Raw genomic sequence first — 144,179 nt, forward strand, 5'->3', positions numbered from 1 at the left:
AAAATGTGAATAAAAAAGGAATTAACAGATAGGAAAGAGAAATTAGAAGGCTCTAAGTATGGATTTAATAGAAGGAAAATGTGTTTCTGGATAAGAGTCTATATGATTAAGTAAAGAAGAGGGTTTAAGCAAGTGATAAAGAAGGTCTGTGTACATTGGTTATATATGTAAGTTTTTTGAGCAAGTAATCTTGAAGGAATTAAGCATTATACAACTATGGTTAAACAACAACTGTTATTTTGCAATATTGTAATATGTTATTTCTTTAAGAGCTAAACTTGATTAATATAAAACATCAATGTAATTGTGGTACTATTACTCTTCTTTGTATATTAAATGTGTTCATATTTTCCAGGTATGTAAGTCTTTAAGATAAAAGCTTTAAAAAATTATATCAAGCTGGTGTACTCCAAAAGGTTACATGGTAATATTAGACTTATAAAAATAACATATTGGAGATTTATTCATATCATTTAATGTTCTAGAACTGTACCTGTTATCAATAAGATTAATATGAAGTTCTATACACTGGGTACAATTTAAATGTAATATCATATTGTATTAGTTAGTATTCATGTGACATCAAGCAACAATATATGTAAGCTTTATAAAATGATATTTAAAAGCAAAGATTAGTTAAATAATAGAACACTTTACCTAAGATTTATAAATCTTAACCTTACCTGAGACAAGGCTCTGCCTCCCATCTTACTATATGTCAGAATGACTCCAAAGTAGGCCAGACTTCTGCTAAACCCAGTACTCTTAATTTAAGGTGAAACTGATTTTGCTGGATGTTTATGATCAAAACTTAAAGTTAAATTAAAATGGCCAAGAATACTAATATTTTGCTCTTATGCTCTGAGTCAGTCTGAAATCCAGGGAACAGGGAACAGGAAGCTCTCTAAAGAGCTTTGCAATTCTGAGCCACATAACCTCCTGATCAGGGAGATTAATGAGACCACTGGGGAATGAAAAGCCAATCTGTGCATTTGCTGTGAATAGGAGGGTCATTGGAGACAGGAGACATACCTGATGCTTCCAAGGGAAGCCACATGGACCCATTCTAGCGCAAATGGCACTAGCACAACTAAGAAGCTGCTCTCAAGTTCCCCCATGAGCAACCCCTATGGGAACTTGGCTGACTCTTAACAATAGATAGAAACAAAGTCAATTTTGACCAGTTTGATCTTAAACACCTACCAAAAAAGTTAAGCCAAAAAGTCATTCCTAGGAGTAATAAAAGACAAGAACAGCTAAAAAAAGAGGAGAGAGCAACTAGGCCAACAGGCTCCATGGGGAATGTTCAGTCAAGTATGGCCTTAGCTCCTCACCCTCACAAGATCCCTATTAGTCCTCTTTATGTTTCTCCTAATAGGACTATGTATGTTAAATTGCCTACAGAAGTTCCTGCAAGATCAGATACACAAATTCACCAACCAGTTGGCCAATCAACCACTTCTTTAAGACCACCAGCCCTGATGCTCAAGACAGAGACCTACGACTCATGACCAACTCCTCTGGCTCCAGAGACTCTGCCCATCTAAAACCCTCTCTAACCCCTTTTTTCCAGTTTTCACAACCCCTCTTTCACTTCATAGGAATGAGAACTACTCTCCAACAGGTCCACTCTGCTTATTCCGTCTGCTCTACAGTTTCCCCACAAGGAAATATCAAACCTAAACTCCCCACACCTCAGATGAAGAGCCACAACCAGGCAAAGACTGGTAGATCAATTTCACTCATGTGCCTAGGCACAAAATCTTTGCTACCTACTTTCTTTGGTTGATACTTTTACACATTGGATAGAAGCCTCCCCTACATCCAGGGAGATTGCTAATACTGTCACCTCCATCCTCATCCAGCAGATCATTCCTAGGTTCAAACTTCCCACCTCCATCCAGTCAGACAACAGACCAGCCTTCACTCCTCAGGTTGTTCAACTAGTCTCCAAAGGCCTCAGCATCACTTAGAGGCTCCACATCCCCCACCAACCCCCAAAACTTGGGTAAGGTTGAGAGGCCTAATGGCATTCTCAAGGATCATCTCACTAAACATGCTATTGAACTCAGGCTTTTCTGGCCCAATCTCCTGCCATTGGCCCTCACCTGAATTCAGGTAGCCCCAAGAGCTCCCTCAGACCTTAGCCCCTTTGAGCTACTCTATGGGTACCCTTTCTTAATCAACCAAAGCTTTCTAATCACTCCTCCTCCCCTTGTGTCCTACCTGCCTAATCTCACACTTCTATGCAAACTCCTAAGGGAACATGCAGACAAGTGCCTTCCTGTTCCATTCATTGCCTCAATCCCAGCACAACCACCAACTGAATTGGACCCTCTTCAACTGGGTGACTCAGTCTTACTTCAGGAACTGCATTCTCAATCGTTGGAACCTCAATGGACAGGTTCTCTTGGTTTAGAAAAATTTGAATTCAGGAGAAAAAATATATGGTAATATAAGTCTCACAATTTATTGGTTTATAAGTTCCACTCATAGTTAAAGCATATTTAGTCATATTCTAGCATATTTAATTAATAGAATACATGTGAAATCTAAAATAAGAAAATAAGCTATTTGTGGTATTAAGGCAGTATCAAACCTATGGGCTGAGCTATATCCCCAGCTCTTCTTATTTTTTTATTTTTAGGCAGCGTTACTCTAATTGCTGAGATTTCCCTCAAACTTAGGATCCTTCTAAGTCATTGGATTACAGGTATGTGCTACCATGCCTAGTAGAAAAAAACTGTCTTTAAATGACTGATATGGGGAAAAAGCATTGATTTTGGAACAGGATCTGATTTTGAGTATCAACTAGCTGATAACTCTGGGCAACTCACACAAACTGTAAAATTTCTTATTCCTTCATATTTAAAAGAGAGGATATCTTATATATCTAATTCATAGAAATATGATGTCTAAAACCATTTAAATAATTTGTTGTTACTCTTTTTGAAATAGGAAATTCAAGTAATATTTTAAAGACTAAACTATGTCATTATTGATAGTTTTTTTTTAAATTATTATTAGCAAAGGTTGTTGTGTGTAAAGGACAATGGAAAAGCTCTGTAAACTCAACAAGCCAAAACAAATGTTACCTGTTTGAGATTTTATTAGCAGGACTGTAGCGGCCAGTTGCAGAGGAGAAGGGAGGAGAGAGAGTGGGGGGGAGAGAGGAGAAGGGGAAGAGAGAGGGGTAAGAGAGAGGGGAGGAGAGAGAGAGGGAGGGGGAGAGAAAGGAGAGAAAGAGTAAGAGAGAAAGGGGGAGGGGAGAGGAGAGAAAGAGGGTGAGAGGAGGAAAGAGAGAGTAAGAGAGGGGAACACAAACAGGGTATTGATATTTATGGGCTTAACACAGGATGAGGAGGAGCAAGGTGAGTGGGCTGTTACTTCTTCATTGGCTGAGAGTTTGCACCACTTCAGGGATTGGAGGTGCACCATTCAAATTTCATGCCATTCACAGGGATTGGATGTGAGGGTTCACGCCTTTCAGTGCGTCATGGACCTGAGCTCCCAGAAGAGAAGCACTTCGGGTGCCATCTTTACAAACATTGTGTATATAATTTCTCTTACTATCTGAACTTACATATACATATACATTTACATATATACATACATTTACATGTACACTGAAATATATTTGGGAAGCCATTGAATGTAATGGTTAGAAGCTCTGAAGTAAGACAGACCTCAATAAGAAACTCACTTCTGCTTACTCCTCAGTGGTGGTAATTAGGGCTAGTTGTTTGAATTTGGAATTTGGGTCCTCATTTCTATAATTAGTTATTATGAGAATTAAATGACATAATATATTATAAAGGACTTGGTAAAATGCTTGGCTCATGGAAAACTTTTGATAAATGTTAACAATTATTATTATCATCATTTATTTGTTTTAAAACGTTGATCTAAAAGTTCAGAAAACTTCAAATTCATATTTATCATAAAGATGCTATAGTGAAGAACAGTTTATTTTGTTCCCCTTGTGATTTTAGTTCTTGATGGCATTTATTCAATTTTTAAATCCAAGATTTATCCAACATAAATCTTGTCTTTTCTGTCACATAAACAGTTTCTGCTTGTGTAATTTCTTCTGATTGTTCTTCTTTAAGTTTCATCCCACATCTTAGTAAAATATATGGTATAAGCCAAACTATGACCACATTTGGTGGGAATCAACTCCTTGTTAACTAGTAAGAGTAAGCAGAAAGGAAAGCCAGTTTAGGTTGCGCATAAAACATTAGTGGAATAATAGAAAAAAAGGAGCAATTTGATTTTCTAGCATTTTTCTTTAAATATTGTAGCATTTAGTCAGTGGGCTACAATATAGAATAAAACAACTGCATAGATTAGGCACACAAGTAGCCGCTTTATTATTTACTAAGGCAAAAATCAACATTCCTAGAAATTTGAACACTGGTGTGTGTGTGTGTGTGTGTGTGTGTGTATGTGTGTGTGTGTGTGTGTGTGTGTGTGTGAGGGAGAGAGAGAGAGAGAGAGAGACAGAGACAGAGACAGAGACAGAGATACTCTGTGGTCAGTAATTTTAAAAATATATTATAATATTTAGGCATTTGTAGATGTGTTTGTTTATTCTTTAAATGAGGTAATATGTTTCTCCATTACATTTAGCAAAAGAATAGTCTGTCTGTTAACTTTTTTGAAGGTGGTTTTCTGAGGATTGAACCCAGAGTAGTCAAGCCCTGAGCCACAATTCTAGCCCTTTTTATTTTTTATTTTGAGACAGGGTCTCACTAAGCTGCTTAGGGTCTAAGTTGCTGAGGCTGGCTTTGAACTTGCTATCCTCTTGCTTCATCCTCTTGAGCTGCTGGGATTAAAGTCTTTTTTATTTGAGATAGGGTCTTGCTAAATTGCTGAGGCTGGCCTTGAACTTGTGATCATCTTGCTTCATCCTCCTGAATCGATGGAATTATAAGCATGTACCACCACACCTAGCTGTTGTTTAACTTTCTTTTTTTAAATATGTGTAGTTGTAGATAAACAAAATCCCTCTATTTATTTATTTACTTATTTTAATGTGGTACTGAGGTTCAAACCAAATGCCTCACACTTATTAGGCTAGCACTCTACCACTGAGCCACACCCCAGCCCCTGTTGGTTACCTTTTTAAGGGACATGATTCATTAAATACAGAAGGAAGATATTGAAGTAACTTTATAGTTGAAACATAGAAAACTAGTTGTTCAACTGAAAGCTCCTGATTTTTTAATGTAACAAATATGCAAATAGCCTTTTATATACAGACATCCCTTCTAGATGTTGAGTATACCATGGTAAGCAGACAGATTCTGGCCTCTTGGAATTTAATCTAGAAGGTGATTATTGATATTGATTCATTTGACAATTTTTATTTAGTGCCCACTGAGTTTCACTGTTTCAAGGCACTGGGCTTATAGCAGTGCATAAAACAAAGAAAAAAATCTTTGTCCTCATAGAGCACACATTATTCAATGGGGATATATAATAAAAGATAAAGATGTAAAATAAATAGCATGTTCTTACTCTTTTTTTTTCTTGCTTGTTCTTATTCTCAGTGATAAGTGGTAAGGGGAAAAATGAAGCAGAAAATGGCATATAAAATGTGGGAAGAAATTTGAAATTTTAACTAGGTTAGCAGGAAAAGCCTCACTGAATGGTTGTTTTGTTTCTTTCCCTTTTTTTGTTTTTGTTTGCTTGTTTGGTTTTTTTGTTGTTGTTTTAGTAAAGACCTGAGGGCAGTGGAAGGGCTGTATGCAAAAAAATAGTCTGCTTAGAGGTTTGAGGAATAGCACAATTATCTTAAGTGAAAAGATTACAATGAAAGAAAAATAAAATCTAGTGAAAGCACAACTATGTATTCTTAGTTCATGTGGAATCAGGAACTAAGTTCCCTGATAAATTGTCATTTAAGTTGAATCACAAAGAACCAGACATAGGGAGTTGTGGAGGTTGGAATATCCAAATATGAAAACGTCTACTAATTCACTAATTCATAGAGAGATTATTTTGGTTGGTTCCTTTTTTTTTGGTACAAGGCATTGAACCCAGGTGCTGAGCTACATTCTCAGTCCTTTTATTTATTTATTTTGAGACAGAGTCTTGCTAAGTTGTTGAGGGTCTCAATATCTGAGACTGACATGGCCTTGTGCTTGCCATCCTCCTACCTCAGTCTCCCAAGTCACTGAGATTATAGAAATGCAACAGCATGCATAGCAAACAGTTAAATAATTTATAAATTAAACACTTATTGTTCTTAATGCTTTATTGCAATGTTTTGCCTAAGCTTGTTAAAATGGAACTCAAGTAATAAGAGTTCTAATGCATTCTGCTGTTATATATAAATTTAAAATAAATAAATAAATAAAAACGTTTTAAAAATATAAAAATGGTATTTTACTTTTATATGGCATGTGCTTTGGGGGAAATTTTAGGTTTTTTTCTTGAGGGAGAGGGGAGTAAATGCATTTAAAATATTGAATTGAACCGGAACATCTTGAGAGAATGTTTTAATTTGAGCTTATATATCTGCTTATCAGTTCTATTTTAAGTAAAAGGTGTTTTTTCTTTGTCATAGAGTTTTGAATGGTGGTACTTCCATAAGCATGGCACATTTTTTATTGAGCAAGTATCTATAAGCCATTTGCGACCATCGATGGGAGGAACAGAAAGCAGCATTTCAGAGTCAGGTCCTTCTTCAAGCAACAGCCAAAGTGAAACACTAAGGCAGAATTTATCGGGTAACTACTTTTTAAATATGTTTTCACAGCTGAATAGTTAAGACTGAGTTTGGCTTTGGGGGATAGAAAAACAACCATGTGCTGAGAATGTTTGTATGACTCTGGTAAATTCATATGTTGAAACCTAATCATCAATGTGATAATGTCAGGAGATTGGACCTTTGAGAGTTTATCATATCATAATGCCATTTTTGAGGGTGGGATCCTCAAGAATGGTATTATGAAGGAGACTGTAGAGAGCCATTTGCCCTTACCACCTTGTGAGGACAAAGCATAACCAGAAGGTGAATCCTCACCAGATGCTACTAAGTTTGTCAGCACCTAGATCATGATCCCAACCTCCAAAAATGTGATACATGAATTTCTGTTGTTTATAAGCTATATAGTTTATGGTATTTTGTTACAGCCAACCAAATAGACTAAAATAAAAAGAACTTTATCTTTCATGTAAATAAAGGTGATCCATGGCTAGTGGGGAGAGCAGTGATCATCAGAAATCAGATCCCTTCAACTTTGTTAGTCTGCCATCTTCAAATGCAGTTTTTTACTTTGTGGTCCAATGTACTTTCTCTGGCTTTAGTCATAATATTCATGAAACATTCAGCAGGAAGGAGAAAAGGTCAGGAGATAAACACTATTTCTCCCATCCATCTAATGGCAGACAAGAATACTTCCCAGAAGCATTATATATTATTTTCACTTACTTTCTACACATCAGACCTTTGTTAAATGGCCACCACTAGTCATAAGGGAGACTAGAAATTATAATCTTTTTCTTGGTGTGTATATACACAGCAAATAATCAGGGGATATTATTATTTACCAAATGAGAAATCTAGGAATTTACCATCTCTCCCAAGAGAGTAAGGTGGGAAAAATACTTTTTCTCTTCAGTTTTCTTACAGAGGCATCAAAGTTTAGTTCCTCATGTTTGAATAGTTCATTGTCATACTTGAATTGTAGATAGTTCCTCTCTATGTTCCCAGTAATGAAAATCAAGTATTATTAATGATATGTAATTAGGAAAGTAAAGTTTCAAAGCCAAATAAAAAGGATATTTTTGGATTATTCTCATTTGGTATAGGTAATAATGATAAATTTAAGAATTGAATTAATTCTCTAAAATTCCTATAATGTCTCATTTGTTCAGTAAACCCAGTCACTAGTTATGTCAGTTTAGTAGAAAATACCGAGTAGAGATCCTGCCACTTTTTAAGATTTGGTCAGGTGAAGACCAAGATAAGTAGAAGTGGGGTTGGTAGCCATTTGAGAGTTCAGGAAGGAATAATGATGATTTCTTAACTGTCTCTTTTCTCTCCTTTTATAAAATAATCCTAAGAGTAGTATAGGTTAAAATGAATATGATATATATTCAGATACATATATCTGTCCCAAAAAAGCTCAAAGTTCAGTATATGAATAATTATAACAATAATACACAATTTGATTTATTCTTTATTGTAAGACTGACCAAATCATTCAAAATGATAATGAAGATAACCTTAAAAACATTCCAAGTTGGTAGGAGATATAGACTTACAAATAAGTTGACAGCAAACGATTATGGTTAGCTGCTTTTATCAGGTATATATATATAATACTGTAGTGACAGAAAAAAGGAGTAGTCAGTTAGTGTTCAGTTAGTTTTAGGGCCACAAAGTGTTTTAGAGAGAACAGGCTTGAATTGGACCTCCAAAAATGAGTCAAAGACTCTCAGGGTAACTTCATTTCATTCTACACTATTATTATCTTCCATAGACATATATACTGGGAGAAGCAATTTTAAATGTTTTAAGTTTTAAGTTCCAGATACCACATTTCTGACTCTTGCTAGACATCTCCACTTTTGATGATTCTAAGCACCGGGAACTTACTCTGTTCAAAATGAAACTAATTACCTTCTTCTAGTAGTTTCCCTTTCATTATCTCACAATCTATTAATAATATCTAACTTCTATACTAGAAATCTTTATTTGTTTATATCTCTTTTATTTCCCTTTTATTCTCCAAACAATTGACCCTAAAACTATATTGATTTACCCTCAAAAATTATCTTTGTTCCATCCTAACTTCTTTGATTTCAACATTTGCTATACTGTATTCAGGCCTTTGATATCTCTTTCTGAGGCTATTGCTACAGTGTCCTAAATCATTTTTCTTCTTCTAATACTTCTAGTACATTCTCTCCCTTTACTGTATTAAAAAATGGTTCTCAAACTTATTGGACTTAGGAATTTTAACACAAATTACTGAACATCTTAAGTAGCTTGTACTTTTTTATTGTACTCATCATTATTGTCAGACTAGAAATTAAGCATAAATTTCAAAAATTATTAATTTTAAAAAGCGACAATAAAGCCATTACATATTTCTATAGACTGCATTGTGTTCCCAAAATTCATATGTTGAAACTCCAACTTCCAATGTAATAATATTTGGAGATAGGAATTTTAGGAAGTAATTAAGATTAAATAAGGTCATAAGGGTGGGTTCTTAATCTGATAAAATTGTCAGCCTTACAAGATAGGATGGTGTCCACCACACAAGAGCAGAGCATGAATGCTACTGTCTGCAAGCTAGGAAGAGAATCATCACCAGAATGCAACCATACTATCACCTTGGTCTTGGACTTCCATCTCCAGATTATGAGAAAATCAATTTTTGTTGTTTATGCTACCTAGTATATGATATTTTTTTATGGCATCCTGAATTGAATTGATATTTTGATACTAAGAAGTATGGTACCACTGTAACAAATTCCTCAATATGTATAAGTTACTTTGGAACTGGGTAATGGGCAGAGGCTAGAAGGGTTTTTAGGTGAAAGTCCAGAAATATGGACATTCAAGGCAATTCTGGTGCTATCTTAGAAGAAATTGAGGAACATGTTATTGGAAACCAGAAGAAAAGTGATTCTTGTTATAGAGTAGAAAAGAATTTGACTGAACTATGTTTAGCATTTTATGAAAGGTAAAATTTGACACTGTGAAATTGGATATTTAGCTGAGAATATTTCTAAACAAGGTATTGATGGAGTAGCTCATTTCCTCCTGCTTTATAGTAAAACGCAAAAGAGGAGAGATGAATTCAAGAGGGAATTCTTAAGCAAAAACTGAAGCAGAACCAGAATTTGAAGATTTGGAAAATTCTCAGCCTATCTGTATTGTCAAAAATGAGAAAACTTATTCTAAAAAGAACTCCAAAGACATGACTGAACAGCCTTTTGAGATAATATGTCCAACTCATGGACTTGACTTGATCAACTATCAGCAGAATTCAGGAATAGAAGTGGATTTATTCCACAAAGACATTGCCAGTTTGTACTAATGGAGACAAAACAAAACCAAATGAAGGATGATGTTAGACTGCTTGGATTCTGCAGGATTGTACCATAAAACTACATAGCTGCAAGATACTGCCTTCAAAAAAGATCAACCTCTCAAGTGGGTTTATTTTCATATGTTTCTGCACTGTCTGTTGTGATGTTTTAATTAAAATATATGAGGAAAATCTAGGCTTGCACAGGTATGGAGTTGGAAAGGGGGAAAATATTTTAATACATGTTTCAGAAAATTGTGGATATTCTTTTTTTGGGTACTACATTAAAACTCGCTGAAGGGTGCTTTCTGAAATTGTAGTTTAATATGGAATTTGAACATTGTATTCTCTGTTAAAATCTGTTCATTTTGAATGGATCTTTTTCCCATAGTTTTAAAATATTACATGTGTTATTTGGAAAATCCTTGTTCTCTGTGTTATGCTTATTTTAAATGTTAAAACATTTTATTGCATAACATAAGAAAAATCACATTTGTTAATATCACTAGTAAATCTTACAAAAAAAACTTTAGTATCATGAAATTACCAAATTCACATTTGGAGATACATATTTCTCAAGCTTTTAACTTTACTTGAAAAATTTTATCTTTTGCAGCCAATACTGTTAGTTTTCTTCCTTGAGGTTGACATCCTCACTTTTTCATTTTTAAGAAAATGTCTTTTAGGTACCAATTTGAATAATCACCAATTTGTCTTCTTGTGGATTTTTCAAGTAAAAGTATTATATGACAAAAGTGACCAGTTCAACTTACAAAATAATTGATTTTATTGGAGCTAATAGTCATAGCTGATATAATGTTTTAAAAGTTGCCTTGGGTCCCCAGCACTGAAAAGAGAAGGTTGGGGAGGGGAAGGAAGGAAATAAATTTGCCAGTGGGGATGCTTCTCAGTGTTAAGAGTACTTGCGTAGCAGGCATGAGGCCCTGGGTTCATAGCAATGTGGAGGTCACCCTGCCTGGCAGGGAAAAGCACCATTTGATTTCTGCTTCCCAAGGTCATTTTTACCAGGATATAGAGGTATGAGTAGCAAGGAAAGGAGATCAGTTAGAAGAAAATTATAATGGTCCTGGGGAGGGATAATAAGTCTATGATGAAGTCAGTGACATCAGCAATGAAGAAGTCTTCAACAGCAGAAAATAAAATGGGCAGGAATTTCTGGCTACCCAAAGGAGAAAAATTATATTTTATAGTATCACACAGGCCTAAATTTGAGCACTAGTCATGTCACTTACTAAGCTTGGACACATGGTCCTTTGGTGGTCTCCTATCTATAGAATGGAGAAAATAATATAAGAGATGGTCCTGCTAGGCTATGTAATGCTCCATCATAATGTTCCAATGACTGTGAGCTCCTTGAAGGCAGGCACTGGGCCTGACTATTCCTTGTATTGCCAGCACTGAGCCTGGAGCACATATGTGCTCAACGCTGTGCCTTTGAATGAACACTAGATGGTGAAGGTTGAGGAAGGGGAAGAATCGAGGATGAGCTCAGGCTCTGCCTTTGGCTAACTGATTTACTATTCACCAAAACCACAAGTATGGAAGGAAGGGGGCACATTTGAGGGGGAAAGATCTGCAGCTTTGTTTTAAACAGAGATAAATAACAGCAATCACTGGATGAGAGAGTTCAGGGAATTGCTGTAAGAGTGAGTGGGTGATTGTGGGTGATTAAGGAAGTGAGTAAAACTTTAACGTATTGAAAAAGTTGTCCACACAAATGTTAAACAGACTTTTTTTTTTTTTTTACCACTGAGTTATATCCCCAACCCTGTTTAATTTTTCTTTTGAGAATGGATCACAGTTGTTTAGGGTATTGCTAACTGGTTGAGGCTGGCCTCAAACTTGTGATCTTCTTGGGTCAGTCTTCCTGTCCCTGGGATTAGAGGTGGGCATCACTGTGCCTTGCTAGAAGCTGAACTTTTTAAAATCAGACATTCCTGTCTCACCTGGACCTGTGACTTTCTTTCTAATAGCCTCTTTGACTTGCTGCCTCCAATTCAGCCTCTATACTGCTGCCCAATAGATCCTAAAAAACAGAAATCAGATCATGCCAGATTCATGTGGACTCTACAAGGCACTGAAGAGCAAGAAAAATACAATACTATTTTGTATAAAAACGGCAGTGTGTGTTGTGGATTGAATTGTGTCCCTCAAAAAAGATATGTTCATGTCCTTATTTGGAGATAGAGTTTTTGTAGATATAATAAAGTTAAGATGAGGTCATGCTGGACTAGAATGGGCCCTTAATCCAATGATTTATAATTCCTTATAAGAAGAGGAAAATTTAGACACAGAAACTATGTCAAAGGCCATGGAATGATGGAGGCAGAGATTGGGATAATTGAGTTACAAACCAAGATGGTTTCCAGCAACCACCAGAAACTAGGAAAAGGCAAACAACGATTCTTCCTGGAGCCTTCATAGAGAATGTGGTGTGTCAACATCTACCAATTCTGGACTTCAAGCCTCCAGAACAGTGAAAGAATAAATTTCTGTTTTTTTCAAGCCAATTTGTTTGTGGTACTTCATTACCACTATCCTAGGAATATAATAGACAGGGAAATAGGAATATATACATAGGATTGCTTATGTTCTAAATACTAACAACAGAAGGAACAACTAGATGATAGGTGATCTCAGTTAGTCTTGCTGGAATGACTGGCGGGGGGTTACTCTCTCTCTCTCTCTCTCTCTCTCTCTCTCTCTCTATGAGAGAGAGAGAGAGAGAGAGAGAGAGAGCGCAGTTTTTTCTGATCACCCAGTAAATGGGTCAGAGCAACACATCCAAATGAAGAATCCGCTATCTTTCAAGTGCAGAGGTGCCCACTAGGCACCATGCTGCTTTCTTGGATTTAGGGGTACCAGATGGAGTAACTATAGAAGGGTATCTCAGCATACCCACACTGCTGGACTCCTAGATATTTTGCTGAGGTAGAAGGCTCTGAATTCCAGATGGACTTCCTCCCCCTACCCCTCACATGCACATGGATCACCGAGTGTAGGACAGTCACCACTTCAGCGTGACGACGTCCATGTAATGGGCCAGGTGGTACCTCGTGGAAGAGGAAGGTCATCAAGTTCTCTGTGAACTAAGTTGGGACGTTGGCCTAGAGAGTTGATACACTCCTGAGGCAGGGCAATGAAGGTGTCTTGCTGTCCTTTCCAGATCTAAGTCCCTTGTGATGGCCATGATGGACAGGGAAGGGGAAGGAAGGCAAGTTGCAGATCAGTAGCTGTGTGCCAGAATTGGGGATTGGAGTGTGTCATTTGATGATGTGGGATGGAGGTGAGCATGTCACATGGTGACTTACGATGGGTGTGAGTGTGTCACATGATGGTTTGGGACCGTGGGACCAGATGATGACACTGTATCTAGATGGTGGCTGCAATAGAGTCACTGACCTTATAATAACCCACACTCATTCCCCTGAGCCTTCTGCACAGACCAAACAGACGGGGGGATGGGATGTGGTGGGAATCACCACTCCTGCATCTTTCAAGTCCTGACGGTGACAGTGACCTCTGAAATCCCTCTGGAAATGCAGTGTGCTTTTGGTTTATGAATTTTTAAGGTAGAGATGTCCTAGTGGCTTGAGTAAGGCACTGGGTTCAATCCTCAGCACCACATAAAAATAAATAAAACAAAGGTATTGTGTCCATCTACAATTAAAAACTTTTTTAAAAGAAGATTTCATAGAGTACAGGTCTGGTAGTAATGAATTCTCTCAGCTTTTGTTAATCTGAAGAAGTCTCTGTTTGACCACATTTTTATAAATTTATGTATGATAATATTGACTTTTTGTATGTACAGTTTAATGAGTTTTGAGACGTGTATAGAATCATGTAACCACAATCAGGTTACAGAAAAATTGTGCTTTCATTTTAAAGAATCCTTATTTTAAAATAATTATAGTGTGCATGTATGAATGTGTAACAATGAATCCCACTATTATGTATGATTATAATGCACCAATAAACAAATTTAAAAAATAAAATAATTATAGACTCACAGGAAGTTGCAGAAACTTGCATAAAGATTCCTATGTACCTTTTACCTATCCTGCATAAATATAGCCAATGTCAAAACCGGATATAATCACCTCAAAAACTGTACCAGTATAATACTGTTAAGCAGAATACAGACATTATTCAGATGTCACTAGTTTTTGTATGCATTCTTTTTTTTAATAGCCTTATAGTAAGGTTTTTGTTTTTATTTATTTGTTTTGTTAAGTACTAGGAATTGAACCCAGGAACACTTAACTACTGAGCAACATCCCCAGCCCTTTTTTCATTTTTTATTTTGAGACAGGGTCTTGCTAAGTGGCTTAGGGACCTGTTAAATTGCTGAGGCTGGCTTTGAACTTTTGATCCTCCTACCTCAGCCTCTCATGACACTGGGATTACATGCGTGATCCACCATCCCCAGCAATGGATGCATTACGATTTTTGTTGTTGTTGGTTGGTTTGTTTTTGTACCAGGGTTTGGATTGAACCAAGGGGCACTTAACCACTGAGTCATATCCCCAACATTTTTTATGTTTTATATTGAGACAGGGTCTCGCTAAATTGCTTAAGACCTCAATAAATTGCCGAGGCTGGCTTTGAACTTGCAATCCTCCTGCCTCAACTTCCCAAATTGCTGTAAATACAGGCGTGCGCCACAGTGCCTGGTCAGGCTCAAATGATCCTCCTGCCTCAAACCTCTGATTGGCTAAAACTACAGGAACGTGTCATTATGCCCCACCAGTTTAAATTTTCAGACTCTGTTTCTGCACCTGTAAGATGAAGCTAATAATGGCCATGTGAGGTAATGGTTATAAGGGTTTTCTTTTGGCACAGTGGCTTGTGCCTGTAATCCCAGTGACTTGGGAGGCTGAGGCAGAGGGATCACTTGTTCAAAGCCAGCCTGGGCAACTTATAGAGACCCTGACTCAAAAAAAGAGGGGCATTCTGGGGATGCAGGTCAGTGGTAGAGCACCCCTGGGTTCATTCCCTAGTTGTGCGCACGCTCGCGCGGCGTACACACACACACACACACACACACACACACACACACACAATTTAGAGTACTTTGTGGCATATAGAGCTTACTAAGTATCAGGTTTTTCCTTTGCTTCATTTTAATCCATTCATTCATTTAACAAATATTGAGAAGCTACATGTCTAAGAATTGTGCCTGGTGCTGGGAGTGCCCCATTGAGTGAGACTGAATGAGATGGGGTTCTTGTTAACTACAATAAAGGCAGTCATTGCATAAGTAACTGCAAGTCCAAAGAGCACTCTGGGAGTGGCATTGCAGGGGAATATAAAAGTGCGTTCTTGGGCTGGGGGTGCAGCTCAGGGTAGAGTACTTGCCTAGCAAGGGTCAGGCCGAGGTTCAAAACAGTGCATCTCTGAGGCAGTCGTCTTTCAGCTTCACAAGCAGAAACTTAGCAATTTTCCAGGTACAGGGTAGGAAATTGGCTAGGTGTGGGGCTGTGTGTTTAAAGGCTGACTTAGGAAGTGGCTCGAACAGACACAAGCAATTGGAAGAAGATGAGGAGGCTGAAGATCAGAGAGAGACAGGGTGGAGACAGGGAGACAGAGAGGTGGGGACCATTGACTGTGTCCTGCAGGCCATAAGGAGGATGGACTTCATCCTCAGAAAATGGACTCTAGAGAGAGTGTAGGGGCTGAGGATATAGCTGGTTGGTAAAGCACTTGCCTTGCATGCACTAGGCCGTGAGTTCAATCCCCAGCACCACCACCAAAAAACAAAAAACAAAACAAAACAAAACAAAACAAAAACACTATGGGGAGTATAAGCAGGGAGTGGAGTGAATAACATGGTTCATTTTGGGTTCTTTGGCTGGTTATGCAGAGAACAGACTGGAGGAGGCCGGAATGGAGTCAGGGAGGCCAGTCAGGAAGCTGAGAAAAAAGAGAGTGTGGCATGTCCGTTCAGGACAGCAAGGAGCCTACGCTTGGACCTAAGCACCAGTTTTATTTCCTTCCAGAGAACTAGGGCAAACACCTGGTTCCAAAGAGGGCTTGGGCTGGTTCATTAGTTAGGTCTGATGCAGTTTAAGATATTACCACTAGGCGGCGCAAGAACCCAAAGATACGCTTAGAATCAGCAGAGTCCTTGGGGGAACTGAGTCCTGGGAGGCAAAGACAGCCAGAAGGGGGTCCCCTTCCTTTGCCCAGTCAGATGGCTGACTCTCGAAAGCAGGAAGGAAACTGGAAGGAATCCTGGACTGTGTGTCCGAAAATGTGAGTTCAAGTCCTTCCTCCACAGCTTCCTGTCTTAGGCGAGTTATTTTACCCCTGGAGCCCTCAACATCTGCAAGAAGGCAGCTAATTATCTTTGGCAGTGGATTTAGAGAGAGGTCCTTAGTTTAATTTCCCCCTTCGACTGCATACTGACTCTATAACTTAGGTCAAGTGATGTCACCTCTTGGATAAACAGTTTGCATCTCTGTTAAATGCATTTGTGTGTGTGTGTGTGTGTGTGCGCGCGCGCCAGGGATTGGACCCAAGGGCACTTTTACTATTGAGCCACATCCCCAGCCCCTTTGTATTTTATTTAGAGAAAGAGTCTGCTAAGTTGCTTAGGGCCTTGCTAAGTTGCTAAGACTGGCTTTGAACTCCTGATCCCTTTGCCTCAGCCTCCTGAGCTGCTGGGATTATAGGCATGCACCACCACCCCTGGCTTCAATGGGAATTTTAACCTATCCCTTGCGTGGGTGCAAATTTTAAATGAGATACTGTCTGCATGTAGTTAATGCAGGGCTGACAGATAATAATTGTTCAATACATGTGTATTATTATAGAAATTTAACTCATATTTATTAAGTATTTCATGAATTTCTAGGCCTGGGTCTATGCTACTATCCTCTGCCAATAATTCTGTTGGGGCAGAAGAGAGGAAGAATCCTTCTTTTCTGAGCCTCAGTTTCTCCAACAGAGACACGGAGAGTAAGATGGGATTGGATACTCAGTAGGAGCCTTCCCAGCCCTGATATTCCAGGCTTTTCTTCTCCCTCCCTCCCTCCTTCCTTTTTTTTTCTTCCATTTATTCATCATTTATTCATTTCTTCAACAATTATTTATTGACAATCTACTATATTCTGGGTGCAGGAACCAAAACAGACCCACATTAAAACAGTTGGGCATCACTGGGAGCCAGTCCATTTGAAAAATCTTGGTTCAAAAAACTTTGTTCTCCCTTCCAGCCATCAATCCTTGAGAGTTATTTTGTGTTTGGAATAGGAAAAAATCATTCCAAGAGTTTATTTCCGTACCTCTCTGTGTGGCTATGTACACACACAGGAGCACACTGACTCATTTATATGAACATTTGCAGCCCGTTGTCATGGGAACCATTTTTTTTTTCAGTTTCTCTGGGCATGAGGGCTGCCTGTGAGTAGAGGAGATTTTATGGAACACCCCCTGCATGCACTTTTGTGTGGTGTGAGATCCTGCTGCGAGAGCTGCCTCCAGAGCCAGTGTGGGCCCTTTTGATTATTGCTGCCCGTTTCCCTTATTGATCTTGTCAGGTATGAGTGAATTTGACTGAGGGAACCGAATATCTAACTCAGTGACTAGTGGTCAAGATCCTCTGGGATATTTGCCAACTTGGTGGGACACAGAGGTCAGAGTTTGAGGGTTTTTTTTGTGTGTATGTGTGTGTATTTTGAAACCCCCAATTTGAGACTGTTGAAGGATTTGGGAAAGACTTGGATGAAAAGACAGAAAGCAGCCAGGGAATGTATTTTCAGAAACGACAGCTGCAGCAGCCACTTTTGAACTTAGTGGGCAGTGCCAGAGCCAGGAAGGGGCAGAGCGCCAGCCTAGAAGGTGGGGCATGGAACCACTCTTCCCTGAGCCTCCACTCTGGGGGGGGGGGCTGGCTCCTTTGTCAGGGCTTTGCATGTGGGATCCTCTGTAATCCTCAAATCAGCTCTGTGAGAGGGACATTGTCATTCCTAGTGGGAAACTGGGATCTGGAGGGTAAAGGAGCCAGGAAGTGGTGGAACAGATTCAGACCTACTTTGAGTCTGACCTTACAGTCCACTGTCCTGGTCCATTTTCTATTGCTGCAACTGAGTGCCACCGACTGGGTAATTTATAAGAAAAATAAATGTATTTCTTATAGTCCAATAGCCTGGCACCGGCATCTGGTGAGGGCCTCCTGCTGCAGGAGAACATGGCGGAGTGCCTTACACAGTAAGGCAGAGCAAGCAGGCTAACTCCGGTCTCTGTTCCTCTTTTAATAAAGCCACTACTGCCATCCTAGGGGCCCCACCCTTGTGACCTCATCTAATTCTAATCACTGCAAGACAAGGGATCTCCATCTATTGATCTCCACCTCTAATTACCATTATCAAGATTTCTGGAGATGAAATTTCCAGAACATTGGAGGCTTATTTAAACCATGGTACCCAGTACACTGAGCCACCTCTGCAGTCAGGTTTCTCCTCACCTCAAGGCCAGGAGTGGAGTGAGGGTCAGCCAGGAATCGTAATCCAGAGATTCTAGTCCTTGCAGACCTCAAGTCATGGTGGCAAGTCCTGTCACGGGGCAGCTATGAGGCTGACCAGACCAAGTATAGCAGAAGACTTCTTGAACACAAGAGCTGGCTTGCATTCTGGTTTCTTGAGAGCTTCCTATCTATCAGGAGCTCTGATTTATTTTGGTGCTGGGGATGGAACCCAGGGCCTCATGCAGTCTAAGCACACACTCTACCACTGTCCTTCACCCCCAACGGTTGCTTTCTACTTTTTCATTTATAAAGTCTTAGGAGATCAAGGCTGGTATCATCATGACTACACTACAGATAGAAGCTGAAGTTCAGATCACACGGCTAGTAAGCTGAGATGGGAACCCAAGTAACCTAGCTCCGAGGTCGGGACTCTTAACTGCTGTGTCCTTCTGGCCCATGATTTAGAGCTCTGGGCTGCTACCACAGAGCCGTGTGGCATTTCCCCTCCCTAAAGAGCTTCAGCTGTATGAGAGATAAGGAAGAGCTGAAGAGGGAGGGGGATCCCCATTGATTGACAGTCTCCTGTGTGTCCAGAACTGTGCTGGATCTTTCCACCTTGCAACTTCCTGGGAACATTGGAACTATCATCATGTCCTATGCACAGAGGAGAGGAATTGAGGTCCAGAGGGTGAAGCAATTCAACTAAGGTCTCAATCAGTCTGGAGGCCCGTCCTGACTGCCCTGAGCAGGGGCCAGTTGGTCTGAAGCCGGTGCCCTCCCCTGCCAGCCTCTTCGTGGACTCCTCCTCGTGTCTTCCTGACTATGTCCTCTCAGCCAAGCTAGTGCCAGTCCCTGGACAGTCCAGTGATTTCCCCAGGAGCCCTTGATTGTAGTTTCATTTAAGTTATGAAAACAAAGCAAAATTAAAATCTCTTCTGCATCTCAATCTGTCTGCACGCCTTGGGCTGCCCAGGTTGGCCGGGAGATGACCGACTTGGCACACATGTGGCATCGTTTAAAAAAAAAAATAATCAGCCAACAAAAAGGGAGGCCTTGAGGACCCACTGTGTGCTAGACAGTCCCGAGCACCTATTCCGTACAGGGTAACAGAGGCCAAGCAGAGTTAGAATGACACCAATATCAGCTGTCACCACGTACTGACCAGTAAGCCTCTTTGCAAATTCTTGGGCTATTCCTTTTGGATCCTGGTGAGTCTTAAGTCTGGGAAAGCTACAAACTGGACCCCAACCAGAGCACGGGCTAGGTCACCTCAGAGGGTCCCACTCTGAGTGGTCTGACCTATCAGAACCCTTGGTCCTGGTGATTGGCCAAAGAACTGACACATGTCTCAATGAGAGCCAATGAGTCTTGGATTGGGGAATGTGGTTGAAACTATTGGGAACAATGAATCCCTATTTCTGTTGGAGGTGCTGAGGCAGTAGGATGTAAGCCTGGTATTGCTGGCAGCCACCTTGTCATCATGAGGCAAGAACTGCCAAAAACAGGTCAGGAGAAAAGGAAACTGTTCTGAGAGATGGAGCGAAGGATATTGAATCCTAATGGCATCGTCTGAGCTCCTCAAGGAGCCATGCCTAAAGCTAGCTTTCCCCTGTACTTTGTAGTTATATAGGCAAAAGAGTTCTTTGTTTTTGGTTGGCCAGATTAAATTGGCTTTTCTGCCAATTTGAGCCCTGATGCTCTCTGACTGAGCAATCGCTGTGACCAGAGGCTGGAGTAGCTCTCCATCTCTAGGAGTCTAACCAGGGAAACATGTTCTCCCAACCACAATCACCATGTGTCGGTCAGAGAGGGCATGAATGTTGAGCAGAAGCAGGAGGCCAGCAGATGAGAATCCCTTCAGAATAGCTGTGCCTCCTGGAACAAATCACTTTCCCTCTCTGAATACTGATTTTCCCACCCGCAGTGTGGACGTGGGTGGCCATGGGATATTACGGGAATCATAACATCTGTAATATAGAATTGTCAGAATTACTAAGAAAATGCCGCAAAGCACCTACCAAATGATAAATGTCTGGCACATATTAAATGCTCAACGCTTACTACAGCTGGTGTTCCCACAGAGCTTGGGGGAGATGACCTCTGAGGACCCCAAGGAGACAGAGGTAAGCATTGGAGTTGGCAGCAAACTTCAAGTGCTTCCCCTTGAGCCGCGTAAGACCAGGGGCTGCGTCTCCCAGGGCAGCCTGGGGGATGGAAGAGACTTGGCTTGGTGTTGGGAGGCCCTGGTTCTGTTGCCAGCCCAGTGAGTGGCTTGGGTGGCCCTCTGCTCTTCACCTTGCTCCCTACCTGTGGCATTCCACACGCCTCCTGGCCGTCCTCCCTGTGTCCTTCCCTCTACAGTGAAGAATTCTGAGCACTGTCAAACAAAGGGGGCCAGTGCTGCAGAGAGTTATTTGCTCAGAGCCCCTCCCCACCCTGCGGGTCCTCATACCAGCTGCCCAGGACTCTGCATTTAGCTCTTCTCTCCCTGGTATTCCCAGGGTCACTCTGAGCTAGTTCCTGGACAAGGGTCCAGCCAACTGCTTCTACTGTTCCCTCCCAGTGGTAGGTTCTCTTTTCTCCTCAGTCCACTGTCATCCCCAGCCAGTTCAACCCTTCATCCCCTGTGGGGAGTAGGCAAGACTTCCCAAGTCTTTCCTTGGGAGCTCACAAACTCTTAGTCATGCTTCAAAACCCAAGTCCCAATTCTTCCAGGCTGCCTTTGCTTTCCTTAACAGGTACTCATCATGCCAGCTCCACATTAGTTCCTTAACACAAACATAGAGGATGGTGAAACAGACACAATAAATGCTCAATGCTTTCACGGCACACACAGTGTTTTTCTCCCTTTGTCTCACAAATTGGGCCACACACAAAGTTGTAGCAAATCCTAACCACATCCCTCTCCTGTGCACACATACACACATGCACAAGAGACACCAAAAAAAAAAAAAAAAAAAACCCACAGGGATTTGCTCTCTTCTTGATTATAAAAGAGACACAAAGTCTCTTTCCACCACACCCTCGTGCATACACAACATAATGCAAATGTACAAATTACACATCATAAAAACATACAGAGAGGCATATTTTCTGTTTTATTTTTCCTGCTTCACCCGCACCTCCACAATATACATGTAGAGACAGTGTCTCTGCTGAATCTACCAATGCACACGCCTGGAGAGCCGGTGCTCCTCTCTGCTTCCCTCCCACACCCACTCCTCCCTCTCTCTCTCTCCCTCTCTCTCTCTCTCTCTCTCTCTCTCACACACACACACACACACACACACACACACACACGTGCAGTAACAATCCCCAAATATAGCCATCTGTCTTTCCTTCACACATAAACACACAGGTATGCAGAATCCATCCCTTCCCCCTTTTCTCTCTCTCTCTCTCTCTCTCTCTCTCTCTCTCACACACACACACACACACACACACACACACACACACACACACACACGCAGCTGCAGAGCCCCGGGTCATACTCCAGTGCAGGCGCCAGGCAGGAGACAAAGGTCGCCAAGACTCCCGCGCCCCGGACGGGACACCACACAGCCTCTCCCCGACTCCTCCTGCCCTCAAAGCCAGTCTCGGCGGGTCTGGACTCTGCACCCTGAAGCCCGAGGCTGGAGCCCGCGCCGGCCCCTCAGAGGTCCCCAGGCAGCCCTGGCCTGGAGCTCCCAGGGCGCCAAGGGTTAAAGGGCTCGCGGGGGGGGGGGGCGGGAGGGGCAGTCCGGCCTCCGAGTGTGATTGGCTGCGCAGCCCAGGCCCGGGCTCCCGCGCCCCGCCATTGGCTCGCGGCGGGCCCCGCCTTCCCGGGAGTGGGCGCCAGAGCCTTGCGCTTGCCAGCGGGGAGCCAGACGCGCGGCCTGGGCCAGCCAGCCCAGCCATCTGAGCTGCGCAGCGCGCTGGGAGCCAGAGCCCGAGTCGGAGCCGGAACCGCCAGCCCGAGCCGCCAGCCGGAGCAGCCAGCCGGAAGCCGCTAACCGGGAGCCCGAGCCGGGCCGAAGCCGAGCACGCGCGCTGTGGTGAGTGCGGTTCCAGCCTGCGCACTGTTCGGGTTCAGCCTCGATGGTCTCCGCCGGCCGCCGCGGATGGCACCCGGGCCCGCCTGACTCGCGGGGGCTGGGCGCCCGCTGCAGTGCAGCCCCCGCTTGGCCCTCGGTAGCGTGGAGCCGAGGGGCGCCCGGGCAGGGCTAGGCTCGCCCGGGTCCCCACGCCCGCGTCGGCTTCATGGCCTGAGGCCGGTGGCGCGGAGCTTGGTTCTGGGCAGCTGGCCCGGGCTGGGTGGGGAGGACTCACGGTGGCCGGTTCGGCTTGGGGACCGTTGGTGCGGTCTGATTTGGGGCATCTGGAAGTCCTTTCACCCTGCTTGGCGTGCAGACCCTTGGCAGCGCGCTGGGTCGGGTTTGAGGGTGGTGGTGATTCCGAGGCTCTGAATCCACCTGGACCTGAGTGTCCGGAAAGCTGGGGGCGTTCTGGGGCTCCATTGGGAAGTGGTGTGTGGCTGCACCGTGAGCATTTGCAGGGCTAGACTGGGACACTCCGTGACTGCTGATCCCGCTGTGGCATAAGGGTTGGTGATTGTGGAGGTTTTGGGATCCTCTAAGTATAGAATCATGTTGTTGGCAAATAATGATAGTTTGAGTTCTTCTTTTCCCATTTGCATCCCTTTAATTTCCAATTAGATAGGCAAAAGAAATTCAAGGGATCTATTTACTTCTTTTCAACTCAGTTTTGTTTGAAGTCAAGTCGGGAAATTCTTCACTGAGAGTCTGTGACTGTGGAGGGGCCTGAGAATTTAGAGACAGAAGAGATTGGCTCTGCTCTCAGAATGCTGAATAAGGAGTAGGGAATACCAGAAACCACTCTGATTTAGTGTGTGACAAGAAGAGGGCGCACATGGGCTCGGGGAAGAGAGAGGAGAGTGCCTGCTCTGAGGGCTGTGAGGTGTGAAAGAAGGCAGAAGGGAAGGGAACCAAGAAGACCTCTAGGAGGCAGAAAGCCAAGATGCAATCAGGAGTGATTCTTGCCCGGAGCACATGTGCAAAGCCAGAAGTTTGAGACACCTTGGTACATTTTCAGAGCTGCCAGGTAATCCCATGTGGATCAAGGGTGGGGTTGGAGAAGGGAGCCTGGCAGGGAGAGGAGAAACAGCTCTGAGTGCCAGGGGAGGTAAGCACCAGGCAGGTCTAGAAGGGCTGCTTGGGCCAGAGGGACTTGGACATGAAGGTGACAGGGGTTTGTCTATGAATTTACAAAATTCCTTCCACCTGAGGGATTGGAAATTGGAAGAAAACCCAGATGCACAGAGAGTCTTCAACCTCAGTTGGTCAAAATTGTTTAGTTAGAGGAACCAAGGTCCCTTGTTTCCATAAGAAACATAGATACACTTGGCTGGATTCAAGAGGACATTAATGATGGACTGGGACTCCAAGCCACGCTTGCTGAGTATGCGTGGTCAGAAGGTAGCTATTTCTTCACTCCTTCTTTGGGGTGGATTCTTGGAAGGCTTAACAAAATGGAAAAAGAAGCAGAGCTTTGGCTGTGTGGTATGTGAAAAGATCTTGTGAAAGAAAGCAGCCAGAAACTTGCAGGCAGAGAGCAGAGGGAGAAAAAATATGCAGAGTAACAATGGATTATAGCAAAAATGAGAACCCAAGTTAGAGAGGATGTGTATGACTCACTCTTGAACCGGGAACGAAGCAGAGGGGAGCTTGGTGGCTGCCTACTGGCAAGAAAGGTGCAGGGTAATGTCAAAATCTGCATTCCATTCATTTCAGAGCATTTATGGATCTATGCTAAATGTGGAGGTCAATGCAAATAATTTGACCACAGAAGAGAATAAACTTGGAAGTGTCAGTTCTTACCATTAATAGTGATTCAAGTGGAAGTATAGCTTATGGTACAAAGAGGAGGCTAAGAAGTGATATCTTTGATGGTGCTGTCTTGGGATACAAAATAATTTAGTCAGAATTTAGTCCTTAGGACTGACATTGGTTAAGTACTCAGAATATGACGGGCACACTTCTTCAGCTTTACCTGCCACACCTTTCACCCTCACAGTAGCCCCAAGAGGGAGGTCCTCTGAACATTTCCATTTCACAGATGAAAAAAGCCAAGACACAAGAGCTTATGTAACTTGCCCAAGGTTCATGGGGGAAGAGCAAGGATTCAAATCCAGGTGGGCTGGCTGCAGAGACCTTCTTAACTATCATCCTCTGTCTTCTCTCCAAACAGTTTAATGAAGCAAGATCAACCAATTAGATATCTGGAAATGGAGGTGCATGCTGCTCACGTTTGTTCATGGGTGGCATTTGAAAATTTTTTGTGCCTTCAGAACAACACAATAGTAAGAAAAAAACGAGAAACCCCAAACAAGAAGTATCAGTGCAAAAACACAGCACAGTGCATGCAGCCTTGCTGGATGCAGGAAGACCGGGCATTTTGGTAAGGACATGTGGGAAGGAGAGGCTGGGGGAGAGGTCAACGTGACCTGTAAGTGAGAAGAGAACCTTCCAGGGAGAGCATGTACTGGCCTAGCAGGGAGTCACATAGTAAGGAACCCACAGGGCCCTTGCCATGGTGTCCCCAAAGCTCCGTCTCCATGACTCTGGCAACCAGAGGCTCACTGGGGTCAGGACTACCATGGTCCTAATCAGGGAGAGAACGGCAAGCATGGTCCCAGAGCCATCCCACTGCCTCCATTTCTTTAAAGGCTTGAGCTTCAGGATGGTTCTCTTTGTTCATAGCCTAATTGACAGAATTGGAAAGAAATTTCGACCTCTGTTAGTGCATCTCCCACCCTTGACAGACTGTAGAAGGGCCTCAGATGAGGGGGGCTTGCCAGGGCCATCCAGTCCACAGGCAGCAGGGCTGGGAGTAGGTCTCAGTTGTCCTGAATCCCGCCTGGCACCTTTTAATGAGCTCATTTTCCTGAAGGCCTCCATTTATAAAGTGCTCTATTCAGCTAACGAATTAAATGGTTAGTTATTGATTCAGAATCGGTGACTTCCTGTATTAAAAAATTCTTTTTTTTTTTTGCTTTGTTTTCTAGATTTTTTTTGCCCTCCTTCCCTCTCCCAACCACCCCACTCTATGTCTGACTTCTCCCTTGTTGGGCCTGGTTGTTCTCAAATTCTTTATGGTCTCTCCTGGGTTATGGTTCTGTTTCTTTTTTTCCTTCTCATGGTCCTCCTTCCTCTCTCTCTCCTTTGCCTGTTCCCCCTCCTCAGCCTCTCTTCCACTTTCCCTCTTCCTCTCCCTAATTCTCACACACACATAGGCAGACATCCTCTCACTCACGCTGGCTCACATTCTCTCTAGATTTAGAGAGAGACAGAGACAGACTGGCTCCATCCTCTCCCCCTCAGGAGTGCTAAAAACCAGTCCATCTGTTGTAGATCTGCTTATTATTTGAAATTTTGCCTTATGGAGAAAGAGGGAAGCTAGGATTACTGTATTCTCTCACTCTTCTCTTTAAACACAGGGAAGTGACTACTTCTCACCTAATCAGTGCATTAATAAACACTTGGCAGGACCAAAAAAGCCATATTGACATTCTCCCTTTAGGGGAATTGGTATAGCTCTTTTTTTGCAGAAGGGCACTTCATGAATTTTTAATGACTGAAGTGGTGCAGGCTAGTCAGGGCTTCAGCATAGCTCACTCACTCTCCCTGGATATCTGGTTTCCTTCTTAGCACTGTTGGCCCATATTGGACATACAAATTGTGTCAATAGGAAGAGTGAGGCTTTTGAGCAATCAATCTTTTTTTTTATTGGTTGTTCAAAACATTACAAGGCTCTGGACATATCATATTTTATACATTTGTTTCAAGTGGGTTATGAACTCCCATTTTAACCCCGTATACAGATTGCAGAATCACATCGGTTACACATCCATGTTTTTACATACTGCCATCCTAGTGTCTGTGGTATTCTGCTGAGCAATCAATCTTAACCGTAAGGCTGGTTTTGGTCTTAGGGAGGTTCGGGACTGGAGCCCCATGTTGCTGAGGCTGGTGGTGCCCAGGAATATGGGAGGAGGAGCTTCCATCTTTGAGCTCCTCCCAAGGATTCATTCTTTCCTAGTGCTACTAGAATGGAACTCTGCCAGCAAGGCCTCATTCTACCTTCCCACCTTCTCTTCCACAATCATCAGGGATGACTGAATGCAATTCTTCCTCATGAAGAGCTGATGTTACCCAGGAGCCTCCACTTCTCCCCAGAAGCCCCCTCCACCAAACTCACTGAGCCTGGTCTTTGTCACCACCAGGTACCTAGCTATCTCTCCTTCTCAAGTATGACTTTGCATGCAGAGCTACTCTTAAGGTAGCACTACATAAGGGGTGGCCCTCGGCAATCCAGCTTTCTCCCCATCCCCTCTAGTCTGTCCCTGGGCAGACCATAAATTTAGGGGAAATTCCATCTTTGATCAATGTGATTTACAAAGTCTCTCCACCTTGCCCTGCCATGTCCCTTGCTGCTCTTCTTCAGAATCATGATGAGCATGATACCAGGTCTCACAAGATGAAGTATCTGGTAGGACGCTTGACAAGTGCTATGTCATCTTTAAGAAGAAGCCAAGTTGAACCCTTCTCCTTCACAACAAGGCTCCATTTTGGAAATGCAAATGAGATCATTTTAGAAGGGACGGAATGCTCCAGGAAGGAAGTAAATTTTTAGTCCCTGTCTTATAGGTCTTTGAGTTAGTCTTCCTTTTTTTACGGTTGGGTTGATGAGTAATGTGCCACATCCACCCACCTTGGGAGCCAAACCCTATATTTTGTTGACTGGTGTTAGCAATGTCATTCATTGGATGCTAGAGAGTCAAAGTCTTCTTTCCATATGGATTAAGTGCCAACTATAGACCTCATTACCCCACTTTCTCTAACTTCCTGAGATAACCTGCCTGCATTGGCATCTTAGTGTATTTGGGCCACATTAATAAAGTATCAAAGACGAGCAGCTTATACCAAACAGGAATTCATATTCCACAGTTCTAGAGGATGGAAGTTCAAGATCGGGGGCCAGAATGGCCAGGTCTTGGTACGTGTGCACTTCCTAGCTCACAGATGGCTATCTTATCACTATGTTCTCGCATGGAGGAAGGGCCAAGAGAGCTCTCTGGGGTCTCTTTTATAATGGCACTAATCCCATTTATGAGGACTCTGCTCTTACACCTAATCACCTCCAAAGCCCTTACCTCTGAACATCATCACCCTGGGGATTATATTTCAACCTTTGAATTTGGGGGGGGACATAAATTCCATCTACAACAATTATTTGAGCAAAAAATTTCCCAGGAGCCCTGTAAAGGTACCCTTCCTTTTCACGAGGGAGGGGCCAGGGAGTTGTGGAGAAACGTGGTACTCCCTCCCAATTGTCTCTGCCCTTTCTGGATGAAAGCTTTACCCAGGGTAGACCTGCTCTCCAAGGGGCAACTGGAAATGGGCGGAAAGGTGTTCGCCATGACATCGATGCCAGCAGCCAGGAAGGCCAAATGCTCTGCCATGCCACCTACAGTCTGCACTACCCAAAGCAGAAACACAGCTGGGAAGTCACTAAAACCCAGCGACACAGAAATGGAAGTCCCCTAGAGGCCAGGATTTGTTGTCCTCGTTTTACAGAGGAGAAAATCTTGGCCAGAAAGGGAAAGTGGGTTGCTTAATGTCACACAGCTAGCTAGTGGCAGAGCTGGAGTGGAACCCAGCCTGGGGTTCACTTTCCAGCCAGGACACCCTCTGCAGTGCTGATGCCGCAGAGGACTGGGGAGGCATTGGGCGGCAAGAGTGCCTTGCTGAGCGTGGACTGCAAGCACAGGACAGGCTGGGCCACTGGGCAACTGCTGACTGTATCTGAAATTCTGGAGGTGAGCCAGCATGTGGTACCCTGAGCCTGCAATGTTGGGCCTGCTCTTTTCCTTTGGATTGACTTATTTTGCTCAGATCTTCCTTCTCTTTCCAAAAGACACCCCCAGACGCCCCCTTCATTCAGGAGTAACATTAGTTAGCTTAATGAAATGGAGTCATTTCCTTTGGGGTAGAAGTTGGTCTTTCTAAGGGAGGGCCCTGTGTAGTGTACCTTCAATGAAGGATAGAGGAGAGGCTGTGGGTGGGCTAGTGGCAGGAGGCCAGAGGCCTATTCTTAGCTCTGTTGCTATGTGTTGTGGTGAAGGCCATTGAGGCTTCTTGTTCTTGTTGGCCCAATCAGCTCTCAGCATTCTGCATCCTGTGCTGGGCCTTGGAGATCACCAGCCATGCGTCTCTTTCAAGCCTTGGCTGGTTGGGGATGGGGAGGGAATACTGGAATAGCTACATGTTTCATCCAGTGTCCAGCAAAAAACAAAGAGTATATGCCAATGAGGCAACTCAGGTGAGTTTAATAAAAGAACTGTTTTCTGAGGCAGGATCAGGTGTGGGGTAGCTAATGGTCTCAGAGTCCCTCTATCTCCCCCTGTAGACTTTCTTATTCCTTATAGAGAGGACACTTGGTGGCTGGGTATCTTCCTCTTTTATTTTTCCTCTAAATCCATTTTTTCAGACTTCTTTGCTTGCTCTGGAACCTCAAGTTCTGCTATCCCTTCCTTCTCTCATCTGTTTTGGACTAAAGATATGGGAAACAAACCCCCTTTCTCTCCTAAGCACTCAGTCTAGAGGGGGAATGTATTGGTTGATTTTCTGTTACTCTAACAAAATACTTGAGGCAGGGAACTTTATAAAGGAAAGTTTATTTAGCTCACAGTTCTGTAGATTCAGGAGCATGGTGCCAGCATCTTGGTCTTGAAGTGAGCTTCAGAGTTAGATCACAACATGACTGACAGCATTGTTGTAGAAACATGAGCAAGAGGGAGAAGTGTCAGGGGAGGCAGGAAGCCAGAGCAATGCAGGGATCATTCTCTTTCTTTTTGGTGACCTGATCACAATGAAATAATGGGGACATGAGAATTACAGTGCCAATCCCAATGACAAAACCACTTTCTATTAGGCTTCCCCTACAGCTTCCCACATGGCCACCTGAAGACCAAACTTCTAGCATATGAACCTTTACACTTAAACCAGATCAGGGAGGTATCTGTACCCACCAGGGATTACTGCACAGTGTGACCTCACAGTGCTTTGGGAATGCCACATTGTGACCTCCTAGCTTCTGTGGAGACAGCATGGACAGAAGGCTTCTCAGAGGTGAGGACACTTGACCTGAGCCCTGGCCAGATCTGGTGGACAAGGACCCAAACTATGGGCACCAGGAATAGCTCATGCAAAAGCACCACTGAAAATGGAAAAGACAAGTGCTTTCAAAAACCATTCATTTATTTTCATTGCAAATAATAGAAAATAAACCCAAAATAGTTAAAGAGAAAGAAAAAAACATTTTAAATATGTTACTTATAGTCTCTAAAGTTCAGGGGCTACAAGCATGACTGGCTCCAGGTGGTCAGATACAATTACCAGGCATCTTTCTCTGTCTGTTTCAGACCTTCTGTCTTCTAGGTTAGCCCACTGAGGCAGGATTTCTCCACTGTGGGTCATGGAGTGGGGAAACAGTTCTTAAAGTATTCCGTCCATGTGTTCCATTGACCTTGGGGATCTAGGTAAAGATCGACACCTCTCTTGCAGCCTCCAGATAGCAAGTATTGTGATGAGATACTTTCACCCAGGTCACCAGGCCTCTCAGTTGAGGGGAAGGGAAGGAGAGACTTTGGCAGGTCCTGATCCCTGGCCTCTCCTTGGGCAGATACAGACAAGGAACAGTGCTCCTGGGCCATAGAGGTTCCCACTAGGAAAGAGTAGTTGAATTACCGGAAGAAGAGATGTATTGTCAGTTTGTAATTACTATAACAAAATCCCTGACACAATTAACTGATAAAGAGAAAAACGTTTATTTTGGCCCAGGGTTTTGGAGGTTCCAATCCATAATTAATGACCAGAGCACATGACCATGCAGACTGCTTATCTTATATGCCAGGAAAGCAAAGAGAGAGAAAGAGGAAGGAGAGGGGTGCAGGTCCTACAATCCCCTTCAAGGATACACCTCCAGTGACCTAAAGACCCTCCACAGGGCCCCACTTCACAAAGGTTCACAGCACCTTCCAACAGTGCCCCCCTGTGGACACTCACCTAAAGCACAGCAAGAGGGGAAGGCAGAACATTCTGGGAACTCCAAAAATATTGCTACTGTAGCCCATTTCACTGGGTATAGCTACAGAGCAGGGTCCAGGTGGTGACAGCCTCCCCCATTGCAATGGAACACTCCTGAAGGATTGTAAACGAAGAAAAGACTTAGACTTGAAAACTTGAGATTTAATCTGAAAACTAAAGCAACTTTCCAAACAACAACAACAATAATAATAATAATGAAAAGCCATACAATACCTTCTAAGCCAAAAAACAACATGTTTGCAATTATCTGCTATTTAAATCTCCTTGTTTCATTCCTTTCCCCCAAATCTTCTCAGGAGACAGGCTGCATCACCTAAGGTCAGTGTGTATTTTCAGATTGCATTAGAATTCTTACTTGTGCAGGGACCAGAACCTTTTCGTTTGAGGCTGGAAGGACTGGGCTAATGTGCCTGATTGCTGGGCTGGGCTCAAGTTCAGCCATCTCAACGGAGCCAGAAGCATTTGCAGGCAGCTCCTGGCTGGGACATTGACAGGCAGCCTCCTGTGCTGCTGCTCTCAGTAACCCCCCCCGCCCTGTGCGCCTATGAGTCACAACATGGCCCTGTCAAACATAGAGCAGACGCTAAGCCACACACTCTCCCCGCTCCCCCCACAGCAGCAATTGCTCCTGACAGTGTCTAATTGCACAATCCCTTTCCATTTGTCAAGACCCACCAGTCTCCATGCAAAATAGAGACTGACAGTCGTGTGGGGGTGGACATGTACCACAGCAGAGGAAGCAGAGACATCTTGCTAAGAGTGACGAGGGTGCATTGGGAAACAGAAGCTTCTAGTAGGTATGATAAGAAGCGTGTGGCTCAGGGCCTGGGCCTTGGAATTGAAAGGCCTGGGCTAGACTTCAGATGCTGCTCCTTTCTAACAGGGGATCTTGGGCAAGTTGCTTAATTTCCCCAGCCTTTAATTTTTCTCATCTATAAGATGTGAGATTAGAGCACACAGATGAAATGGGATGATTATAAATCACTGTGAGCAGTGCCTGGGTCAATAACTGTCAGCTCTCTCAGTGTTCCATGTCTCCTGCCTTTTGGTTACCATATCCATTTCTGATTAGATCTCTCCAGGTTGCTGGGTGTTATTTCATTCTGGTGCTGGGTTGTCAGTGGGTGGTGGGGTTGGGTGGGTCACACTGGGTGAGAGGAATCAAGAAGCTTTTACGGTGGCCTTGATCCCTAGGCCTTCTCAGATAGGACTTCCTTCTGTCTGACAATTTCCAGCCCATCTGGAAGGAGTGAAGGTAATTTACAGAGCTGGAAGATATGTGGGATTGATTTTGTTTGCAGAAATTCCAAGTGTGCAAATATTTTCACAGGTTCCTTACTTATGAACTCTGGCTACAGGTTGAGAACTTCCATGTTATAACTCATCAGTAGTGTTGTAGCTTTGGGGGAACTTCTAAATGATCTTTCTTTTCCAGTTTGGAGTAATTGAGAAGTAGGAGCTCATAGCTGCAGGACTGGAGATTTGACCTGTGGTCCTGATGAGGCTGTCTGCTCCTCTCATTCTAGACTGACCTTTGCAGGTGGTCCCAGGTGGAGCTGGACAGCCCAGGCCCCTCCCCAGGGAAGGAAGAAGCAAGGTATCTGAGTCCTCAGTTGCCACCAAACACCTAGGGCCAAACCTGCCGCTTCCCAGGTCCTAAACCCCAGGGCCCCCAAGTGGCCTAACAGTGGCACCTATTCAGGCAGAGGCCCTTGAACATCCTCACCACCCGGTCTCTCTCACTTTCCTTCCAGCTGGACGTGAAGTTTCATTGAATACCTTCCAACAAATCCTAGCTCACTTCCAATCATACTCGAGCCCTCCACCACATTGGCAATTCCAGCCATCCTCATTTCCCTATGGACAACCTGAACACCTTCCCTTCTGCTTTCTTTGCTGCTCTCTCGCTACCAAAGTTTCTCCACCCAGCAGCCAGAGTGATGTTTTAAAAGTATCAGACTCCTCATGGTTTCTTATTAGAAGAAATCTCCAAGCTTTCTATCTCTGCCTTGCAGGCTGTCCATGATGTACCCGCCCAGTGCTCACCTCCTTCCACCCCTACCCACCCCCTCACCCTTGCTCACACAGCTATGGAGCCCTTCCTGGGGTTACTTGAGCATTGTGCTCACTCTGGCCTCAGGACCGTTGTACATGCTGTCCCCTCTCTGGCACTATTCAGGTCACTGCTCAGCTGCTGTCTCCTTGGAGAGGCCTCCCCAGCCATTGTCTGAAAGAGCTGCTCTCTCTGTCATTGTCTTCTACTTTATCTCATTTTTTGAATGTTGCTTTTTACTATTTGACATGATAGTATGCCTTTCTAAAAGCTAATTTGTGTGGATCTGTGTCTGTTCTATTTGGTGCTGGTTCCCCAGAGCCTCACATGGGGCCTGACAAAGAGTAGGAGCTCATCAGTCCTATAGCTGGGTGATCTGAAAGGGAAAACCAGGAAGGGACCAGCTCACACTGCACAGGTCCTTCTCCCAGGCTCACTGATTGGTTCAGCCATTCCACCCTTGTAGTTCGAAGTCAGAAGGCATACACTGGATCTCCCCACATTTCCTCAAAAAAAAAAAAAATTCCCCTATCACTTGGCTCAATAAAAGATGACTCAGGAAGCAATACTATCTACATAAAACATGAATTCCATCTGAATTATTTCCACACAATTAAAAAAGGAACTTGGAAAATATAGCACCAATGAAATGCTTGTGGAATTATATTTATCACTAAATTTTAAAAGATTTTCTTAAACAATTTATGTATTACAAAGTACTTTCCTTTTGTTTTTGTGGTGCTGGGGATTGAACTCAGGGTCTTGTACATGCAAGGCAAGCACTCTGCCATCTGAGCTATTTCCTCAGCCCTGCAAGTACTTGGATGCAGGTTCTCCTACTGGGCCTTTCATAACAATTCTGGGATATGAGCAAGGTGGGTTTGACGGTGGCAGTGGCACAGATTAGGAGACTGGGGACCAGGTGCTAAGATGTTGGACTCCAGTGCTACCTTTGTAGCCATAAAAGCCAGGACCCAAATCAAAGCCATTGGACCCCACATCCAGCCCCTTTCCCTTGATGCCATGCTGCTGCGCTTTATGGAGACGCCAGCCAGGTCAAGACTGCCAAGCCCCTAGTTCATGCACACCTCTTAATTTCCGTAGTCACCTTTCTGACAGACATTTTTTTTTTAAATGTCAACAGCTGTTTATACTGGAGCCTAGTGTAAATAAGGATTCTCTAAATCTCAGAAGGAAAAGAAACCTGCAAAAGTGTATCACTTGTTCATGCATTTTTGGCCTCCTGGGACCTTCAGATGGAAGCTTCTGGATGGAAATCAGTTCTGTTTTCTGCACCTGACTCTTCCATTTAGTGCCTGTGGAACACTGACCACTCCATGAGTGGCACACACACTTCCACAGTCCCCTGCAGGGCCCCCACCACAGATGAGAACTAGGACTATCATAATCCTTATGAGGCTCTGGGGATTGGGAGAATGTCAATGTGGACCTCCATAACCATTTCTTCTCCAGGCACAATGACGCCTGTTCTTTCTCATCCTCTGGAAAGCACTGTGCCATCTCTTGCTCATTTTCCTTCTCCTCTCCAGACACTGGGTGAACAGCCCTCTTAGTTACGTGCTACAGCAGATGTGAGTTTAGAGCCACATGGCCACCGTAAGATCTCTGTCCTGGAGCATTACCTCTTAAATGTCAATCTACCTGAGACTCGTGAGGGGAGCTTGCTAAAACCCAGATCATAGGTATCAGTCTTTAAGGCATTGCTTTGGGAGTTCTAGAGTTGAGACAGAAGCTGCCTTTCAGGTCAGCTTCTTTAGAAACTCTGATGTAGGTGTTCCTTGGAAACTAGCTCATGATCTGAGCAGTGACTGTAAGTGACTGCAGAGGTCGGCATGGGTCCTGCTACATGGCAGGCATCAAAAACAACTTGCCCTGACTGGAGTGTGTTGAAATCTTAGAGTAGTTTTGATTTGCATTTCTCTAATTGCTAGAGATGTTGAACATTTTTTCATATATTTGTTGATTGATTGTATATCACTTTCTGAGAGGTATCTGTTCAGTTCCTTGGCCCATTTATTGATTGTTTATTTGTTTTCTGGAGGTTAGCTTTTTGAAATTAGTGCTCTATCTGATGTGCAAGTGGTAAAAATTTGCTCCTAAGCTGTAGGCTCTCTCTGTAGGCTGTGGGCTCTGAAGCTGTAGGCTCTCACTGATTGTTTCTTTTGCCAAGAAGAAGCTTTTTAGTTTGAATCCATCCCATTTATTGATTCTTGATTTTACTTCTTGTGCTATAGTAGTCTTGTTAAGGAAGTAGGGGCCTCATCCGATATGATGGAGATTTGGGCCTACTTTTTCTTCTATTAGACGCAGGGTCTCTGGTTTAATTCCTAGGTCCTTGATCCATTTTGTGTTGAGTTTTGTCTATATATGAAATATGAATTGTAATGCATTTTGCTGTCATATATGACAAATTAGAATAAAATATTTAAAATAACCCCAACAACTTGCCCACTAAATGAGTATATTGCTCATTTGAGAGTGGATTGATGCTGGTGCTTTGTTTGTTTGTTTTGTTTTGTTTTTATTTTTGATTTTTAAGTGACTTTTCAATCACTACCAGGCACAAGTAAGATCTTTATTAATTTTTGGAGGGGATACCTTGGATCAAACTTAGAGGCACTTGACCACTGAGCCACATCCCCAGCCATACTTTGTATTTTATTTAGAGACAGGGTCTCTTTGAATTGCTTAATGTTTTACTTTTGCTGAGGCTGGCTTTAAACTGGCGATTCTCCTGCCTCAGCCTCCTGAGCTGCTGGGATTACAGGCATGTGCCACCATGCCTGGCAAGATTACTTTATGGCATATTTCTAAAATATACTGGGCAATTCCACTGCTGGGAAAACTGAATTCTGATCATTTGCAGCTTGTTGTGTAAAGTTATAAAGAAGACATATGGCATAGACCAGGAAGTAATAGTCCTTCAGTTGAAAAAGTGTTTTTTTTCTTTTTAAATATAAAGATGTACAAAAAACAATTGCAACCTTCAAGGAGTTTTGCCACACACATTGGGAAGATCCCTGGAAATGTTGTTAGACACTTCACCAAAAGGTGTAGTCATATTCAGCTGGTAGATCTTGGAGGATGTTGTGGAGATGGAAGATGTGAGCTGAGAATTTTCGGATGGATCTAATTTGGATAAGTGGGAATGTGGAGGATTCCAGGTGATAGTATATATCGGAGCAAGCAATGATTGTAAGAAAATACCTGTCCTGAGGATATGAGGTGATTGACATGGCTAGTCCACAGGAAACTAAGGAGAGGGGGAAACAGCTACAAGGTTCAAGATCACATAGTTAGCCCAAGGCAGACCAGGGTTTTGGATGCAGGTTGTGTGAAGGCCAAGTCTGAGTTCCAGGGTGTTTTTGCAGATGCTTACTTCCCTAATAAAACTGCTACAGAACCCTGAAAATGGCATTTAGGCTTTTGCTGCACCCTGTGTACAATGAGTGACTGGCAAAAAAGGGTCCAGAGGTCAGGTTCCAACCCAGAAGTCCATCTTTGTGCTCTCTGCATCCTCACTCTTTCTTCTGGAACAGCTATCCTGAAGAAAGCTATAGCCATACCATTTGGACCCGCCAAAACTTGTTGTGTGCAAACACAGTATCGTGGAAAAGCAGGTGGAGAGTTTTACAGATTTATTCTTCAGCAGCAATTGTCTAATTAATATTGTCATCACATGGCCCAGTTCTCCTGTCAGGGGCAGGCAAGAGTCAGCAGTGCATGCTTGGGTGCGTGTGTGTGTAAAGGTTGTTGATAAATCAGCATCTTTTCCACGTGAACAAGCCTGCCTCTCCAGCTGGTATCTTAATTCTAGGGCTCAGGAAATCCAGTGCAAGAACAATAGAACTTATTGCCTGTAAGTCGAAGACTGAGAAACTCCTGGGCTCCATGTGGTAGGAATGGCCATGCTGACATCTCTGGTGATGGATCTGCATTAGGAATTTCATGATTGCTGCCCTGCATAGGAAGCGATAGTGAAAGCATGTTCTCTTCCAGGAATGGATTTCACTGGACAGTTCTCATTCAGGGCAAACTGGACAGAGGTGGTTTGAAGGTGACTCTCTGGACCCCCAATAATACGTGTTCTTTTATTGTGCAAATGACATGATGATTTAGAAAGGAAATTTCTTCAGTGCTTTCCAAAGTATTTTCTCATGTCAGTTAATCCTAGAGTCCTGAGAGGTCTCTATTGTCCTCTTCATGTAGAGATGAGGCAACTGGGGCTCAGGGACAGTCTTGCCCCAAAGCTAAATGTCTTGCCCAAAAGCTAGAGAAGCATTAATGGATATAGGCAGGATGACTATAACCCACTTTATATGCTCTTCTGCATGTTCATCCGCTTGCTTGTTCATTCATCCTGGCATTTATTCATTCAACATTTATTGAACACTTACTATTTTCCTAGCATTGAGTTAGGTTGCAGGGATCCAAAGATTAAAATGGAAAATACTTTGAGTTCTTTGAATAGAGGACTATTAACAGAGGAAGGTGGTCAATTATTAGCTCATCTTTTGAAATCCTGATTGGTATTATTTACATTTAAATCCAAATAAGCCATATTAGGAGCCCGGGAGTCTCCCAGAAAATTCTCCAATCCCTAAAGAGATTGTATTCTCATGTATTCATCTACACACTTTTGGGTGTTCAGTTACCTGCCATGAGTCAATATTTGCTTCAGTTCAATAGTAATTACTTCCTGGATGAATGCATTTTCTCTCTCTTGGTTCCTGAAAAGAAACTCCTAAAATGTTTTTATGCATTGATATAGATAATCTTTCAGCCCAAGCCATCTTCACCAAGGTTGTCCCTCACTCCTTGTGTCCTATTCTTCTTGGAAAAAGATGATTTAATTCCCAAAGTCCATAAACTCAGCTTGATTGAAGAAAATAATCAGTTCTTTTGGTCCCCTCTGCAATTAGTTTGTCTTTCATATCATACAGGAACTTGGATTGCAGGTATGTCTACGTGTCCTATCACTTGGTGAGCTCTGTGTGATGAACCATAGGGTCTTCATCACCACACCCCAGCACGTTCCATGATGTGATAAAGGTGCTCAATAAGTACTGATCAGTTGAGGTCCCAGATTGCCAGGGCTCATCTCTCCAAAAGACTCCTTCGCAGGCACACTGTGGCTCATCCCTGTGCCTCTACTGCAAGGAGTTCTCTCTTCAAAGTGAGTCTGCCCACCATCCCCCCCACCTGAAGGGTCTTTTTTGCAACCCACCCTCTGTTACAAAGCATTAACTTAACTCTCCCATTTCACTTAACCATTCTTGGGTTGTTCAGACCTCTTGGTGAATCAAAGATTCCTAGCACTAGTGAAGTTGGAGTGTCTGTGACCAGCACATCACAATAACTCACCAGGCTGCATCTGAGAGGTTTGTGTCTCCTAGAGGCTTGTTTGTTTGACCATTGGGTATTTCATCAAGACAACAGCTAGAAACAGAGAAGAACCCTGATTCCCTGAAGACAGACAGAGAGCAAGCAGGATATGGAATATTGTGTTCATGTCAGGCGTGGTTGGGGTTAGGAATCCAGGGCAGGTGCTACCTGGGAATGGAGGATGGAGAGGGATTTGATTTGTTTTTGCCAGATCAGGAATTTATGGGGATGCTCTGAAGGCAAAATTATAGTTATTTTGAACTCTCAATGGGGTTTACTTTGATATATGGACACATCAACTCAGCCTCTTACCCTCTATGAATATACAAATCTAGACACTGGGCGCTTATTTGGGGAAATTGTCATTTGTTCTATAAGGACTTCTCTTTGGAAAAGGCTGCCACTGAAGTTCAGGGAGCTTACTAGGACAGAATGTCCTTTTCCCTAAATTTACTAGAATCAATATGTATCTTAGGCTACGGAGAAGCTGGTTTAAGAAATCCAAGTTTGTTACAATCTTTGGAAGGTGTACCTGTTCTTATTGCCTGGTCACTCAGAGCAGGGCTGCAGTGCTTAGGTAATGGTTACTTGGACATGGTCTTCTCTTTTCCAAGGACTTTTGTTATGTTAGAATAAGTCACTTCACCCATCACTCTTCTGTTTCCTCATCTATAAAGAGGAAGCAATGGTTTCTGAATAGTTATATACCTTCAGGGACTGGGTAGCTAACATTATTGGGATAAGCTGATAATTGAGTGTTAATAAGGTGTAAGCTGATAATGAGGAGGATTGGAGGACCCAGGACCTACATAAAAGCTTCTAAATGCAACACTTTTCAAGCCATTAATTTGCAACCTCTGTTCTAAAGTGTTTGATCTTCTCCTTGAAAGAAAGGTAACATGCAAATCTAAATTATTATTATTGCCCATCGGTGACCCAGTTAATATCATCATTATTATTTTAAATGTTCCTTATGGATAGAGTTCCATACTATTTGCTGAAGAATAAAAACAAAAAAAGAATTTTTTGATATGATTCCAATTTTTGAAGATGTAGATACTTGCCCTAATTGCATAGACAGATGTCCATTCATCCGTCCTTCCATCCATCCATCAAAAAAATATTTACTGAATACTCACTGTGTGCCTAATCTAGGACTATAAACCCACACAGAGTTTACAGCAGTGAGCAAAAACATAGGGTTCCTGCTGTCGCAAAGTGGCATTTATTAAATATAAGCCAAGCCCCGTGAAAGCTCCCAGGGAACACAGTGAAGGTTATGGCCTGCCCGTTGGGTGTTGGTGGCAGTAGTAATGGAAGCCTATGGCAGGAAACAGAATGGATTATTCACCTAGGAAAGTTCAAGGTGGGCTTTCTAGATGAGGTAATGTTATTGTGGATCTCTGGATTTTGACAGGCAGGGTGGCTTGGACTGAGTAGTAGAGGTGGGCTTAGGGAAGAAGAGCTACGAGTCAACCAGAGGTGGAAAAGGTGGGGAAAGGCCGAGGGTAACTAAAGACACGGGGGCTGAGATCAACCATTCATGGACCATCATACTGCCATGTTAAGGAGCTGGGGTTTTATTTCCTTGTCATCAAGGAGCCATGGAAGAGTTTTATTTCCTTGTCTTCAAGGAGCCATGGGGCAGGAGAATGACATGATCGGACTCCTGAAGCAGCTTCTCCCCACCTGAAGGCTCTCTCCATTTCCACCCTCACTTTTCCTTCTTGCCTTAATGGACAAGAGTCCTGACATCTTCACTTCTTGCCCGAATATTCTGAGTTCAGCTGCTTTATGGGAACTATTGACCTTCCACTTTAGGATGCTTCTATTAGATTTTTTCATCAAATTATCTCTCTTACTTGAATTTCCTGAATCTTCCTCCTTGGATAAACCTCTTAGCTATGAACAAACTTAGTTTCCTCTCTTAAATTTTAAATAGAAAAGTTTCTCCTAGCTAAATACATAGTAAGTACTGAAATGAACAATCCTAATTATGACCATTACTGTTCTTTTGAGCTATTGTCTCTGAACTGAAATCTTCCAAACTCTGAGCTAAAATAAACCTTTTATCTTTATTATTTTATCATCTCAGATATTTGTTTTAGCAACAGAAAGCTGACTAACTCAGACCTTGTCCTCAGAAGGCCAGGAATAAAGAAAATTGAGAACTAAATAAATCAACACTTTGTTAAAGGAAGCCAGAGGAAGAAGGGACACTCTTGAACCCAGGCCTGATTTGTGGGGGGTACACAATGGTTGGCTGGTACAAGTAACTTGCATGTCTCAGCCTAGGATCTGGGCACCAAACAGTCAGCAGGAGGATACGAGGAACATCATAAGCAAGAAGGAGAAGAGCAGAGTTCCTGCAGGTGGACGGGAGGGCAGATGCCTTTCTTCAGCCTCACGTGGTCATTGCTCATCTCCGTCTACCTTTCCCCTCCCAGATGCTTCTAACTGTTGGCCACACTTCCTCTTCTGCTATTTAATCTTCTGTTCCCTGCTCTCAGGCCTCTCGATCACTGATAACTGTTCTCAACAATGTCACTATTTACCACTCAGGTGGGGAAAAAAATCCATCAGAAGAAATTGAGTTTTATCTTACAAACCCTACCTTGCCTGGATTTCCATGTTCTAGCACCCTGTGTGGTAACTCTTTCTTCAGTCTTGACCCCTCCTGTCTATTTTCAAGGAGTAGTCAGATAAATTGTGAAGCTGACCCTATCACTTCACTATTTAAAATCATGACATGGTGGTTCACACCTGTAATCCCAGCAGTTTGGGAGTCTGTGGTAGGAGGGTCACATGTTCAAAGCCAACTTCAGCAACTTAGCAAAGTTGTAACCAACTTAAGGAGACCCTGTCTCAAAATAAAATATAAAAAGGGCTGGGGATATGGCTTGGTGATTAAGTGCCCCTGAGTTCAATCCTTGGTGCAAAAAAAAAAAAAAATGTCCTTTGCCATTGCTTTCAGGATCACATCTAATGTCTGAGGCTTGGCTGGCAAAGCTCCCACAATCCACCACCACCTACTTCCCACCCTTCATTTGCTGGTCCCTGCACCTCATGTACTGCCCCTCCTGAGTGCCCATTCTCAGCACTGTCTCTCCACTCAGCCTACCTAGCACATGTTGTTCTGGATGCTTGCAATGCCCGGCTTTTTTCTCTGTCAGGCTAAACCTTCTTCATCCTTCAGATCTCACGTTAGAAGTCATTTCTTGAAGGAAGACTTCCTGGCTGTTGAGTCTTAGTTAGGAGCCTCCATGACACACTGTTAAGAGGTCCCTGTCTTTATCCTACCATCACACTCACCATACAATGATGAAATCCATGATGGCTTCTTGTGTCTTCCTCCAGTCTAAAATCTTAGAAACTAAGGAAATCCATGCTTAGGGTGTAGCCCAGTAGAGGCCTCAGTGTTTTGCAATGAATGAGCTAATTATTTTGGTGCCAATTACCATAGTCTATCACTAGCTGATATTTTCTTAGCTCACAAAGCAGGTGTCCAGGAGTGGAAACACTGCTCTCATTACATTGCAAACTAGCATCAAATCATATAACATCTCTTTGAAGACTGCTGGTCTATGTTGTGCCTAATGTCTTATTATTTTAACATATCTTTGTGATATTAGTCACTCTTTATTGTATATTAAACATATGAATCAAGTTTTTGATCACTTCTTGCAATGATTGGTTCATCTGGATACCACATTTTTCAGCATGCTTTCTATTTCATAAGCAACTACTGAATGTCTGTCAACATACTTTAAGTAAAATAGAGTTTCCTAGTTCAATGAGTTTGAGAAATATTAAATCATAAGTACCTCCATGGACTTCAAGAATCAACTTTTCTATTCAAGGCTATCTCCCCAAATGAGAAAGCTATGCCATATAGAGGGCTTGCCTACATGTATAATTGCTCTTACTTTAAAAATAAAAACCCAAGCCTACATGAAATACTAAGTAGTCCATTTCTCTCTTGCACAGAACAAATTTCTATGCGGTAAGAAAGAGAGAGACTTTTAATTACACCACAAAATGCTGATTTTGTCAAAAACCCAACCTGTTGCAGTTGAACTTCAGATATTTTAGATCCTCAGACAGTAAACTATCTGGATCCTGTCCAAAAGCTACAGGCAGCCATTGATCTTAAGACAGATAATATAAGAAATAATTCCATTTTGGATTTTCCGAGTTCTACCACTATATCTATTTGTACGATCTCAATCACAAAATGAAAACAAAAGCTTATGCCTTTGAACTACTTTATTTAACCCAAGTTGAAATGTTTCAAAATTACATTTTAATGTGCATTTAGCTTTATTTGAAGGAAAATACAAAAGATGGTTTATGAAATAAAAACCTTACATCTATTGTAAAAGCACTATTGAAGTGCTAAAAATAATTCCAGGTGAAATGAAAATCAAATATTAAAATTGACCTTTTAGAGTTCCGTGTAAGATAAAATGAGATTGTCCCACCTTCTGAAAGCGAAACATATGTGTGTTACTACATGATAAAAGCCATGTGACACATTATTTTTCCTTTCTTTCCTTGGCTGCCAGGAATCTCAAAGATCAAAAATGTGCTCAACCAAAAGAAAGCTCTTCCTTGTGCAACTGTCTCTGCTTCCACCATCACATGGCTAATTTATCTTTGTTTTTACAATTCTACTGTAAATATCATTTTTATTGTGTACCCTTCCGTATGATCTTTGGGAGAAGTACAAGCATGAATAATTAATAAATGAATGAACGTGGCTCAGTAGGTTCAGCTGAGTCAGCTTGCAGGGCTGCATCACCATGCCAGCAAAAAGCATTCTACTGAGTCCCACTGAATGTCGACATCATTACTATTAAAGAAACTCTATGAGTTTCTACTTCTTGGGATTCATGTGGAAACCGCTTTACATACAAACAAACAAACAAACAAATGAAACAATTTGGTGAAAAAGACAATTTCCATCTTCCTCCCACACACGTTACAAGAAGTAATTGGAAGAAACATTTGACTCAGTCGCCCCACTTTCCTCCCTCTCACTCAATCATAAATGGGTAGGGGCTGGTGGGGGGATATGAGAAGCCAGGGGTCAGAATGATCACAAAGTGAAGAACTGGCCTTGGTAATACAAACCTTTCTATACTTTAAAATTGCAAAAGTATACTGAGAAATGCAGACAGTAAATCTTCACAAGAATTATTGTTTGTTTGTTTTGGTACCAGGGACTGAACTCAGGGGCACTCGACCACTAAGCCACATCCCCAGCCCTATTTCATATTTTATTTAGAGACAGGGCCTTACTGAGTTGCTTAGTGCCTTGCTGTTGCTGAGACTGTACAAGAATCATTTTGCTTTACTTCAGCTTGGCCTGTGTGACCTCACAGAGCTGAAGGAAAGAGAAACTGAAGCCCAGAGAGAGGAGAGAACTTGCAGAGGATCACACTGCCTCTTAGTGGCCAAGCCAGCTGTAAGGGTCCCACCCAACTTGTTCTACTGAACCCACCCACTCCACAAACATCATTTGCACAAACCTGTGGAAGTATTTTTTTTTTTTACCTTTTCCCTGATACTTTCACTGCAAGCAAAAAGAAGGGACAGGATTATATTTATACCCTTGCCAACCATCACAATCAGTTTAGAACCCCAAACTGGGTTTGGAATGTGCATACCCTTTATAAGCCACTTGAACATGCTAAGACATCAGGATAACTGAGGGGTGGGGGGGGCGGAGAATGAGAGGACACAGTGATCAGATGAATGATTAAAAAGTTAAATGCATATTTGAATATTCCTCTCCTTCCAAGTTTTAGATGAGTGGTGGTGGGAGCACCATATGATCGAGAGGAAAAAGCATACCAAGCTTCCATTCTAACCCTCACAATACCTGTCCCCAGGGCAAAGGGGCTGGCAGCCCACAGCAATGAAAAGGTGAGGCCAGGCAAACAGAGAAGGCTCAATGGCCAGAAGAAGACACATCCTCGTTTTTAAGTGAAACAGAGTAATATACTTTTAACCTGTGTCCCCCATTGATGCAACTTATTTGCTGCAACTTTAAAGTAGAAACATGAGAGGGCAAGATTTCAGAAAGAGAAATAGTTTCCTTGGTATTTAGTTCAGGGAATATTAGCTCATCCACTCCTTCATTCCCTGGTTCATTTATCTACATGTCTGTCCATTCACCAGGTGAAGCATGCTAGCAGTTTGTAGGGGTCACACTTGAATATACAGCATGGCTTCTATCAGTAGGACCTCATAATGTTGTAGGAGAGAAAGATACAAATAAATAATTATGGAACACTAAGCAGCATAAAAGAGGAAAATACAATGCTTTGGGAATTTGCAGAATAGAGAAAAGGTGTTTAGCTGCTATTGGTCTGAAGGTCTACTCTAACCAAACAGGTGCTATAAAGAAGAAACAAATAAAAATGCTTATGGCTGGCCAGGAGTGATGGCCCATGCCTGTAATCCCAGTGGCTCAGGAGGCTGAGGCAGAAGGATAATGAATGCAAAGCCAGCCTCAGCAACTTAGTGAGGCCCTAAGCAACTCTGCAATACCCTGTCTCTAAATGAAACATATAAAAACGGGGTGGGGATGTGGCTCAGTGGTTCAATGTCCCTGGGTTCAATTCCCAGTACCCTCACCCCCCAAAAAAGAAGCTTATGAATTATTAGGGTATTTCCATGACTGAACTGAACTGAGAAATGTAGTTTGGGTGATTATAACTTAGGGAGGCAGAAAATGGATAGTTACACTGAAATGATCAACAACCATGGTGAGAAATAAGAATGACCTCCGATGATAAAATGTGATGATACTTACTGGGTTAAGGTGGACCTTGATCAATAACTGATATCATTTTAAAACAAAGGGAATTTGGAGAGACACAGAAGGAAGACAGCCTCTGAAGATAGAGGTGGGGACTTGAACTATGCCATCACAAAAGGAGGAACACCAAGGCCCATCATCACTTACCAGCAGCTCAAGGGAAAGGAAAAGCCCCTCTCCAGGACCCAGCAAGAGAGCATGGCTTTGCCAGGGCCTTAATTTTAGACTTCTACCCTCCACAATTGTGAGGAAATAAACTTTGGTTGCTTTAAGCCAAAACCAAAGCAGGATGATGAGAGCTCCAGGTTCAGAGCCCCTCCCCACCATATGCTTTCAGAACTAACTGCTTCCTCTGCTCCTGGTTCTCTGTCCCTACCAAATTGTCAGTGGTCATGTCTGTCCCATTACACCAAGCTCCTTGTGAGCAGGGAACATGTCCTATTTGTTTTCCCATTCCCAAAGCCTAGAATATCAAAGTCAAATATAATCCATCCCTCGAAAGAAATGAGATCATACATTCCTCATCCGACATTTGAGGGCCAAGGGCAAGGGTGAGCCTATTTTAAGCCACAAGCAAGTGGGCAAGTGTGTGTACTTCTGCGCATGCCCGCACACACATACTGGGGTTCACCAAGGCTGCTGGCATCTCTTGGGCAGAGGAGCAGGCTGCCCTTGCCACCTCCTGGGCATCTGGGTCCTTTGTCAACTCTCTGGCTACTGTCTCTTTCCTCCCTGGAAATAATCACTAGAAACAAATGAAAATCAGGCTGCAGGCAGTTGTATTCTTCCCTCACCAAATCCCTTCTTTCTCACCAAGTGAGTCCTCAGCTCTCTGCTGATTATAAGATAAAGCTGCAAAGTAAGGGGTTCTCTGTCTTCCTTGGAAAACAACCACAAGCTGGTTTATAAGCACTGCCACATGGATTAGAAACATTTGAGAGGAGTGTAAACAAAGGGTAATGATAAATGGTTATGTTGCCGGTGGTGGGAGGTGTTTAGTGGGGTGTTCCATGGATTGTGATGGGCCCAGTTTCCCTTAACATCTTCATTAATGATGAGGTAGGAGGGGGAAACACTAACAGCTCATTCATTAAAGGCAGGAGGATGCTAAATTGGGAGGTGTTGCAAACACCACAAAGGACAAAGAAACAGCCCAAGATCGAGATGGTGGAGGCAATCCCAGTCAAGAAGAGCAAGACAGGAATCCACCAGATGAAGGGATCCAGACACCGCCTGGGAAGAGAGAGCTCGCAGCTCTGGGAAATCACCTGAAACTTATTTAGAAAAATATATCCCCCCCAAAAAAATCATATTTCTATGGTATAATGACTTTCTTTGTAATTTTTTGGTTTGGGCTGGTTTAAATTTTGGAGCATTTAAAGAGTTAGGCCACTTCATGAGCCACACAAATTAAAGGAACTAAATGAAAATCCCCAAACAACTCCTGGACTTGAGTGAGAACAGCAGTTTTCCCTGCACTGTGAAGAGGTATCATTGGACTTGTAGCAGAATATTTCAACCCTGTTGGGCCTCCTGGATTCTAGATTGAATTCTGTCATTCATTTGGTGTCATTTTGGAAGGTTCTGTTTCTTTTCTAGGCTTATTTCGTTGTCTTTTCCAGGAAGTTCTCCCCATTTCCTTTCCATCTTCCAGGGGGTGCTGAAAGGAGTGTGGTTATCACTGTAATTTTGAATTTCATGTATCCAAGCTTAAAATGCATCAGGAAGACACAGATCCATGTGAAGGAGAGAAGTCTGTTTCCTGCCCACAGGAATGACAGACAGAGAACTTTTTACCCTATTTTCAAAAGTCAAATGGTACATCTGGACGGATAAAACAAAGCTAAAGACTTTAGAACATTAAGCTCCTTGAAGAAAGCTGTTGTATAAATAATATATTATAAGCACTTAAAAATCTTACCTGCTTGCAAAATTTTCTTGAGTCTTCCCCTACAGCACAAAACTGAGCAAATTATTTTTTCTTTCCTTATTCACTCAGTGCTCATCAAACACTTACTGTGTGCCAAACATTATTTCTACCCCAAAAGAACTCAGGGTAAGAAGTGACACAAACCAAGAAAAAAAATTAGTTTAAATATATTTCTTAAAGTCTTGTGGGAATACACGGATGCTGATGCATGACCTGGATCTTTGTGGATCGAATAGATGTCTAGAAGAATAAAACTGGAAGGACCAGAAAACATCAAGCAAGGTACAGTGCCTCCACAGTTACGATGACATGGTGATAAATACATCACTAATCGAATTTTGAGAAATGGTGAGTAGCTCTGTGAGGTTGGAATGAATACAGGGTACACAAATCGAAGTAGCAGAAGATGATGGTTGTGAAACGAAAATGTATGAAGTGTTGCTTACTAAGAAGAAAAGGTAACATTTTCCATCGTTCTGCACTTTCCAATTTGTAAGATAAAGTTTATAATACATTAATATTGTTATGGTTTGGATATGAGATGTCTACCAGAAGCTCCAGTGTTAATGCAGGAGTACTGAGAGGTGAGAAGACTGGATTGTGAAAGCCATGACCTAATCAGTACATCCTGGCATGAATGGATTACTGGGTGGTAATTGAAGCAGGTGGGGCATGACTGGATGTGGTGGTCACTAAAGGTGTCCTCTGAGGCCCAGGTGACTCAGAACCTCACATTCATACCAATTTCCAAGGCTGGCTCCATGGAGTCTTAGATAGGACCAAATATTTTTATTTCCCAAATTGAATCCATCCCTACAATTCCATATGTCTATTCAGTTGATTCCATAGAAATAACACCTTCCTTCAGCAAAAGCCAAGTCAGTAGTAATGATCTCATTTGTTTAGAGACTTTCTGGATTTATGACCAGCTCTGAAGAGAACACCTCATTCCATGTGGGGAGGCTTGCTCATGTCTCTAGAAGAATCAAATGATGATTATGATATTTCTACAGTGCTAGAAAGAAATGAACTTTCCAACTCAGTTTTTTCCAATAGGTCATTTGTCTAAAAGTCTGAATCAGAAATAAGGACATAAAAAGTTATTTTTTACTGATGGCTAGAAAAATTTTAATTTAAAAAAGTAAGAAAAAATGTTCTATAAGGAAGTGAAGGTTCCCCAGAAGGACATGCATACACACACAGAAGTAAAAGAGACCTAACCTATGAGGTATTTCTTCCCTATCTTCTCTCTCCTTTTGTACAGACACCTGCAGGCTTCTGGTAATCCAATGACCCCAGTAACTCTGGCAATATCTAAATATCACTGGGTCTTTAACACCTGAAACTGTCTTGACTTAAATATGGCTAAACCAATTTTACTAATTCAATGGTTAGTTTACAAACTGCAGGAATCCATGGGCTTAGATGTTCTGTTTTACAACCTAAACCAGAAGAAGCTGGCATTGTATTATAAACTTCAAGTATTAAACTGCTAAGATTTGGAACTGAAAACACAAACTCTGGATTCCCAACACAACCGTGATTCAATACCACACAATGGCAGACATTTGGGGAAATCCCATTTGTTCTCTGAATAGTTTCAAATCTACTCTGGACCAGATCTCTTTCTGATGCAACAAACTGGTCTTTTTTACAAAATGCAAACTTTCTGCTAACAGTCTGGAAACCACAGAGTAATAATAATCACCATTAGTTACATGACCTAGAAGTTTGGTTTGGTTTGGTTTTACTGGGGATTGAACCCAGAAACCCAGGGGCACTTTACCACTGAGGTACATACCCAGCCCTTTTTAAAACTTATTTTATTTTTTTAATTTTGAGACATGATCTTGCTAAGTTACATAGGGTTTTGCTTAGTTGCTGAGGCTGGCCTCAAACATGCAATCCTCCTGCTTCAGCCTCCTAGCCACTGGGATTTCAGGTGTGTGTCATCCTGCCTGGCATCAAGAGGGTTTTATTTTTTTTCTTAGATGCAAGGGCAAAGCTGCCCAAACAATTAGTTTCCCTGAGGTCTGTTTTCAAGGGGAAAAAAAAATCTAAACAACTCTGTCGTTTCTGGACCAAATGTCAAGCTGATTGACAGTAAAGATGCAGGTGTATGAATTACATGCTGAGTAGTTCTAAATTGGCCACAAAACACTTAGGGGCACTGTGATAGTGCCACAAGGCCTCGGAGTTTGCTTTTAAACACCCCCTTACCACTAGCTCCTTTCCAGGCACTTCTTTATCATCCCTGTGACACATTAAGAGGAAATGCTAGTGTTATACAGACGCATTAATTCACACAAGTGGTTTGGTGCATTTCTCTGGAACCTCAAAGCATTATACCACAGAGGTGTCCAGACACAGGGAGGAATAGGCCATGTCAATTCCAGCCGAACCTGTGCCCCGAACATGCATTAAGGAGGAGCACAATTACCCAGCCTTGCCATTAGGCAGCATTAGCCAGCATCACACATTGTTTCTGATTATTAATTGAACTCAATCCATAGAGGAGAGCTCAGGCTAGTCTTAAGGAGGCCTTCTAGTATGCATTAGAATAGAGCATCTCCAGGTGCCTCCGAGCACTTTGTCCATTTAACAAGTCAATCTATAAACTACAGTCAACTCTGGCTTATTAGAAACTGATGATCCCTCTTTTGAATGCTCCTTCTCACTGTTCCCCTGGCTTCCTCGGGGTGCCTCTCCTATAGCTACATATAAGCTCATTATCCTCCACAGTCAGCACTCTGATACACAACCCTTACATCCTTTGTGACCAGAGAACTTATCACCCTATCTGTTTTCACTGGGAATTGCCTCTTTCAAAAGAGTTACTTGCTTGAGGACATGTTTCCTCCTGGGACATCTGTACCCAAAGACAGGTCAATGAGAGAATCTAGAGGCCTGGCCCCATGCTCCAACTCAGGATACATCTGAAGGACCTTCAGCTTCAGACCTCCTTGCAAGAATGGCTGGGCCTGTTTGGACCATGTTACAGCCCAACTTCTCCTTATGTTCTCCCCTAGTTTCCTTGCTGCCTTCACATGTCATCCCAAGAACACTCTCTAATAATCTTATAATCTACCTGTGCACAATCTCCATCACCAAGTCTGCCTCCCAGGGAATGCAATCTATAACTGGGGAGTGGGGAATATTCCTAACCTGCCACGTAACCTGCTAGTATGAGGGCCAAATTAAATAATGTGTGTGAAACTCTTTCACAAATTTTAAAAGATAGAAAAAGAACACTTATTATACTCCCCCTTTTAACTAAAATACCATTAAATTATGTGGGTGTTGTATATGGGAAACAAAAGTACCCCTTTCCTGTGTTCTGTAAATTTATGGTTTAAATAAAGCTAGAGGGTCCAAGGTTGTGGAGGTGTGAATTTAATTAAGACTAAAACTGCATGCCTTTAGAACATTGTACCACATGAATTTTTGCATGTTTATGACAAGTCTTCCATTCATATAAATTTAAGGAGTGTTGCTGGGCTTAGCAAGGCTGAAGCACCTTTCTTCAGAACTTATCACCAATAGCATCAAAATTGTCTAGCATTGGAGATTCAACCAAATAGCATCACTGAAACCAATCTTTTTATTATAACCTATTTTATAAACTTGCAAAAAAGAAAAAAACTTTGGAGTAAGACACATGCCATTGGCCCACAAACCTAAATTTCTGCAAATTCAAGGAAATTACTTAAAACTTTTGGTCCCATGTTCCACTTAAGAATGTCATTTCCGGAGCAGGCCATAAGATAGAAAATGCCTAATTTTTTTGAATTTAACAAAGTAGAACAAAGTGGCTCATGCAAGAACAGAACCAAGTTCAGAGACGGCCACATGTCCGATCCTATCAGGGTTCCACCTATAAATCGTCCAACCCAACCCAGGCCCACTGTTCATCACTGTGCACTTAAGCTTCCCAGGAAGCAGATGGAATATAAACCTGGACAGGACAGAATGAGAGCCATCCTCACTGTGGTGATCACCCAGAGCCCAAAGAAGAGTAATCTGGGTTCCTCAGCTTCTGCTGGTTGGTTTAATTTTTTCTCTTTCCTTGAGTGGACAATTTATCTAAATAAAAAATAGGAAAATGGTATCAGGATATCTTCATGAAATTTGTTCTTTGTTTAATTAAAGCAAGTGGTCATGAATATTCAGTATGAATTGAGAGTGCTATCCTATTGGAGCATCCATACACCTGCACAGGTTCATGGACAGGTAGATGAGTAGAGGTCACAGTATATAGATGTGTATGCGTATGTGTACATGGGTGTGTTTGTATGTATACAGATATGTGTGCACATACATGCATAAGCTGGGGATGGGAACAGGTATCTTCCTGGATATAAAGGAATAAGGGCTCCAAAATTAGTGGTAATTGTGCAAATGATAGCATAAGAAATGAAACATACCTGGAATATAATTCCAATTCTAGCAACTCATCCACCACAACTTGTTTTTTATAGTGTCCCATTTTCTCTATCTTCAAATTCAATGTCTGGTCCCTTGATTTTACTTTCATGGATGTTCCAGTAAAACAGATTTTAAGACTCTCATTAAATATTAGAATACTTACAACTACCAATCCTAACCATTATGCTCTAGCAAATCAAAACTCTGTTAGTTGACCTAAGAATATAAGAATATGAACATTAATCTTCTAGCATAATTAGCTGCCGACTTTTAAACTCTGATGGAAGCAGCAATGTGGGTGAGAAATGCCCCAATCCAGTCTTCAGCAGAATGGATAAAGAAGTATAGACTCTGGAAATGTCCCACCTCCAGGTCTTGAGAGGGAACTCTGTTATCAATGAGCTATTTCAATTAAAATGACAACCCCTCTCAAAGAGAACCACAATCAAGATTCTTCTTTCAAAGACAGAACATAAACACTCTTTCTTCCAACACACTAATCATTATGTAAAGGTACACTATTCTGTTTAGGAATGACCCATACTGACATTAAATGATGTTTACAGGTCTCATTTTTTTATCCACTGAAGGCAAGCATTATTTTTTTAAACATCAACAAATTTTATTTTCATCCTGTAGAAATTTTTAAGACAGCTATTCCATCTTTACTAGAAATGTCCTTTAATAATAAGCTAATATCCTGCAATCTTTAAAAAACTGAAGTGGGCATCTCATCTTTGAAGGGCTGACATAAGCACAACTTTCTATAAGATTAAAAAAAAAGTGTTTGGCTTGTTAATAATGAAAGGAGAACATACTGTACAGTGAATCTTGGTCTCAGAAAGGATCCCTTTGAAACTCACATAAAACAAAATTACTTCCTTTCTGAAGCAGAGAAATAATGATAATGCATGAGATGCAAAAAACAAAAGACAATAAGCAGTCACCATTATAGATATTTAAAGCATCTTGGATTTCTAAGCACTCTTATTTTACGAAATGGACAAGCAAGAATTTTTAATAAATGTTGGATTTGGCTCTGAGCTCAAAACCTACTTATCTTAAACTTAAATCCTTATTCATTGATCATCTCTGATTTTAGTTCTGGAAAAAAAATTCTCAACTAGAATTAGTTGTTCTGGAAATATTCCTAGAGAGCATTGAATGCTCATAACTTGAAATAACGTTGAGAACAGGATATCTACCAGAGCAAACATGGACACACCACACAAAATCTATTTTTAAAAATCACTGATAGGTGAAAGAACTCAAGGTAGCCCTTAACTGTCATTGTCTAGAAAAAAATATTTTGTGAGCTAAAGATTTTAACAGATACTCAACTTCTTAATTACAATGAAATTCCTTAAGAAAAGCAGACAAAAGGCTTATTGTTGTTTAAATTCAAATGATTTTGCCAAAGGGCTTGACCACTGTAGAGATATTACAATTGATAAATTTTTATAAACATCTTTATAGTATGTGCTACTCAGGAAAAGACTATATTGACTCATAAGTTCTTGGGAGAGTTAGTTGCTTTATTTTTAGCAAGGACAGTTAAGAATAGTATTTTTTTTACATTTATAAAGTGTCTCTCAGACAAGCATATGAAAAACCTACCCAAGCAACATCTTGCATTATATTTCAATATTCACAGGTGGAACAGAAAAAACAAATCAAACCAGACAATATTTTGCACATGAGGAAATGAGACAATCAGAGGGATGTAAGTATTAGATACCTTCTGGTTCCTCAAGGTAGAGCACAGCAGAGTTCACCCTTGATATTTTGGTGCTGAAGATGTAAAATAGGAAGTCTGTCGAAGAGCAAGGAAGGAACAAAGATGAGAAGTGGTAGCTCAGGCCTGTGGGCTGCCCAGTGCTCTGGGGCAGGATGTAACAAAGTTTCCACCTGAAAACATCTCCATCCCAAGTCCTCAAATCCCACCACAATATAGTCAGTCGATCCTTTGACTTGAGCCTCCCAAATCCCTGGCATCTGCCTTTAAAACACAGCTCCTGCCTTGGGAAGACCCAAGGCCTCCTTCTCTTGCTCTCCACTTCATCATTATAATTAATAACTTATCTATTACTATCTCAAACTTACATGACAATTTAGAATTTACACCTAGATATATATTGTCTCATTTAATCCATGCAAACTTATGAGGTATTATATTTCTATTTTAGAAACGAGTAATTGAGAGCCTCAAAGAGGTTAAGTACCTAGGCAAAATCTTCTGAGCTTTCTTTAACATGTAACATGATGCTTTCCACATCCAATAAGCTCAATAGACAGAGTCCCCATCATTTATCAGGCACTAGGCCACATCCATAAAACCAGGCCTGCTCCCTTAGCCTACAAAATAAGAATACCTATAATGGGGCTGGGCATGGTGGTACAGCCTGTAACCCCAGAGACCAGGAGGCAGGAGGATGGCAAATTCAAAGCCAGCCTCAGTAATTTAGTGAGACCCCCATCTCAAAACAAAAAATAAATAAAAATAAAAATGACTGGAGATGTGGCACAGTGGTTAAGTACCCCTGGGTTCAATCCCTTATACAAGAACAAAAAGAAAAGAAAAGAAAAGAAAAGAAAAGAAAAGGAAGGAAGGAAGGAAGGAAGGAAGGAAGGAAAGAAAGAAAGAAAGAAAGAAAGAAAGAAAGAAAGAAAGAAAGAAAGAAAGAAAGAAAAAAGGAAGGAAGGAAGGAAGGAGAGAGAGAGAGAGAAAGAAAGAAAGAAAGAAAGAAAGAAAGAAAGAAAGAAAGAAAGAAAGAAAGAAAGAAAGAAAGAAAGAAAGAGTACCCATAAAGGCCCTAGGTAATTCATCAAGGAAAATAAAGAAATGTAATTAATGAGGAAGTGATATGAAAACTTCAAAGAGAACAACATAAACAGTTGCTATTAGCACCTCACCTCAATGGCGCTGATCTTACCAGATGGCCCTGAACTTTTTAAAAGCAAAGGGCTGTTGATGATTCTGAAGGTCAGAAGATAGAGGTAGTGCTTTTAAGGGATAAGAGGGAGTAACAGAAAGACCAAACCTCATGATAATTAAGTCTCAGGCCCTCTCTGGGAAACAACCTTTGAAACACATCACTTTGTTGGCTAGCACATCTCCAAGGCCTAAAGCAAAACCTGAGGTAGGGTTGGGGTCAAACCAAACACTGTGGGATAAAAACACAAGTAAAAGAAGACCTCCAGGTTCTAACCAGGGGTTAGGAGTGTGGCCATTGGTAGAGTACTTGCCCAGCCTGCCTGAAGCCCTGGGTTCCATCCTCAGCACAGGAAGGAAGGAAGGAAGGGAGGGAGGGAGGAAGGAAGGAAGGAAGGAAGGAAGGAAGGAAGGAAGGAAGGAAGGAAGGAAGGAAGGAAGGACTGTAAAAGTTCAAGCCAGATCCAGGTTAAGGTCTGAAGAAAACTGTCAAATTTAAAAGGTTTAGAATTCACAACTGTATACCATATGAGGAAACAAAGAAGAACATGCATTAGAATCACTGTATTTTCATTCATTCTAAGATACACACTGTTCTATCTGTTAAAGTGGAATGAATCAATGAGATGATGGGTTATAAATGTCATTGTTATCTGTTCTTACAAATATGTCAAAGGATGTATCTTACAATTGAAGATAGCTTAGATTAAATTAATTAGATATTTTTGAATTACCTGTTTTCAGGATGGTTCAAGAGAATGCTTTCCATTCATGCCACCTGACCAAGTTGTGTCTTACCTGCACAGGACTTGCAACCAGCTGGCCCTCCCTTCCTCCCTCCCGCCACACTCAAGCCTGGTCCCGCAAGCCTGGTCAGTTCTGATGTGACGGACTGCAGCAGGCAGCTCCCCTACCCAGCCGCAGAGGGGCGATGATCAGACTACATTGCTGTCTGTTCACAACTCTTTTGGTTGGCTTCTCCTAAACTGGCTTGATTTCTTTCCTAAAAGCTTCCAGTTGCAGGCTTCCCCCTCGCAGTTACCTGCTTCAATAAGGGCTTCCTAAGGCTGAGCTTTGAGAAACACACAAGGAAGAGAGTGTGTCCTGATTCTCATGTGTCCACTGCTATTGTCATGAATCTCTCTCTCACCTTCCCTGTGAGAGCTTAGTATGTCTCATTATCTGACCATAACCGAAAAATCACAGGGAGCCTGCCTAGCCTCATAATTTATTTTCAGTAATAACTTCTGCTGCAAATACAAGTTTTATCTCTGAACCTTGACAACTTGAACCCATCACAACATGCGACAATTCCATGACAGTGCATGGGCACATAACAGATTTGTCATAAGAAGTAGTCCTGTTTGCCCTGACATAGAGATCTGGTATAAAATGTGATATTCACAATAAAGAAAATAGATCTAAAGCTCAGGAAACGTCAAAAGGAAATGCACCCCCAAGTCATTTTTAATAAAAACAACACTAAGAGGAAGAAAGAAATGTTAACCACACACAGAACTATGTGGAAAGAACTCCCAGGAACCACTTTGGTTTTCCAAATCCAATCACATCTAACACCATAGTATAAATTTCAAGTCATCTGATGCCAGGCCACAGCACTGTATCTCTCTCTTTCTCTCTCTCTCTCTCTCTCTCTCACACACACACACACACACACACACACACACACGCACACTCCTTCCTACAGATTGTGAATGAAAAATACAATTTCAGACCAAAAGCAACTGGTTTAAGCAAACACAATCAATGATCTTCATTCAACATTTCCTTTTCCAAGCTTGATTCCCCCACCATTTTTCATACGCCAAATTTTATCAGCCTCTACTGGGGATCTTATCTAAGGCCAAACTGAATTTATTCTCAACATGAAAATTCAGTGTACTTCCTTGGACAGCAGAAACAGCCTGTGAGCTCCAAAGGACATCAGGGTGCTTCATGATATCATTTTGATCCATTATGTTATTTAAAGAGACCCTGCAGCAAAGAGCCCCTAGGAGACCAGTTAAGCAAGAGACAAAGAACCAGTTAAGATATTTCATGATAAGATCCTTAAAAATTATCTTTAATTAATGCCAAATATGAACAGATCATAAAGTGACAGAAGCAAGTAAAATTGCATAGATGAAAACTATGCGCATCAATTAGGTTCTCAATTCAAACATTCAGTGTCCTCTACCTGACGCGTTAAACAGTTAGGGCAAGGAAGATGCACAGTGGGTTAGACACACATCCTTAACTCAAGGGGTAAGCAATTGGCAAATTCAAGAAATAAAATAGACTTTTTCAGCTTAAATGGTTTGTTTCCTGATGGTGCACTTCAAAATACTAAGACTTAATTTTTAACCTCCAAAATTCTTTAATACTAGAGGTATGTCCATGAAGAGATTCCATATAGTCTACTTATGGCAGCATAAAAGGTCCCAAAACAGTGCACTGGAGAGAAGAAAGGGGATTCCTGAAGTTTTGGAGAGGAGACAACTTTTGACCTGGAATATTCTGCGAGGGTTTTCTTGTTTTGTTTTGTTTTGTGTGTTTTGTTCCTGACACCATTTCTTCTTCTTCTCCTCTGATTGGGGTACAAAACTTTTCTAGACTTTTTGAAGTTTCACATTGTAAAAGTAAACTCCTAGTTAGCTCCTAAATGAAAATCATTGTGACTAGGGTTAATCTCCTTAAAGCTAATAGTCCTGAGGTCAGCAGGGCCTCACCCTTTACATACACCCTAGACTTTCCCAGAAAGTTTGTGGTCATTTTGCCTGAGCAAAGAGACTGGCATTTGATCCCAAGGCTTCTAACCTAACATCAATACCCTGAATGAGTTTGCACAGTGACCCAAGATAATGGGACAGTTTTGGTTAACAATTCAGCCCCCGTTTGCTTTTTACAAAGTGATAAGTAATGTACATTCTTTTTAGATTTACCTGAGTCATGCCGGACAGGTTCGCATATACCCTGAAATTCCATGATATAGGTACAAGTGCTAACATAGCGAACGGCAGGCAAGAGGCCGCCTCCCAAGATAGCAATTCAGCTTGGGTTGTGTCTGGACTTCAATATTTAGTTTGTTTATTTGTCTTCTTAAAATGAACATGAACATCAAAAGATTCCACTCTGGCTTGGAAAAAGCCAGAAGATAAAGTGGCTGTTTGGCAGTTTATATTCTTTCTAGCAATTTTATGCTATGAATGGTTACCACCCACCAATTCCCACCACTCCCAGGAATAAGTCATTCCTGGAAGAAAATGGAGAACTGCTTCCTGCTGATGTTCCCTTTTCTCCTTTCTGTTCAAGTTGATCTAGCAAACAAAGAATTAAAATTTTAAAAGTCTGCTTAGAAAGCATATGTTTTGAAGTCTCCTATGTTAAATGGGAGGGTTAGAAACTATTATTACTGACTCTTTAGATGTCAACAAATTGTTGAAAATTTTGTTAACTATACACAACATGAAGAAGGCTCTTATTGGACAAAACTAAGTTTCTACTTAGAGAAATGTACTCCTCATTTACCACTTACATGTATTTTCTTTAATTCTCAAGCAAATCAAGATTGTGCTGTCCTTTGTGCTTTAGTTTCACTATAGTGGCTTTTCATTTCTGAAGATTTCATTTTCAAGAAATAACTGCCCAACAGCCACCATGAGGAAAAAAATCTTGCTGTTGGTTTGCCTGGTTTTCCTGGGCTAACCCACTAACACACTCCCAGTGAACTGGTTGAACTCATCATCAGAACCCGAGTCTCAACGGGGGAGCCAGGGGGGGTTATGCACAGATGGGGAAGAAGGGCTAAGCAAAAAACAAAAACTTTTCCTGACTCTAATCTGCCTTCTAGAAATCTGAGGACAGAGAAAGTTAATGTCTTTGGTCTCTCTGGTTCAGATCACTTGAAGGGAGTTAACCACTTCAGAGATTCTGGGATGGCTAACAGCCCTGGTATGACCAAACACTTCCACTGCCACCCTATTGAACTAGGGCCCCCATGTACTGGAAGAGCTGAGCTATGGCTATCAGCATTTCAGAAGTTTTCTCTTCCTGGAGGAAACAAGTATTCAGGGCTTGAGATACCGAAGCTCAGTCCCTAAGAAGGGGATGAAAAGGCAAGAAGTCTGATAAAGTAAATACAATAAAGAAGCCAAATGATAGTCATTCCCTGCTAGGCAGTTTTGTTAAGTGCACCTTCAGGTCTACAAAGACATTTCAGCACATTACAGTGCAAGGGGGGGGGGAGAGCTTTGTCAAACGTTGCATGCCTATGCTACACAGATAATCCCTGTACGCTGTTCTCACTGAATTCAATACAATGAGCTAAGATGGATAAGCAGCATACATTTTTTCCCATAGCACCCCAAATTCATAACAATAGCTCATCCCTAATCCCAGGCTGACAGGTTCACCACATGCAGCACTTTTCCCTATAACACATGCAGAAGAATCAGCCAGTCCAAGGTATAACTATGAGAGGTATACCAAGTAGCCAGAGACAGTCTCATGAGTCTTGGTCCCTTTTTCTCATCCTTAACTCATTCATTCCATAGTACTGAGTGGATTATTGCTGTTGACAGAATGCAGCGTTCTGAGTTCTGCTGTGTCCTAGACTTCAAAGTCAATATAAAAATCAAGATATCCCCAGGGATTGGGGAAGCAGTTGGCATTTCTTTTTCACCAACTGGGGGCTTTAAATAAAGAGGAAAGAGATGGATAGCTAGGATGAGTTAAGGTTCAAATGCAGAGAATACATCACAGGGGAAGGTTTAATGCCCTGTCGTCAGAGGCTGTGTAGTTCTAGGCCCTCATCTTCCAGGAAGTGTGTTGTGTTCATCTTACAGGAAAATAGAAGTTGCACAGGAAAATATAATATCCACGTTCTTTCTTTCAATTGAGTCAGCCAGCCTGGGTGCCACTCTTGTTTCTTGTTGATTGCCTCACTGCTAGTTTGAGGACAAGATTGGGGGAAAAGGATAGAAGTCACAGGGAAGATTCCAGAAGAAGCTGGGCAGGAATGTAAGGCAGTCAGCAGCAGGCAACCACATGCTAAGTGCAGAATGATGATTCCCCACTTTGGTGTCCTTATAAAGGCTGAGTGCCTCTCCACTGATGGACAGCTGCCAGGCTCCAGAGGCCTATGTTACGTGGCTCTCTTTCAGCTGGGCATGAGGTCCCCACTGTTCTTTTAGCTGGGTGACTGGGGCACCAGAAGGTAGATGCTCAGCCTGTGAAGTGACTGCCGGGTGGGATGATCAAAGGAGCATCATAGGAAACATCGAAAGAGGGTGAGTCAGGAGGGAAGGCCTAGGAAAGGTCATGGTAAACCCAGTGTTCCACAGTGATGCCTGAAAAAAACAGGCTATCAGAGATTTGCAAAGTGCTGTAGCTGAGAAAGAGTAAGGAAATGTACCAGGAGCACTACATTGGACCTAGGAAACTGCATGTCCGAAGAGGCCCTCCATTGGAAACAAATTTCCAAAGAGTTTATCTTGGCTTCTGGTGGAGAAGAGGGGAAAAAAAAGTTCATGGTTCACGTCCGGTTCAAAGATGGGTCTCAGTTCCTGTCCAGAGTCAGGCTGCCAAACGGGCCGAGTCCAGTGATGGCCAGTGAGACAATACCCTCCTGGATCTTTTCTCTCCAGAGTTTAGGGTAGTGTGGTCTTCTCACAGTAGTGAAGTGAGAGTGAGGATGGAAAAACAAAAACAAAACAAAACAAAACAAAAAGCAAAATATCTGTGCCCCAACCACTCCTCCCTTCTGTTTTGTAACTTCTCAGCTGTGTTATGGAGGCACTTCCTGCAGTTCACTGTGGGTACAGGATAAAGGTACTAAGCAACTATTAAATCAATTGGTTGAGTTTCTTCAGGGAGCTTCAAGGGGAGGGCTGAAGTCTCTGCAGACTTCAAATCATGACTGCAAAAAGAAATCAGCTGTGCTTTGGATGCATACAATAGATAAACATTATCATTTACATCCTAAGAATGCACCAAAAACATGCAAAATTGCACCTTTTTTGTTTGTTTTTGTTTTGCTTGTGTTTATCTTCAGCTAGAAAGAATACTTGTTCTTAGGTATCACTATATATACCTTTATGACTTATTTTAGATTTCCATATAGTTGCCCTTTAAAGGGATGGGCATATTGGTCCTCTCTCTGCCTACACCTACACAGAAACCTGACATTTCCCTGAGCAAAGGCAGGAAAATTGACTGAGTATCCCCCACCCCCACCCCACCCCCATTATTTCTTTTGAGCCTTTCATCCCATAGACTTGTAATGTTTATTTTTTAAAATTTTTATTACTGAAATCATGCATTAACTAATTTAAGGTACATCTTAATCAAATAGGCCATAATGCTGAATAAGAGAACATGCTTTGAGCTCCAAAAAGTTGATTATTCCCATCTGACTAACATATGCACTTAAATACAGTACTTTATTTACTAATAAAATTGTTAATAAATGAAGGAGTGCACTTTTGGTGAATGCAAATGAAAAAGAATCTATTTTTAGAAGAGTCAATTTCAATGTAAGCTTATTCCCTATCATCTGGGTTAACTTTGTTAGCATGCGATAATAAAATAAATGTTATCAGATTCAAACATGCTTACACTTAACTCCATTTGTGCTCTCTTGCAAAAAGGAGGCTAAAGTTTTATATCCAGTTCTGAAGGTCAGGGGTCAAGGTGCAGGACTGGTGAGAAATGACCTGTATTTGGCACTCATCTGCACTTGAGAAAACTTAGCAGCACTGCAGATGAATCAATTAATTTAACTCAGTTATCTTTTTCTTAGAGAATAGTCTGGGTTAGAGGAAGAATGGGGCAGAGGGAAAATCCCTACCAATCAGGACCAGTATCAGATTTATAATAGGTGCTTTGTGAACCAGTCTTAAGTAGTTTTGGTTTTGTTCGCCTTGTAGTATGCAGTTCAGTCGACCAAAATAAAAACATTTGTCCTTTGCCCATGAGGCTGGTATGTCATGTTACATATAATACATCTGATGCACTGTCTTAAATGTACTGTGCAGTTTGCAAAGATTTCATATTGGAGTCCCATGCAAGTTTTAATTTTATATTTCTAAGTGATCATCTGGTTTTTAATTTAAAAAAAAATTAAAGAAGCCAAAGAATTAGAAATATTTAAGAATGGGAAAGCATATGAATCTTATTTTACCTGGACTAATTCATGGACTGCAATTTTAAAGCCAGTTTTAGAAAATATTCTTCCTTTTCCAATTTTTTAAATAAAATGAAAATAGGTTTCCCCCCTCCATGGGTCTTGAAAGCTTCAGTTCATCACACCCAAAATCCACAATGCAACAATGCATTGACAATTAGAGCATTCAAAGACTATTCAGTAAAGTATCTACAAAGTGTGACAGAGTCCCTAGGGTTTTGTTTTGTTTCTTTAAGTCTTTTGAGTGGGGACTTTTTTGTTGGCTGACTTTTTTTGTTTTGTTTAAACATCGCTCAGTAGCTTGCTCTTATTAACATAGTTTTGATTAGCTGTGGTGCAATTGCCAGTTCTGATATTGGCCTGTCTATAGTGGGCTATGCTATTATTCATATCCTCTTCGATCTCCATGTACTCAGACTTGATGATGGTGGAGGAACTGCAGGGACTGAGGTCACTGTCAGAGGCTAAGTTAGGGGAATTAACATGGAGCAACTGAGCCTGCTCTTCCCCCTCAGTTTCTCGGTGGTAGAAATAGTTGAAATTGGACACAATGACAGGTACGGGCAGGGCAATTGTCAGCACACCAGCGATGGCACACAAGGAGCCCACGATCTTGCCTCCAATTGTCACAGGGTACATGTCACCGTATCCTACAGTGGTCATGAACACCACCGCCCACCAGAAAGCATCGGGGATACTGGAGAAGTGAGACACAGCTTCTTCTGCCTCGGCAAAGTACACTGCACTAGAAAACAATATGACCCCAATAAAGAGGAAAAAGATGAGCAGCCCTAGCTCTCTCATACTAGCTTTGAGGGTCCGGCCCAGGATTTGGAGGCCCTTAGAGTGACGGGAGAGTTTGAAGATTCTAAAAACCCTTACCAATCGGATGACCCTGAGGATGGCCAGCGAAGTGGCCTGCTCACCCTTCTGATTTCCCTCTTGCTCAGCTATCTCGGTACCTAGAGTGATGAAATAAGGGATGATGGCCACAATGTCGATGAAGTTCATGATGTTTTTAAAGAAGTCTGTCTTGCTGAGGCAGGCGAAGAAGCGCACCACCAGCTCAAAGGAGAACCAGATAATGCACAGGGTTTCCACGATGAAGAAGGGGTCTGTGAAGATGTTGGAATTTTAGGTAACCGTGGTGTTGTCGATGTGGTGGATGGTGCCTGTGAAGTCCTTTTCATCCTTCAGCTCGGGGAGAGTCTCCAGGCAAAAGATGACAAGGGAGATGAGGATGACCATGACCGAGACTATAGCGATGACCCTGGCTGGCCCCAAGCTCTCAGGATACTCAAAGAGCAGCCACACCTGGCGCTGACATTCCTTCTCGGGCAGGGGGCGCTCCTCTTCCTTGAAGAAGCCCTCGTCCTCTCCGAACTTCTCCATAGCCTCCTTGCCCAACTCATAAAATTTGATCTCCTCAGAAAACATGTCCAGGGGCACGTTGACTGGCCTCCGCAGGCGGCCCCCCGACTGGTAGTAGTACAGGATGGCATCGAAGCTGGGTCAGTTGCGGTCAAAGAAGTACTTGTTTCTCAGGAGGTCGAAGTAGCACATGCGTTTCTTCGGGTTGCCCAGCAGCGTGTTGGGAAACTGCGCCAAGGTCTTGAGCTGCGTCTGGAAGCGCAGCCCGGAGATGTTGATCACCACACGTTCACAGCACTCGTGGTCATCGCGCTCTGCTTGCCAGGGATAGCTGCCATCCTGGGGGTGGCCCTGGGCGGCTGAAGCTTCGTCCACGTTGTCCCCCGACAACACCATCATGGTGGAAGCCCGGCGCAGAGATGCGAGGCCAGCAAAGAGCCCGGGATGAGAAAGAGCGAGGGAAGGGGGGGGGACCCAAGCGCCCCCCCCAACCAGAGAGTGCGTCTCCCCCATGCTCAGGAGGAGGGGCTTCGAAGCAAGCAGGTCCGGAGATCCGCAACTTCACTTGCTATTACTTTCCCCTCCACCCTGCCTTGTACTCAATTTGGAATGCCCCTTTCCTGCGGCCTGAGTGCAGCTTTTTTCTTTCTTTCTTCCTTCCTTCCTTCCTTCCTTCCTTCCTTCCTTCCTTCCTTCCTTCCTTCCTTCCTTCCTTCCTTCCTTTCTCTCTCTCTCTCTCTCTCTCTCTCTCTTTCATTTTTTTGCAAGGGTTGGGTTTGGGGATTGTGCTCTGGTTTTGCTTGGGGTGAGGGGGGGGAGGGGCGGGTGATTTTAGTATTTCTTCCTGATCCAAGGTGCCTTAACGCAGTGCCTTTCTAGCAGACCGGGCCATCGCTTCAGGGATTCGCCCTGGCCTCCCCTCCCCTCCGTAAGCCCTCCTAGGACCAGGTGCAGTGCCAGCTCAGCAGATCCTCACGCCTTCCACCCCCACTGCTGCTCCTTGGCTCTACCCCCTCCTGCCCCTCTTCGCCTGCCGCCTTCTAAGCTCCCACCAGGGTGATTGATGGATGCTGCAGAGAAATAGAAAGTGATACGGGGGTAGAAAATCAGAAGCATTCAGATGGGACGGACCTACAGACAGCAAAGAGCACAGACTTCTAGCTTTTATAGAAAACACTGGACTTTTACTGGGGTTACCACATACATACAGACAGACACACACGCAGACACTCAGAAATCCAAGTTTGGGGCTCTTCCACCCCACTTTCCCCAATGCCCAATAGCCGATCTGTTTACAACTTCGTTAAACTGAAGATTGGGAAAGCTCTGAGAGACGCTGGGGAAGTTCAGAGTCCCCGGCAGCATCCTCGTATCCTCGCCCCTCCCTGCCCAGTCACCCCAACCCCCTCCTCTGCAGCCCGGAATTGGGGAGCCCCCTACCTGGCCTGCCGGCTTGGCGCAGGGACGGTGCTGAGCCGGCGGAGAGCCCGAGTCGGAATGCGGCAGGTCGCCTTTGCAGTACCCGGGCGGGAGCAGTGGCGGTAGCCGCAGAAGAATCTGAGAGGTGCAGGGCAACTCGCCCCCTTGGTGGGTCCGCTGGTCCAGTGTCCCTCTCAGTTGGACAATCGCTTTACTGAGCAGCTACCCGGAAATGTCCATACCCTATCCCCATCTCACCCAATGCCAGCAACCTGGAGATACTGTCCTGCCTCCCGTGCAGGGATTGGGGAGAATGCGGGGCTGAAAAGCAAAACTGCCACCCTCTCTTGAATCTCCGAAGGAAATGACGATAAACAGCACTCGCCCCCTCCTAACACTATGGGAGCCCTTGATTCGATCTCCAAGGAGGCGGGCTGGCAAAAGCCTGGATCTACATGGCTTTCCGGTCCCCTCTGCTCTCCGCACCCCAGTGCGGACCTCTCCGGGGCTGCACGACGCGCCAGGAGCCTTTAGGAGCTCCGAATGGGGAGGATGCGTGCAGCGGCGGGTCCCCTCGGTCCATTTCTGGGCGCTGCAAGATCAGCAGAAACCTGAGAAAGCGCCTGGAATGCGGAGCAGCAATTGGCCCACCCGGGCGTGGGAGGGCAGGAGCGAGGAGGTAGATGGAAAATATGAGGGGGTGGTTTGGCAGACAGGGGGTTGTCATTCAGTTCCCACCCTTGCCAGCACAGCTCTACCCTCACCTACCAGAAAAACCCACCGACTCTTACTTCACTTGTGGCCCACAGCCCCACCCACGCAGGGCCCCCAGCCGGGCGCTACCTTCCTTCACATTGGAAATGGTCAGGTCCCACGCAATTCAGGAGGTGGTGTTCCTGGCAAAACTCCTCTTATGGGTTTGCGTTTGTGCAGTCCCACAATAATCCACTTCCATCCTACTTCTCTATACGCCATCCCGCCCCTCCTCCAGGGGGCTCTCAGCTGGGCCCACTCGCTTCTCCCCGCCGGCCGAATTCAGGGATGTAGGTAGAGCTCTGCAGTTGAGGATCACTGGATTTCTTCTGTGTAGTGTAACTGGAAGATAGTGGTGCTGTAACCTACCATGGGAGTTGAAGTTTCCTTACAATCAGATTATTTTGAAATATAGAGAATGTGACTTGTGGGGGACCGAAGGCTTCGTGGGTTTGTGGGGTTGTCTGCCAACTTGCTAATTGTGACGAATCGGAGAAGCAAGTCGCCTACTCACCTCCCACCCTCAGTCCCGCCTCCCGCAGCCTCTTTCCCCGGCCTTCTGACTTCCACAGATTCACTTTCAAGGCTTGCAACTTATTAGGGAAAGGGTCCCCACAGAGGCGCTAGGCTGCGCGAATCGGGGGCGTGCGGCTTCCTGGGAGTGCAGCCGGAGCTGCGCCCCCAGAGGCGTGGCGCCCCAGCGGCGCCTGCAGCATGGGAGGAGGCAGTCAGTAGCTCTTACTTCAGCTGCTGCGGATTCTCTAAGGAGCCAGCAAAGAGCCAGACTCACTGTTGATTGGTTCTTCGTGCGGCCTTGGGAACACCCCTTCACACCACCACTGTTCACACTGCCTACTGCACACACCACCCACCTCTTTAATCAAAGTCAATGATTGCATCCTCGGCTAGTGGAAAGCAGGGGCCTCTAAGGGGTTACCCAGGCAGCACAAGAATCTGGGGTATGGAACTACGTAAATCCCTCCTCCAGTTTCAGACTCTAGCATTCCTTTCAGAAAAATAAAAGTGTTTGTTCCCTCTCTCAGATTTTGTACCCCAGCTTTTCTTCTATGAACAATGAATCATCTTATAGAGTACTCCTCCTTCCGACACTAAACTTTGCCCTTTTTGCACCTTCCACACACATATTCCTCAATCTCATGCAGTAACTTCACTGATCCCTGTCTGCACTGCTGCTTTAAAAAAAAAAGACACACACACACACACACACACCAAACAATCTCCCCCAAAACAGAAAACAGGCAGAAATGAACATTGAGACTGCACTGAACAGTATGGTCAAGACTCTTGATTTGTTGTTGTTTTGTTGATGGTTTGTTGTTGTTCCTGCTACTAGAATCCTAAAGGACAAAACCCTAATAGACATAATAAACATTTTTGTGACTATTCCCTATTCTTCTGTTTCTCCATCTCTGCTCTTGTTTCTCCTTCTTCCTGAGTAGCACCCTGCTCTCCTTTGAATGCCTCTAAATCTCTGCAGCTTGATGTGAATGCACTTACTGTGGTTCAACATTTGGAGACTGCTTTGCTAAGGAGATTTGCGGACTGTGTGGGATTCCAGGTTTCTAAATTCAGGATTTTATGGCAGGGAATGATAGGCTCAAGGGGTCTTCGAGATCTCTAGGTGTTATTCCCCTTGGACACTCAAAGCGAATAAAGTTGTTAGCAACTCAGCATTTGTGATGCAAGCCCTCTCTCAATAAGGGTCTGAAGATATTCATTCCGCCCATATTTCTTCAGCCCCAGCTATATGGCAGGCATTGTTCTGACACCAGAGACCAAGAATAACTAAGACACAAGGTCTCAGACCTCATGGAGCTCACATTCCAGTGAGAGATGTGGACAATAAACAAATACTTCATGCATAATAGCTTCAGGTAAGGAACATTAAGAAAAGAGGAGAATGACAAATACAAACTTATAGATAGGAAGGGCCTCCATACAAAGGTATCACTTGAACAGAAGACTTCAAGAAGAGAGACAGGGAAGAGCTGTAGCTCAGTGGTAAATTGTCTGCCTACCCTACATGAGACCCTGAGTTCAATATTGAGCACCACCAGGAGGTAGGGGATGAGAATGTGGGGTACAGGGTACACTCATACATTGTTGATGGGACTGATGGGTTGTACTAATGTACAACCAGTCTGGAAAGCAGTATAGAGATTTATCAAGACTAAGAATGGATCTATCATATCACCTAGCTATCCTATTTCTTGGTATTTATCCAAAACAAAATCAGCATACTATAATGATCTGTGCCTACCAATGTTTATAGCAGCACAATTCACAATAACCAGGTTATAGAATCAGCCTAGGTGTCCCTTAATAGAAGATTGCTTAAATAAAATGTTACACACACACACACACAAAAAAAATAGAGTTTTATTCAACCATAAAGAAAAATGAAATTATTTCATTTGTGTAACTATATGGAACTAGAAAACATCATACTGAGTGAAATAAGCCAGACACAGAAAGTCAAGGATTAAATATTTTCTCTTATATGTGGAAGCTAGAGAGTAATAAGGAAACTTTTTAAAAGAGCAGGGAGAGATCTCACGAAAATAGAAGGGAAAACAGTGGAGGAGAGGAAGGGGAATGAAAGGGAGGGAGAAGGGATAGGAAAGGAGAGGAACATCATGTTTACATATGAACACATCATCATGTATGAACACATCATGTATGAAAACACATGTTTTCCACTTTTATGTCTAGCATACCAATTAAAAATTAATCAGCAAAAAATGAGAGTGAGGAACAGCAAGATCAAACCTAAAGATCTAAGAGTAAGGCAAGGACAAGTTTAATATATTGGGAAAATAAAATAAGACGAGTATGGATAGAAAGAAGAAACCAATAGAGGGCAAGTCAGAAGGGTAGATGGGCGACAGGTAGGTAGGCCTCAGAATATTTCTCTTTATTCTGAGTGCAGTGGGAAGATGTTGATGGGCTTGAATCACTGTGGTAACGTGGCTTGGATATTTTAAAGATTACTGTGGCTACAAAGAGCAAGACACATGGTTGAAGACTGTTAAGTGGCATAAGCAATGACAACTTAGTCTAGGAAGATAATGGTGAGATTGCAAAAAGTGGTTAGAATAGGACGGCAGTTACTAACAGAGATGGCAGAAATGAAGAGAGGAAGAGAAGAAATGTTAACATGAAAATGCAAGAATGTCTCTTAGACTTGTAGACTTAGACCAGATGGATGGTGGTGTCATGTACTGCAGGTGTGTATTGGACCACCTCTCCTGCCTGAATGTGGACTGCATGAAGTCTGGGAGCTTGTGTGTCTTGGTTATCACTGTACTGGGCAATTTAAGTCTCTCCCCCAGACTCTCCACCTCACCTTTCTTCCTGCCCTATATCTGCTTGCCCTTCCACAGGTGCTGAAAAGCCAACTCTATGGGCAGCTGAGTTCTGCCTCCTGGGTTGACTACACTGCAGCAAGTGGAATCTGAATTCCTCAAGTCTGTGAAAAGACCCAGGTGAGCAACACAGCGACCTAAAGGTATAGTATTAGCTCAGCAGACCAGTAGCAGCTCACCCAGTGGGCAATACAAGGTAGGATGGAGCCAGTAGGCAAATCCCCTCTACTTTTCCCCTTTCATGGCTGAACAACCAAGCACATGGCCTAGTGACAGGCTGTGTCTCTGTAAGCTCCTGAAGCAGTGACCTGCTTCATGACTTGTCACCTTGTATTTGCATCTTATTCTCCTCTGTCTTGCTTTCCCTTTCCTTTATTCTTACTGCTTTGAGTTCATACCTCTCACTAAAGCATTAGCTCCTGAGTACTGTCTCAGGTTTTGTTTTCCAGGGAAACTGAACTGAGGCAGGGAAATCAAAACTTCATTTTGGGACCTGTTAAATTTGAGAGATCTATTTAATATCAAATAAGGTTATTGAACATGAAATTCTCTAGAGTTCAGAGAAAAAGTCTGAGTAAATCAAGATTTGTCATTCTTAGCACTGTTGACATTTGGGCCAGATCCTTTTTTGTTCTTATTGCTGTGGAGGGCTATCCTGTGGATTTTAGGATGTTCATCAGCATCCCTGAATTCTACCCACTAGATGCTGGTAGCACCTGTCCTCAGTTGCAACAACCAAAAATATCTACAGCCACTGCCAAAGTCACCCTCAGGTGAGATCCACTGGGATAGATGTTAATTAAAGCCAGAATACTGGATGAGAGCACTTGAACATGAGGGTAGAGAGAGAAGAGGAAATGTGCAAATATGTGCTCTAGATGCTTTAATGCTAAGAGGTCAAGAAAAGAAGGACTGGAGAAGGTGTGACTGGTGTAAACAAACCAGGAGCGTGTGGTGGCTGTAAAAACAAATGAAAACTGTGTCAAGAGGGCAAGATCAACTTTGCTGCATACAGCCAGTATGATAAGAAAAATGAGAAACTGAGCATTGACTATCAGACCAGGGAAAATGGAGTTGAAAAGAAATTGAGGGAGAACTGATGATATTGGGTAAAAACAACTCTTGAAGTTTTGGGTGTCAAGGGGAACAGATGACTAGAGTTTTAGGCTGAAGGAAGATGAAGGGTGAAAGACTTCTTTAGGATGAGAGCTCTGACAATACACACACACACACACACACACACACACACACACACACACATATATATATATATATATATATATATATATATATATATATTTAAAGATAGAGAAGAGAGAGAGAATTTTTTAATATTTATTTTTCAGTTTTCAGGGGACACAACATCTTTATTTTTATGTGGTGCTGAGGATCGAACCCAGTGCCCTGCATATGCCAGGCAAGCACATTACTGCTTAAGCCACATCCCCAGCCCCAATATATTTTTATGCTAATGGAGAAGATAGAAAGGAAAAAAATTTGGTGCAGTAGAAAGAGGAAAATGATTGGGACATTCTTGAGAAGGCAAAAGAAGAATGAGATCTGAGACCCCAAAATATGGATTGGCCTTGGATAAGGACAGTTATTCTATAGGAGAGGAAAGGGCAGAGAAAACACAGGGTCAGACACAGGTAGCTGAATAGATGTATCTGATTTGTGGACATCACTTATGCCATCAGAAGAAATTTTCTCAAGAGAGATCATCAGTTTAAACTGAGGGTGGGTAAAGAAGTCTTGGAAATTGGAGATGAAAACTGTGAAATAATCAATAGGAGAACAGCAAAGCAAAGAGATTAGGAATGTAGTCCAGCAGGATCAAGGACTCACTCTTGCTAAGGAACCATGCTTTTAAGCAATCAGACTCTGGGTGTTTCAGAGAAACTTGGATGAGGATCATGGTAGAATTGATGCTGATGATCTTTTGTGGAAAATGTGTAACTAGTTCTAAATATAGCATCCTTCTTGGGATTGTTTTTTAAAATTTTTTATGATCATTTTATTTATTTATTTATTTATTTATAGTTTTGTTGATTTTATTTTTTTAAATACACATCAGTGGAATGCATTGCAGTTCTTATTACATATAGAGTAGAATTTTTCATATCTTTGTATATAGAGTATATTCACACCAATTCATGCCTTTATACATGTACTTTGTTTTTGTTTGTTTGTTTTGCATTACCATTCATATTACACATGGGGGCAGGGGATTAGCAAGGGCAGTGGAATGTGATGGACATCATTATTCAAAGTACATGTATGAAGACTTGAATTGGGTGTCAACATACTTTATATATAAACAGATATGAAATATTGGGATTGTCTTTTTTAAGTGTTGTGTAGTAGAAAGGCAAGAGGTGGCATGAGAAGATGTGGTCTTACCAGATAGGATCTGTCCCTGAGGGCTCACCTCAGATTTTGCAGTGTTACAAGCAGAGGAATGGTGATCTTACAAAGTCCGAAGTGTAACTGTAAAAAGTAATATACAATAAGTAGGAGTTAAGAAGAGTCACCAAGGATTGAAGATAACAATGAATATAACTGGGGTACTCTTGTTGACACTTGTGATTTGATTCATCTGTGGAAGATCCCCAGGGGTCTGTGAACCCTCTGAAATAGTGCATATCTAAAAATCTTATTTCTCAGGACAAGATCCTTAAGTAATTTTATCAAAAACTCAGAGAGATTACACTAGAACAGTTAAAAAACTGAATTTTTAAATTAGAGATAGATTCTAATTCAATCTCTCTGATCTTGGATAAATCCCTTCATCACTTTACATTCTCATCCCCTTATTTACCAATAAGGAGATGGAACTTTACATATGTAAGATGTAGTATCTATATCACAGGCTATTGTGAGAATAAAATGCAAATCAAATTCTGGTCAGTGCCTGGCACAAAGTTTATGTTCAATGAAATACCAGCTTCCAAAAAAGAAGGAGGAGAAGGAGAAGATGACCAAACAAGTCAGGAACTACTACATTAGAAGGATCTTTAACATTCACCAATATTTACAAAGAAAAAAAAATAACAATTTCTAGATATTTAACAATCAGAGAAAAGAATAAATAGCCTTACAATCAGTAATCTTTTACATGTAGCTTGGGGTGGTGGCACACAACTGTAATTCCAGTGATTCAGGTGGCTGAGGTAGAAAGAGCACAAGTTCCAATCTAGTCTCAGCAACTTAGCAAGGACCTAAGCAACTTAGTGAGACTCTGTCTCAAAAATTAAAAATATAAAAAGAGCTGGGGATGTGGCTCTGTGATTAAGCACTTCCAGGTACAATCCCCAGTGCAAAAAAAAAATTACATATGTATATTCACATATATATGTGCATATATATACACCCACATACATAATATAAGTGTGTGTATATATATATATATATATATATATATATATATATATATATATATTTGTATACAAATATACATGGCAACACTGGACAACACGCAGGTAGGCAGGCAAGTCAGAATGCTGATCTTTTAGAAGTGGGAAACAAATGAGATGTGTGTGATTGACCTGGCTTTCTGCCTAGAGGTACTTTCCAGAAGTGGAACCCAAGCAGAGTCTGACAGTTTCATGAGCCAGGGGTTAGAGTCTGGTGAGGCTGAGGCAGCTGAAAGTCATAGGCAAAGTGCTAGAGAGGAAGGGCCCACACAGAGAAAAAGCAACAGAAATCCACAGAGTTCTCCCATTGAGTCTGTTACTGAATAATAAACCACACATGGGTAGGGTAAAACTATGAGGCCAAGTTATTTAATATTTAAAAATTAGTGCAATTCACTGAATTGAAAGAATCACAGGAAATTCTCAGGAGATTCAGAAAAGCTCTTTGAGAAAATTCAACATGCATTCATGATTAAAACAAAACATTCATCTTACTGGAAACAGAAGGAACTTCCTCAACCTGATGAATGACATCTACACCAAATAATGTACACCAAACATTATACTTAATAGTAAAAAGACTAAATGTTTCCTCCTAGGATCAGGATGTACTCCTATTGCCTCTATTCAACACTGCATCAAAGGTCCTCACCAATGCAGTAAAGAAATAAAAGGTATGTGGATTGGAAAAAAAGAAGGAAAAGTGTCTTTATCACAGACAAGCATGATTGTGTACATAGAAAATCCTAAGGAATCTACAAGAATGCTACTATTAGTGATAAGTGAATTTAACAAGACTAAAAGATACAAGGTGAATATATAAAAAACAGTAGTATCTCTACCATTTACAATAACATCAAAAAACTTGAAACTTAGATTAATGTAAGAAAATATATTACATGCAAACTGGTACATGGAAAATTATAAAATATTGCTGAGGCTGTGGCTCAGGTGGCTGAGACAGGAGAATCATTAGTTCAAAGCCAGCCTCAGCAATGGCGAGGCACTAAGCAACTCAATGAGACCCTGTCTCTAAATAAAATACAAAATGGGGCTTGGGATGTGGCTCAGTGGTCAAGTGCCCCCGAGTTCAGCCCCAGTACTCACCCCAAATATATATATATATATATATATATATATATATATATATATTTGATTAAAAAAATATATATATATATGAGAAATGAAAGAAAATCTAATTAAATTGAAAGATATACTATGATCATGGATTGGAAGAGATTGTTGTGATATCAGTTCTCCCCAACTGAACAAATATTCAGCTTAACCACAATCAAAATATTAGGAGGGGGCTGACGTTGTGGCTCAGTGGTAGAGCACTTGCCTGGCATGTGTGAGGCCCTGGGTTTGATTCTCAGCACCACATAAAAATAAATAAATAAAAATTAAGGTATTGTGCCCATCTACAACTAAAAAAATTTAAAAAGTTATCATGCTGATTCTAAAACATATATGAAAATACAAAGAACTTAGAAAAGCTAAAAGAAGTCATAAAAACTTAGATATAGGATTTATACCACCTCATTTTAAGTCTTTCTTTAAAGCTACAATAATCAAGGCAGTGAAGTATTGATATCACCCTTATAATTCTAAGAATGAGGTGACAAACAACAAATTAAAAATGGTCAATTTAAATAGATATGTCACAATAGAACATAGACTGTGTGATTCCATTCATATGAAATTCTAGATCAAGCAAACACTGGTCTGCTGTTTCATCCCTGGTTCCAGGGATGAGGGGATTGCCTGCACACGGGCATAAAAGAGCTTGTAGGGTCCCACATCTTGATTGTGATGGTTACATAGGTATCTGGTTTTATCAGAAAATACCTCATTAAAAATGTGATATTTAATTAGATTGAGCTTACAGAAGAAGTTTAGAAACCTCCATAATTTTCAAGGACTTAACCTGTAAAGGTTTCTTAAAAAAACTGCTCTGAATTGTTCTTGAAAGGAAGAGTAGATCAGTATGAAGGACTGGAAGAATATTCTGCCATACTAGAACCATTTGGGCAGGCTCAGGGCTTGAAGGGAGATGGCATTCAGAAATTTACAAAAAGCAATTATTGTGCACCTATGATAATTCAATCATTGTACAATGCATCAGAGACCAAGAAAGAACCCCTGAATTCTAGTTGTACAGAAGTTAAGAGGCAATTTACAATGCAATAGACAAACACATTAACGGAACAGGTAAAAGAGTATTAGGAAGATTGGCCCCTAACCAAGCCTTGGGAGCAAGGGAAGAATTCTCAGGAGAAGTAACAAAATAATAAGCAATATAAAGTAGAAGGTATGGAAGTGGGAGTGCCTTACAGAATAAAGGCAGCAGCATACTCTAAGGCTCTAATGTGCAGGTGAGTGCTGAGCATGCTCAAAAACCCAGAACTTAATATAGCTGGAGAGTCAAGGCAATGAGATGAAGGCCAAAAGAAGAGACCAGAGAAGTTGGCAGGAGCCAGTGGAGAAGCCCCTTGTGAGTGACTGCGGAGGCCCTCTTGGCTTTCTCCTGAACTTCCAGGTCTCCCCAGCAGAACTCTCTTCCAAAAAACCACACACCAGAAGAGAGCCCCACTGCTCCAGGTGTCTTATTTAGGAATTGGCCTGTGACAGAAGTCTAGCCCAGGAGGTGTGAGGGGGAGTCTGCTGGAGGTCCTCAGAAAGAAGTTTCCTCAGTGATAAGAGGAACCCATAGAAAAACTGCTTTCTGTTCATTCTCTAGATGTCATGTCTGAATGAGTCATTGCTATAACCATCCTGTTAACAGCCCAAATGATTAAGCCAGCATTGACGATGTCATAGCAGAAGAGGAGGATAAAAGAATCTGGAATCTGGTGATGTTATTGAGCTACTGAATCAATCAGCCATGAAGATTGCTTACCATGGAAATGTTATACAGTTCAATAACTTTCCTGGTGGTTAAGTTAGAGTGCAGCTTGCTCATTAGACTTCATTAAAGAACTTCTCATTAAAATGTTTAAACAGACATGCACAGTATAGATAATATTTGGAGAAATCATTTTGATGTGGAGATTGTGTCAGAACTCTTTCTTGTGAAATATGTGACCCAAAATGATTTAGACAGGAAAAAAAAAGATATTTCCTGGCTAAGAAAATTGAGCACTTTTCAACAGGTCTGAAGCTTCAGGAAGGTTTTATCCAGTTAAATTTTTATCCTCTGTTTCTTCATTCTTCTAATCCTAAGGGCAGACTCTACTCTCAAGCAGGCCCCTGTTGTGTGTGTTCCCAAAATGTCCTCCAGCAAGTTCCGAGGCTATATCTCTCCTGTCAGGTAGGAAACAGGTTCACTTATCTCAGAGTTTGATGGAAATTTGGAATTAACCCTCTTAGTGTCCCTGATTGGCCTGACTTGGATTCTTTTCTCATCCAAAAACCAATCACTGAAGTCAGGAAGGGATATGCTTACTGGATTGAGGGAAACCAAGATCCTTCTCTGAAGACAGGAAGGGGTTCATCTCACAAAAATCATGAGATCAAAAATTTCAGAGTACTGTTGAAAAGGATAAAAGAAGCCAGACATGGTGGCACATGCCTGTAATCCCAATGACTCGGGAGGTTAAAGCAGGAGGATGGCAAGTTTGAGGCCAGCCTTATCAATTGAGCAAGGCCCTAAGCAACTTAGTAAGACCTTATCTCAAATAAAAAGTAAAAAAGACTCAAGGTGTAACACAGTGGAAGAGCACTCCTGGATTCCATCCCTAGTATCAAGACAAGAAGAGGAAAGGAGAACAAGAGAAGACAGATGCTAGGGAGATGATTTACAAGTGTGTAGAATACTGGGTGATAGAGTAAGAGATGGCTCCCAGGTCTCTGGCTTTGGCATCCAAGAGAGACATGAACAAAGAGGAGAAACAACTTCAGAAAATCAGTTAAGATAAGAAATGTAGTAAGATGTAGTTACCAACTGGTCCTTCATTATCTTGCATGGAAACGGCACTTTAGTAGGAACAGATGCCAGATTGCAGAATTCATGGAGTAAGCAAGTGATGTTAGGGCAAGTTGCCATTCTTTAAAGAAACTTGGAACTACAGGGCAGGAAAGAGAAGGGAAGATAATAGTTAAGGAGTCCATTGGATGGAAGGCTTTTTCTTTTTCTTTTTTCTTTTTTTTTTAAATGTGGGAACAATTTGAGTATGTTTAAATGCTAAAGACAGTAAGTGAAGAAAATATGAGAAAGATCAAGTTCAAACAAAACAGAAAATAAATGAGATAATTAATATAGAAAGATCTCTGGGAATAAGGAGTAGAGGGATCCAGGGTACAACTAGAATAATCTTAAAGAAGAGTATGGGACCATTTCCTTGTGATAGAAGGGAAAGGAAGGATGGAAGAAGTGTATTACTGCATCTGTAATAGAAAAGTGAATTCAAGAAACTGATGAAGAGGACCCTGAAGGTTTCCAGTTTCTCAGAGAAGTAGATGTTAACTATTGACAATCACATGAACAGGCACCATAGAAGGTGGAAGCTAGTCCCTAAGAAGCACAGAAGAGAGGATGGATTAGGAAAGCCTATAGAACCTTGATACTCTCCCCACCCCAACTGGAAGATTCATGCTCCTTTACCGAAGACTCAGTCTTACTCATTGTCAGAATCCAAAGGCTGGAAAATCTGTTCAACTTTTGTCCATTAGATGACCTCCAGTGTACTCTGACTCCAGCACAGATAGAAGCCCAGAAGTCTTTTCTCTCCTGGAAACCCACTTTCTAATCCATTGCCTCCCTCTCAGGATCCCAGAGTCATCCTTTTCTTCCCAGGGGTAGAGTGGAGAGAAATTTCCATCTCTTGTGCTAAGCCTACAGGGACTCACGTTTATACATCTAGTAGTAGCTCAATGAATGGTAGGGCCCTCAGTAAAGATCCTTGCAAGAAAAGGTAGCTTCTCCCTAGCTAATATCAATCAATTCTCATAGTAATAAGCAAACTGTGTTATTTTGGAAAAGGCCCCCACTCTACCAGGCATGAGATGTAGAAATAAAAGGGCAGATATGGCATGATCACCAGAAAGCATCAAATACACAGTTGAGATAAAAAGGAAAAAGCAAAAACAACAACAACAACAACAACAAAAACAAAACAGGATTCATTTGCGTGTTTCTCCAAAAAAACAATTTAGCATCTCAAGTGTTAAGCAGAAAAAGAAGTTGATAGTATTAGGTAAAAAAATTGTGAAAATAGTTGGTAAGTGATGTACATGGTCATAAGTATAAAATAGAGCTGAACATAGATCATATTTTTACATAGTTTGAATGCCCTCCCCCCCAAAAAAAAACTCATGTCGAAGTTAACTGCCATGGTACAGTACTAAGAGATGGATAGATAGGTCATGAAGGCTCTGCTCTTATGAATAAGTTAATGTCACTATGTAGTGAGTAGATTAGTTATTGCAGGAGTAGGTTCCTGATAAAAAGATGAATTTGGAGGTGGAGATGTAGCTCAGTGGTAGAGTGAGGGCTTTGCATGTGTAAGACCCTGGGTTCAATTCTCCAGTTTGGCTGATATTTCTCTTTCTGGGTTACTTGCTTCCATGCCCTTCGTCCATATTATATGATGCAGTATGAAGGCCCTCACCAGTTGCCAGTGCCCAGTTCCTGGATTTCTCAGCTGTAGTACCTTGAGCCAAATAAACTTTTTTTGTATGAATTACCGAATATATGGTAATCTGTTATAGCAACATGAAATGGACTGAGACAATTTCTAACCAAAAATACACATGCTAGGAGTGTTTACATCTCAAAATGATTTTTTAGTAAGAGTTTATCTGCCTAAAAGACCTCTATTGCCTGATTTTCTCCATATTGTAGCAGACTCAGAAATGTCTTCAGAAGTAAAATTGGAGCCTGCTTTAAGTATTCAGCCTAGTAACTTACCAAATCTCCATCACAAGAAATGCTACTCATAAAAGATTTTTGGAAAGACATAATTAAAACTATCCAATACAATAGCCATTAGCCATGTATGGCTGTTTACATTTAAATGGATCACTGCAAGAGTTGGGCTTGTGCTCCTCAGGCCCTGGCTTCACAGCAAGTGTGTGACAGCCCTGTGCAACTAGTATTGACCATTCCAGACAGTGCAAACAGGACATTTCCACATCATAGAAAACTGTATCAGACAATGCTGCTTTTGAGAGGCTACCCCTGGGTCACTCCAGGCCATCAGTGAGCTCATGAAAGGGGAGCACAGTTTGGGTGCCTGATAGAATTGTTTCTATGTTTTTAGCCTGCAATGAGGAACATCCAAAGAATAAAAGCCCTTTTCACTCATTATGTAACTGTCATCAGGGCTTCATGGAAAACATCATTCACCATGTCACACAATGACTTCTTTTATGGAGATCCCTGGAAGACATTCTCAGTGTCAGAGAAAGCAAGGGTTCCCTTGAAGAATTAACTGTTTTCATCTCATGATTCTTGAAGCCAATTGCCCTTGCCTGGTTGCCCTCGGGTAAACATAGAGCCACATCTGAAGCCTATATTCAGCAACCAAATAGGACACCATGGTGTTTATTTCTCTGCATGTATATGTGTATATCTGCCCTTATTTCCCTCTAGAATTTATTTAGTTTTTGAGTTGTACTTTTTAAACCTCACAAATTCTTCCTAACATAACTAATTAAAACAAATTTTTGAAAAGAAAATATAAGAAGATAGAACCATCATATGCATACACATATATTGCATGCATGCCATTATCTCTCATGCACCACTGAGATATGCATCCCTGGATGAGAACATTAATGAAAACACAGACCCTTAAATATAGCTCTTAAGCTCCATAATTCATCACTCTGGTCATTCTCAGATACCCAGGGCAGTAGCCTAAACCATTGTTTTTCTGTTTATAACATCAGTCATAACCAAGGTGACACTGTCATGTGACAAATACTCAAAAATATTAAAGCACTACATTTCCAGGGACTTGATCTCACTAACAGGTAGCTTTTGCTAGCAGGTTAGTAGGCAAAGCATAGAGGCAATTTTAATGGTTTCCAGAGTGGTTACAGTGAGTGTGTGTGTGTGTGTGTTGTGTGTGTGTGTGTGCATGCGCGCATGTGTGTGTGTGATTTAATGAATCGTTTATCATTTTTTTAAAATCCTAATCATTTAGGAGCATAATACTGTTGCTCTTGCTTCAGACTAATGAAACCTTCTAAAATGCCAGTCTTCCTCTTTGCCTGATTATATGACATACAGTTTACTTACATGATACATTAGTTCACAAATAAATACAGTGCTTATTTACCTAACATAATTAAAGAGAGGGATTTCATAGAAAAGTTAAGTAGACTTCAATTCATAGTTTCCAAACCAATCTTGTTTCTTCTTTCTTTTAACATCTTATGAGAGAGGGAGAAGGGTGAGGGGACTATTCTCAATATCTTGCATTTTTCAACCTTTTAGTCATATCAACTTATTCTTTGCAATATTTACAAGGCACATGTCTTTTTGCTATTGATAAGGCAAGAAAAAAAGCACTGCCTATACCCTCAATACATTTATAATCTTCTTTGTTGAGGAGACAAGACTTTTCTGAATGTAAAAGGCAGGAAGTTAGTGGTACAAATTCATGTGACCGAGTAAGCACTTGGGACAAGGGACAGGTGGTGCACATGGAGTGGGATGCTGGGGCAGCTTTGCAGACGTGGTGATCTTCCAAAGCTCTGCTAAGGGGAAGAGAATCATGCTGCTGATGAAGGAGGGGAAGGGAGAGCAAAGATGCCACCATGGCAGCCCAAGGATCTTTTAGGAGACGATGGACAGGTCAATCTGGTGCAGGCACGCTCAAGTGGAGTTGCTAATGAGCAGTGAGATGACAGACTCAGGCAGGAGGGAGAGGGAAGACCACGGAAGGAACTGCGAAAGCCCTGAGCAGTGGGCAATCCACGCTTGAACAGCCAAGCCGTATCCATACCACACCAATTACTTTGAGCCTCGGAAGAAATGTCAGAGCCAAATTGCAGCCAGTTTTCAGTGATAATTTACAATCAAAGAAGGTAGATCCCTGATGTCATTCGTCATTCAGCACGTGACAATGAAATGTTTGAAATCTTCATCTTTGTATCAGATTTTATGCTTTCCGAAGATCTTTGTTAGGCATAAGTGTTTAACCTCATATAAACTCCTGGAGGTGGAGGAAGCAAGCACTCATTATCCTAAAACCATAAGGACACGTGGCAAGAAGGACTGATATGCCCTTTGCTCATCAGCAGTGGTAGAGCCAGGTAGCAAACAGACCCTGACTCACACCTTCCTTGATTTCTCTTAACACCAGACAGCCTTCAGCTGCTGCTACTCCACTCATTTGGAACTTGGAATTCATTGTCAGCGACTTTGGGATTTTTTCTTTAAACACTGCATTCTAACCAACACACAAAATACAGTGAGAACAGAGTGGGTCACTCAGAACTTTCTGATTTAGAGGGGGGTTATGTGAAAATTAGGAAAGAATGACCATTCTTCCTTCCTGGGGTTTTCAGTTTAAGGAGACATGCCTTGTTGATTGGGATATTTGGGGTTCCTTCTCACCCAAAGATAGCAGGATGGATGCTCTGTGAGTTGCAATGATTCTGTGCTTCTCCTAACTGTTGGCTTGGATGACATTGTCAAGAGTCCAAATCTTATTTAAAGTGCATCGGAGATAAATGCAACTGGATGTAAGCAATGTGTTTATGTAGAATAACATTGTAAATATTTTATAGATTGCAGCACAACAGAATTAAATATTTTTGCTTCTACAAAGAATTTCCATCTTCAAAACTACTGAAAAGGAGCTTATGTATTAGGCACAAGAATTTTGCAAATAATTGAATACACTGTGGCTCCCAAATAGCTCTGCATCTCTCCAAAATCCTGTTGGGAACAGTCTTACCTATTGTTCTTAGGAAGGAATGTTTTCTGTTGGCAGCCTGATGGATTATGCAACTCATCTATTTCAGTAATTAACTTATTGAGCCATATGTGCTTTTTCCTTCTGTACTGTTAAGCATTTATCCTGCCTTTACTTTGAGAGCAATGTCCAGCCACTTCCCCAACCAAAGCAATGACCCATTCAACTATGATCAAGTTTCCAAAGGTCCACTCTTCAACATCTGACCAATGCCAACACTTAATTATCCTCCAACCCAGGGTACTCTCTAAATCTCAGATGTCAAAGTATCTTGGAGACCAGGAAGTTAAGACTGACCTTGACCTAGAGCTCTCAGGTTGTATGGCTATTCTCAAGCCTTCTCTCTCTCCTAACCTTTTTTAGCTCCTAAACTTTTAATCATTGTTGAAATGACCTTATATCGAATCCCTCATTATCAGAAGACACCCGTGCCTTTTATTTAACAGAGAAAATCAAAACAGAACATACTGGTGATAAGTCCCCACACTTTACTGATATTCAGAAAACAGTGGACCCCAGCTATCTGTGCTTTTCCTTCTCTAAGGCCAATGCCTCTATCTGAGCTTTGGACCCTGAACCCTCCCACCATCTCAAGAAATCTCATTATGGATTACCACCTCCTCTCCCTTGTATTTTTAAATTCCCTTTTTAGTGAACCCTTTTGGAAGACTTTCTGTCCTTTTATAAAAATGTGATAGTCAGCTTTTCGTTTCTATGACAAAATACCTGAGAAAAACAACTTAAAGGAGGAAAGATTTTTGGTTCACAGTTTCAGAGATTTTAGTCTATGGTTGGCCAGCTTCATTGTTTTAGGCCTGAGTTAAGGCAGGAAATCATGGTGGAAGGGTGGAAGGGTATGGTGGAGTAAAGAGACTCTCCTTATGGCAGCCAGGAAGCGGAGAGAGAGGGTAAGGGGCTAGGAACAAAATACAGTCCCCAAGCATACCCCCAACAATCCACTCCCTTCAACTAGGTCCCACCTCTCACAGTTTCACTTCCCAATAGTCCATCCAGCTTGGAACTCATCAGTGGATTAATCAGAGCCCTTGTGATCCAGTCACTTATCCTATAAGTCCACCTTGAAACTGGGGAAAAAGCCTTCAATTCATGAACCATTGGGGAATAATCCAGATCTAATCTAACAAATTATATGTTTTCTCTATATACACACAGATGTGGGTTAAGGCACTTGGGTCTCTAATTGGTTATCTCTTGACACATTTTCCAACATACCTGTGGGCTGTGTTAAAAAAAAATTGGTAAATATCTGAAAAGATACAAATTAATATTTCTCAAAGAGATTTAAGACAATCAAAATTCAGTAAACAATCACATACTTAACTTCAGGCTTCATAAATAAAACATCACCACTACCTTTTTACTTTCAGGCTTAATAAATTAAACATCCCCCATACCTTTGAAATCCACAGTGGCCTCTGTGTCTCAGCCCCCTCCTGCCCCTGTGCGGAGGTAAATGCTCTCCCAAACTCTGGGTTTCTTACTTCATTTCTTTGTTTTTCCTTATAGCTTTACAACATTTGTTTTATATCCTTACACAGCATAATATAATTTTATAAACTTTTGAACATATTTAACAGACTCTCCTCAAAATAATATATGTGTTGTTTTGTCATTTGCTTTTTTCTTAGTCAATATGATGGGCCTAGCATTCAGGCTTGCTTCATAGCTGTGTAATATTTCCTTTTACCAATGCATAACCATGGATTTACCCATTCCACTGTAGACACATAAATAGGTTATTTTTGGTTGGTCTGCTTGTGCTGCGATTATAAACAGTGTTAGAAGTGTATGTGTATATAAATCAGTTTAAGCTCTATACCTAGAGGGCTGGGGATGTGGCTTAGTGGCAGAGTGTTGGGCACTAGCATGGAGGAGGCCCAGGGAATATACAGAATATCTAGTATATCAGTTTTTTATTTTATAAGATAATACCAAATAAATTTCCCAAAGTAGTTTATAAAAAGTAGTACTCCCACCAGCAGTATATAGAATTGGTAGCTGCCCCACAAACTTATCATCATTTCCTGTTGTCCAAACTTTTTAAATTTTGCCATTCTGATGGGCATGAAATATTTTTTATTTAATTTATTATTTTGATTTTTAGGTTTTTTTTTTAAATTGTGGTTCAATACACAGAACAAAAAAATTACCATATTAACCATTTTATGTGCACAGTTTCATGACATTGAGTTCATTTACCCTGTTGTGAAGCCATCGGCACTCTCTAGAACTCTTTTCATGTTGCAGAACTGAAACTCCATATCCATTAACCACTAACTCCAAATTCCTCCCTCTCACCACCATTGGCAATCACCATTTTCTATGAATTTAACTGTTCTAAGTGTCTCACAGAAGTAGAATCATATATGATCTGTCACTGTGTGACAAGGTTATTTCACTTAGCATAATATCCTCAACATTCATACGTGTCAGAATGTTCTTCCTTTTTATAGGTTAAATAATATTCCATTGTTTGTAGGTAATACCTTTTTTCTTATCTGTTGATGGATACCTTAGTTGCTTCCATTTTTTTGATATTGTGAAAAATGCTGCTATAAACATAGATATACAGCTATGTTTTCAGGACCCTATTTTCAATTCTTTTGGGTGTATACCTAGAAATGGAATTACTAGGTCTTAGGGTAAATTCTGTTTTTAATTTTGTGAGAAACAATCAGACTGTTATGCAGAGCAGCTGTACCATTTTCTCTTTTTATTTGTTGACTTTTAGATACACAGGACAGTGGGTATTTTGACATATTATACATATATGGAGTACAACTCATTCCAATTAGGATCCCATTCTAATTGAGCTGTACATAATTTTCCATTCCCACATATAGTGCACAAGAGTTCTAATTCCTCCACATTCTTGCCAATGTGTGTAATTTTACAGGTTTGTTTATTTTTTCTTAATTTAATCATCCTAACAGATATGAGCTGGGATATCTTATTGTATTTTAATTTTTATTTCTGACCATTAATTAAATTGAAAATTTTCATGATAACCATTCTCTTGGTGAATACTTACTTTTCTCAATTTTTATTTAGATTTTTCCCATATATATTAATTTGTAAGAGTTCTTATATATGCTGGATATTAATCCTCTGTCAATTATGGTGCTATAAATTCTTCTTCCAGCTTGTGGTTTAATTTCACTTTCTCTATACTATACTTTTATGAACAGAAACTCTTATTGAATATTTTCCATTTCAAATTGAATTTCTTATGAATTATCTAGGAGTCTTTGCCTACTCTATGCAAAAAGTTATCTTACATTGTCTTTTAAAGTTTTCATAGTTTTATAAGATAATACCAAATAATTTTCCCAAAGTAGTTGAGTTACTCTATACACTCCCACCAGCAGTGTATAGAATTGATAGCTGCCCCACAAACTTACCACTTCTTATTGTCCATACTTTTTAAATTTTGCTATTCTGATGGGCATGAAATATATACTTATATACCTTCATATATAAATATTTGAACTACTGAAATTAATTTTGTTTATGCTAGTGGTTTGGTTTCTATGCATATGGACATCATAATTATCCAAATAATCCTTATTGAAAAGATCTTATTTTCCCACTGATCTATTGTGTAACTTCTATTATGCATCAAGGATAAATACATGTATGGGTTTGTTTCTGGGTTGCCTTTTCTGAATTACCTATTTACTTTTTCTATACCTCAGTCAATTCTATTTAATTACTATGCCTTCATATTCAACCTTAATATCTTTTGTTTTTCAGGAATATTCTGGCTTTTCTTGGCCTTTTGCTAGTTTGTGCATATTACCAAATTTAATCAAATCAATTAATACTGTGGGGCTATTATTTGATTTGAGTCTAAAAATAAATTTTGGGGAAATAGACATTTTAATGAACATTTCATTCAAAAACAAGTAAATGTCTCCACTTAGGTCTTTGCTAATATCCTTCAATAAAATTTTTTACCATTTTTCAACATAAAGGTCTTCTATAACTTTATTAGATTTACTTACAGCTACCTTATGTTTTTATGCTATCGTGGAAATGATACAATTTTTTTAATATATAATTTCTAACAATTGCCAGGGCAGAGAAATACAATTTCATGTTGAATGATACTTAGGGTTGATTTCAACATTGCTCCATTAGAACTGATCTTGGTTTAGAATACACATATTTTTTTATAAATAATATCTAAATCTGTGTCTATACCTATACACATATTTAGATATTCATATTAGGTTAAGAAAAGTTAAGGAAACTCCCTTCTAATCCTAGTTTCCCAACAGTTACTATCATGAATAGATGAATTTTATTTATTCCTTTTCCACCTAGATGGGATGACTTGAATAGCTAACAATTTTTTCTCAAAGTTCTAGAGACTAGGACCTCTAAGATCAAGGTGCCAAAAGTTTCAGTTTGTAGATAGCTGCCTTCTTACTCTGTCTTCACATGGTAAAGAAGGTACTGTGTAGGAGTGACACAAACAGACAGACAGAGAGAGACACACTCACACACACACATACACAAACAAATCCCATCACAAGGGCAGGACCCTCAGGACCTAAAGGTTACATCTCCAATTCCATCACATTCGGAGATCAGAGTTTCAATATATGAATTAAGGATAAGGGGGAGCCCGAGGCAATTCATAGCATTTTTTTAATTCCTCTTTTAATTTGGTAAATTTAGTTTATTATTAAACATCCTCTGTATTCTTCAGGTAAACCCAATTTTGTTTGTTTTGTCATGCTATTTTATTTTATTTAGAATTTTTATATTGGTATGATATATAAAAGTACAACTATGCATATATGAAATGCATGAGTGAGATTGGCTTCTTAGATATCAAAGTTATGGTAGCTTCATAAAATGAATTAGGGAGCCTCTAGCCTTTTGTGGGGTACACTATGGATAGTTTTGTAAATATTAGACTTTTCCACTAAATTTTTGTAGTATTAATTAGTAAAACCAACTGATTATTTCTTTATTAAAAGATTTTAACTTTTAATTTAATTATCACTTCAAGGTAGTAAGATTAATCAAGGTATCTGTTTCCTTTTTGAATGAACCACAGGAGCTCTGCCGGCATCTGCCAGCCTAGAGAATCTACATACAGCTAGTGCTTAGTGGCCAGACTAGACCCAGGAAGATCCTGCTCTAAAGAATCAGCACACACAGTTCTTCTGCCTCCTGATATTTATAGCTCCATGTAGGTGGAGAAGATGTTCCTTGGAACAGAAAGAGAAGGTCTCAGCCCTGGGGATTCACTGTAAACCACTGTGTGGCTGTTCAAGTTTCTTGCTCCAGAGGATGCTGTCACCCAGGGCTCTGCTTCTGGCCATGGAGATGGGATGAAGACAGAGCATCTGATGACAGGCCCTGCTCAAGCTGGAGATCCACAGCTGTCTGCCTCCATGTAGGGCTCTTCATGAAATGAGGAGCCAGAAATGATTTTCCTCAATTTTTCCCAAAACATCCACACAACAGTGAGGGTCCTGAGGCTCTTGAAAAACCCTACCCGTCTTGGGTCTCCAGAAGAAAAGAATTTCATATTCCACAAAGTAAGAACCATGCATGCGTCTGGAGGAACAAAGATGGGCCATCCCTGGCCTTCAGTAGGGGGAGGGAATGGTGGCTCAGCTCCATGGGAAGAGCCCCATCGATCAGGACCTGGGAGTCTAGGGAAGCATTAGTCAGTCTCTAGGTGTGGGTTTTAGGAGAAAATGGCCCTAGGAAAACATTCCTAGGAAGCAGGGGACACCACAGTTTTAGTCCTAGAATAGCCATTTCTTTTACTCAGGCCTCAGTTTCTTGATTTGTAAAACCAGGGGGGATACCAGATCAGAATTTTCCAAACTCCATTTATTTAGTATCACTTTGATACTTTCTGGACATTTTCACATACTAACTTCAAGATTATTGACATTCCTCTTTAAATTCACTAACATGGTTTTCCTTACTACTTGCTCTGTCGTAATCAATACATTTTATAGACTAAAGGGTTTGCTATGATAGTTGTAGAATTTTTTCTGAGACACTTGGAACTGAATATACAAGTAATGGTCATTTTTGAAGTCAGCATAGCCCCTGAAATCTCCTTGCATGCCATCAGGGATAGAACATCTCATACCTGAAAATGTTGGGATGATCTCTAGATTTCTGTCTAATTACAAAGAGTCTATGTTTCCACGAAATATGATCCATGTCCCTGAGGCTCCAAATAAGTCAGGTAGGAGGACAGGAGGAGCACCCAGTGGTGAGCCCCAGAATCTACATGGTTCTTCACTTCTTCAGTTCATTGGTTGTTAGTTTGTTTCCTAGAAACTCTGAGAAGGCTCTAGGTGGTTGAGAGCACAGACCAAGAGAGCCCAAGCTCACACCTAGGTGCCAAACCAGGTTGACGTATGGTAAGTCCAAACAAGGCATAAAACCATAACCCACGCAGGGGCTGAGATATGGAGAGTCCAGCTTGGTGAACACATAAGTCTGGAGACAACATTTATCACTACCCAGTTATGCACTCTGCTTGCCCCCCCTCCTCCGAGTGGTACTAATCCCAGATGTATTTGGTGTTGACATTCCACTAACTTAGAGCTTGAGCCTTAGTCAAGCCTTCATGCAGCGGACATGTCATCCTGACCTTCAGAGAGGGGCTCTGTGGGCCGTTCAGTCACTAGTCATTTTCAGAGCTGGAGACATGTGTGGTCTCATGTATTACTATGCAAACAAGGATTTTTAGTGACAGTGATGTTATCATAAGCATTTTGAATCCACTCAGAGAGAGTGGATTCAAAATGCTTATGATAATATCTATAAATGCATTCTGACATAGATCCATTTGGTAGTTGTCACTTGATTTGGGGTCCTCCTGTCGAATTTTGTCTGGTGTGGACCAGTTGGACCATAATTAGTTAAGGGACATTGAAGACCTTATATCTTGGCACAGAAGAAAAAAGAGTGGCCTAGAATTAGGACATCTGCATAAGAATTAAAATTTGGGCTCTGTGTGACTCTGGAAATGTCACTTATAGGACCATGAACAGTAATAATACAGACTTTATTAATTTTCTAGGAATGTTGGAATTTTGTTATTGTCTGCTCACTAATCCTGCTTGAGAACAGACTCATGATTTTGAGACCTGACAGAAAGGAAACCAGGGGTCTATAGAACCTGAAAGTCCATGGTGACAGTAGCAAGGGTATTGGTAATGCAGGACCAAGTCTTTGTGGTATTGTCAGGCTGTGCAGGCTGGGTGGAGGGACACATGTAATCACGGTGTCAGGACAGAGCCCAAGTCTGTCTCTTCTAAATAGGGCAACTATAATGTATTGTCCAAACTGGGACACTTTGCAAGTGAAAGCAGACTGGGCAATTGTATAAACCAGGCCTGTCCTAACCATATGTTGAGGAAATAGTTGAAGGTGTTTTCCCTTTGTATCTATGTAGAGTTTGGTAGAAATATAAGAAAATCCATGCTGGACCAGCCTGGTGTCCTGCAGAAATGAAAGAATCGAAATGAAGAGTGTCCAGCGATCTGCTGCCTTTACCTCCTCAGTCTTAGACCTAAGACCTAAGATGCCATTCAACTCAAAGCTCCTAGGAAGCAAGAAAAGATTCTTAAAGCCTTGACCTCAGGCCCTGCACGCCTCCAACACTGGTGTTGGAGTCATTTGAATGAGTGAGCTAAAAATGACCCACAATGAAGCCACTTCCCCAAAGGCTTAATTAGTGAAGTCTCAGATTTGTAAGCTTTTCTCAGTGATGAGGTCAGAGATGCCCCCAATATTAGCTGCCTTCAGTGCAGGGTCGAGAGTCCAGCTTTGAGGCCCAAGCACTCCCAAAGAGAAGGTCTGAGCAGCCTTCAAAGCAGTTTGGAGTCAGCCAGGAAGTGCGGATGTCAGGCTAGCCTGAGGGAGACCACAGAGACCTCTCCTTACAACAGCTTCCTAACACACAGTTACTTCCAGAAACCTCAGAAAGCAAGGGCCCAGGACAGGTTACCAGTTCACCAAGCCCAGCTCCTTTTTCCTTCTGGGCATTTTATTTTCAATCTTGCTTTCAGTCAGATGGAACCATGTGACAAGAGTGCAGTCAAGACCAGTCTCCAGAGTGGAATTAAGAGGTGTTGTAAACCCTTAAGAGGTGGGGCCTCATGGGTGATCCTTAGGTCATTCAGTGTGCCCTTGAAGGGAATTATGGGGCTCTGGCCTGTCTTCTTGCTCTCTCTGCTCTGGTTCAGATGTGACCCACCCTAATGTGCTTTCATCCATTGCCTTCATCAAAGGCCAAACCAATGAGGCTACTTGATCTAGGACTGTGAACCTACAATACTGTGAACTGAATGAACCTTTTCTCTTTGTAAGTTACTAGCCTCAGTTATTTCACTGTAGTAATGCAAAGCTGCCAAATACATTGTGTTAAGCACTGAGCAATATTTTGGGTTGTTTGGTACCATCTCTCCTCACCAGGATACAATGCTAAATCTTTCAGATTAGCTAAAACCAAAGCAATAAGGAGGAAAACCTAAAGTTGAATGAAAACAGTATGGGGATTGCTCATGGTTATGGATTTTATATTTTTCTGTGTCCTCATGAGGGGGTACAGCATGAGGCAAGGGAACTTTTGACCTATTTTCCCACCCAGGCCTGCTCAAAGGATTCAGAGATTCAGACCCGCCTGCACTCCCAGTTTTCCTTTCTCTGTCAAGTGGGATGGATTGACGCCTCCCAAACCACAGAGTCCAGGCTGGGAGAAGGTCCTCCTCATCGCTTACTTAATCCCTGCCCAGCAGTGGTGCTGCTAACAAACTTTCCCATAATGTTCCCTAAAACTTTCTGAATGACCAATTAACACATGTCACTGTTTCCCAGCTCTTCTAATGAGGAAGTGCTTCCACTTGTCTGACCTAAATCTCTCTTCTGATGAAAGAAGCTCTTTCACTCCTGTCTGTCCTTGGGGAGGACACACTCACACTCTCATCTCTAGACATTTGCTGTCACCCCACCCCTGGCCCAGATCCCTGCTTGCCCTATTTCTAGGCCATGACTTCCCCTCCCCCACTGCCTATCTGGGCAAGAAGCAGTCACCGCCCTTCGGAGCAGGCACAGGGGGAGCCAGGCAGGCAGCCTCCAAGCTCTCAGCTTCAGTCTCTCTTTGGACATTGCTTCGCTGGTCCAGATGGTGAGCCGGGTAAACAAGAAGTCCCTGTTCTCTGTCAGCATATCAGCAAGCCTCTCACTCCCAGGCATCTGCCGAGCTGGGGGTATGATCTCCGTTTATAGTTTGGACCTCCTCAGTGTGCCAGAAATGCCCTTGAGTAAACACTCACCGCGCTTCCTCCAGGGAGAAGGATGCATCGACAGGGCCACGAGCACCTTGCTCCTAATAGCAGAGAAAATGTCACTCTGCCTCCCTAACCCCAGCTCAACAACCACCAAGAACCCTGACATGCAGGGAGACACCCAATTGATTCACCTGCTGATTCATCTACTCATCCCCTTTGGCTCTGCCACTTATTAGCTGTGCGATGATAAGCAAAGCACTCAACCTCTCTGAGCATCTGTTCTCTTGAATTATGAACACCACAAGATTCTCCCCTTGCCACTAGGTCTTGAAAAAATATATGTGAAAAATCTCTTCCTGAGGGATGGCCAGGCCTCTCTAGAAGCATTAATTTTCCTTTTCCCTGTTCCACCCCAGTGCAATCCCCTGACATTATCTGTTGTCCCAACAAGAGGTGGTAAGGACCCTACATCAGTCTTTGGCTTCAATGTCAGGGGATTGCCTTGAGCAGGTTCTCTGCTGGCTGGTGTTAAGCACCTCCCTCCGACTCCCTCCTGTGCTTCTCATCTGTTTGCTCTTGATACTCCAGCTACTGCTCGCTCAGGATCTCCTGCCTGCTCTGCCTCTGACCTCTGACCCCTGACCTCTGATTCTCCACCCCTGGCCTTGCTCTCATGTCGGTACCTACCTGGGGAGGGATGCTGCTGTTCCATCACCCACAGTCTCCATATCTGGGCTCCCAACTTATGTCAGCAAATGATCAAATTAATGACCGAATGGATGAACAAATTAATATAAACATTATGAAAACTGAAAAATGATATATAACCTTCTCGCAGACTGGCCAGCCTTGAATCCTCAGACTTCATCCATCACTGTAGGGGATTTGTACTCACTATTAAAAATATTCTATGACATTATTTTTCTAGTTCTAGTAGGAGGTTGTGGCTGACACATGTCTTAAAAGTCAGAGGAAAATTTTGCCACCACTTGTCTTCTGAAAAGAGACCAGACAGAGACCAAATTTTGCTCTTCTACACAGAGCCCCCATACACCAGCAGCCTGGGGGCCAAGAGGTCTGTTCCTACACTTCATGTGATTCCTGAGTCCCCAGGCTGCTGGCTGTGGCCTGGGCGATTTCCTTTGGAAAGCTCTCTCTGCATCTGCAGGAAAACAGATCCAAGTACCAGGAGGTTGCGAGCAGAGGTATGTTGGAGCCAGCCGGTGCTGGTTTGCTGGAACTCATTGTTAAACTTTCAGGAATTCTGCAACCCATCGACATCATCCTGGTATCTAGAAATAGGCCACAGTGGGAGTACTTACCATGGGGATCTGCAAATGCTTCAAATCAGGCCTTTGTCTCCCTGAGCAGGTCGACCGTTGAACATCTACAGATACTCACTGGTTGCACAGGTGTGTGCCCTCACCTCTGAGTGCTTTGGGAAGCCAAAACAGCTTGGTACCTCTGTACAAGCCTCAGCTTCCTCCGTGTAGCCAGAGGGACTCTCCATGGCCATTGAGCTCACAGACTAGCTCAGGGTCCCAGGTGGGTGGAAGAGAGGGCCTTCCTGGGGATACGACATGGAGGAATACGGATGGAATCTCCCCATCCAAATCTTAAACCCTGCAGTTGTTCCTAAAGTATAAACTTTCTCTTGGTATTTCCCAGCTCAAGAACATTTGATGGTCCCCCTATTGCTGCCAAGATACAGACAAAGGCTAGTCTCCTTCATGCGTTACCCCATCTACCTCTCTAGTTTCCTCTGCCTCTAATCCTTCCTATACCTCTTACCCCAGTCACAGATGGATACTGGTTTTCAAGCTGTTATTAACAGCTCTGTTGTATTCTGCTAGCTTTCCTATCCTCTACTATCCCCCAACAGTTACTAATAGGGCATTATGTAAAAATGTGGATGTGTAACCGATGTGATTCTGCAATCTGTATTTCAGGTAAAATTGAGAGTTCATAACCAACTTGATTCTAATGTATGAAATATGATATGTCAAAAGCTTTGTAATTTTTTGAACAACCAATAAAAAAAAAGAACAGCTCTGGTTATTACCTGCTCACTCCCCATGCCCTTTCTACTGGGGGAGACCACTTTAACTTTCAAGCTCATTTTCTGGAATAAAGACGGGGAATGTCTGAAGGGCAACCAGAAATGAAAAACACGGTAGGAAGTATTGCTTCAGCTGTGGGGCTCTGGAGACACACTTCCTGTGTGTGAGCTCAGTTCCACCGCTCACCTGCTATATGACCTCAAGAGAGTTATTTAACCTCTCTGAGCCTCTTCTTTCTTGTCTGAAAATGGAAATACAAGTAATGCCTACCCTAAGGGGGTTGCTGGGAGGATGAAATAAGTTATTGCATGTCAAAGGCTCTGCACAGTATGGGGTACAGAGCTAGCATTCAGTAAATATGAGCTGCTCTTATCATCATCATCATTGTCATTATTATTCCCAGCCTCAAGTCATCATCACAATTGAGATTCCCAGAAGCATAGGAAGTCTTTGCTCATGCATTGCTTTGTGTTTTGGTTTCCTGGAAATCTCTTCAGACCAAGAAAGTTCTGGAAATAAGTCAGTGCCATCAGTCTTCACCCTCCAATGCTGCTGAGGACAGGCTTTGAAGTCTCCTGGAGCCCCATGAGCAGTCCTGACTTTCCAGATCCCTTATCAAAGCCCCACACTGTGAGCAGATAAATAAACTAATAGTCAAGTAAGATCATTATTTTGGAAACATACAAAGGCAGAAGGAATGTTCTACAAATGAGGCTCCATCTAGAGCTCTTCCACCTTGCACAGCTAGGTGTTAGCTCAGTCTTCTTTGCTGAAGACATCTCCTTCTAGAAGCTACACATTTTTTTCCAAATGGAAGCCCAAATGGCCAGGGCCATCTCTCCCCAGACATTGCCAGGATAGCAGAAGTGCCCCAGAGGTGGATCACCCCAGGAGGTTTAAAACGGGGAGGGAATGTGTTATGAATATGAGAAAATGTTCTCCACATTCTAATGCACTCCTATGGCGGCTCCAGGGAGCCCCTACGGCCTGGTGCATGGCAGTCAAACTCTCCAGCTTGCCAGCTCCCTCCCCAGCATGACTCATCTCGAAGCATCAGTTTGAAGTTCCAGACTGGGTTCAACACAAAGCCAGACTCATCTGCACATATCTGAAGGAGAATGTAAGAGGGGAGACCCTAACAGAGCAGGGGGCTTGCATGAGGCACTGACACCTGCTGGGAATCATGGACTGCAGACTGGACTCACTTTCCAGCTGGGCATCTGGAACCGCAAGAGTGGGGAGGAGGGACTCGGAGTTACACCCATTCCTGCTGCATCAGATTGGGTGGTCTGCCCCTGGACCCACACCCACTCCTACATGGTGGAGAGTGTGAGAAGGAGTGGAACTGAGAGGTGGGGAAGAGCCAGCAAGGTCTGCTCTCCCTCCGGGGGGTGCCAGTGGAACATTTTAAAGCAAGGAAGAGAAAGACATTCACCAGCAGCTGAAGCAGGACCAAGAAGAGCCTTGTGATGTTGCACCAGAGGCACAAGAGGAAAATGATAATCAACTGAGCACTAGCTGACAGGGTGAATTTGGGGGGCTCATGAGGTACTCTGGCAACACTCAGAACAGTGTGGGAAGACTTTGGATGGAACGAAGGCTTCTCTGAAACATAGCTTGACTCTACATGAGACCTGATGAGTGCTCAGGTTGGTACCCAGTCCTGGAGACAGAGGACTGGGCTGACTTCCATAGCATGCCAACGTCAAATCCTGCCCCACCAGTGGCTAACAGTGGCAGTGGGCCTGAGTGCCCCCCTGAGTTCTCTAGGTCTCCATTTTTTTCACCTACAATTGTACCTGCTTCTAGGGTACCTGGATTAGCAAGTACAAAGGACTTGGGGAAGCATCCAGCATAGGATTAGAGGTCTATGCTAGCTACGTCACCACCCTACCCGCATTGTCCCAAGGTAGAAAGAAGAGCAGGAACAGCCCTGAGCCTACCCTGGACCAAATTGTTCAGGTTTGAATTCCAGTAATAAAACCCCCCACCCCCACCCCCTTCACCACCATTATTAATTGAAAGATGACGGTGGGCAATGGACTTTCTTTCTCTGTGCTTTGTTCTCTCTATGAGAGAATAATGCTAATGATTCTCCCTTAGGGTGGTCACAGGGATTCAGCAGCCCATAAAAAAGGCTTCCATCTGATTCTTTGGAAGCACATCCTAGGTGAAAGTACTTAATAGCTTTTATGCAGCATCTGGCTGGTCTTGCTGGACTTCTTACTACCCGGTGCCAGCACCCACCTAGGTGACAATGCTGAGCCTCACTGCTGTGCTCTGCTCACACTGACCTCCCGATAGAATACTCACTTTCTCACTTTCATCTTTCTAGACCTGCCTCAAGCTCCACTTCTCCAGAACAGGGATCCCTTGCCTCTCTGACCTCTGATTCAATGTACTCCCACACTCCTGATCATTTGGGTGTTCTCTGACCCATGCATCTGCCACTGAGGACCCACCCAGTAGGGACCCAATGAAGATATGGGAAGTAAGGTCCTAACCAAAAAAGGTCCTTGTCCTCAAGGCTCAGGTTTCGAGGAGACAAAGAGGCGTGTGCATCTGAGTTGACTCAGGCAAGGACAAGCCTGAGCTCAGAGGTCTGGGGAACATGGGGAAGAAGACCTCAATAGGGGAGAGGCTTCCAGGCAATGAGGACCTGTGTTCGGTCCCGAGGAGGAGATGCCAGCTAATGGGAGAGCTGGGAGAGGGGTACTCCAATGGTGCTCATTGCCTAGGGTCCATGGAAACAACCAGACTGGGGGGCTCCAAACATCATAAATTTATTCTCTCATGTCTCTGGAGACCCGAAGTCCAAAATCATGGCATCAGCAGGGGATGCTCCCTGCAGAGGCTCATGGGAAGAATACTCCCTTGCTGCTGCCAGCTCTGGTGGCCCAGGTGTCTGTAGCTTGTGTCAATCTGTCTCCCGCTCAACATGGCTTTCTCCTCTTGTGTCCCCTCTGTGAGTCTCTGATATAGATATTTGTCACCAGATGATGCAGGACAATTGCATCTCAGGATTATTAACCAAATGACATCTGCAAAGAGTTTGTATCCACATGAAGTCGTACTCACATCTCCAGGGGTCAGGATGGGGTGGCCACAATTCACAACCTACTGCACAGAGGGATCAGTGTGAGTAAGGGAATGGTAGCCAGGGGACCTCCTTGCCACCCTCCCGCAGGCACTCTGGGCCCCAAAAGCCATGGGGCCAACACTTGCCTCATGTTGGACTTGGCCTTGGACCCGTCCTAGCCAGGAGAGCCCCTGGAGCAAGCCTTAAGTGGCCCCTTCCTCCAAACTGACTGGGCCCTTGAGGGAGCTCCAGCCCCAAGCCTGGCCCCAGCTCTGCTGGCACATGTTCCTTTCCTCCCTCAGACCTGGGCTCAGAGCTCCCTCCTTAAAGCTGGCCCTGGTTAGCCCACCTGGCCAAGAGTGGGCCGTTGCAGCCAGGAGGTTGGTTTCTGGTTCCAACTCCGCCACTCACCTGCAGAGCAACTTCAGACCCACCTGGGACTCGACATGTCCAGACTTCCATTTCCTTCATCATAAACATACAGAGTCCCCCTGACTTTCTTGTTGCACTGCATATTGTCCCCTCCCCCCATTGGTTCTTTTCAGTTATACATGACAGTGGAATCCTTTCTGACATAATTACAAAAGCATGGAGTATATCTTGTTCTAATTCAGACTCCAGCACCTCTCCTTCCCCTCCCCTCTCCCTACTCCCTGCTCCCTTCCTGCTATTGATCTTTTTGCCATTTACCCATAGTTTTGTTTTTAATTAATTTCTTATGGATGTACGCGATGGTGAAATTCACTGTGTATGTCAGATTCATTCCCCATCCTTCCTTTCCCACCCCCTTTTTTCCCTTTATTCCCCTTCGTCTAATCCCATGAACTTCTATTCTCCTCCCTCCCCCACCTTTATTGTGGGTTAATTTCTGTATATCAGAGAAAACATTTGACCTTTGGTTTGGGGGGACTGGCTTATTTTACTTAGTATGATAGTCGGGTCAGAGTGATCTAGAAGTGGGAGCTCAGAAACGGGGGAGTCCTGGGAAACTGAAGGAAACAGGAAAAGAAGGTAAGGTGTGAATGGCAGATCGCTGTGGTCTGGGCAGATCATTGTAGGGGGCATGAGAGCGGGGCTGTTAGTGCTTCTAGGAGTGCACAGAGGTCTTCCCCACTCTCTTGGCCTGTCCCCAGTGCCAAGTGTGGGTTGCCAGGTCAGCTCCTACCCAAGGAGGGCAGCCTTGCCCAGGGTCCTGCCAACCCCACTGTTCACACACAGTAGCACCCCGAGCTGCACTGGTCTGAAGGGGTGTGATGGTCTGCTCATGGCTGGTGTTCAAGACTCCCTCCCTCACCTCTTCCTCGCTGGTCACTGGAGCTCAGCAGAGGAACTGGAGGGACAGCACACCAACAACCCCAGTCATTATCAGGGCAGAACCAGGCCATGGCCCCAGGAACTAGGTTCTAAGAGAGAGAGAAACAAGGGGCACAGGAGTCTAACTTGTTTGGGTGCTGCCAGACTTCCTGCCAGGAGGAGCCCTCTGTCTGTTCACAACATGGCAGGCAAAGATAAGACAGGACTTTGGTTCCACAACTCTGGAATTTTCTACCCAGGCTCCTTCCTACTTGCTCCATGAAGGTCTTGTAAACCTTGACCCCACAAATCCCATAGGCCTTTGAGTAACTAGTTAAGAGCCAGGTATGGGAGTGGGAGAAGAAAGGGCAAGGGGAGGCTCTGGGGATGACATTGTCCCCACCCAGGACCGTCTCTGCTCAAGTCCCTCTGAGGGGACTTCCTTTTTATTTCCTTGAGTCCTCATTTTCCCTCTTCTCCAGCTTTTCTGGAGCCTGAGACCTTCCTCCAGCCATACACAGAACTCATCCAGCCCTGGCCACCTGGGCCCACTTAGGGTCAGCTTCATAACCAACATATTGTCCGATACTGTCCACAACCCAATGTGCTTCTGTGCAAACATGCCATGAACAGAGGAGATGGGGAAGAGATCTGAGCGCAGAAATTCAGGGCAAAGAAAAGAAAATGTGGCAAATTAAACCAATGGCCACATTCAAAGGCAATGTCATTGCAGTTTCTGAGTGACAGCCTGGCTGCTCTGAACCCAAAGCCTCGGGTGATTTGAGGGAAGGGCATGGTGGGTTCTTCCTGTGCTCCCAGCATGACAGAGCTCCTCCCCTCCCCCACCTGGGCATCTATCCTCTCCCTGCTTCGCTTAAGCCTTTCCTGACCACCCTGTGATCTGCAGGCAGGCCCACCCTCCGTGCCCCAGCTTCTCCCACTTAACTCTCTTCAAAGTCCCTATGAACAGCGCTGGATGATTTGGCCTCTGTAAGGGCTTTAAAAATAGACTGTGGATCCCCTGCAAAAAAAAATGTCCCTGGCTAAAAATAGCTCTCAGCATCTAGGGGAGAAAAAAAGAAAGTGCAGCAAAATTCAACTGGAGCAGTGACTTTCCTATCTCTGATGTTCTGGGTCAGTTACAGCTTGGAGAAGGCTGAGCGGGAGGGTGGGGAGGAGGGTCCTTCAAGGACAAGGGAGGGATCACAATTGCAATCTGCAGCAAGTACTTCTCTCTATTCCCTGGATTTTGGTCATTGGATCCTTCCAGGTCCATGATGCAGCCAGGCAGCATGTAACAACAGCAGAGAGCAGCATGTGCCTGGGTCTGTGATGGAGAGGATGGAGGGGCCCTCGGGGTGGTGGTGGGGTGCAGGGCTGCCAGGGAAGGGTGGGCCTCCTGCAGGGTCCCTAAACATGTGCATGCAGGGGGAGCTTTAGGGCAGCCCAGATCTGATGCTGGAAGTACCTGCCATCCAGACAGCAGTGGACTGCCAAGGGGCAAGGGAGACACTGTGTACCAAAGAGCTGCTGCTTCTGCACTCAGCAGGGCAAAGAAGCCTCTGAGAACTGGACTCTAGGCTAGTCTGAATTTACAGCCAGGGCTGGAGTGCAGGGAAGGGGAGAATACATGGAAGGGGCACCCCCATGGTCTTTTGTATAAGATCCTTTCTGAGGCCAACAGTGAGGTGGGCTGTCTGGGAGATAAGAACAGCATGAAGACCTGGTTTTGTTTATTAAAAAAGCTCTAGGAATGTTTGGGATGGCACCTGAGAGATTCCAAGCACAGACACATATACACATGCAATGCATACAGATGAAAATACATTTATACACACACATGCACATGCACACTCAGATACAGATGCACATACATACATACTCACACACTTGCTCACATACATACTGCACACCTACACATACATACATGCTTATATACATGCACAGATACACACCCATACACACTTTTCATTTACAATCATAAAAGAAGCAGGCTGCTCACTTGCTCAGGTGAAAGTAACAGTGAATGGGAGAAACACAGGCTGCAACTGGAGCAGAAAACTCTGTCCCTATTTTGAGGTGTCAAGGGGCTCTGAGCAAGAGCTTTGCTTGTATTGGTCACAGGGCCAAGAGAATGCTAATACTCAAGTAGAGAATGCACTAGGGGTCAAAGGGCAGCTCCCTGGGAGAGGCATGAGTGTTCTGTGTGCACCAAGTCTCCAAACTAAATTTTCACAGCTGGTGTTTTGCTGCCATTATTTGCCACAGAGGTCGTTCACCCCATGCACACAGAGGCGAGCGCCACCCACACACACACACACACACACACACACACACACACACTCATGTTGTGGAAATGTTTTCTTCAAGTGAATTAGCATTCAAAATACACATCAGGCTCACCAAGGATCCCATATGTGTTTCCTGGACTCATTCATATCTTCTCTATAAAACCACTAGACACATGCCAAGAAAGGGGGAAAGGGATTCTCAATGAATGAATTGCAAATCCCTTTCAAATAATCTGGGAAAGGTTGAAGTTATTTGCAAAGCCCATGCTTACTCTGGGGAAGACAGAGCCTCATGTGTGAGCAAGAGAGCTGTCATAGAACATTAGGAGGCGAGCTCCTGGTCAGCGGGCACTGCATCAGCTTCTCCATCCACCATGGTGCTCAGAGCACGCCTGTCCCCTGAAGTGATCAGCTCACAGGGTGTACAGTGAGGACATGAGATGGCCCATAGACTGCACATCTTATCAAGCTCGAGCAGGTAAAATGCCCTCTTGGTATTTTGTCTTCTTAGCCTCGGGGTCAGCCTTACTCGGTGGGTCCTCTGCTTCCAAAAGAATTCCTGGACCTTCACCCCCACCCCCACCCTCAGGGGAGAACATGATGATCAGCAGCACGACACGGGGGGGGGGGGGTGTTGACAGGAGACCCTGGGGCTTTACCCTTCCACAACACACCTGGGCAGGAAACATTCTGGTCCACCCGGCCAGGCCCTCCCCACTGTATTCCTGTGCCACCTCCTTTCTCCCCCTCCTTCACTTACTCCATCCGCAAGGTGGGCATAGCGATGGTCTCTCTTCTCATGCCACCCATCATGTATTGCATAATGAGACTAATGTGCAGCACTTTGAAACCAGATGACTTGGGAAATAAACAAGCCCCCTCCCTGCCAAGCCTGTGGCTCTGGATGATGTCTCCGCACCAGATTGCGACAGTGAGCTGGGTCCTGGCACGCAGCGTTGCAGTATATTTCTCGAGGCTTTGCTCACAGGCGCCCCAGTACTTGTCCTCTTCTTGTACCCTTCTGCCTGGAAAGAAATGGCCCTGGCTCCCCCTAGCGGCCAGAAGCTTATGGCGCTGATCTGGGATGTTTCCCATTGTCGTGGTAATTAGCTACTAGTTCAGTTGCAGCCACACTCTCCTCTGTTTCTTTGGAGACTTAACTATACTCTCATCTATTGCATTGACTGTTGCCTATAAGCTCAAAATGAAAAAAAAATCCAGGTTATTATTTTAGAGGCCACTGCCCTATACAGTGTGGTAGATGACAACCTTTGTGTTCCCCTGACCTACAGTGCCAGCCCTGCCTGGGAGGTTGATAGAATTTTCATTCTTGGTCCCCTTATCATCCCTACTCAATTGTTACCTCTTGGGGTTGGAGCCCAGGAATTTGCGTCTTAATAGTTCTCTAGAGGATTCTGATCCACAACGAAGAATGGGAAGAACTAGTCTAGACCAAGCATCCATGGTATTTTGTTCCTATTAATCTCCAGAAACCTCATTTTATTATTAAAGAGCTGCACAAAAAGACTGTCAAAGACACTGCTTCCTTATTCCAATCAGTAATAAGTAATAATGCATTAAAGACCTTCCAGGAGCCCAAAAGACCTTCTAGGTTTGTCTCTGGATCCCTCATGTCATTAAATGGAGTCTGGGTTATTCAGGCATCTTTGGAAGGAAAAGCTTGGAAATTAAAAGTGAGAACCTAGCCTGGGAGGCCACTTCAAAGAATCCCCATCACTTGGCACCAGCCCACTGAAGAAACCAGAGGCCCCCAAAGAAACTAGAGAACAGGCAGATTGAATCAGAAAGCCTAAACTTTGGCTCTGTTTTCAGACTTTTCCAGTTTATTGCTATGAAATGCATTTATTGCTTTCAACACTGTTAAGCAAGGCAAGGCTCAGGATCGGTTGACTGGTTCCAAGAGGGCAATTTTATTTTTTAAAAGATATTTATGTAGGGAGCAGGGCACGTTTAATAGATTCCAATTTCCAGAAAACTAGTGACCAAAGGGCCTCAATACAGAAGAACAAACTGAACATAGCACTGTCACAGAAAGGATTTTGAATCAACTCCCTGCTTGACAAGGGGGAAACTGAGTCCCAGAGTAGATGTGCACTGGTGGGGACAAAGTTGTGCACAGGGTCACCTTTCAGTCTGTCTCCAGGTACTTTCAACTGATTCCAGGTCCAGTTACCAGGTAACAGTTCTAAATCATTCCACCTGATTCGTAGCCTGGTGGGAGTCCAGAAAATCTCTGTGACCAACTGGTATTTGAACTGGAAAAATCATTTTTCTAAAAGACACCTGATCTCTTTGCTGTGTCATCTCCTGGTCCCTATAGAAAATACCCTTCCACAGAGAGCAAAGTGGGCCAAAGTCCCCAGGACGTCAATTCTCCGTGTGGAGTTTCCAAGGCAGTGTCCTTCAGTTTCCGGCTGCTCTATTGCCAGGAGATTGGAGACACCCACAGGGTCTACCCCACAAAGGCTCTTGAGATTGCCCACCTGCTTTCACAAGCCAGGGATCAGAGAGCCTGTAACATCTGCATAGGAATAACCCTTCCAGGGGCAGCCCATTGTCCACGTTATCTCTAGACATCCACCACAGCATGGCTGGCTGCTCCTCTCTGCCAGGGAGAGCAACCAATAGGCCTAGAGGAAGGGCAGTACAGACTGTCAGCCCAGAACAGATTTCCACAACACCTTTGGTTGGTCCTTCCAACAGAGGGCCATGATAAACCCCAGGATAGGTAGGCTCTGAGGGGCTTTGGGGAAACTGGGTGATGTTGGCTCCCTCTAGTGGCATGTTGTGGGAAATTGAAAGTGGCTCTGTCCAGTGAAGAAGGTGCAAAGGGATCTGCTGGACATTATAGAACTGAGGAGTGTGTCGCAAAGATTGTCACACAGTCACCTCAAGTAACACGTTCAGTTTGCAAAGGAAGCTGTTTGGCTTTCTCCATAACATCGAGCACAGAAGGCCTGGCTACAGAGTCACTCCTGCTCTCTGACTATGGGCCCATGACAACAGCAGGTCAGCCACAGGAGCACCAGCAGTGCTGATCCTCTGCCCAGGCAGCCTCCTCCAGCCACTGTCACACTGGTAACAAACCACCTGCACTTCTCTGTGGATTTCTTCCCTCCATTAGTTAGGGAGTGTGGTGTACAGGTCAACCAGCTGACCCCCAGCTCTGAAATGCTGTAAACACCATGACTCCATAGCCATGACTCTAAAATGAGCTCCGACTATTGCTCATCTAAGAGGAAGCTGAAGCATTGTTCACAACCTCCTATGTTTGCCTGGAGTCTGTCAGCGAGCACCTTCACGAACATTACAGAACTTTGCTCTCACAGCCGCCGTCTGACACACCTTATCCTGAGCCCTCCCACTCTGCCCCAGCTCCCAGGTAGATTTTGTATTCTGAGATGGAGCTAAAGAGAGAAAGATCCTCTTGTGTGGTCCACAGAGACCAAGGCTCCAATCCAGTGTTCAATGGGGTTCTTAGCTTGGCCTGGAAGCCCTGTGAAAATGAAGCAGAGGAACCCACCCTTCCTGGGCAGGAGGAAAAAGTCTATGTGACCCAGCCCATAATAGTAATGATAATAATAATGATGGTTAATGCTTACACTGGCTTACTGCCAGCCAGTCAGCACTCTACTTATATTAACTCTATGTCATAGGTAATCCATAAGCCCACCATTCTTGCCCGGATACCAGTATCCTTGTAACAGAAACCAAAGTCACCTGGATATTATAACTTCCTACCACAGAGTATCCAAACATCAAAGAATTGAAACAACATGGAACTCCCTAGGACAGAGGAAAGGGCTTTCATTATCTATCATGGACCTGGAAATTGGCTTGCCTTAGGTTGTTCAGGTGCAGTTTTAAATCTCAGAACTACAAAGCGGAGTTCCCACAAAGCGGGAAGCAACACAGGAGACCACCTGGTCCAACTCCCCACTCCCCAGATAGACAGGAAGAGTCTTGAGGTATATCTTGCAGTGAGTTAGTAGCAGAACCAGATCTGGCTCTCAGGGCTACAGATTCTTGGCCCAGAGTTCTTCCCCCTCTACCATGCTGTGACTGTCCAGCACCTGAGCTGACAGACAGTACTGGAGTCTCCCCCTTGAGGGCTACAGGCACTCCCTGGTTATTAGCCAGCCCACATGAGCTCAAGAAGCAGAATCCTGCTAATGGTGACCAAAGGCATCTAAACTTCTGTCTGGTAAATCAGTTGTCTTCCACCTTGCCCTATAAACAAAGATAGTAATTACTCCTGAAATAATAGACCCAGAGAGCTGGGACAGTCTGGGGCAGCCTGTAACAGCACTCCCGTCCACCTCATGAGGAGGAACCTTCCTCCTTTATCCATCTACCCATCTGCTCTAGACAAGACCTCCCTGGTCTGCACCAGAAGCTTTCATCAGAATTCTCTTCTTTTCTCCAAAGTGACTTTCAGTTCTTTTGCTGGTGCCCACCATGAACCCCACCTTTTCCTCACCCATCATCTCTGCTCTGGACATTTTGACCTCCCACTTCCCATTTTGGTATGGCTTCCTCCAGATGTGACAATACTCTGCCACTCTGTCACTTCCCAGACAGAGTCAAGTCCCTGACATTTCCAGGAGTGGTCCTGGTGGAAATAGAGCCTCCTAGATGGTTTCTCTTTGTTACTCCAGTGGGCCTAGACTTGAGTGGCAGTTCCCTGGTCCCAGGGTACCCTAAGGTTCACTGGCCACTTTGTTTATGGGCGTTCTGTCACTTGGCTGGGAAGCAGACTTGCTCTGCTCTCGTCTCAGTGGAGAGGGAGAGGAACGTGAGGAGGGTAGTGAATATGATCCAGGGGTGGGCTCATGGAGGAGGAGAGTGAGAGACCAGAATGAATCACAGACACTCAGAAGCATCCTGTCCTAGACAAGGGGGTCAGGAAGACAGATGGGGCAGGGGCGACAACAGCTGCCCCCTCCCACTGGCGGCTCTTCCTGGAGAAAAAGAGGTGGGGCTGGGAGACAGTCAAACTTCCATGTACCTGGAGGAGTCTGCAGGGTGCAGAGCCTGCTCTGCCTCAGGGTCCTGGGGCAGCCCAGCCTCTGGGAGGGGCTCTGTGGACTCCAGCAGCACTGGGGAGGGCATCCAGCCTCCAGCCCCATCGCTGACTTAGCTGCTTTTCCTTTCTTCCATGCATCACTCAAATCTATGACCTTAGAGTCATCCTTGCTTTCATTCTTTCTCTCACACCCCATAGCAGTTCTTCCTGATGACACGCCCACCAAAAGCTTCAGAATCGGTCCATATCTCACCATCTCCCCTGTAACATCCTGGTCCAAACCACCATCAGACCCCTGCTAGGTTATTTGACTAGTCTCCTACCCAGTAATTCCATTAACATTTAAGTCCAATCATATCACTTTTCTGCCCAAAACTCTGCAGGAATGGCTTCCCAGCCAGCTCGGTACACAAGCAATATTCCATAAGGCCCTGGTGGCCTGCCTCCCTCTCCATCCCCAGCTCTCTCTAGCCTCATCTCCTGCTGATCCTCTGGCTGCTCACTGTCCTCCGGCCATATGATCTCCCTCACTGCTTCTAGAACATTCCAGCAATGCTCAGACCTCAGGGCCGAGCACAGGCTACTCACTCGGTGGAATGTTCCCACAGGGATCTACAGCTCACCCTATGACCTCCTTCAGTTCTTTACTCAAATACTACCTTCTAGGTGAGGATTTCTCTAAATCCCCTATTTTAACCTCCTCTCCACACTCCCCACACATTTCCTGATTTTCCTCTATTGCAGATCAACTCACATAGCACACAATAAAATTTAGCTACTTACTGCATTAATTGCCTGTCTCTCCCCACCAGAACCTAGCCTTCTTGTTCCTGGTATTTATTTAGTGAATCTCTGGTACACAGAAAAATGCCCAGCACATAGTCAGTACTCAATAAACACTTATTGAATGAACCAACAAACAAATGTCAGACACATTTTGAGAAGTAGGCCTTCACAGAGTAGGAAGGGAAGCCTGGTGAAATGGTGTGTGTGTGTGTGTGTGTGTGTGTGTGTGTGTGTGTGTGTGAGAGAGAGAGAGAGAGAGAGAGAGAGAAAGTGTGTGTGTGTGCATGGGTATGTGTGTTTCAGGGATGTTTGACAACCACCTTCACTTGGATTCAACAATTTGTGAGCACTTGATTATTTGTATACATGTTTTAAACTTATCTATTAACCAGAGTCAATTTTTCATTTGTTCTCTTGCTCAGGAATTCACCAGACACTTATGAGGGAAGTTCGGTATCAGGTGCTCTGCTAGACATGTGGTAAACATATGATGAAGAGCACAGTCCCTGCGGTATGAAAATGAGGGCCCAGCACTTGGAACAGAACTGAGAGGGCCTCAGCCTTGACTCAAACGGAACCCAGCAACATCTAACTGAAAACTAAACCCAGTGCAAGAAATTCATCCTAATGTGTTTTGCCATCAACAGGAAAAGACATTTGGATGAGTGGCTACAAATGGGAATGTCCCCAGTCAGAGATCCCAGAAGAGTGTAGGACTGGTTGTCAAGGGCCTTCCTAGAATTAAGACTGCACTCCTTCCAGTGAGGACAATCAAGGGTGAGCAACTGTCAACAACGAGAGGGAGCAACGTGGGTGACTAGAAAGGCTGCCCTCTCAGAACACAGGAAACCCTGCACACGGTGTCCCCCCAGTTCTGAGAGGGCACGTGAGAGACAACTCTAACCTTGATATTTGTCTAATCCTGTAGAGGTAAGGGGCAGATAACTCCTGACATGGCTGATCTATCTTGCCTTCTTGAAAAATGTCCCCTCTCTATAGTGACCTGCAGAGGGGGATCAAGCCCTTTCTCTGCAGGTGCCCAGCACATGCTCACATGTACTGATGACAGCTGGAAAGCTTGTCAGGGGACCTGGCATCTTGGCTATCTGCCCGCTTTTGTTGAAACCCCTTGACGTGTCAGCTGGACTCAGCAGTTGATGTTTTCACGCAGTGTAATACACAGCCTCAGAGACTCTGCCATTTATTTATTTGTTACTTTTCCACAGCCACCTGCTCCTGGGTGGGTCTGCGGCTCTGCCATGCACTTTCTGGAATCTCCAGTCCTCCCCATACCTTGTCTCTTTTGACCACACCACCAGCTTTCACCCTCCTCCTCACAGCCTCACCCCAACCTTCTGGGCCCCATCTTTGACTCCAGGGTGTCCGATCTCAAGGTTTTCTGTCCTGGTTGCTGCTTGTGCAAGGCTTCCAGAGGGCCATCAGGCAGGGTCATCCAAGGAAGGGTCTCATCTTCCAGGGAAGTTGAGGGTTCAGGTCTTCTCTGACCAGCCACTACCACAAATGTATGCATCAGTCTCCTTTCCAGGACCACCGTGCCCACATTTTCCCTGCCAGGAAGGAAGGAGAACAAAAGGAAGTACAGTTAGTGACATGATGGAGGGACATACGAGGACGCCACCAAGAAACATGAGGATTCAGCTTCTTTCCTGGCTCGTCAGTAGTGGCACTGTGTCACCCCGTCCCCCATCAGAACCTTAATCCTGGGCTCCCCAGTTTGCTCAGACCATCCTCCCACCACCCACTTGGACCCAACAACTCACCAGCAGCTACTAGACATGTGGCCTGAAGCCATTTCTGTATGACTTGTCTTTCTACACTGCTGTCCTTAATTCTCTACCTTGAATAGTCCCTTAATCCCCCGAGAATCAAGTCCAAGCAATCTGCTTGCCTTCCAGACTGCCAAAGTGCTGCCTTCCATAATCCACCCAGCTGGTCTCCCTCTAACATTTCTGGTCATCTACTTATACCTCAGGGGGACATATCTGATCCTCAACAGGAATTCAAGTAAGGAATAACCCTCCTTCCCTGGAAGAGTCCTTGCAACGGCCTGACTCCTCCCTTATCCCACTCCCCAGAGTGCTTCTGTTTCCCATGCCTACCTTCCTCAGTTCTCCCCTCCAGACCCAGTGAAACCCCACCACCCACATGAGCCTCTCCCACCATCCCCAGGATGAGTGATCTCTCCCCTCTTCTCTGATTTCCTGCCGCTCTACTGTGTGTTCATTCTCATGACACAGTGTGGTTGGTTTCTATTGGAAAGTGAGTGAAATATTCAGCTCAAAGTGTCAGGTGCCTGCCTCTACCAGGCCCTGGGTACGGAACTCCTCATTTGTCAACCCTGAGGAGATGCGTGTGTCTCTGTCACTAGCATAGAGCACTTTAAGAGCAGGCCTGTGGTTATCTAAACACAAACCAACCAACATCACCTGCAGCTCTGTTTCTGCATGTGTGAAAACGGGCATGACAATGACATGGTTGTTCCAAGTGTGTAGAGCTAGCCCAAGATCCAGGTGTTTGTGAAACTGCTTTGGGAAAAGTGAAGAATCACAAGAACTCCAGGTGATGTTATTATCATGCCTATGCCATGGAGTCCTGCAGGATGAAGATATCTAATACTTGTAATTTCAATTAATTGGGAGCCTGCCCAAGGGTCCCACATCTGGAGGGACCTCACTGAAGCATGAATTGAAGGCAAGAGCAGAGGGCCTGCGAGGACTAAGAGTCGCTGACCTTCTAGCCATGAAAGGACAAGGATGTCACCCTGTGCTTTCAACTGGCCTCACCACTAGGCAGCAGCTCCTACACAGAGGTTACAAACAAACAGGAGCCAGGCACAGTGGTAAAAGCCTGTAATCCTAGAGGTTCTGGAGGCTTGGGAGGCTGAGGCTGCCTCAGCAACAGCGAGGCACCAAGCAACTCAGTGAGACCCTGTCTCTAAATAAAATACAAAATAGGGATGAGGATGTGGCTCAGTGGTTGAGTGAGTCCAATCTCCAGTACCAATAAAACAGAAAAGAAAGAAAAAAAAGATGGATGGGGGAGGGGTCCTTCCTAAAGCCCCACAAAAAATAACAGTAACAAAATAATTTTCAAAGAGGAAGGTAGAAGTGAAGTAATAAAGAAAATTAAAATCAGGAGAGTAGATGATGGAAGGAACAGCATTGAATTTGGAAGGCCAAGATTTAGGCCATGCCATTGAAATAGAAGTTAATTAACTCCAGGGAACCCACAGATGCTCAGAGTTGGAGATAACCCAGTACAACAGAAGCAGGGTCAAAAAATGATCACAGTGAGACACACCCTTCCAGCTCTCCTCCTCCATCTCAGAAAGCCACGCTGCTACGCATTCACTAACCTACCAAAAGATGAGACGTTTATTGCAGAGAAACTGGATCAGAAGTGCTGGAGTTGGGAACAGCTGTCACTGTGTAAGACAGGCTGGTGTGGTGCACTGAAAATAGGGGGCTTAAGGTTGTGATGTGAGAGACCACATGCTCAGTGGTGAGACAGTCTGCCACCTTCCTTGCTCTGCTCCCAGAACAGTATCAGGCAGACAGTATCTTTCCTGGAGGAAACAAAGAGCTCCAAAAGAGAAGGACCTACAGCCATTGGTTCCCAGAAGTCCCCAGTAAGACGTCCTGATCCAGCTTCATCACCTTGCAGTGAGCTCACCACTCAACAAGCCCAGACTCAGAGCCACCAACCAGCTTATTAGCACTCTACTCTTGAAAATAAACAGGTATCCTCGTAGGACAAAAATCCAAGGAAAACTTCCAATAGTTCAAAACAGAAGAGAAAAGCAGGGGAAACAGAAAATCCCAGAATCAGAAAAATACTTGGAAAATATTCTAAATCCCCTGATAAATGAGAGAACATTTTACATATGAAACAAGAATAGACTGTCTTGAAAAAATGAACCACCCAAGAAGAAAAGATATTCTTAAAAATCATAAAAAATACGTTAACCAAAATTTAAATGCCAATTGAAGATCTAGAAGACAATGTGGAGGAAGACTTCCAGAAATCAAGACAAAACTATCATGGAAAAGAGAAAAGATAAAGAAACTTGATAACCAATCCAGGAGATCCGAAGTCTGATTAATAGAGTTCTAGATAAAGAAAATGGGCAAAAAGAATGGGGGAAAAATAATGAAATAATTAAAGAAAAATGTTCAACAGTTGAAAAACATGCATTTCAGACCAAGAGTGCTCACTGAACAACCGTTAAAGGGGATAAAACTAGTCCTACAAAGTCCAGGACCATGAAATCTAGAAATTAGGATGGCATCAGATTTTACCAAAAGCATCACAAGGAGTTAGAAGATAATAGAGGTGATTGTCAACCTAAAATGCTATTCTCATCCAAGCAAGTGGTTTCCTAGTCCAGAGGTGAAGGAAAGCATTGGATAAAGTCAAGTTTAAGGTGAAAGTTAGCCTGGTATGTCCACATGAACTAGGAGGAGATTTACATTGCTCAGGAGACATTTACTGAACCCCCACCCTCCTTTTGGGCATCAAACAATGACAAGTATATAAAAAAATTAAGCAATAAAAAGAAGATATTTAGCAATTCCATAGGAAAATAAAGTCATGTGAGCAATGAAAAATAATTATAGCACAGAACACTACGTGGCTCAATGAGGAATAATATTTACACAGTCATAATAAAGTGAACTGAATAGTGAGCTAATAAATATCATGACATTTATACTATAGTGGGTTGAGAAGGTCTATATAGTGGGGTGTTTGTGTATATCATGGAGAGTAATGGTTGGTGGTGTTAAAAAAGCTAAAAGCTTTCCTAGTAGGAAGTTAATTTTTTAAGACTCAAAAAATAAAAATTAAAAAGCAATGGAAGTGTATTATTAGGAAGCACAGTCACAAGTCTAGATGAAACAGCTGCAGAGCTGAAGGAGATTCTATTTGGGAACACAAGAGGGCAGGTTCACAGTTGGCTAGTGGCCTTATTGAATATGTTATCTTTTAAGCTTAGACTAATATTTCAATTTAGAGGAATAACACATGAAAAATTCCCCAAACCAAAAGATACAAGTTTCCAGAATGAAAAGCCAAGCTTCTAAAGTTGCCATATTTTAGCACAAGTAAGAACACTCAGTTAAATTTGTATTTTGGATAAGCAGAGAAAAGTGTTTAGTGTAAGTATGTCCCAAATATTACAAACTTTATTTACAGTTTATCTGAAATTCAAATTTAATAGTCATCTTCTATCTTGTCCAGGAAGCCTATACCCAACACATCCACATGAAAGCACATGCAAAGTACCAAGAAAAAGAACACATTAACACTTGAGGGGGAGGGGTGTCACCTAAAAAGAAATCAGAAAAGCATTGACATCTCACGGCAAGACCGGAAGTTAGGAAGGAGAGGAGGAAGGCCTCCAGAATTCCGAGGCAAAATGATATCCATCCTGGAATATTATATCCATCCAACCATCAATGAAATTTCAGAATTGAACAGAGGCATTGTGAGGGAAAGGTTAAAAACCCTAGTTTCTACTTACCTTTTCTTAGAAGCTGACTGGAGGATTTCCCTTCCCTAAAAGGAAATAAATCAAGAAAGAAGGAAACATAGTCCAGGAAAACAGAAATGCAACATAGAGGTGAAGGAAAACAGATTCCCACGATACTGGCTGTGCTGGGGCAGAGAGAAAGCAGGCAAGATGGACAGGGAGAATGGAAGGTTTCAGAATGAAAGATTTTAGGGGGAAATAAAAGAACCCACAGTGTGATGCATTCTATACATTCAGTGTGATATGTCACAAAAAAATGGTGTCTAGAGGGATTTTCCAACTCAGTCGGAGAGTTCTGGGCAAATTATAAATAGGAACACAGAAAATTAATCAGGTGAAGAAAATGAGGCTACTATTAACAAAATGTTTACAAGAGATTAAATGAACATTATCATAATGCACTGCTTGACAATGCAGAAAATAATACTTGATAATGATAATGACATAAACACTGAACACTGACTTAAACAAAATATTATGTGGGAGGCAGAGAAAGCAGTAGAAGACATATGGCTTCATGGACAAACACAAGAGGTAATGTTCTACCTCTCAGAGTCAAGGTGTTAAGAGTAGCCCTAAATGATCTATCAGTCCACCTTACCACTCTAACCTTAACCCTCAGTGCTCTCCCATGACTTACTTTGCTCCTGCAGTGAGGACCATAGGATGTTCTCTTCCTCAATTATATTACATCTTCCCACCTCAGGGCCTTTGCACATGCTCTTCCCTTTGCTTAGAGTGCTCTTCCCCATGTATCCATGGGGCTCCCTCCTCCTGTATTCCAGGTCTTTTCTCAGATTTTTTTTTCTCAGTAGCATCCCCCACTCTCCCACTTCCTTATTAAGGTTGCATTTTATCCCTGATATTCCCTATGTCACCCTCACCACTGTTTATTTATCATCCATAAACTTCTGTAAATAGGTTACTACTTCTATAGAAAGAGGTGGTTAGAGTAATGGTTTATTTAAACATTTAAAAAATTTAAATCCACAACTTGTCCACTGAGATATCCCTGCATAGAACAGAGTGACTGGCACCCAGTAGGAGCTTTAAAAGTATTCATTAAATGAAAAAAATAAATCAAGAAATAGCAGCATATATATTTACTGAAAGACAAAGGTAAATACAAAAAAAAAAAACTGTTAAGATAATTGAAACACTCCTCTGAGGACTTGCTAAGGACAAGAGAGAGAGAGAGGGTGTGCTGGTTTTCCTGAGAAGACATATTCTTGTTTGGTTCACCAAAACATTTTCAAATATTACCTTAATGAACATTAAAGTAATTTTTAAAAATATGATCAGTTTTTAGCCCATACACACCCAAATCATACTTCACCAATTTCCAAATGAAATGGCAACTGGTCACCTACTCCCATGTTCAGATGTGGTTTGAGTATGTCTCCCAAAGGCTCACTGGCTGGAAGCATGGTCCCCCGGAGGGTGATGGTGAGCATGGAACCCTTATGAAATGGGGCATGGTGGAAGGTAATTAGGTCATAGGCACTCCACCCTCATAAACGGATCAGTGACATCCAGGAGAGAAGGTTGTTGTGGAGTGAGATCATCCATGCCCTTCTGCACACCGCCATTTTTCCTTTCCACTTCTCCACCATGTTGTGGTGCAACCAGAAAGGCCCTCGCCTGCATGCTGCTGTCATGCTGTTTGGATCATTCAGCTTCTCAAATTGTGAGTCAAAAACACCTCTTTACCCAGCCTCAGATATTTTATTATAGCAACACAAACAGATCAAGGTACCTGCAGCTTTATGTAATTAAGGCCTACAAGTCATGCTCCTCCTCTCATCCACCCCTTTTCCTCTCATCTACCACCCCAATCCATCCTGAGTCTTGAAGTAGCTCTCACCTCCTCATCAGTCTCAAACTCACTCACCTCTGTCCATCTGCGTCACTATTGCCCTAAGACCATCTTTCACCTGCACACTAGCAAAACTCCATAAATGGACCACCCACATTCATCCAGTACCTCCAACCTATTACACTGTGGCCAGACTGATATTTTCAACACAAATCTGATCCTATCACCCCCCCCACACACACACACACATCTGCTTAAAACCTGTCCATGGCATCCCATAGATAAAACTCTTAACCTCTATGCCTGCAATTGCTGTACCATGTTTCCCCACCCCAGGGGATGGCATGCTGTTCCCTCTGCCTGGAATGCGAACTTCATCTCCTTTGACTACTTAGCTCCTATTCATCATTCAAATGTCAGCTAAAATGTCATTAAACTATATTCCCCTATTTTAGGCTCTCATAGCACTTTTATGGGTATCGGTCCTTTATAACACTTGGCACAATTGCAGTTTTACACTCAGACTTATTGGGTTAATATCTGTTTCCACCCCCCATCCCCAACACACATACACACGTGCGCACGCACACACACACACACACACACACACACACACACACACACACACTCCAGAGAGAGGCCGAGTTCTAAGCTTCATGGAAGAAGTCATTTGTTTCATTATATTCCAGCTATGTTTTAAAACTTCAACATGCAATATAGATGACATGGCTTTAAACTTCCATTCATCTGTCTCATCCCTACCCTAAAATTCTACAACATGGAGACTGCATGCTTTTCTGTGAAAGCCCAGTCACCCTCTGCTCTCTATACCACCAGTGCCAACCTCAGACGTGATTCTAGAAATGTACGCTGACATGCAGTGTGCAGGAGATTGTGTTGCATGTAGTTGCTGGCCTGGAGAGGTGTCACCAAACCCAGGAGGTTTGCCTTTTAGACACAGTCATCAATGATATATTTCTAGCATTCCACATACGACCTTTAATTAATTCCTTCCTCCACAATCCACCATACCTTCAACTGGCTGAACCCCAGTGACCATCTGATTGAAGCTAAATATTCATCACTGTAGCAAATCTAATGATTTTCATCTTGTCTCAACACTATTAGCACAAGGATTTTGTGTTGTGGATATGAATGTGTGTATTTTCCCTTGTTTTTATAAAATTGGAGTAAAATATACAAGAAACTAGCCAAACTATTGCACATACTTTTTAAATTTTTTATTTTGTTTGTTTGTTTTGTTGTTTGTACTAGGGATTGAACTCAAGGGCACTTGCCCACTGAGCCACATCTCCAGCCCTATTTTGTATTTTATTTAGAGACAGGGTGTCACCGAGTTGCTTAGCACCTTGCTTTTGCTAAGGCTGGCTTTGAACTCACAATCCTCCTGCCTCAGCCTCCCTAGTCACTGGGATTACAGGCATGAACCACCAGTGCACAGAAGCACATACACTGTTATATAAAGCTGGTGTTGCTGACTGGCAGAAAGGGCACCATGAGAATGACCATTCATCAGGTAATGCATACAATTCTAAGCTCAGCATCAGATGGGGCACTAGGGGGCTCTAAATTTCAACATTTAATGTTGAACACCACTTATTTACACTACCTGTGCAATTTGGCACTACCTGATAAACCAATGTTAATTTAACCCTTTGCTGAGTAAAATAAGTTTAAGTTCATCTTTTTTCTTTCTTCCTCTTTATCCAGAACTATATGAGAAACCAATATTTTTAAAAATTCCTTTTAAAGAGTAAGACTACCAGGTAATCTTCCTTTAAAATAACTCTCCTTCAGATGCAAGTGGTAATTAGTCATGGGGACTCCCAATTTTTAAAATTCTACAATATAATGCAACTGGACCACTACACTTATATTTTTAAATATATATATATATATATATATTTTAAATATCCATCTTTCCCCCCAAATCAGTCTCTGGCATTACCTACTAGGGATCATATCTTTTTTTTGGGGGGGGGTATGGGTACCAGGGATTGATTTCAAGGGCACTCGACCACAGAACCACATCCCCAGCCCTATTTTGTATTTTATTTAGACACAGGGTCTCACAGAGTTGCTTAGCACTTTGCTTTTGCTGAGGCTGGCTTTGAACTCACAATCCTCCTGCCTCAGCCTCCCTAGTCGCTGGGATTACAGGCATGTGCCACCGCGCCCAGGTGGGGGTCACATCTGTAGTGGACTTCACTCCCCAGAGCTTGGACTATGCCATGCCATCAGGGAGAGTCGAGGACCAGAATCTGAGGGATCTCCTTTACTGGACACTGTGTGAACCACTGACCAACTCCATCGCCCCATCAGCACTCACTCTTCCTGTCACTGTTTCAGAAGTGAGGCCCAACCACTGCTCCCCACCATCCTGCCATTTCTGTGAGTGGCGTGTTACTTCCTACTCCCTTCCAATATATCATCCAAGCCCTCTGCCTGCCCAGAGAGGTGGAGCAGTGACGTGAGACAAATTAGGTCTACAGTTTATTTCAGCACCCATAGGAAAATTGTCAGGACACTCTCAAAGCTTCAGCTCACCCTTATGTTTAAGGGCATATCAGTCACAATCATCTATGAGAAATAAATTCAATAAGAAATGATTCTGTACCCATCAGATTAACGCCTTCCCCACAAACCTTCAGCTGGAACATTCAGGAGTGAGAAGTGTGACTCTCAGATAGAGCTGGTGATTTCTTCCATCTGTTAGCCTCAATTTCTATATTCATCCATTACAGTTTTTTAAGATGAGAATTTTTTTCCTGATACCCTCCACAAAATATACTCATTATAAACAATTCACACACTTCTGCCATCTAAAAAACAAAAAACTTAAATTTTTTTTTTACACTAAAAAAAAAAATCACTCATGTCTTAAATGAAAACATCTTGCTTTGGAAGTCATACAAACTTGGCCTTAAACCACTTGCTTACTTGGTGGCCTCATCTAATAAGTGGAAATAATAACTGAAGTCACCCCACAGTGTGAGGATTTGGGACAGTTGTTATTATAAGCCACAGTGTTCTGTAACTGTTTATAATTTATGGCTACTAATGTTATTGATATACTTTCTAGTCTATACATATGTACATATCAATGTGTGGATTTTATGTTTCCACGAGGTAACTTCTGCATGCTGAAAGGTTATTTAGGAGATACATTGTTTTAAATAAATAAATACATAAATAAATATTCAGTTTATTAAAGTTACAAATCTTTAAGTCAAGTTACAAATCTTTAAGTCAAGTTCCTCCTTAATTTCCTGAGTTTAACCCATAAATTTTATTCTTCTATTCATAAGCAGAGTTTGCTTGTTTTGGATTTCTTTTCTTTTCTTTTTTTTTTAGCAAAATCATGAATTCCTTGAGAGTCTTTGAAAGCAAACAGTGAGAGAACATTCCTAAAGTTTTTATGTTATCGACTGAATATTTGTGTCCCTCCACTCCCCCAAATAATTTAATGCTGAAGATCTAACCCGTGTAAATGGAACCTCTAATTAAGGTTAGGTGAGGTCATAAGGGTGGGTCCCTGATCTGATGGGACTGGTGTTCTCATGAAAAAGGAAGAGAAAAAGAGCTCATTCTCTCTTGCATGCACAGAGGAAAGAAAGGCCATGTGAAGACACAATGAGAAGCCAGGAAGAGAGCCCTCATCAGGAGCTACTTTGATGACACCTTGATCCTGCACTTTGCTATCATGTGGATGCCCAATGTTGCCCAAAGGCCCATGTGTTAAAGGCCTGGTACCCAAGGTGAGAATATTGGGAGGTGGTAGAGCCTTCAGGAGGTGGGACCTAGTGGGAGGTCTCTAGGTCATTAGGGGTGTGCCCTTGAAAGGAGTTCTGGTCCCCCTCTTGCTCTCTTTCACCTCCTGGTGATAAGATGAGCAGTTTTGCTCAACCACATACTCCTGCCATGATGTGTGGCCTCACCTCAGGTCCAAAGCAACAGGACCAACCAATCATGGACTGGAACCTCCAAATCTGGGATCCAAAATAAACCTTTTCTCTTTATAAATTGATTATCTCTGGTATTTGTTATAGTGACAGAAAGCTGGCTAACACAGACTGCCAGGCTCCAGAACTGTGAAAAAATAAATTTGTGTTGATGAAGTCACCCAGCCTATAATATTCGAGTATAGCAGTCTGAGCAGACAAATTTAATATGAGAAGCAGTGAGGATTCCCCAATATTAAAGGCCTGGTACCCAAGGTGAGAATATTGGGAGGTGGTAGAGCCTTCAGGAGGTGGGACCTAGTGGGAGGTCTCTAGGTCATTAGGGGTGTGCCCTTGAAAGGAGTTCTGGTCCCCCTCTTGCTCTCTTTCACCTCCTGGTGATAAGATGAGCAGTTTTGCTCAACCACATACTCCTGCCATGATGTGTGGCCTCACCTCAGGTCCAAAGCAACAGGACCAACCAATCATGGACTGGAACCTCCAAATCTGGGATCCAAAATAAACCTTTTCTCTTTATAAATTGATTATCTCTGGTATTTGTTATAGTGACAGAAAGCTGGCTAACACAGACTGCCAGGCTCCAGAACTGTGAAAAAATAAATTTGTGTTGATGAAGTCACCCAGCCTATAATATTCGAGTATAGCAGTCTGAGCAGACAAATTTAATATGAGAAGCAGTGAGGATTCCCCAATATTTTGGTCATAAGAAAAGTTAGAGATTAGCAGTAGGGAAAGTGAAGGGACCAACACACCTCTAGATGTGTGACCAGACTTGGAGGTTGGAGGCCTTGGGCTCCCGGTCTAGAGAATGCAGAAACACTATTGGGTTTGTGAATCAGAGATTGATACTCAGTCTTAAATTCACCAGATATAGTAAATAAAAATGCAGGATCCCCAGTTACACTTGAATTTCAGATGATTTTACAATATTTGGGACATTCTTATACTAAAAGCTATTCATTGCTTATATCAATTTCTGGACAGCTTATATTTTATCTGTCAACCCTACCCAGTATAGATACAACCTCTGCAGTACAATTTGGTAATACATGTCAAAGTCTTTAAGGCATATACAATCTTCAGCATAGCAATTCTACTTCCAGACATTTATTCACAAGATAAGAGATAAATGTGTACAGGTAAGGATATTTATCAGTGTATTGCTTTATAATAATGAAAAAGTGAATTAATAGAAGATGGTTAAATAGTTATGGTATTTCTATTCAAATGTATGTAGTCTTTAAAATTATAATTTTATGATCTATATTTATTAACACAAAAGGACATCCAGAATATAGGAAGTTAAAAAAAGATAATAAAGTAAATTTAAGTTTGATTTTATGTCAACTAAATATTTTATATGCACAAGACATATACACACATAAACAAATCTGGAATCATTATGCTAAGATGTTGACAGGATTGTGAGATTACTGGTAACTTTTACTTTGCTCTCTATACTTATATGCATATTATATCTCAATAATCAGAATAAAACTATTATCATTTTGAAAACAGTACTACTGACTTTTAGATAAAAATCATTCAAAAAATTCTTTGGTAGTTCTGTAATCTTTTAATCTGAAGTAGCAAGTCCATGTATGAATACAGAAATTCGTTACACAAAGTCTGAACAAGTTCCTTTTCCTATTTTGGTGTTGGTATGAATAAGCTATGACATCTTTCTCGTGCTGAAAGAGCCATTGAAGAACCTGGATGCAGTAGGTACTTGTTTATAATTATTTGTTTGTTTGAAGAAAGGGTATTACTTTCTTGGCTACCCAACATTTTAACCCTTCTTTTCATGATGGATTACAAATTTCCCTAGAGAAATTGTCTCCATATTCCATGAATAGTCTAAGTCCTTAGGGTAAAAGCTGCTCCAACCTTGGATCCAAGGTGTGCATGTAACCCAGATATGTCAAATTGGAGCATACCATTCCCTTGGCCTAATAATTTATCCACATAAAAGCAGAAGGTGAATTTCTAACCAATGAAAATCAGATCACAGGTGTTGTCAGGTCAAACACTATTTTTATTGAACAAGAACCTGGGAGGATGTATACCTGGATTTATTAGCTATCTTGCCATCTTTGGAACCCAACATGAAGAGCAAACTGCATTAAAAGAAATGAAAAAACAAAAACCCCATAGATCACATGCTGTACCCTTAGCCCAAGTTTAGATGAAGTTACATGAGTTAATCAAAGTTCCTTTTATGATTATTTGAGCTGGATTTTTAGTCATTTATAACCAAAATAAAGAACTGCACTAAATTAATTACAGAACCAATGAGACCTAAGCAATATAGCCTAATTATAATGATAATTATGTTTTATTCATCAGTTACTATGTTTAAGATATTTTAAATAAATTAATCATGAATAAATCCATCCATCCTTTGAGATAGACATTATCTTCTCTGTTTCACAGATGAGAATCCTGTGGCTCCACAAACTTAAATAATTCACCCCAAATCACACTGCTGGCTAGACGAAACCAAGACAGCAAAATACTAAAGTCTATGTTCTTCTACTACACCAGGATTGATCTTCATTTAGACTTAGAACCCTCAGTTATGGTCTCACACCACAGAGAATTATTTTACTGGGCTTTGGTTCACTACCAGTTGAGGCAAAGGAACTACCAGAAAGCCTAACTTCCCCTAAATAGCTCTGAGTTTAAGCCAACCATATAAAAAGTACACAGAGCCTCAGTTTAGGGTGGGGAAGGAAGTTGCCTGGTGCTAGCGTTTTCTCTAATTTCCAAGCAAGAATCAACAACTGAAATTTTAGCTTATCGAGTGAACTAAAATGTCAGACGCCAATCACTACTATGAATCCCAGAAACATTACTTAGAGTTGACAATAACTGCAAACGTCCTACTTTTTACTACCTAAAACCATGTATGGTGGACATGAACTTTGCATTAATGCAAACCTGACACACAGGAGTCATCAGATGTCCAATAAATCATCTTACAAAAACACAAGCATATAAATAAAATGATTCAGACACATTTACCCATGACCTGGTCTCTACGTAGAATTTATTTTTTTACATTTCACAGTGACCCAAATCCCTCTCAAGAAAATGAGGTACAACAGAGAAGCTAATAAATTTAACTCCTTGACCTAATAAGCAAGTGTAATATCACAGGATACAAGACCAATGTGCAAAACTTGGTTGTATTTCTATACATCAGAAATGGGCACATGAGAATTGTGATTATAAATGCAATAATATTGACAACTGCTTTTTCAAGATACAGGTAAGCACACATCTAACAGAAAATGTAACAGGGCTTGTATGATGAAAAGTTCAAGGTAATAATGAAAGAAATGAAAGTATATCTAATTAAATGGAGAGATGTAGCATGTTCTTGGATTAAAATACTCTAGATGATAATGAGATCAATGCTCAAATCGATTTATAGATTTAACACAATTCCTATCAAAATCTTAGCAAGACTTTTTTCCATGTAGAATTAATTATATCTTAAATTTTATATGGAAAGGCAAAGGAACAGAAAGAGCTAAGGCAATTTTTCAAAAAAAAGTAAATGGGGAAGAATCAATTGACCACATTTTGCATCAATTTTTAGCTATAGTAATTAAGTCTGGTAGCTGACTGGATGCATGCATCAATAGAACAGAATAGAGCCCATCAACATACCCTCTTATAAGTATGGACAACTAAAATAATTTAATGCAGGAAGATAGATTTTATAGCAAATGGGAGAAAACTTGGAAGACCTATTGTTTGATGAACAGTGTTAGATTTTATACCAAAAGCAGAATTCCTAAATCAAAGTATTGATAAATACGATTTTATCAACAATCTATGGCTCATCTTGTAAACAACATGTTAGATAAAATATTCATATCTAGAATATTGTCCCTGAGGTCAGTCAAATGACGATAACCACCCCTGGCGCCATCCCAACCTCATCCTGAGCTCTGGGAATTTTCTAACCTCAGAACTCTTGGAGAAAGTTCTCTGCAGCCTGGTGCAGCATCACCCCAATACAAATGTTCTTTTGAAATCCACCTCTGAGCTGCCAAGCCTTCACTGGGCCCATCCAACCACAAATTCCTATCAGATGTTTAGCATGTTAGTGTTGCCCTCCTCCCTGGATTCCTGTAAGAGTCCCTCATCCCACCTCATCTGCTATGAACCAAGCAGGGTGCATTGAGGGTCTGCCCCTGCTCAGAGAGTATAGGGTACATTGTCCACAGAGAATTTAAAAACCATCGTAAAACTGGCCAAAAGTCAGACCACTTTTTATTTTCATGTCAAATATAAATAATGTCAGTGATAACATATTCCTCCTGGCCACGTGGACCACCCTAACACCTCTCCCAGAAACTGGCTAGGCTAGTCTTGGCTCCTAGGGGACAGCTAATCTTTCCCATTCCTGTCTTTCCTTCAGCAGGAGACTTCATTCAAATATACGTACCGTGCATGTCCTGCCCCTGATTTAAAATTCTTGCTTGCTCCCATGGCTAACAGAAGGAATCAACTTCTGGTAGCTTCATGGCTCTTCACCATCAGAATCCAACCCCATTCTCCAGCCTGCCCTGCACCCTTTCTCCCATTTCCTGTACCCCAAGATCCCAGTTCCTTGAACACACTATCTCATTCTCCAGCTCTGTGCATGCATATGTTGAAGCCATTTCTTTTATTAAGAATTTTCTTTTCAACCTTGAAATTTCCAGGTCCTCTTCCAAGGCCCTGCTGATGAGGTCATTTCTCTGAGGAACCTTCCCTGATTCCCTCCAGCCCTCAGGAAGAATCCAGAGCACCTACTATGTGACTCTGTTTCATTGCAGATTCTACCTGCTCTGCTTGTATTTCCTAGTTTCTCCTAAATGTTCTCTAAAGCAGAGTAATTCCTAATATAAAGGTCAAGGCAAAAAAAAAGGGGGGGCGGAATTTTTTTTGGCAAACCAAGTCTTAGTAGTTAACTGAGTTACTGTGCTTTCAACCTGTCTTCATAACCAGCTTGCTTTTCAGTTCTTGGCCCCTTGAACCAAGCATATTTTCTTCTGTCCATATGATTCACACTCTATAAAACCATCAGGGCAAGTGGACCTAGAGCAACTTTGTGGTCTTGCTTTCTCTCTTTCTCCTAGAAGTCACCTCTAAATGAGATGGTCACAGATTTTAGTTCTAAGGTACATAAGAAAGAGAGACCCTCCCTTTGGTCTGTATCCCAGCCATATGTCTCAATTCAGTCTTTTACCCAAGAGCACAGAATTGCAGACAACTGGAAGCAGCTTTAATTACATATTAACTAGATAATTTAACTAGATACTAACTAGTTGTATCCTGACTCCTGCATCGTTCATTTTTCTATCACTCTTAGTGAGAGATCAGTGCTGAAGGGATGAACAGCTGGGTGGGATCTGGGCCCTGGTGTAAGTCCCAAAGCTGCCCCCAACTTCTACTTCTCAACACTGTAACTTACCACAGCCAATTGCTCACTGTCTCTGCCCTCAGGACGTGGTCTCGCTACAAAACTGAAGTCCTGCTTACTTTCCATTTCATGGGGCCTGGCACATTTAAGCTGCAGACCAATGTCTACTAAAGGGGGACAGCCTCCATGTAGAGTGTCCTCTACACCCTAATGATTCCCAGCCCTGCTGCCAACTCCTGCTTCTGTTTTCTTTGGTCTCTAATCTCCTGTTTTGTTCAGATTTCTGGTCCCTCCCAGCCCTGCCAGGTGACTCCCACTGAGAGTCACAGTAGTGAGCAGTGGTATGTGCCTGAAGCCCCAGCTACTCAGGAGGCTGAGGTGGGAGGATCGCTTGACTGAGAGTTCAAGCACAACCTGGGCAACATAAGGAGACCTTGTCTCAAAAGTTAAAAATAAATAAATAAATAAATAAATAAATAAATAGACAAACACATCATGGTTATCCCACCCTCCCAGTGATCCTGGTTAGGGAGTGTCCTAACCACGTCCTAGTGGGAGCCGCAAGTTCCGATCCCTAGGAGGACACTTGTCCCTTCCTGAATTCAGTCACAGCTGTGGGAGCACAGGAGGCCTGGAACTGCTGCTGCCATCTGTGAGCACAAGGGGGAAGTCCAGCAAGTCCCAAGAACAGAATCCCTCAAACCAACATCATTGGCTGTGGCAAACCCATTGCCAAAATGGTTTCATTTCCCCATGCACCCTTGGCAAAGTGACTTGGAAGCTCCTCCCATCAGGAGATGGGTCTACTTCCCCATTAGAGAACCTGGCTTGACTAGATCTTTTGTTTCTAAATGCCACTGTCAGATGCAGCCAACAGCTCCCTAAAAGAGTGCTGCTGAAGAATTGAAAGAGAGAGAGAGAGAGAGAGAGAGAGAGAGAGAGAGAGAGAGAGAGAGAGAAGGGCCCTAAATAATTTCAAAACCACACCAGCTGCAGAATAGAATACTAGGAATACAGAATATTATTGATTTAAATAGAAAGACCTCTTTTCTTTTATGAAGCAAAGATTAATTGCAAAGCGTCTTTAATCCTCATTAGAACACCCTGTAACAACAAAACCCCTCCCCATTTTTTTGATGTTGTTTTTTGTTTCTTGTTGAATGTTTTGTTTTGTATTGTTTTGCATTGCTGGATGGAACCCAGGGCCTCACAAATGCTAGGCAAGCACTCTACTGCTGATTTACATCCCCAGCCCTATGATCCCCATTCTATAGTTGAGGAATCAATACCTAAATGTGAGAAATGTGCCCAAGGTCCAAATGCTAGTGAGAACAGCCAGAGTTCAAGTCCAGCTCAGTCAGATGCTGGAATCTGTGCAGTTTCCACTAAACACCATGTAGTGCCTAATTAATATCATTTCTTCAAAATTTGAGCTGAATATAAGCTTCCATAAGATATTATTTGCCAATTCATTACCTCTTAGCCAAGAGAATATTTGTATTAACACTTTGAACACCAAGATCCAGCTCTGTTATAAAGTAGCTATAGTGGCCATGTGGATTTGGGTCAATCAAATGATCTCTTAGGTCTTCAACTATTTATTTCATTTACAAATGGGAAGTGAAGTCAGAAGATGGTTCAGACCCCTTCCAGCTCCCCTGACTGGAAGGTTTGCTATTTCTCCCATAGAGTACAAGCTGAACCAGAACCTTTTGTCCCAACTAAGCTCTCTAGGAAAGAGACTGAGACTGGCTCAAGTTCAACCCGGTTCAATCCATTGTGGGGAAATGGGTCTGACAATACCAATCTGGCTCATCAGCTGTGGATATTGGGAAGTAAAGGAGGTTACTGGGTAGGACTCTTGGGCCATCTGACAGATGTCAGACCATATCCAACCAGAAAGGTAAGATCCAGATGTTCTGGGTCACATGTAACTCCAGGGACCACTTTGAGAGTCAAAATCTTTCCTTTGCTTTGGGAGAGAAGAGCTGGTCACTACCCTCCTTCCCACTGCTCCTTCCAAATATCCTCCACCAGAAAGTTCACAGCAGCATAAGGATCTTTGTATAACAGGAGAGGAACCTAGCAGGCTGGCCTTGCTGGCAGAGAGAGAGAGAGCCTTCTCTGAAAGTCAGTGTGGGGAGATGAAAAGCCACAGACCCTCCAGGCCAACTTGCAGTGTGCAAGCCCTGCGAGAGGAAAAGAAAGATGTCGCTGCACAAAAAAGCTGGTGGTGGCTTGGCCTCAATGACAGGGCTGCCACATCAGTAGGTGATGTTAGATCAGCATTTGGTACTCCTGTCTAGGTGCAGTTCTGCTGCCTGCATCGCCTGTAAGGCCAAACCCCACCTCCTCCATCCTGCCCCCCAGCATCTTGATGGAGACTGTAGGATGCTGACACAGAAAGCCTGCAGTTGCTGGGAGCTTCTCCAGGATGCAGCCTGTGCGAGGAAAAAGATTTGGACAAGGAGAAGAAGAGGAAAGAGAAACAAAAGTCCTTGGTTTGAGTCAGGGACAGATTTCCAGCTGAGAGCTGGTTGCTGGGTGGGGGCTGTGGAAGGGACGCATGCAGTTCCTGGTTATGGCTATTCTGCCCCCTGACCCACCTTGCGAAGCTCCTGTCAGCCCAGAGAGGGGACTCAGCCGCAGCAGGAAGTGGCCTCTCAGGAAGAACTCAGGTGAGCTTTGGGGTTATTGGGAAGTGGGGAGGGAAAGGGTATTGGGTACAGGGCCAGGGAAGCCCCAGTGATGGCTGTGAGAATGCTTGACTGGGGTGGCAATAGGGGAGAAGGGGACACAGCTGTGGGACAGCCTGGGTGTAGATGAGCCTCTTGGTGCCGGCAAGGCACTGTGCTTTCTGCAGAGTGACAGCAGAGAAGGGCCTGGATCTGAGGCTAAGGGACAGCATGTCTGTGTCTTCAGACCACTGTAGGTGATGTGGACTGGCCAGCTCCCAGGCTTTCTGTCCCTCAGTGCCATTCTCTCACTGGTAAGTGGGATGGCGCATGGGAGGATGGCATCAATGCACAGTGCACAGGGAAGGAGGAAGGGTTCAGTCACAGAGGTGGGTGAGGAGGGAAAGAAAGGGCTCCCGAGTCAGCACTGAGAGGCACCTGAAGGACTGTTTCATCCTGGGAGACTCTTGGGGCATGGAGGCTGCTCTTCCCAAAGGGCTTGGCAGGACTGGCTGTGGGCTGGGCAGAGAATGGCAGCTGCTGACACACAGAGATGCTATGTGACCTTACACAACACAGTCAACCTCTCTGGGACAAGGGCAATCATAACACTGACCTTTGTAGATTGTTATGGTAGTCCATAGTAAAAGAGACTTATAAAATATTATAAAATTATAAAAAAGTCTTAATTATAAAATCATGTTAAATATAAAATATTGAATATAAATATAAATTTATTAAATATAAAATTACATATCAAGTATAAAATTATTAAATATAAAGGTGTAATAGAATTTCTTGGGCTAGTGGTGTCTTGCTGGCTCCACACAAGACCTCTTGAGAATTTGTTTTAATGCTGTATCTGGATTTCACCTTGGATCAATTATTCAAATTAGAGCAGGGGACAGCAGACAGGCAGGAAGACTTTTTAAAATCTTCTTGGGTAATTCCAATGCTCTGTAAAGTTGAGACCTGCTTACGGGTCATAGGAAGTCTAAATATCCTGAAATAATCACTTGGAGCTCATGTATTTAAAAAATAGAGTATCCGACTTCTCCCAAATCTACTAACTTTTAGGGAGGCCTGGAAGTCTCTGTATAGCTGATCCTTTATATCCATGAGTTTCATACCCAGGGATTCAACCAACCTTGGATCAAAACCATTCAGATAAAGATTGCACCTGTACTGTATATGTACACTATTTTTCTTGTTTATTACTCCCTAAACAATGTAGTTTAACAAATACTTAAATATAGCTCTTACATTTTACTAGGCACAAAAAGCATCTAGAGATGATTTAAAGCATACAGGAGGACGTCTAGGTTCTATGCAAATACTATATGGTGTTACATAAGAGACTTGAGCATCTGCAGATTTGGGTATCTATGGGGAATTCTGGAACCAGTCTTCTTCAGATTCCAATGGACAACTGAATTTAGCAAGCAATAAAAGCAGTGTAGGCATGTTTATTCCAGCAAGGAGTTTGCCAAATATCTCCTTACTCACTGGATGAATAATCACACCTAGTGATGGTTCCTGAAGGCACAGCAAGGAGACACATTCTCTTCAGACAGATGATTGTTTTGAGGAAGGGGTCCTGCCAGATAGCCAAATCCAACCCCATTCCAGCTCCACCGAAGTGATGGTCCAATTAAAAAATAACAAATTTCCCAGCCAGAGAGCCTGGGAACTTTAAGATAAAAGGGAAAGCAGGGTGAGCTATCTGGATCACACTGAAGAGCCATGTTTTTGTGTTTTGTCAATAAGGTTGTTTAGGATTCCTTGCTTCACATTCTGTCTGCCTACTGTTCCATTCATAAGGCTGTACAAACACACATGCAGACACATACACACGCTCACACTCACTCCACCCTCATCAAGCCAGGAATGGGAGAATAAAGAGGAATAAAGGAGCCTGTGAACTGCGATCAGGTGACTGTGTTCCAAGGGAACACAAATAGTGTTAGTTATGAAAGGTACCCTAGGGGTTGTTTGGTTCAAACTTTTGATCTCACAGAGGCAATATCAGCAATAGCAGTTGAGAGTAGGACTCCACAGCCAGACGGCCTGGGGTGAAATCCCACCACCCTGCTTCCTGGAGAGCTCCTTCCATGAAATGGGAAGAATACGGCAGGGCAGCTGGGTAGGTTACATAGGTGGGTAGCTGTTCCCGGTGTGTGGTGCACAGGACAGTTTTTGCTGCTGTGAGCATTGTTGCTGATGATTTATTCCAGGCAAGGAAGTCAAGGCCTGGCAAGATGATTGCTTTATTCACACTCTCTGACCTTAGAAGCACACAGGTTTTCCACTCCTGTCCAAGGCTCTGCCCCCACCTCAGGCTGGATTAACAGTGGTAGTAAGAGAAGCCAAATTGGACAAGAAGGATGAACAGACACCAAAAAGTGGCAAGATGTGGTGGAAACGTGCAGGGTTGGATCCCAGCCCAGAGGCTTCCTAGGGCATAGCTGCAAAGGCAGCCCTAGACACATTGCCCAGAACCTTCTATCCTAAAGCCATAGTGTGGCAGGATGCATGAGCCCACCACACAGTGTGTGCCCTGGAGGTTGCGCTCTCAGAAACAGAAAGGAAGAAGAATGTGTGAGAACTGTGAGAGAATATGTGTTGATAGAGGATTCTACCAATGTTTCTTTTATCCTTTCTGCAGTCTCCCTAAGGTGTCGAGATGCAGAGAGTACTGGTTAGCATCCCTGCTAGTCTGCATTCCCACTTCTCCTTAATATAGAAGCCTTTCCATGCCCAACATTTTTCCAATCATAATGCCAAGGTGCTTGACACAGCCAAAACCAAGGAATATTTTGCAACATAAAAATAAAAAAGGATCTGGAAACACTTAAAACTAAGATATATCTCATCTAAGAAAAATAAAAAGGTAGAAAGAAAGGCGGGGGGCAGAGAGAGGGAGGGAAGACAAAAGTACAAAGATTGATCTTACTTGATACCAGATAAAATTATTACCTCTAAAAACTTCTCTATAATCTGTTCAGTTGGTTCTTTAGACGTTAAATTCTGATCTCTGTATCTAAAATAAGAAGCTGGAGCAGAGGAGCTTTGAGATTCAAATATTCAATATACAATAGAAATTTTAGCAAATCCAACTCTTTTTCAAAAATCTCTTCAGTGGCAACAACCAAGCAATAATGTGATTAAGGAAATGATCAAGAAGTGATCAAGCAAGCCCCCGGCACGCTTGGTGAGTGCCCTTGAGCATCATAGGATCTTCAAGCAGAAACTCAACTGTCCAATCCAACCATCTCATTTTACAAATGAAGACACTGGGCCAGAGAACAGTGCTACTGGCCAACACATGCTGAGAGCCAGACAGGTGACTTGTCCAGGGCCACACAGCAGCCTAGTGACAGACCCAGAATTAGATGCAATTCCCATCTTTCCCCACAGCCTATTTATTCTGATTTTCAGTGGATTTAAAGATCAGAGATGCAAGCAGATATCAGAAATGCTTTCTCATGGCTCAGGATGTCTAGAAAAGGAACAGGTACAAAGGCATCCACAGGTAAAAGCAATGACATTCTTTCTTCTTCTGATTCTGAGCACAGAAGGAAAACTACAGAAAAAAGGGTTTAGTCCTGGGCCAGCCAGTGTAGGAGCAGGTGGTGAGCCTCAGGCCCTCTGGGATGAACAGAGAAGAGTCAAGGCTGAGCTCCTCCAGAAGCCCAAAGAAATTCTAGCTGAAAAGAGCTGCCATGGAAGAACCCAGTCCACCTGGAATTGTTCAACACTTGAAACACTTCAGGAGACAGAGCAAGTGTCACACTTGAAAGCAGTGTTTCAGGAAATAGGAAAGAATGAGAAAACCCAGTTGCTTATAGCTCACTAATGGTATTTGTGTCTTGCTCACATTGTGAATAAGATTTTATAAACTGGGTTCTATGGTACATGCCTGCAATCCCAGTGGCTCGGGAGGCTGAAGCAGGAGGATCATGAGTTCAAAACTAGCCTCAGCAAAATTGAGGTGCTAAGCAACTCAGTGAGACCCAATCTCTAAATAAAATACAAAATGGGGCTGCAGAAGTGGCCCAGTGGTGGAGTGAGTGCCCTGAGTTCAATCCCCAGTACCTCACCCACAAAAAAAGATTTTTGTAAATATGACAATGAGTAATATGATCATTAGTAAGGTTATGTTCTCATTAGTAGGTTTAGTTCATTAGAATAGTGCTCATGAAAACAAACATGTGACAATCTTTGATTTCATTAAGAACATGCATAGATTAGTTAAGACCATACCACAGCGAAGTGATGCAGGCATCCTCATCCATCCGGAAGAGCATCCAAATTGTAGACAACTGCTAACAAAGTAGATCAGAAACGGAATCTACAAAGACCAGCTCCCACATCTACCTTCTTAGAAGACTTTCTATTGAAGAAGGCTATAAAGGGCCATAGGGAGAGGGTGTCTCCTTTCACATTATCCAGAGCCTTATCAATAATTGTAAATATTGAGACTTTTTATGTAACATAAATTAATAGATTGAGAGTTATTGTGATGGGTTGTAAACAAGAATGGCTAGTGAAAATGGAAGAATGAGAGGCTCACAATGGGTTTCCTAGTAGGGGCTGAGACATGGCTCTGTGGTACAGCGTGTGCCCAGCATGTACAAGGCCCTTGGTTCAGTCCCCAGGGCAACCAAAAACCAAGAATAAACAAACACTTTCTGCCCAACTGAAGAGGGGCGTGGAGAACGCTAAGAGGATTGAAGCCACAACATGGTCCATATGAAAAATCTCTGATGGCAGAAACTCCATGGACTCAAATCCCTTGGAAGGAGTTTCAGATCTCTTTGACTTTCTCAAAATGTATTTCTTGGATTAAACTTTCCATTGAGAGAGAGACAGGCAAAATAATTATGATAATAATTTTTACAACCCATCATAATAACTCTCAATCTATTAATTTATGTTACATAAAAAGTCACAATATTTACTGGGTTAAAGAATTGACCTAGGCTTACTTGCTGCAAGACTTCTCAGAGCCTTTAAGTTGAGGCGCACATGTTCTGTGTGTCTCCCAGAGGCAACATTCTGAAGCTCTGTGCCTGGGGAGGGCTTTTCATGAGAATCCCATGTAGGACCAGAGTTCTACAAATCACATCTGGGGAACTCTGGCATGAGTTATTGTAGGTAGCAGGGCCAGTTAAAGCATCCATCTCAGTAGAGGACAAAATAGGAGAAAGGAAGTCGAAAGTGCGACAGGTGATGTATATCTAAGGTAGGAGGAAAACAACTCAACAAAAAAGATCATGAAGCTCAAACACAAAGAGTTCAAAGGCATCTGTGCTGGGATGCTCCTTCTCTGGGGAATATTCAGAACAGGTCTGTAATAACTTAGAAATGCAGAATGATGGATTCCATGAGTTTTACCTAAGTCTCTTCCTGCTCCATTATTCTCTGTCACTTTGCTTTGTTCTCTATTTATGTACCATTAAGTGAGTGCAGATGGCTTACTTGCAAATGAAACACATTCCTGAAATGCTGTGTATAAAGCAAATATATTATTTGTAAATGGAGTCATATTTTCCACTGATACAATTCCAAAGAAGCATGTTAACCTCACACATCATCAAAGGCGTAGAGGAGGCAATTCCACCTGTGTCCTTTAGCAGCTCTTGAGAGCTCTTCTCCCCAGGGCCAACCCTGGAGAGGGATTGGCCAGGGACTTCTGATCTGAGCACACTGTCCACAATTGGTTATGCAACCTCTCAGTCAATCCCCAAGCATGATGGAAGTTCTCAAATGATGCCAGAGATTCAGAATGGACAAGTCATCTCATTGCTTTCTCTGGGCCCACTTATGTGAAAAAGCACCTCTGATAGCAAAATGATACTACTATACACACACAACTTTTCTGGAAGGTGTATACTGGAAAAACTGAAGCAGACAGACATTGAAATGGAGACTCAGGATAGATTTCTTTTAATTGCAGCCTGATTTAACTTTTTTTGCACTCTTGTCTCATCTAACCTGCTACATCTGAACCAGAGCCAACTTTGACAAAGTTAAGTTAGGGCATATATTTGGGGGAAATGAAAGTAGAGGATCCTTTTACTTTTTTTTTTATTTGTTATATACTGAGGATTGAACCCAGGGACACTTAACCACCAAGCCACATCCCCAGCCATTTTTATATCTTATTTAGAAACAGGATCACACTGACTTGCTTAAGGCCTCACTAAATTGCTGAAAATGGCTTTGAACTCACCATCCTCCTGCCTCAACCTCTTGAGCCCCTGGGATTACAGGTGTGCATCCAGCAGGATCCTTTTAAATTCTGGTTTTCAGATATAAAAGATATCCCCAAGGAGAGAAGACCCACATGAAGTCACTGATCTCTTGGAATCCCAAGGATTTGGAGCTAACTCTAGTTCTAATTGCTTTGGCAACTGACCTCTTGAATTCTGGCCCTGAAATATTTTAATGAAATTACAGGTAAAACTAAAAGCTGAGGAAGGTCTTTCTGATCTCCTTCCAACAGCAGTTGGTTCAGATCTATGACCATTTAATCTGCGACCAATAAACTTCCAAGGCAGGAGAGTCCACCTCAAAGCCAAAATACTGAGAACCACCCAGGATCTGGGAACACAAAGGATCTGGGAAGCATGATGACGTCATTCCCCCAACAGGACAAATGCAGAACCTGAGCTAACAGCCAGTCATTATCCAGGAAAGTGACGAGTCCCTGTCTCACGCCCTCTTGGTGCTGGCGAGCAGGAATAGAGTGGTGTCTCATTATCTGACACCCTGGAAGTAGGAGGCAGTCCTCAAATCAAAAATATCCAAATACTGAATTTTGCCCTGCCGTGTAGTTTGAATCTTAAATGTCTCCCCAAAAGACTCAGTCTTCAGCTTGGTGCTATTGGGAGATGGTGAAAACTTTAAGAGGTGGGGCCTAGAGGGAAGGCGTTCAGTCATCGGGGATATGACCTTAGAGGGGATAGTAGAACCCTGGTCCCTTCTTCTTCCTCTGTCTCTCTCTCTTCCATATCCCAGCCCCTACCATGATGTGCTTGCTATTCTTCCACTAGAGGCTTAAAAGTAATGTGTCTGTCCAGTCATGGACTGGAACTTCCAAAACTGTTAGTCAAAATAACCTTTTTGTCTTTATAAGCTTATTTATCTGGGGTATTTGTTATAGTAATGGAAAACTGACTAACATAGCCTGACAAGCCATGTTAATCACTTTAGTTGGAAATCCTTAATTGCATCACATATTTCTCTGCCTGCTTAACTGGACAGAGGACACAGCACATTCTTGTTACTATGTGGTACTGTCTTCATTCAGCCTCATGATCCTGTCTCTCCTAGGTCACAGGGATCATCTTCTCCCAGATACAAGCTTCCAATTCCATGCTCATTGTCTTTTCTATCAGCCACATGTACTCCCACCTCATCTAATCTGCTACCTCTGAACCAGAGACACAATTAAGTCAGATCACAGAGGAAAGCTCTGCAGAGAGGCCACAGTCACCAAAGTCTACAGGGTCACAGGATGACAGAGGTCAGTATAGTTTCCCTAAATATGGCACCCTTTGCTCTTTTGCTTCATAACCTTTGGCAGAAATGGACATATAGAGAAATGTTTTCCACCCATGAGGAAAATAAGGCCATGGGCATAATGAAAGCTGACCAACAGCCCCAGTCTCCGCATTCAGAAGGCTCACGGACAGCCTCTGGCCTTGGCAACAGGACCCCAGGCTTCTGATCTCATGGATTAAGGGTCCTTTTACCTTTCAGAGACTTGCTTTTTCTGTTAAATTTACTGACTTGGTAAAGGAAATCGTCATGGATTGGAAATCAGGAATGAGGATTATTGGAAGCAAAAAGAGACTCAACTCACTCTGAAGGGAACAACTATAACCCAGCTCCTGCTGATGATTGTTGGAAAGCAGATCAGGCCCAGACCTTTTGTTTTTCAATAAAAAAAATACAGAACTGTGAGTGAAATCTCCCAATACTTCCTAATATCACATCATTATTGTCACACCCAATTGACGACTTAGGACCTATTGAAAGGAGTAACCTACAGTTTTAGGGTAGGCACTCTGCTTGTGCTCCTTCTATAGTCATTAAAGTCATGTACAAGAAGGTTCCATATGCAGAAAATAAATGAATAAATAAATAACAACACACACACACACACACACACACACACACACACTTCCATGTGCGTGTGTTGGTCTCCTACAGGTGCACATGTGTGTGCTCTCCTGGGTGAATATGGTCCCTGCTGTGAAGCACAGAAAGCAGTTACCGCAGGGAACACAAGCTATTTTCCCCATCATTCCAGACCTTTCTTCTCTTTCCAGCAATGCCAAATTGCCTTAAGGCAGCTGGGGAGTGCTTTTCTGATTTATGGCTCGACTACCATGGCTTCTGGAAACTGTGTTCATTCTTGCCCTAGTCCTGTGATTTATAAAAGACATCTATAACCCAGCAGCAACTTTTCCTTCTCTACCAGGCCAAGCAAGTGCAGGGAAGAGTGGAGAAGCTGGTTTCTAATTCCAAGAGCATCTGAAATCAGCACTCTTGGGTAAGATGCTAAACTTTTGCATTCTTTCTTCCTTCCTGAATCCAAAACAGAAGCCTCAAGTGACCCCCTGCTTTTCTGACAGGGTTTCCTCTACCTAAGCCTGATGCTTCGGTAACCTGGAAAGTCTGGAGAGGGAAAGATAAAATTGCAAACATTTTAATTCCATTTCCTATGGGAAGTTCTGCTAAGGAGTTTGGTTGGATAGGAAATAAAGTCATTCATTAAAAAGAAAATATTCAAGTAATCCTTAGATTTCCATCTTCTGGGGGATCAGAGTCAGTAAATGAGTGTTCCTGACTCAGCTCTGCCCACATACCTGTGGGGTCTTGAGTTAATCAGTTCACTTCTCTGCCTCAGTTTCCTCCTTCATGAAAAGAGGCATTTACTGCCCCTTTCAGCTCTCACATCCCATCTGTCTGTGACCTTCAGTACTGCCCTTGGCAATGCTCTGGTGCTCAGAGAAAGGTTTTTTTTTTTTTTTTGAGAGAGAGAGAGAGGGGGACAGAGAGAGAGAGAATTTTAACATTTATTTTTTCTTAGTTCTCGGCGGACACAACATCTTTGTTTGTATGTGGTGCTGAGGATCGAACCCGGGCCGCATGCATGCCAGGCGAGCGCGCTACCGCTTGAGCCATATCCCCAGCCCCAGAGAAAGGTTTAAGTAAAATTTCTCCTTTTTATTTTGGTTGGAAATGAACCTTGTTGGATATATATATATATATATATACATACATATATGAGAATGTATAAAAATGTCATCCAAATGATTATCGGAGGAATAGGATGGATATACTGGTAATATATATATATATATGACATTTCTATACATTCATTCATATCTTAAGTGCAATTATTTAAAGAAATTCTGCTGTGATTCTTCTAGGCAAAGAGCCTTCTGGTAAAGCAGAGAGCTAACCAAAGTCTATTTTTTATATCATTTTTCATTTAAATGTTTGTGTCAAAGAACAAAACCGAAAGGTGAGGACCCTGCCTTTCTTTTGAGAGAGCAGGTGGGCCTGGGCCTGCTCTCAGATGGACATTCAGTGTCACTCATCAGAACTGTGCTTTGCTGAGAGTTCATTTCCTGCTAAGCTCTTTAACTGGCAGCCTCGTGTAACCCTCACCACAATCCTAAGAGGCAAGTGATATCAGCTTCCTTGTTTTGCAGATGACAAAACTAAAGCTTAGCAACGTGAAATGAGGTGCAGGCCCAAGTTCAACTCCAAAGGCAGGCAAGCTCTGAATCCAGAAACAGGAGGGCAGCCATGCTTCCCTTCCCTGGTCTGGGTCCTTCAAGAGAAGCTGAAGGGGTCACAGCAGTGCGCTGAGGGCATGTAGAGCATTCTGGGCTGCACTGAGACCCCAAGGAAAGCTGCAGTAGTTGCTCTCTAGCCAGGAGGAGGCAAATGAGACTCTCATATGTAGAAGAAGCTGGCTTCTTCCAACTTCAGGGTCTCCTCTCCCTCCACCTTTGAGAAGGACAGGGAAGCTGAAACAGCCTGCAAAGTGGAGAGGACATGAAAGTGGTCGGGAACCAAATGGGGAGTGAGGATGATGACCAGAGGGAGAAAAATGGAACAGAGTAACAAAGGGCTCTGTAGAACAACGTTCTATTTATCTGAGATGTCCACACAGACACAGGAAAGATCTCCAGGTTTTTTCAGAGCCCCATGGGGGAGGGGCTTAGCACACCTGCAGCTTCTCCATCACAGACAAATTGGCACATAAACAAAAATCTATCTATGCAATTAGGAGCCACAGCTTCGCTCTTTCTTCTTCTCAGTATGAGTCAGAGGCTCACTGCACTCCATTCCACACACCATCTGTGATAGACCACATATGGCCATGTGCCCTTGAACATGTCACCACTCCTCTGAGCCTCAGTTTCTCTTCTCCACCAAAGAGGAAAACAACCTGCCTACCTGCCTTGTTTTGTGGTAGTAGGCACATGATCATCATAGTCGATCTTTATATAGTGCTTGCGAGTTTAAACATTGTACGTGTATTAATCTATTTAATCAGGGTTGGGATTGTGGCTCAGTGGTAGAGTGCTTGCCTAGCACCGGCAGGAACCAGGTTCGATCCTCAGCACCACATAAAAATAAGGGCATTGTGTAGAGTCCATCTACACTTAAGAAATAAATATTTTTAAAAAATCTATTTAATCATCAAAACAGCCCTATGTTATCAGAGCTATTTCTACCCCCCAGTTGACCAAGAGGGCAACTGAGGCTCAGAGCAATTTCATAACTTGCCCCAGTGTCACCCAGCAGAGGAGGGACTTGGACCTAACCACCTGGCTCCGGCGTTCATGGCCCTTACCATTTTATTCTAGAGCTTACTGCCCGAGGAGAGCGCTGGGTGAGTCTTTGTCAGAGGACAGCCTCCTTCTTGTTTCTATGAGAACCCCCCTCAGAGGGGAGGCTGCACAGCAGGGTCCAGTTCACAGGGGAGGGTAAAGCTGCCATTGAGGGTGGCAGATGCTAGCCAGGTGCCTGGCAGGCTTCCTGGAGGTGAGGGAAGGAATGGGCATTCTCCCGCCCCTCACAGCCAAGGGACTGTCTTGCTATGTTTTTTTTCAAAGTGGTGTCTTTGCTGCCAAGACCGGGTTTGTCTGTCTCCTGGAGACAGCGGTTGTCAAGCCCTGAGAGAACAGCAAGCATGTCAAAAATAGCAGCACCAGCAGACTGCGGGGCTGCAATTTCCTTTTGAAATGTCGGCTTTGCTCTCGCCAAAGAGCCAAGGTCTGTCTACCTTCCTTGCAAACTGCAACAGAGGCAACTTAAGGGTCCAAAATGTTTCCCAGGGGCAGGCAAAGTGTATCATCCAGGGCACAGGAGCAACTGAGAGAAAATTCTCCATATAGTAACAATGATATGGTTGGAGTTGGGTAAAACGAAGAAGAAGAAAAAATTTGCCATAATCCGCAGCAGGGTCGGCCCCAAATAGGTCAAGTGATAGCAGAGGCTAGACCAGTGTTACCTGTCCTGGCTGGTTCTCTCGTTCTCTCATTCTCTCTCTCTCTCTCTCTCTCTCTCTCTCTCTCTCTCTCTCTCTCTCTCTCTCTCTGTCTCTCTAGGAATGAGAGAGTCATTATCCTGTTGGGATAACACTTCCTAAGTGTCACTGATAGGTTTCCATTCCTCCTTTAGGGTCACATGTGAAGCAAGGGGATGAGGACCAAGAAGGAACAAAGAAGCAGGCTAAACTACTTCCTCAAGTTCAGAACAAAGGGACATGAAAACAGGACAATCTGCAACTCCGCAGGGACTGCAAGCCCAGAAGGGGAAAGTGGTGCATTGGGAAACCCAGCAACATGAGAACTAAGAGCCCATCTGTCCTTATTCCCAGTGGCCCGTGAGTGGGAAGATACGTTCTCTCCCTCCAAACCCCTAAGCACCAGACCTTATTCTGCCACGAGATATCTGTGCAGCCTGGTATAAAGAGGAACACAGAAAGGAACCCTACTGTTGAATAAATGGATTTCTTTCCCTCCTCTAAGTGATCATGACACGCTAGAAGTAGACCACACTTTCCTTCCCATGGTAATAGCACACCATCAAAACCAATCAGAGCCGGGATGGCAAGTCCAGCCACATTGTCCTGGGAGGACAATGTTCTCTGGGAATCTAGCTTGGCATTTATGTAGAGATGCAGGGCAACAGAAATCCTGCCTGAAGCAAGTGCTCAACCAGTAGGGAGAAGGAATAATAAGTTGGCAGGACTAGAAAGTGTCATCTGACAAAAAGCCCTAAGGGAGAGAAGGAAGAGATCCTGTGGCACAGGCCAGAGGAAGAAGAGAAGGAACTGGCTCACAGATAACAATGCAAAGGTAAGATGAATGAAGGTTGTCATCTCCCACTTCTTTGGTTTATCCAAAGCACTAGAGACTGCTAGTCCTCGTTCTAGAGCAAAGAAATAAGGGTTAATGACTACTTTAGTGGGTAGTTGGGGTTGGAGGCTGGGAGAAATAAAACCTTGGCTTCTAGGAAATTTCTTAAGGAAGTCAGAGTTTACAGGTCCAAGAATTAGGTGGGGCTTTTGGTTTGTTTGCAGAGGATTTATTTATTTGTTTGTTTGTTTGTGGCCCCCCAAAAACACATTCTTTAAGCAAGCTCACCTCCCTACTCCTATATAATTAATATGTCCAACACATTCATCATCAGTTCAGGATGTGCTAATCATACTCTGCACCTACCAAAAGAATGGCTTGACATAATTTTGGAGAAAGAAAAAGGATATAAATCCTACAGTAGCTTCATTGACAAAATAAATACACACACTATCAGTTCTTGGTATTGTACACAAATCGCAAGGTGCAACTGCATGAAAGCTCTGAAGTGTCCCCATGTGGCAGAAGAAAAAAACTGTCATTCCATTACAGACCTTCAATCTGGTCCATCATTAGAGATACTAACCTTAACTTACAAAACTAAATCTTCCTCCCATTGCAGTGAGAGACTCCCAGGTTATTAGACTCGTGTCTCCTTTTCCCCCAAATTGCAATGTTTTCTGTTGTTGTTGTTAACTTTTGGAGTTGTTAATGACAATATTGATTGTCCCCACAGTCCTATTTCAGAACATTTCCATCACCCCCAAAAGTACTTTGGTGCTAGCTAACATCCCACTCTTGGGCCCTTGAGGAGCCTGGGGGTTGTCCCAATGTTCTGATGTCCTGATGCAGATGGGACTTAACCCTATGTGTCACGGCCTCCAGTAGGACAACCACACAGTCTCCTTATGGACTGGTGGGGAATCTTAACCTACATCCCCAAGGAGCATCTCCTGCACCTTACACCACTGGGAATGGTGTCCCTCCTTCTCATTCTGCCCTTAGTGCACAAGGGAGCCAGCCACAGGCTAAGCAAACCTCCAAGTCAGGCGACCCCAAGTGAAGGACTTTTCCATTCTAACTTCAATCTTATACCTTCCTCCCAAGTCCTCTTTTTTTTCTGTTTATTTTACTACTCCTACTGTTCCTTTGTCTTCAACATCTCTGCAAGGCTCTTAAGGCTCAGGAACCCTAAGATGACACACTCTAGTACTATATGGCAGAATTTTAATATAAGGCATCAAGCTCATTCTCTCTCCCCTGCTCCCATCCCTCTCCCCCTCCCTCTTTCATCTTTATATGTTCAGGAAATCACTGGGGGATGTTTTTCTAAACCCAGAGCATCCCAAGTTCCTTGGTAAGTGCAGGACATCCCCCAATAGGGGAGTGTGGCCAGAAAGGATGGGGAACTGAGATTTCAGGAAACAGGGAATCCTCTGGCTGGAGGCCAACCTTTTCAAAAACACCCAGGATCACAGCTGTCCTAGAATTCAACAGAAACATCGTAGGTGCTGCCAGCCACCCAAAAGGTACAGAGAGGGAGAAAGAGGAAGAAAAATACACAGATAAAGAAGAAGAGGTTGAAAACAATGGGGTGGGGGCAGGAGAAATGAAACAGAGAAGGAAGGAAAAAAGGCACAGAAAGTGAATTTAAAAAAGGAGAAAAGGGAGAGGAAGGAGAGGAGGGAAAGAGATGGTAAGAAAGGTGTGGGAGAAGCAGCACTGAGAGGACAGAGACAGAGGAAAAGGAAATGAATGGAGGCACAGAAAATACATCAAGATGGAGCAAGGTTGTCACAGAGAAAAGGCAAATGAAACCCTGCTCCCCCACCCAACTGAATCTTCTCCTACTTTCTCTCCCTGCCGTCCAGATTTCTAATTTGGCATGGAGGCTGATCCAGGAGCAAAATTCCCCCACAGTAGGACCTACCTCAGGTACAAAGACAGCCAGCTGTCAGTCCTCACTCCTCAGGGATGCTCTTGGGCAGAAGGAGCATCCCTTAGTCCAGGCTGAGGCTGACAGTCCCAGGAAGTCCTCTGGGAGCCCCTGCTGGCTCCAATCAGGTATAAAGATGGCTTGGCATAAAGAGTCCACCTTTCCTGCCAGCTGGGAGTCCCCATCCCAGCTGGGCCAGCCACACACAGTGCGTATTCTCCTGATGCTCAGGTCACGACATCCACATAAAGAGGCTCAGAGTCAGAGAGGGGCCATTGGACAAAATCCTTTACAGAAACTAGGTGGGGCCACAGTCTTTCGGTTTTTCTTCCATGTCTCAAGAAGAACTGTGAGATCCCTCTCAGGAGCTTGACTGCTCCCCAAGAAGAAGGGGCTTCATTTCCCTCAGTCTCTCTTAGAGCTGGGAAGATCCTCTGTCTCAGGAGATGAGAACTCCATGACACCTAAGGCTAGGACTGTTCTCAGCAAAGCCCACCTGGCTGCTTCTGGAGGAACACATTGTCCTTTCCAAGGGCTCCCCTGGTCATTTTTAAAAGCATAACATTGATGTTGGTTTCACTGGGCAGCTACTAAGCATTCAAGTTTCTGAAGACTCAGGGGTAAGATTAGGCAGCTTCAAGGACTGGGTAGGGGAAACCAGGAAGAATCCAAGGAGAAAGTTCAAGAAGTTTAATTTCCTCCACATTTTCCAAGGTCCTGTGTCCCTGTCCTGGCTCTACCTACCCCTAAACCAATAGTAGAAGGTGCTCCCATTTGAGAAGCTGGGGATATGTAGTCTGTTCTCCCTTGATGCCCGAATCAGAAGACTGAGAGAACAGGCTGGACGGTTGCTACAGCAACCAGAGTCCCTAGAGATCCCAGCTCTCCGCAAACCTTTTACTTTCAGGCATGCTCTGATTTGAAAAGGCAATGTTTGCTCAGGGATGATGATGAGCATGATCACATACACATATCTACAGATACATGCACACATGGCCCAACAGGGGGCATCCCTTTAGCCACTGACATGGGCCTTTCTTTTCCCAAATAGCCAGGAGTAACAGAAGAGATTTGGAAAAAATAGCACTTCCTGACCTTGGAACAGGTTTCTGAATCATAAACACCTTTGTCTCCTACTGGATTTCAGGTTTAAGGAAGCCAATCTCCTAGGAAAGGTGACCTCCAGCCCTAAAAAGGATCTACCCAGCCTGTTTAAAGAAGATTCTCCATTCCGAAGGGTAAGAAAAAAGACTGAGGCCCAGCCCAAGAGCTCAGGGAGGGATTTAGGAAGTGAAGAGCTCATAATGAATGGCTATTCTTGGGTTTTGGTTCCAAGGCAGAAAATCTAGGGGGTCTTACTTCTGGGAGGTGGGGAGACAGGATAATGAACTAAAAATCAAATCAATGAATATAATTCACACATGTGCATAGTGTCTTCCCCAGCTTCCCAGATGAGCTCATTGACAATCACCATGAGGTAGGGAGGGGAAGACATTAATGTTCCCATTTAATGGGGAGAAATTGAGGCACAAAGAGGGACTGTGGAGCCAGAGCTACCCTGTAAAGCTGTGGCAAAATCCAGATTTCAGTCTGGCATTCACAGAAGCTACACTGCCTCTCAAGCAAACCCTCAAAGGCTATCCCTCAGAAGTTGCTCTTCGGAAAGTTTTATTTTTAAAAAATTTTCATGTAAGAGTCTTAAAGCATAGTTATAAAATTAAAAACATTGTAACAGTCCTTTCAGTTTCATAACTGCATTCAAAAGAGATTTAAACAGTACATCACAGTTTATCAAAGGCAAGAAACAAATGGTAATGTGACTGGGGAGAAAAGAGGGAAGTGGGCAGATGGGATGGATGGCAGTAGTTTCACAATGGAAGAGGATGGCTGAGTCCAGGTGGGAAACAGCCAGATTACCTTACCAGTTAGAGCAGGCCAGATGCAGCTCCAGGGGGCAGAGCAGGTCAATGTTTGCTTGACTCAGCAAAAACCTCTACCAGTGTCAGCAAAAAAATAATGCTTGTTCCTTAACCTAAGCTACATATGTCATTACCCATAAAAAGAGAAGAAACTGGCAATCAATATGTGCTTTCACCTGTCTACAGATTTGAGCTGGGGTTGCTTTAGAAAGCCTTCACCTGCAATCCTAAGTCAAATTCCCAGGAAGAAGAGTGGAAAGCCAGAGAGAGTTCTGGTGAAATGAGGGAGAAAAAAACTGACATCTGCTACAAGATTCCTCTGCCCCTCCAAGATGACAATCTCTGCTTAGTGGTTCCTTGCTTCTGGTTTGTGATAAAGCCAGTTGCTTGACTATATTCAGCCATTTCTCCTGGCTCTGTAGGACCTGTTTCCAGTTCCTCTGCACAGGAAGGCACTTGCACAAAAAGAGTATCTGGCTCTGAGAAGGAACCTTCCTGGAAGCTCAAGAGAGTCAGGGATAAGAGTGGGGAGGACTAAATGCAGACCAAAGACCAGTGTCTCCTATACCAGATCACAGCTGGGAGAATCCATTGGCCCCTTTGGTCCAGGACTGACCCTCATGTCCTCCAGATCATCCACTTTAATTGCATTTTCTTTCATTCCATCCAAGATTAGAAATGGATAGCATATTTTGAGGCAGTACAACTAAGTCTCTATAGAGGGTGCTCTGCAGGATGACCAGCAGGTGTTACAGTTCATGGAATGAAACAGCACATTGAGTACTGTTTCCATCTTCCAGCTTCCACCAGTTATCAAGAAGCTAAGACAGGTACATGCCCCCCCAATGTAAAGGACAATAAGGAGAGTAATAGGACCCAAGTATGGCTGATTTCCATCCTATTAATGTTTCTGCTCCTAAAGATAAGACAAGTTCCAGACATGAAAAATCAGAGTCTTGAGGGAAGGTCAGACAGAACAGTATATCTCATCCACGGGACAGAAGATGGACATAATTGGGTGGCACCGTTGCAATTTCAAAAATGTGACTTAGATGGATAAACCTTGAATGCTGTACAGGTTAAGCAACAAGGTTGACAGTCCAGGTATTTGGTCCTGGTTGCCATGTACTGGGTGTAGGGGGAGGGAGTCAAGAGGTCAGCTGGATCTAGGGTGAGAGTTGTGAGGATGAGAAAGAAGCCTAAGAGTTAGTTCACTTAGTACACCCCTTCTCATGCAGGCTCTGCCCGCCTGGTTCAAACCTCTGTGAGCATCCTTTTCTCTGCAAATGCCCCATGTGGAGTGGGAAGGTAGCTGGGCATCCGTTCCCGGGGGGGCCTCAGAGAAGTCCGGCTTGCCAAGTCCATTGTCAGTTGCCTTCAGGTCTGGTGTAGGCTGCCCACAAGTGACATGGGTATACTGGCCTTGCTCCTCCTGCTCTGTCTCCCGGTGGTAGAAGTAGTTGAAGTTGGAAACGATGACCAGCACAGGCAGGGCAATGATGAGGACCCCAGCAATGGCACACATAGAGCCCATGATCTTGCCCCCCACAGTCATGGGGTACATGTCTCCATAACCCACTGTGGTCTTTGTAACCACTGCCCACCAGAAGGCATCTGGGATGCTGGGGAAGAGTGAATCATCATCATCAGCCTCTGCGAAGTAGACGGCACTGGAAAAGAGGATGACTCCAATGAAGAGGAAGAAGATGAGCAGGCCCCCTCATGGAGGCCTGCAAGGTCTTCCCCAGGATCTGCAGCCCTTTGGAATGGCGGGAGAGCTTGAAGATGCGGAACACCCGAACCAAGCGAATAACCCTGAGGATGGCCAGGGACATGGCCTGCTGCCCATTCTGGCCACCCCCTCCACTGGCTGGCTGCTGCTCCTGCTGCTGCACTAATTCAGTGCTCAGGGTGATGAAGTAGGGGAAGATGGCCACCAAGTCAATGATGTTCATGATGTTGCGGAAGAAGGCCGGCTTGCTGGGGCAGGCAGAAAAGCGCACCAGGAGCTCAAAAGTGAATCAAACAATGCAGAGTCTCCATCAGAAAGAAGGGATCTGTGAAGAAGGAGCCCCCAAGAGTACTGAGTGAGGAAGAACCTCCTGTCCCCATTCCCCCAGAGGTGATGCCGGGTGAAATGTATAGGAATCATCTTCCTCTTCTTCCTCCTCCTGACTTCCCCTGGAAACTGGGGAGACTCGGCTCACACCACCATCATTGCTTCCACTGCGACCATCTGCACGAAACTGGGGCAAGGTCTCCAGGCAAAAGATGAAGATGGAGATGAGAATGACCAACACGAAGACAATAGCGATGCCCCTGGCGACCCGGAGCTCTCAGGATACTCAAAAAGAAGCCAAACCTGGTGCTGGAAGGGCTGGGAGGGTAGCAGCTTCTCATCCTCTCCACCTTCGGGCAGACAGCCCTCATCCTCCCAGAAGGCCGCCAAGGCTTCATCCCCCAGTTGATAGAAGCGAATCTCCTCCATGAAGATGTCGAGGGGCACGTTGACCGGCCTCCGCAGGCAACCCTCCGACTGATAGTAGTACAGGATGGCATCGAAGCTGTGCCGGTTGCGGTCGAAGAAGTTTTCATTCCTCAGTGGGTCAAAGAAGCGGACTTGGCGGCCGGGGTCCCCAAGCAGTGTGTCAGGAAACAGCGACAGGGTGCGCAGCTGTATCTCAAAGCGCAGCCCCGGAGATATTGATCACCAGCCGCTCACTACTACAGCAGCCCCCACCGCCAGCTGCCTCCGGGAAGTCTCTGGCATCCTGTTGCTCCCCCTCTGGCCCACGGACCTCCCCCGGTGCCGCCAGCGTAAGGGATTTCTCCGATCTCATGTCCTCTTGGCTGTGTGCTCCCCGCCACTAGGACGGCACCCACAACCCAACCTCGCGCGCGCTGCACGGGCTTCCCAGTTCCCGCTGGCTCTCCCTCCTTAGGGTGGGGCTCGCGCTCCTGCAGGCTAGTGGTCTGACCTGGCGTTTGGGTTGGAGAGCCCTGAAGCTCTGATCCCTGCAAGGATAGGTCTGGGAGGTGATCTGGGCGCAGAGGATTTGGCTCCGCGCTTCTGATACCCGTGCCTCGGTGCTGGTGCTTACTGGGATGCCTGGAATCTCAAACTGGCGCGTGAAATTGGCCGTCCGAAAAGACGCGTGGCTTCGCCCCTTGCTGTGCCTGAGGCTGGGCTCCTGGACGCTGGGGTCCGCCCTCCAGACGAGCTGGCTCTTTCTAGCTCCCACTGCGCTTCTCCAACAGCTCAAGCCCCGGCCACCGCTGGTACCAAAGCGCCAGATACGCCTCCCTCCGGCTCTGCAGACTCCTGCCCGGACTAGGCCTCAGCCCTAGGTCCACCGTGGGGTTTGGTTTGGCCAAGGTCGTGGTTAAAGCCGCCACAGACACCACCTCCTCCCCAGGAGCTGCTCCGCAAGCTTCGGAGAGGGCCCTGAGGCTGTCCTGGCGCCGGAGCGCGGGGACCCACCTCCCCACGACTCTAGCCTTCGCTGCCGCCGCTGCAGCAGCAGCAGCAGCTGGGCTCTCCGCTCTGCCCTTCCTTCCCAACACACTCTCCAAGTGACGTGGCAGGCTCCGCCTGCTACCCCCTCCCACCCCACTCCCACATCACACCCCTCACCCAGCCAGGGGCTGCAGGGAGCCCGGGCGCTGTGGAAATAGACACACACTTGCCTCCCCAGTAATCTTCCCCGCGCTCTCTTGGCAGCCTCTTGCTTTCACACAATCACCACCATTCATGGTCCCCCTAAACGGGAGCCAGTACCCTAGTACCACACCCCCTCAATTGACGCAATCAGCTTTTCTCATCTGGGTTTACCGAGTTAACCTGCACAGTGTTCCATCAATAAGAAATCACACCTCACCCGCCCCTCAACACACCCCTC

The 144,179-nt window shown here is 43.1% G+C and overlaps 1 protein-coding gene, 1 long non-coding RNA gene and 1 pseudogene across 3 annotated transcripts; 1 reads left to right on the plus strand and 2 right to left on the minus strand.

Moving 5' to 3' along the window:
• Positions 1–22,279: 22,279 nt before the first annotated feature.
• Positions 22,280–92,080, plus strand: LOC120885280 (uncharacterized). 2 transcript variants are annotated; one of them, XR_013436446.1, is made up of 3 exons: positions 22,280–22,574; positions 68,410–68,534; positions 85,821–92,080. It is a non-coding gene; the product is annotated as an uncharacterized LOC120885280 (long non-coding RNA). The 2 variants fall into 2 exon arrangements; XR_013436445.1 differs by having other exon boundaries at positions 22,287–22,574; positions 68,410–68,511.
• On the minus strand, positions 61,669–63,472 carry LOC101959799 (potassium voltage-gated channel subfamily A member 1). Its single transcript, XM_013366296.4, is given in 1 exon segment — positions 61,669–63,472. A coding segment is annotated over 1 exon segment (1,602 nt). The 5' UTR covers positions 63,347–63,472; the 3' UTR covers positions 61,669–61,744.
• Positions 92,081–141,534: 49,454 nt separating the features above from the next.
• Positions 141,535–143,120, minus strand: LOC144375823 (potassium voltage-gated channel subfamily A member 6-like; annotated as a pseudogene).
• Between the last annotated feature and the right edge of the window lie 1,059 nt (positions 143,121–144,179).

The sequence above is a fragment of the Ictidomys tridecemlineatus genome, chromosome 3, assembly GCF_052094955.1.
Source record: "Ictidomys tridecemlineatus isolate mIctTri1 chromosome 3, mIctTri1.hap1, whole genome shotgun sequence".
NCBI lineage: Eukaryota > Metazoa > Chordata > Mammalia > Rodentia > Sciuridae > Ictidomys > Ictidomys tridecemlineatus.